This window comes from Phalacrocorax carbo, chromosome 11, assembly GCF_963921805.1.
Source record: "Phalacrocorax carbo chromosome 11, bPhaCar2.1, whole genome shotgun sequence".
Classification (NCBI taxonomy): domain Eukaryota; kingdom Metazoa; phylum Chordata; class Aves; order Suliformes; family Phalacrocoracidae; genus Phalacrocorax; species Phalacrocorax carbo.
The window spans coordinates 10480621-10624799 of record NC_087523.1 but is presented as its reverse complement, the minus strand read 5'-3'; the positions used below and the strand labels follow the sequence as shown (position 1 = coordinate 10624799).

Sequence of the window (144179 nt, the reverse complement as noted above, 5' to 3'; positions counted from 1 at the left end):
AACACTCAGCAAGCACCAGTGACACCAGCTTCCCTCCCCAGGGACGATAACTGTTCTCCACGAGTGTTAATAAAAATAAGGTAAAGAAAGATAACTCACTTTAGAAGGTGCATCATGGATTTTGCAAGAAAGCAGAGAGCTACTGTTCACCACCACCACCAAAACTGGATGCAGAGAAGAAAAAGGAAAAAAAAAGGCATGCAGGGCTCTTCCCTTTCTGTCACTATTTATGGAACATATATAAATTTATACATGTTCCTTTGCATCGTGGAGCACACTCAGTCGCTGAGCCAAGCCTTGGCCAAGAGCCACTGCCACCACGGCTGTCAGGCATGGGTTGCTCTCCAGCAAGGGGCAGGACACGTATGCAAATATGCAACCCCATTTTGTAACTCCCTGAAATGCTGTGACCTCCCATGTGGTTCTTCAATCCTCTGAGAATTCCCACAGCCATGAGAAAAACACCATGTCCTGGTGATGAGAAATGCAGTGATCCTCTTTGAAAGTGAGGGCTCAGCACAGAGGAGGCTCTGACCCTGCTAGGAGCACCCAGCCGGTGGGGACAACCGCTGGGAGGCGGTGAGTTCTCCTGCCCCAGCACTGAGGAGTCTCCGGCTGGCCGGAGCACTGCAGTTATGGTAGGAGCTGGGTGCAATTGCACTGATGGTGCATGGTGCAGCAGATCTACTTGCTTCAGTGCTCTGAAAAGGTAGATCCCCTCTCACAGCCTCAAAAAAAAAGTCTGCAAGGCAGCTTGTAACCACAAATATGTTAATAAAACACTACCAGCATGAAGACAGGTAGAATTTCCCCAGGTGTTAGATGGCCAGGATGATTAAATTCAAGTAAATGACCACCAGGAATTTTAGTCCTCAGTTTTACTTTCCTGAATATTGTTCAAGTACTTTGAAAGCAAAGGGGGAAACAAGTAAGCAGACACTAAGTAAGAGCCAAAAGGACCAAACTCCGGTCATATACACAGGGCAGACTGGGAAGGCAGACAGAAATGCGGGAAGGAGTAATATAGTGATGTATCTGGTGCAGCTGTTGATCAGAGAAAGAGGAATGCTTAGGGGAAAAGTCTAGAAATATATAGAGTATTGTGAATTAATATTGATTGTTTGACAAAGTCTAAAATAATGAAGAATCTGCCATATTCCACCTGTTCAGATATAGCAGCTGGAGCGTGTCCAGAGAAGGGCAATGAAGCTGGTGAAGAGAGCAAGCTGGTCTGGAGAGCAAGTGTTATGAGGAGCAGCTGAGGGAGCTAGGGGTGTTCAGACTGGAGAAGAGGAGGCTGAGGGGAGACCTTATCGCTCTCTGCAACTACCTGAAAGGAGGCTGTAGTGAGGTGGGTGTTGGTCTCTTCTCCCAAGTAACAAGCGATAGGATGAGCGGAAATGGCCTCAAGCTGCACCAGGGGAGGATCAGATTGGATATTAGGAAAAGTTTCTTAAGGGAAAGAGTGGTCAGGCATTGGAACACGCTGCGCAGAGAGGTGGTGGAGTTACCGTCCCTGGGGGTATTTAAAAGACGTGTAGAGGTGGCACTTCAGGGCAAGCATTTGTTTGGTGGTTGGACCTGATGATCCTAGAGGTCTTTTCCAACCTTAATGATTCTATGAAATTACAGATCAAATTAAGGTGCCAGGTAGAAAGGCTGTAGTGAGGGACACAGATTGCTGAGGCATCGGCCAGACTCTGGAATTGGTGACCTGGGAGAAGCTAGCAGGAGAGTGAGTTGCTGGAGGTATCCTGGAGGGTCCGAGGCTGGGCAGCCCTGAGTGCAGTGCTTCTTCTGGAATCTTGGTAATGATCATTTGGGATAGATGTTTCCATGAAAATCAGTTAGGGATTATTGTTTTGAAGTTTTTCTTCTAGGAAACTAGATAGCAATTAGATATAGAATTAATTTGAGTTTTTTTCAACAAGCCTGCCAAAAACATCCTAATGAGCATTACTGCATAGGTCAAAATGTATCTTGCAAGCTTTGGCCAGCTTGCTCCCCTTGGACAGGGACACAAGAGCCTGGATGTTACAGTGTGGAGCTCATGGGGCAGGCAGCATCCAGCATTGTTCCTGTCGCCTAGCTGCAAGGCTGCACAAAGCTTATGGCTGCGTGGTGCCTGTGGCTGGCTCCAGGTTTTGGCTGGGTGAGAGCTGACCGAGCTGCTTTGGGACACCTGAAATCATGCTGCTGGAACCCAAACCCTGGGGCTGATTGTAACCCTTTGCCTGAGCCTCCAGAGAGTCAGTTTGGTGCCATCAAACGAGATCTGTCTGCTTGTGCTGGGATGATGTTCTAGTCATTAAGATCTTGGGCAGTTGTACATTCAATTTTGGAGACTCGGACTTTGATTAAATCCAGGATTTATGAAATAAAATCGAAAGAAATGGGAGTCTAGGGGGAAATGGTTAACAAAAAATGTTTTTACAAATATATTAACAACAAAAAGAGAATCAAAGAGAATTTCCATCTTCTATTGGACATGGAGGGAACATTGCAACTGAGGATGAAGAAAAGGCTGAGATATTAAATACCTTCTTTGCCTCAGTCTTTAATAGTCAGACCAGTTATCCCCAGGGCACTCAGCCCCCTTGAGCTGGAAGACAGGGATGGATCACAGAATAAACCACCCATAATCCAAGAGGAAGCAGTTTATGACCTGCAGCTCCACCTGGACACTCACAAGTCTATGGGGCTGGATGGGATCCACCCGAGAGTAATGAGGGGGATGGTGGAGGAGCTCGCCAAACCACTCTCCATCATTTACCAGCAGTCCTGGTTAACAGGGGAGGTCCCAGATAACTGCAGGCTTGCCGATGGGTTGCCCATCTACAAGAAGGGCCGGAAGGAAGATCTGGGGAACTACAGGCCAGTCAGCCTGACCTCGGTCCCGGGGAAGATTATGGGGTGGTTCATCTAGAGTGAGCTCACCAGGCACGTGCAGGACAACCAGGAGATCAGGCCCAGCCAGCACGGCTTCACAAAAGGCAGGTTCTGCCTGAGCAACCTGATCTCCTTCTATGACAGGGTGACCCGCCTAGTGGGTGAAGGAAAGGCTATGGACGTTGTCTGCCTGGACTTCAGTAAAGCCTTTGACACTGTCTCCCACAGCATCCTCATGGCTCAGACAGGTGTACTCTTTGCTGTGTAAAAAACTGGCTGGATGGCCGAGCCCAGAGAGTTGTGGTGAAGGGAGCTGGATCCAGTTGGCGGCCGGTCACGAGCGGGGTTGCCCAAGGCTCATTGTTGGGGCCAGTCTTGTTTAATAACTTTATCAACGATCTGGATGAGGGGATCGAGTGCACCCTCAGTAAGTTTGCAGACGACACCAAGTTGGGCAGGAGTGTTGATCTGCTTGAGGGCAGGAAGGCTCTGCAGAGGGACCTGGACAGGCTGGATCGATGGGCCGAGGCCAATCATACAGGGTTTAACAAGGCCAAGTGCCAAGTTCTGCACTTGGGTCACAACAACCCAACACAATGCTCCAGGCCTCGGGCAGAGTGGCTGGAGAGCTGCCTGGCAGAGAAGGCCCTGGTGGTGCTGGCTGACAGCCGGCTGGGCATGAGCCAGCAGTGCCCAGGTGGCCAAGGAGGCCACCAGCCCCCGGGCTTGTGTCAGCACTGGTGTGGCCAGCAGGAGCAGGGCAGCGATCCTGCCCCTGTGCTCGGCACTGTGAGGCTGCGCCTTGAATATTATGTTCAGTTTTGGGCCCCTCAGGACAAGAAGGACATTGAGGTGCTGGAGCGTGTCCAGAGAAGGCCAACGAAGCTGGGGAAGGGTCTGGAGAGCAGGTGTGATGAGGAGCGGCTGAAGGAACTGGGAGCGTTTAGCCTGGAGTAGAGGAGGCTGAGGGGAGACCTTATTGCTTATTGCTCTCTACAACTACCTGAAAGGAGGCTGTAGTGAGGTGGGTGTTGGTGTCTTCTCCCAAGTAACAAGCAATAGGATGAGAGGAAATGGCCTCAAGCTGCATCAGAGGAGGTTTAGATTGGATATTAGGAAAAAATTCTTTAGGGAAAGAGTGGTCAGGCATTGGAACAGGCTGCACAGAGAGGTGGTGGAGTCCCCATCCCTGGGGGTATTTAAAAGACGTGTAGAGGTGGCACTTCAGGGCATGGTTTAGGAAGCATGGTAGTGTTGGGTAAACAGTTGGACTTGGTGATCCTAGAGGTCTTTTCCAACCTTAATGATTCTATCATTCTGTGTTTCTAAGGAGAAATGTCAGTAAACTGTCAACCAGCAGAATTGGACTTCCCAGCTCATCTCTTGGAGTTTCAGCAGGGATAACTTCATTAAAAGAACTAAACTACACAGGCCTTGGTAGAGAAGCATATCCATCTGCTCTGAGAGCCATGCTTGTCTGGAACTCTGCAAACACTATCAGGTACATACTGTGATCTGCACTTTCATCAGCCAGAGTGCTTTCTGAGGACCTTGGCTGGTTAGTGGCACTGTCTTACAGAGCTTTAATAGATGATCCTTCTGCACCCCAAACCCATATAGAACAGGCTAGTGCTATAGTTCATTTACTAGATGAAATTTTCCAGCTTCAAAGTTTATACTTTTATGAAATAAGAATTCCTGTTGAATTTCTCCTTCATTTCACCTTCCTGAGGGCTACTGATGGTGCCTGAAATGTGCTCCACTCTGTGTTATGTGTGTCTCCTAGATTTTTACCAATGTAGGTGAAAGAGGCCTTGTTCCCTGTGGTTTTCTGTGACAGGCTGGGCTGCCAGTTTCCCAATCCCAAATCACTGCCCAGGGCACTAGGGTGCAAATCACTGTGGGAGCAGGGGTTTCTCTGCTCTCGCTGAACCCCAGTGCTGCCTCTCATTACTCCCACTCACCTGCCATTGGGGATTATCTTTCTCTTGGGTCGGTTTTAGTTTTATAAAGAATGTATAAGCCATTTTCCTCTTTTGGGCCAAGACACTATCCCCAGTACAGAGAATCGAGATATTTCTACATTTAAACTTCATTGCAGCAACATGGTCATATTGACTCCAGTTACCAACAGCAGCATTGCGTAATGGCTCCAGTGCAGTGGAGGTCTGGGCACAGACTTTGGAGTTGGTTGCAGCAATAGAGTCACCTTTTCCTTCTGGAACTGATGAGTGGTTTAGAGATGGTAGGCAGGAAAATAAAACCTGTCACTGGAAGACAGATGAGGGCAGCATTTCCCCGTAATGTCAGGACATGCATGTTCCGCTCTGAATAGGTTTTCATCTTACGTTGGCTGTTAGTGTCTAAGCTTCTTCCAGAGGAGCCTTGCCAAATGTTCTGTTTCTTCGTATGAAATTTGGGGGCCACATTGATTGTGAAGTATGCAGAAAGTATAGAAAAAACAGAGGTTGTCTTTGCAACTCAGAACTCATTTATGTTGAAGAGTTTTTATCCCCTTTTCTAATGGTTCCTTTAGCATTGCTTGGGGTTTTTTTGATTGTGGGTTGTTTTTTTTTTTAATTGTGTACAGTCAATGGTGTATTTGCTGTTTCTCTGGTTTTTTTAAAGGGAGGAATGGCCACAGTAGCCAATGGAGAACTGTGTTGATGAAACAGAATTGCCACAGAAGTGGGCAAAGATCCTGCTAATGTGTTTTTTCCATGTTGATGCCGTTGTCTGTTTCTCTGTTGATGTCTTCCTTGTGTCATGACCAGGCTGAGGATAATATTTCACTGTCAGGACAGTCTGGGAAGTCTCCATCTGATACTGTTGGTCCTGGAAGGCTTTCCCTAAAGAGCCAACTCTGGCCCTTACACCTATCACCAGTGTATGCAGACCACATGGCAGATCCCCTGTTTTTGGGATGTTTGGAGTTCAGTTCACTCCTCTGGGCCAGATTGAAGCCACAGTGTTCCCACAGCCAGGGTTACTTTGTAAGATCAAACCAGCAGTGGGTAAAACTCCTCTCTCATCTCACTGCAGTGCTGCAATGGATGAGTTTATATTTTACCTTTTGGACTTTTAGCTGAAAGTTGGATTCTCTGGTCCTGCTTTGCATGTGGCAGCACTGAGCCAGCGCTCCTTCTGCTCATCCGGAGTGCTAAGATTCATTAGCCTGCATTTATCAGCTCTTGTCAGGGAAATGGTGAATAATGAGGCCTGGTTCAGGTAACGAAATGATCTCCCTCTCACATCTGATTACATTGCTGCTTATTATTTCCTCGGTGTGTAACTTCGCTTCCCTGGAAACTTGCTTTGTAAACACTAATGACTGTGCAGTTATGGCCCAAAGTTAAACCTCCCAGCAGTGCTGCAGGAGCCTGGTGAGCCATGTGGCCTGGTTGTTTGTGTTACCACTTCTGCTTCATTAGCTAATGTGAGGATGGAGACAGCCTCTGCCTCTTGGCTGGAAGGTACAAGGAGCAACACCAGGAAAGGTGCAGCCCTTGGCATTCATCATGAGCAACTTATACCTTTTGTTCAGGTATCAGTGCTGTGATTTAGCTTATCTGAGTACCCTTCTTCTATGGCATTGAGTTTCTCAGAGAGATATCTACCATGATCCCTCACCATTTGTAATTTGTTGGCCAAGGAAAAGACATATTCCTCTCATTTCTTCTTTTATTCCTTTTCTTCTTGAGTAACTTTCCTGAGTAACCAGAGCAGCGCAGGCTATTCCAGACATCTTATATGAGAATACTAAAGCTGCCCTCTCTCTACTGGAATGACTTTGCCTGTACATCTTAGAATTTCATCTGCATTTTCCATGGCAGCATCTGCTTGGCAGCCTGGACTCACCCTATGTTAAACAAATGCAGGTAGAAATACTCATCCTTAGCCTCAAAGAGATGACCTTACACGTGTGCTTTTTGTCCCATTTCTACAACACAAGCCCTTGAGGTCATCCAGATCTTCTCACCAACCTTTGTGTGAACTTGATGACACCGTCCCCACTTTAGCTGCTTCCTTCTCCGGCTTACCCTTTTTTGAAGAATCTCCAGTTTTCTTAGCCTAGTGTTTGTACCTGTGGGACATATTTTACAGAAGTCTAAGAAAATGAGAGCTGCCCACCTAATGCAGGTAGCAGACTGGAGACATAACAATCTATTATAATCTATCATAAACTCTATTCTTGACTGAATTCCTCTTTCAGTAAGACAGCTCATCGCAGTGGCTTTGTGCATGCATTTCCATTACATGCATAGTCCAGAAAATGCAGGACAGCTTTGTGTTACTGTCGAAGAATTAAAGTCCTGTTTATGTAGGACGTAATTTCTTTTTCTGCAGCTCCTGCTCTCCTATAATAATTTAATATCTTCTCATGATGACTCTCTCAATTCCCTGCTCATTATTTCTTTACCATACTACATAGGAGTGCCAGTAACTGCCTGGGAGTCCCTTGTTTGAGGCACTGTACAACCAAGGATCGGAGGCATCACCAGCTCAAGTCTAACCCCTACAGCAACATGCATGAGCCAGTCTAAGAGTGCAGGCACGTGTAGCCAGTGGTTTGAACAAAGCACCAAGACAACACTGTTTCACCAAAGCCCCTGGACCACCATGCAAAGCCCTGTGTGACAGGAGATTTTCACTCTCCTGCCCTCTCCATGCTGCACTTGGGGGACTGTGCATCTTTTAGATGTGTTTCCCTGATGGTCCCTTTTGTCACATATAAGCTGCTGGGAGTAAATCTCATCCTATAGGTAGGCTGTGTCTCACCTGGGAGCGTTTGGAAGAATTTTATGGTCTCTTTAGAGGGATTGTTAAGACACAGTTCATAAATTTGAGGAGGCACCTGGCCCCCTTATGGCCTACTGTGGTGTGCATTGCCGGGACAAACTGTCCCCAGAGTAGTACCTCCCCCTGTGTTACCCGGGACGCATTCGCTCTTGTATTGATTGCATATGTGCTCAGCCAGTCACTGAAAGGGGAAGTTTGACCCCACAGTGCAGGGGCTCGTAACAACCTCAGCAGGTTTATTGGCCTGATCGATGGTACATGACTTCGCTGCAGGAGCTGAAAAAAATGTAAGTAATCCTTATATTAAAACAAGTGTGGGGAAAAGACATTTCCACAAAGAATGGTTCGATCTTTTTAAATTAGGTTTCTTTTTTCCCTAAACTATTGACTAACAGACTGAAAAATTTCTAAAGGCATCTGTTTTTGAAGACAATGCCATTTTTCTCAGGAAAGAAAATCATTATATGACAAGTGAACAAGTCTGTCCTTGTCAGTCTGTTTCTCAGGCTCAGCTGGGGAAACAGGTGTAGAAAAGGTTTAAATTAAATGGTTCTCCAAACTCTTGAGTCAAATGTAAATTGTTAGGGTTCTGATGGTTTTGTTTTCCTTTCAGGATTTTGCACATTTTTGTTCTACGGTCCAGTTGTGCGTTATTCCAGAAGTCAGAGGCTTGGTGCAAAGCTCATTGACACATTAATTTCCTTGGCTGTAAAAGCCAATTTCATCACAACATCCTGAACACCTTGGAGGTTTTCCTGTGGGTCCTGGGACCTTTGCTGCTGGCATCTGGCTGCTCTTCCATGATGCAGCTGGACTTAAGCAGCCACCCCATGTTTCAGCCCATCAGTAGGCGGCTGCTATGTGTGCTGAGTCACCCTGTGCTGGAGGTGACGTGCCATTTCATTGCCTCTGTATGATCATCCCAAACCCTGGGAAAGGTTATACCGGGGCTTTGCCAGAGCAATGAGTAACTCTTGATTTGCTGCCATGAGCTTTGTCTTTCTGACACCAGCTGTTATAAACCCTGCACTTTGTACCCAGGGCACGTCAGAACCATCCCAAGTCCCTTTTTAGTATTTGTTTGCAGAGGTTAGCAACAATAAGTCCAGCTCACAAGCTGCACTGAATTTAGCTCCTATTAATAAAATTCATAACTGCATTCCTGTTTCCAACAAATATTTTATTGCATCTTAGCTAAAGACCTGGAGCCGGTGGAAGGGAAAGAATAAAGTGTGGTTTATGGGCCAGCTTGGGTATAGCAGTGCCCCTTGTCTGTAGGCATTTCCATCACCCTCAGGAGAGGTAGGAGTGGATTCTCACGCTGTTCCAGAGTTGAAAACACCTTAAGCAGCAAAACACCTAGGCTGTTAATTGGGGTTGAAGTCCCTTAAGAATAAATGTGTTTAATGGCAGAGAAGATGGGTCTTCCTAGATAAGAATTGTTTAGAGATCCTTATCCTTGCAATGTTGAGCACTTCTGCTGAAACCTGACGCACTCAGGGCCAAATCCTGCTTGCTTTTGTGTTAGTGGCAGACACAGACTAGAGCTCAGATCTTTTTCACATCCCCCTTCTGGGAGAAATGACTGCTGCTGCTGTAGAAAATACCAAGTGTGTTAGGTTAATTACCTTTCCTTATTAAAAGACTAATGCCAGATGGCTCATATGGTATAAATTAGGCAAGATTTACCAGTCAGTGGAGTTTGTGGGTTTGGTTTTTTTTGTTTTGTGGGTTTGGGTGTTTTGTTTTTTTTTTTTAAGTAGTGTAACTTTGTGTCTTGTTTATGGTTGCTATGCAAGATTTTTCAAATGGCAGTGATACTATCAAATTTGGAGGAATAGGCACAATATTGCTAGAAAATACAAGTAACTGGATACTTGCATTTCAGTATCCAGTATACTGAAAAGTATGACTTTTCAGTAACTGGATAGGGGAATCCTGATTCTACTTTTTTTTAATGCAAAGCTGAAGTTTAATAGAAGGAGGGGAGAGACTCCTTCATTGTCACTGTTCTCTTTTAGCAGATGCCTTGTTTTACTGATAACACTCAAGATTATAAAAAATGAATCCAAGTGTCCTGAAGTAATTGAAGCCTCATGCTGGTGCTTGTTTTCAGAGCTCTTTACAAACCCTCTGAATCAGGTTTTGCTATAAGGTGCTGTGACTGTTCCCTTGATTTGACTTGGCCATGGTGAGAAATAGTTAAGGAGCTTTTAGTTTCTTGGGATTTGCATTTGAGTTTCCTTAGGGTGGATGTGACTCACCTGGGGACAACTAAAGCCCTGGCAGTGCTGCTCCCTGGGGACCCTGAAGAGGCAGGACGGGCTCTCAGGCTGGGAGTCTGTGGGTGAGTGAGACATTTCAAAGCAATTCATTGCTCTTGCTGTGTTAAATTGCAGCTGCTGGAGAATACACAGTTTTGTGGAGGAATATTTCCTGACTCACTTAGAATTTCATAAGCAAAGAGTCCATCCAGGATTGCTTGTTTATCTCATCTAGGAAACAAGACAGAGCTCTACTGCATATTTAATTAGATGGGAGGAAGGCAAAGAATTTTAAGATAAGCTTATCTTCTGCTCCTCATTGCAGCCCTCATGTAAAAATTTTGCATGGCATGCAAAACAGAGCCTGATGGTAAGTCATTTGGTTTTAAGGACATTGCACATGAAAACAGCTTTACAGAGGAATACTTTTCTTGGTTGAATACTTCTATGAATTCTTTTGTGTATATGACTAAAAAAATTGTTGTGCAATCTTATGAAAATTAACCAGGAGATGTAAAGAGATGTGCATGAACCAGGGGCTTCTGGAGGAGTAAACTCCTTCATTCCTGTGGCTGCTGAAAGCAGAAAAAGAACAGGTGAAGAGAACCTGAGTCCAAGTTTCTCGTTGCTGTATTAGGCTGACAGTAATCAGAACGAAGGCACTGAGAACGACAGTCTGAAGTCAGTCAGAAAGCAAAGAGCAATGGATTTTATATTGTGGCCTTCCAGTTCCAGTTCCACAACGATTTTTGTGTACATTTATGGAGGGGAGGATGACTAGTCCTTGCTGTGGAGGTGGCTTCAAGAGCAGATTCTGAGGTGGCAGAAAGGGTGTTGAAGATCGTGCCCCTGTACTCAGCACTGGTGAGGCCGCACCTCGAATGGCAGGAGACATGGTAGTGTTGGGTTGACGGTTGCACTTGATCTTTAGAGGTCTTTTCCAGTCTTAATGATTCTATGATGCAGAACTGGGATGGTGTCCTGTGAGGTTCTGCGTTTAGTTTTCCATCTTCAGCGTTAGTATCAGTGTGCAGTGTTACAACTACATATCGCTCTCACACAGAAAACCACAATGTCAAGAGTCTGCACCACCACCACAGCTGCAAACCATCCTCTGCTCTCTCTGAGCCTGCCTGCTGGTTTGTAACTCAAAAACCTTCAGATCTGTGCTCTCCCCTTGCAGCGAGGGCCAGGGGAAGCCTGGGGTCATCTGTACAGCTAGCCAGTGTTTGAGTTTTTATCTGTACTGTCCAGGGCTTGCTGAGGAGCTAGGGTCCTGCTCTCCACCTAGCAAAAGGATGTGGGAGGAGGATAAGATGGTGCTTTCAGCCTAGTTTTGCTAATTCTGCATCTCTGAACAAGTTATTATTGCTATACAACAAAATCCCTGTCTGTGAGATTAATGGTCATGAAATAATGGTTGTACTCTGCTAATGAGTCACTGATGGGTGTCAAACGATGGGTTGGTGAGGGGAGTGAATGGATGAGCCTCATGGGGATGTTCTGTAACCTGGGCGGGCGCGGGATGTGCATGTACTGGGCTAGGCACAAAACATCCCTAAGGAGGACTGAGGCCATCAGGCTGCACACAACGCTACCTTGGTCCCAGAGCATTCTGCATCTCTCTGCTGTTCAGGAGGGGATTCAAGATGCTCTGGGCCTAAGAGAGATCCACAGTGCACGAGGGAAAGCTTCATTTCCTGAGGCAGCAGTGTATATAGCTTTTTATTTGCTTTCATGCACTACAGTAAAACTCACCCCGGCATTAAGTATTCATGGTGCCAGAGAAACAAGTAAAATTCAGGAACGAGTAACTGCCTTTGTGGTTTCATGAGGACCTCTGTGTCTTTGCACTTCTAAATGCTGGCATAATAAATCCTGAAGTGCTTTTTTGCTCACAGCAGATGTGAATAATACAGCTGTTAGCTGGGGTGTCTCCTAGAGGAAACAATTGGCAACTCCTAGGTTGCACTGGAGGCCTGAAAAACCCATGATTTTTCCTCCACATTTGAGAAACTAAGAGATAAAATAATTTTTTTTTTCTTTTTAAATCGTTAGGCACATACAACGTAAAGACAGTCACTTTTGCAGTAAGTGTTTCGTAGAGTGCCTTTAAAGTGAAAATGCTCTGCGCAGCCAGAGCACCTGTGGGGCTGGGCTGCTCCAAGTGTGATGTGAGCATCGTGGCAGCATGCCCCATCCCCTGCGCCCAGCGTAGGGAGTGAGGGATGCCCAGGTGTACAGTACCTCTTTTCCACTCAGCAGCATTTCTGCAAGGTGAGAAAGGGGACCTGTGGGAATGCTCAGGGGTGCTGAGCCCTGTAAACTTCATGCTATAAATGCACCTTTCTTTTTCCTCATGCCCGTCTCCCCCCACGGAGATCCTGAGCAGGATGCAAATATCCTCAGTGACTTTACCAGGTTTCCCTTCTGCTTCTTCCAGCATAATCACATTCACTGCTTTCTGCTTGTTTGCAGGTCTCATTTGCAGCTGGAAGCTCAAACCACCATTTATTTTCTGTATGGGTTCCTAATCTGGAAATTGATCTGATTTTCTATACTAAATTATAAGCAAATTAAGCTAAACACATTGCATTATGTCCAGATGCATTGTGGAGCTTTCATGAAAGAGGAAAAAACACATTTGTCATTGATGAGAGTTTCTTCTTTCCTCAGTATCAATAACTTCATGTTTTCAAAAAATATAAAGTGTGTCTATAAATGGTAGAATTTTTTCCTTGGGACCAGGAGCCGAGTAGCTGGAGCTGCATCTGTCTCACATCTTTCATCCTCTCAGCCCTTATCCTTGCTATCATCCCAAGCTCTATTCTTTTGCAGTTCCTCCCCTTGCTTTTAGACACTCTTTGATTATCTGCAATATTGCATTTGGTAGTATTACTAAATAGTTCTGAAATTTTTCCTTTCGGCAACCACTTCTTTCCTTTCAAATGGAATTTTTTTCCCTAGTTGTAAATCAGCTTTAGAGCCTCATATGTCTAAGGAGAGTAAATACCCCACTACTCCAAATGAGACAAGTATTTTGCATTTCCATTTCCTGACCCATCAGGAAGGATTTTGTGCAAAACGCAGGAGAAATGTCGAAGTGATAAAATAACATTGGTTTTGTTTCATTCTCTGGTTAGACCAGCTGATGCTATGAAAAACATCCAGCACTATCCAGACTTTATAGAGATTGAACGCAAAGAGGGCAAATACTTTATAGGTTCTGCTACATTTCAATAACATTTTTACTGACTGACAAATACTACATCACCTGAGGTTTTTGACATAATTTCTTAGTTTACTGATTTAAATCTGAAATATGCCTGAAATACATTACTTTGCCAGGAAAATTTGCAGTCTGGGTGTGAGATGGACTCCCCATCTGCATTTATAGCCACAAACATCAGCTTTAGTTTCCTACCACCAAACAACATTTATTATGAGATAGGGGAAACGCTGTTCCTCTTCAAAAAAGTCTGTTTAACACAACTGATTTGCAAGATTCTTTTTTAGCTGAGACCAATTAAGAACTCTAACAGCTTAACTGGGTGCGATAATTAGCAGCCACTAAGTCCATCTTTGGGGAAATACAGCATGCTGTCCTATTTTAGTCCTACCATAGTAAGGACTGAGAAAATAGTGTAAATACCCATTGCTCTCCTGAGCAGCTCCTTGGGACGGAGAGCCTGGGGCAGAGCCCGGGCTGGGTGTGAGCTGCAGCAGCGATCTCTGCCCGCCTAGCTCAGAAGGTGTGTCATTTTGGTAAACACAGGCGATAAATTTAACTAGTCATCGTGACGCAAGCAAAAACTGTTAGCAGCCAGGGTGGAAATGCATGCTACTTCCTTCTTACAGGAAGGAGTAGGTTTATATTGATAACTCCTAGAAGCAGCCTCCTGGGCTCCTGCCGGTCGTGCTGTGTGGTCCCAGGCCGGTGGGAAGGCAGTGGCCCGGTGCCAGCTGGTGCAGGATGCTGGGGAGGCTGCTGGGGCGCGGACCCTGGCTGTGGCGGCGGGTGGCTCGGCCGGTCCTGCACCCCACCAGAGCTGCCAGCGACAAAGTAAAGGGCACTCAGGACGCAGCTTTGCAGACGGCTAATCCAGGTGGGTAGAAAGGCTTTGGTCGCTGTTTCATGCTGCTGCATGGAGGGAAAGGGTATTTGCAGGAAAGGGCGAGAAAATGACTCTTGTTCTCGTCTGTGGCTGTGTTACTGCACTGCTGCACCTCCTGGGGTTACAAATGCTCCCGAGACATGGAGCAAATTGAGAGCACTGACTAGCACAGTGCACAGGGATAAAGTTTTTTGTGTTAAATAGTCCTTCCTATGGCAGCAAATACAAACTGATACCTTATATCAGGGAATATGTTAATTAAAAGAAAAAAAATGTTCCTCCTTGTACCCAGCTGCCAGGTTTCCTGAGGAGGATCTGTGCACTTCCCCAGATATTCAGGGCTGGTGCAAGCGGCAGACTTGCACCCCTCTGCTCCCCGCAATGCTCCCTGCCAGATTACATCCACAGCTGCGTGTCCTTGTGGCAGGCAGTGCCCTGGCTTACCTGGTAGGCAGCAGGCATGGGCTGCTCCCACATGGGCAAGCTCCCTGGCATGGAGATAGCTTCTCTTTTTAATCTGTACCACCATCTCCTTGGCTGTGCCTTTGCAAACCCCTCAGCCTAGCGGGGCTGGGCTGCACGGGGCTGCCTGTGCTTCCATGGGATGGCTGTGGGTCTCCCGCATGGGGCTTTGCCCTTGTCTTTCCTGGGATGGAGCTTGTCCTTTTAGTGATTCATCCTACTGCTTGCTGCAGATCTGATTCAGACACTTGCTGATATTTCAGATGTAGCTCTCCAGGTCTCACTGGCATTCTGTAAGAGAAATAGGAGAAACAGAAGATTAAATTTACCTGGCGGTCTGGGTGCCAAGACTTACACCTGGGATTTTTCAGCCATTCACAAGTCCTGGCATGCATGAGCAGGCCTGGGGCCGAGGTCCTTCATGTAATTTCATGATCTCCATACAGGCAGGAATTGATGCTCCCCGTGGCCTGTTCTGTAGCAGCAGTGATTTCCTTTTGGCCAAGCACCAGCAGTCCAGCAACAGTCAGGGAGTTCAGGACATAGAGACTGGGGGTGTCTTCATGTCTACCCCTTCCTGCATGTCCTGGTCTCCCACAGGGCATTTCTAAACACAAGTCCCACATTTGCAAGCACAGGACACCGTAACCTAGCATCTTGGGTGCGCTTACCTGGGTGTGTGAGTAGTCCCAGCTACCTCGTGATGACCACCTGTACAGGTGTGCAATGTAAAAGCCAGGATTTGAGCTAGCCATTGCTTACCCTATTTTTGCAGGGTTTCCCTGCCACTGCCCTCATCATGGCCTGTCATTGGACTTGCTTCCATCAAGAAGAGCCAGAGTCCCTTTCTCATTGTGGTCACAGTGACAGCATGCTAATGTCATCGCCGTGGTAGTCTGGTGGGTGTGATGCATCATCATTAGAGTACAGTAACGCGGTACCCAGCTTGCATGAGAATGACTGCCAGCCTCTCACTGGGCTATATCTTAACAGACCTTGTGTCTACATCAGCGCTTTTAGAAGGAGATGCTGTTGAGGAGTTATTAGTGCTGCTGGCAGTTTGCTTAACTCCCTAGTTGGGCCATTTAAAAGCAAGATGCTAGCAGGGTGAGAGCATATTGTGGGCTTGGGTGACCTCAGGCCCATACACTCTCCCCCCTTAATCACAAAAGTTAGAAGAGATTTTTAGTTTAAAACCTACCTAAAATTAAGGAGAAAAAAAAATTAAGCAAAACTAAATAAGCTGCAAATGTAACATAGCATCTCACAGCAGCTGCTGAGTCCTTTTGACATTAGAAAGCACATTTGGCTTTCAGAATAGAAAGTGCCATTCTCAACTTCCAATCCATTTCCCCCTGTAACAACAGCTTCTTTCCTCTTTCCTTCTGTAAGCTTAGCTCATCGTTTCCTTTTGAAAAATTTCTTACAGATTACAAAGCTTTCAAAATCGACAGAAGGCCTACAAATTTTGATAAAAAGGTGTTAATATGGTCAGGACGCTTTAAAAAGGAGGAGGACATTCCCAAGCACATATCGTAAGTAGACCTGTCTGAATGATGCTTTGGCTGTGAATCTACAGATCGACACCCCAGTCTGCATTACCCAGAACTGTGCTCACACGGTGAGGGTCAGTGCTCCTCCATGCTGACGGGGCCCGCTGCTGGTGTCCAACGTAACCTGAATGTTTGTGAACATGAACTTCTTGCTGCCCTGTGAAGTGAACTGGATTCACTATAAATTATATCCTAAGTTATAAGTTTCAGGCTAAGCTGAAGTGTCTTTTGACAAACTCGGAAGTCATCATGCTAAAATATCATCCACTCTGGATTTTTGCATGCTTTACTAGTTTTTACTGAGTAGCAATTAATAATACTGCATACATTTTAAAAAGAAGTTTTTAAACCACACACAGCTTTGGTGACAGACATCTGCACCAAGTTGCTCACATCTGGGCTGTGGTTTCACTTCCTTGTCGGGGTATTTTGTTAAAGGATTGTCACTCAGAGTTGGAGACCTAATGCTTCCTGACTTGTGACATCCTGGGGGCTCCTCCAGCTGGCCTTCCCCTTGCAGGTGTAAGTAAATCCGTGGCTGGATATGATTGCTTGAATGACTCACTGCCACAATGCAGTCTCTTGCAAGTGTGAATTGTCAGATAAATGCCATGGGTCGCTCATGGAAGGTGGTGGAGATTTCCCAGCAATGGCTGTGGCAGTTCAGCTGCTTGGGAAGAGAACTCCGATGGACAGCATAGCTGTCCGCACCGGCTCAGGCTCAGCCTCCCGCTGCAGGCAGATGCTTGTGGGGCTGGTGCCAGCTGCCTGGCAGGGGGCTACAATCCAGAGGGACAGGGCTGCAAAACTCCATGCACGGCTGGGATGGGGATGTGGACACAGACTGAGTCACCACTTGCTGTGACTCTTGGCTGTGTGAAAACTCTCCATTGCTTTTAACCAAAATGTCATGCATGTGCTTTTATTCCACTGAGGGTGGCGTTGCCTGGCCCTGGTGGCGTGGTCCCAGTGTCTCCTGGTCTGTGCAGCACCCCATGCCCTGCCCTGCCACACCCAAAGCTGGGGCCCTCGTAATTCCATTATCATGATTAAAATACTTTCCTGCCCTTGTCATTTTTCATGTGTTCACTCTCATGCAATAAAAGAAGGCAGGAGAGCAGGATTTGTTATTCCTGTTGTTAATGATGACTCTTGGGAGTAGCAATACCCCACCTGTGTGGTTTGAGTCCTCCTCTAAGCACTTGCAGAAAGAGATGGCTGGAACGCATTGTACATTAACAGGCAGTTGCTGGAAGACTTGAGGATTCATTACCCAGCTCCCCATGATCTCATTTCACACATGCTGCTGCAGGATGGAAACTCTGCTCTGTCCTCCACAGGTCTGAGGTCCTCGACGTAGCAAGGAACAACGTCAGGATAAAGATTTGCTACATCATGATTGCACTGACCTTGCTGGGCTGTTTGGCCATGGTAATCACAGGCAAAGAAGTGAGTATTGTTTCTGGGTGAAGTGAACTGATCCACTTAATGTATGGTCTGTGTACACTTTCTTTGTAAATAAGCACCTGGGTGACATATGGGTTTGAGAATAAGTCCATATAAACAATATTTGCACAGGATCCATATCACTCCATTCTCCGGAGGACAGTCTGTCATGCGGAAGCACAACTTGCTGGTTAATGTGTTCCTTCTGACCCACTTTGCCATAAACCCATGCAGTGCAATGCCCTGTATCATGGTATCTCAGCAAGAGGCCGGTCCAAAGGTTGTGGAGTAGCTCAGACAACGTCATTGGCTCCTGGTCCTGCCCTGCACCTGGGGGCCATGAGGCTCCCGCGGTCATGCTCTCTAGCCTGCGTGCCACCATTGCCACCAAGAGCTGTGACACTTGCTTCTTCACATCCCACTGATGGGGAAGGAGGGTCTTCAGCCTGACTTGCACATCCCAGTGCAACCGTAAACAATTTACAGTGTAATTTTTCTGCTAATCAGAGCTCAAATGTTGAAAATTTGTTAAAACAAGGAGATACATTAACTCCTGTCACTGCGAAGTATCAAAAAGGACAGTGGGGTGTCAAAGCAAGTAGTGCAAATGTGGGGAAATTTAGTGGTGGGAGTGTGTGCATGCAATGATTTTCACCATTTCTTTTCAAGGCTGCTAAAAAGGATCACACGCTGCTGAGGATGAACATAGAAAAGAAGGCCAAATGGAGGGCTGAAGTGGAGAAAGATGAGGAAGCAGCTATTGAGAAGCCACAATGATTTGGAACAGATTTACTTTAACAGCTGGAGATAAATGATTTGCACACGTGGCATATGTACCTGTCTTAATTTAATTCTTCGGAGCTTTTTTACTGAAACTCTGTGGGTAAAGAATTCACTGCTTGAAAACTACTCCATGCAACTCCTATGGAAACTCTAACAGCTGCTTTCTGTTGCCTCTGGCTTCTGCTGAAATACAGAAAGTGTTGGCAAGGATGGATGCAGGACTCCCCAGCTCAGGACCAGCTTTTCGTGGTGCTGCTGATGCTCAGCATGGCCATGGGGCTGTCTCCTCACAGCCAGGAAGGATGTGGCCCTACACCAGAGAGTATCCCATTCTGTGCAATGCCTCTAGTGCAAACAGCCTTGGCCAAAGTGACCCAGAGCAGGGGGAATAGGAGTCTGAAATATGTTTTGCAGGCAAAAAGAGGTCAATTATGTCTGCCTCTGAGCCTGCCGCCATCACTGTCCCCTCTCCCTTCCCCAGCACCTCATGGGGTCCCATGGCCAGGGGAGAGGGGGAACATGGGCATGAAGAGGGACTGGGAAGATGGAGAAGTGTGAGCAGACCATGACGACTGATTTGGGCCAAAACGGGCTTTGTGCCAGAGGAGACAGCAGTGATGTGGAGTGGTAGTGTGGGCATGTGGAGTGCTTTATTCCTGTGGGGCAGCCCACGGAACCCACGCCCAGCACAGGGAGCCTGGCCTGGAGGCACTTCTCATCCTGTTGCACCTCACTGTCTTTTCATCTGCTTCCAGTCATTGTCATGAAAGTTCTCTAGCACTGCTTAGCTGTGATTTCAGTCAGGAGTGATTTTTAATACATGGTTTGCTAGAACTGGATTCTTTTTAATCATCATAGTTCATTAATTCATAATAAAACAGCTGTCCAATTACATCTAAACCAAACGTATCTCTTCACAGCTTCATTTAAAGTGTCACCGAACTCTTTGGGATGATGTTTAACAGATGGGAGACATCCTAATGAAGCACTGAAAGTTCCATTTTCATGACGTGATTACACTTCAGGACAGGCCCCAGTCCATGCCTGTGGGAGCTGATGGTCTAAGCCCCTGTGTAGAGCTGGGTGTGCTGAATAGGGTGCCAAGGGACATGGAGTGACAAAACCCAGCTGTCATGGAGATGGCAAGTGCTGTAACCACACTCGGCCTTTGTGCAGTGTCCTGAGCATCACACCAAGGCTTGGGCTTTGCAAGGTTTATTACTCAGACCAGCTGCACTTGTGCTCCAGGGGAGTCTGGAAGCTCCTGCTCAGGAGCTCTGGGGTTTATTGTGTCAAAAATCATGTCCATGTATTGCTGGTATGTCACTACACGAACAAGCTGCTGGCAAGGACGAGCTGGGCCATTGGCAGGCAGTCAGTAGTTGTTGGGCTCTGGGACTCCGTCTCCTGTGCCTGCGGTCACTGGGGAACTTTCGCCCTCCAATGCTTCCTAGGAGCCCTTTTCTCCATGTTGCACACCTGTTTAGGGTGAGCGTGTGTGAGGGGGATGTTACATCTGCCACAGCTCGGTGTTTGAAGTCCTTGTTTCCAACTCACAGCAGCGTGCAGTACAATTCACCAAAAGTGATGCCTGCTCCCTGTAGTATTCCTCACAAAGCACATCTCAGGGAAGTGAAAATAACGGTCTAGGACAAGCACAGAGCGAACAAGTCTCTGCTGAGAAGGCATTTTTGCCGGCACAGGTAATACAGGCTTTTTCATTTTACATGACCTGGTTTTCTTGGTTAGTGCAATAAACCTCAAGAATTGCCTCAAAGTTAGTGTTTATTTGGAGATAAACTAAAACACCTCTGGTCAGGCTCTCAGATTATTTTTTTTAGTTCTTAAATGTCTTGCACGTGCCCTTTTTGAGAAGGCACATGTAAAACATAAAGGAACCTGTTTTGATACTTGTAAACAAATCCACATCCATGTTCTGAGCTTCCCTGACTTAAGCAGGAAAGGAGATGACCATAACCACAAGAGCAAGCAAATTAATTGTGTCTTATTCCACTCCCTACTCTGCACTTCCCTTTGCCTAGGGAAAAAAAATTCTTCAGGTGTGAGCTATTATCAAATCCTCTTAAACAGCCTGGGTCTCTGTTGACTACTGCATAAAGCTGCTGCATCGCACATCATCATTAAGAAAAAGGAAGAATCAGTTCCTCATTCCTGAGCCACTGATGATGAGCCACTTCTGGCGATCAGATGACCCAGATGCTTTTGGGTTCTCACAGAGAGCTACAGCTATTATGTAGAGAGTAGTTCTTTGCTAGTCCTGGCTACATGATTATTCGTTTTAATATCATAATATTCCTCCCAAAATCAATCACACTGATTGCTGGCTTGCACTTGGTCAGCAGCGGGGGCCTGCTGGCACTGGTGTGGCACAGCCTCAGCTGGAGCCGTCCCCTGTAGTAGCTGGAGATGCCAGCAGAGGACGTTGCACTCCTGATGCCTCTCCAGCACTGGGACTTACCACTGGTTGTTAAAATCCGTTTCCATCTGTGTTTGCAAAGTCCTTTGACTCTTCTCTTGAAAAGCTTCTAATTAACACAGCTTCCTGAATTTCTAATTGACTAATCCTCACCTTAGGGTTGGGGCTTTTTTTAATTTCCCCTCCCATCTCTATTGCTTCAGTGTCACACCTGATTGCCCAGTCATTTATAAAAAGGGTGGGAGTAGTTACTAGGTAGGAGCTATTCTTCCCTTTTTAATAATGTGCCCTGTATTTCCCCAGCCTGGCCCCAAGGGCAATGCGAGGGGCTGGCTTTTCTCTGAAGCAAGGGATGGAGCTAAGAGTGTGCTGGTTTGCTCGGCTGCTCGGGGAGACTGAGGGTGAGTCCTTTCAACTCTCACCTCCTTGTTTACTGTTCTGAACTAGGAGGAAAGAATACTTGCTCCCTTTTAGGATTTTTGCCGTTTTAATGAACTCTATGCAAATAGTTAACAACGTGCTGGTGGCTGGTGCTGTAGAGATTTGCATTATAATAACAATTATTGGGGAAGATTTCCCCGAGTAGCTGGAGCTGATCTAATTCTGCTTCCATTAGTCAGTGCTGCCGTTCCTCCTGGCTGTGAGTTAAGGTTATTGTCTACCATTTTTTGAAGTCTCAGTCACTTCCAGAGATCAGCTTCCCCGGGAAGCCAGGCTGCTGCGGGGCAGAGCTGGGTGCGCCGAGCTTTCTTCTGCCACTGCGGTGAGAACAAGCTTATACGGGAGGGTCTGCTTTGTGAGCGTCCCAGTGCCCCAGAGAAAAGGTGTGAGATGGGGAAGTCTGAGCTCAGGAGATTTCAGTCCCTTCCGTACTCATTTTACCTTCCTTTTCGACCTGTTCAGGGGGTTTCTAGTGACACTTGTTTTCTTTCCAGCCATCTGCTGTGGGCAGCTATTCTGCTGGGATGCAGTAAGGCTGACATCATCCTGCAATTGCAAAGGACTTTTTCCCTGGATGCAGATGAAATCTTTCCATTCAGAAATATCTCATTTTAAAGACTTCCTTGTTCTTTCAGTGTTTAATCTCCCACTAAGCTGGGAAACTGCTGCATGTTTTAAGGCTGAATGCTCCCAGCTTCAGCTTCCAGGTATTGGACATTGTCTTCAATACGGAATATAAAACATCCCATCTCAAGTCTTTCCTGTGTGTAACCAGTCACCCCTCAGCTATCGTTTGGAGATGGATTCCAAATGATGTGTTCAAAACACCTGTAGTTTCTAACCATTGCTTGGTGGGTATCACTGGCTTAGTGGCCAATTAAGTGATTGATACTACAGTGAATTTATTCCTGTATTAAGTGATTTACTACATTAGAGCCTCTTCATAAACAATCCAAATACAATTTTTGTTTGGTTTAGCATAGAATCAATAACCTAGTACTTTTGCAGGAAGAAAAGATGTAAAACCTTTCCAGACTTTACTGACTACCATGGAAAATTAAAAAGCACAGTGGTGATGGATCAGAAGCTTGTTCTCCTCTGCCTATGCCCAAGGTGCCAGCACTGTGGGACTGGCATGGCCAGCCAGTGGCTGCAAATCTGCTTTTGTTCCTGGGACTGACAAGGGTCAGTTCAAAGGAGCTTCAAGGTTGAAGGTCTCCTCTGGGTGAGGAGCAATGATGGTTTGGATCTGTAAAGGGACCCGCTCCCTCTTACCACAAAGATCTTTCCAGCTTGCAGCAGCCTCATGCTTTCTCCTTTGCTCAGCATCCTTGCAGCACGTAAGCGCTGGCTGCTGCTGGCCTGCAGGTATCTGGGGGTCCTCATGCCCATCATGATTTCGGAGATGGCTTAAACACCACTCTCCTATTTGGGTTTGGCACAAAGCTGTTCTAGCCTAGCAGGAAAGCAAGAACAATGTTCAATGATTTGAATTAATTAATGGATCATTCATTAATGCATTGGGGTAGCATTAAAGCAATTTTCCATGGTTAAGTAATTTGATGATCTTTAGTGCTGTATGATTGACTGCAAAACCTCTGTGGCAGTCATATGATAAGTAGGTAGCTCCTGAAGGGCTGTTGAAGGACCCGATCATTTAATTTCCTTGTTTTGCACAGGATCTGGACACAAACCTCATTGGTCTAGCTGGCTCCACACCTCGTCTGTGCACGAGACAGCTTCCCACAAGGAAATCTAAAGCTGGGATCTGACCCTTTTGCAGCACTGCCTTTCCTCATGAAGGGACCTTGAGCTGTTTGTGGGAAGGGACTGCTGTTTGCTGGGTGTGTGAGGGCTTGCCAGAGAGGTCAGTCTGGAACAGGATTTCATAGGAAATAGTTGGGATCACTCAGGATTTACGTATGCTCTGCAGCATGAGCGGAGTTATCAGAAACTGCTGGTAAAACTAGATGAGAAATCTGAAGGATTTGCATGCCAGTTTGTAATGCGCTTCTCCCAGATGACTTATGGTCCTGAGACTTTTTCTAAATGAAATGGAAACTAAAATAGCCCAATAAATTAGTCATATGCTAATTACAATCATTCCTAATGGTTCATGTTTCTGTTTCTGCAGAATGCATGAATGGAAACACAAGTCATGTGGTGCACTGTGAATTGCACCACCATTACACTGAACTCGTAGCTCCCCAGTAGATATTTTATCATTGTCTAAGCATTGTCCTGAAAAAATTTCTAACAGCAGGGCTATATTCTTTACCAAGGACATCCATTAGGGCTGTAAAGTTGTCATTAAAGCAATGCTGCTTTAATCTCCAGAATGCAGTTTCAGACTGTACTAAGGGGACAGAGTAAACCTTCGAAGGCAGGTAGTTAAATATCCCAGCATTTCAGTGCTCTAAGCCCCATGAAAGAGAAATTTTACCTAACAAACAAACACCAATCCAAAGCAAAAATACAACTATTGCGTGTTGTTCTCTCCCACTCATTTCCTTTTTTCTTCTCCCAAGAGCTGCTGTGCAGGTGGCACAGGGGATGCTGTGAGCTGGGGACCGCTGGGCACCTGCTGCTGCGGCGTGAGCCCACGTACAGGCAGTTGGGTGCTGTGGGGCTGCCAAGCGCTGCACAGAGAAACTGCAGAAATGGGCAAGAAGCTGCCTGTGCGGCTGTGGTATCTAATGTGCCAATTCCCACAGCCTTTCTGTAGCTGCTGATGTTTAGTGTTTGAGGACTTTTTAATCTACTTGCCTCTTGTCTTTGCTGAACGCACCAGGGAGGGATTCTGAGCTCGTTTCAGGTGAAGTCCAGGTGTCTGTGGACTTCCGTGGGTGACAGCTGGATGTGCAAGTGTCCCCTGCTGCTATGAGGACACAGGTGTCCTGCCAAGGTGGGCTCTGGGAGTCGCGAAGGAAACTGCACAGAGCGAGGAGCAGAGACAACCACTGCTCAGATGGCGCCTTGCATACGGCTCCCCAGAGGCGGCTGATTCTCTCACGGTGTCCTTTGCTCTGGGCCAGACTCTGACCTGGCACCTGGGTATTCTGTGGCAGATGGTGCCATCCTCCCAAAAGCTAGGCTGTGAGAGTCCAGCTGCTCTGGGTGTCCCCGGGCAGCATCAGCTCAGATGGCACAGGTGAAAGCTACAGTCCCATGACCTGGGACTTTCACCAGCCCATGGAGTGATGGGGCTGGCAATGGAGTGGGTGCCCAGCTGTGGGGGAGCGGAGCGGTGCATCCACCCTGCTGTCACATCCTGCCTCAGCTCAACCCACAAGGACAGGCAGTTGCTGTGGTTCATCACCCTCCAGACTTCCTGCAACTCATGAACTCTGCAATATTAATCAGGTGGGGCACTAGCCTTCTTTTAAAGAAATTCTTAATGTACAGTGACTACCTTAGGGCTGGTCTTACTGGGGAAGAACTAGGACAGAGTGTTCAGCAGAGCAGCTTGAGCCCAGATATTTTATTTTGCTTCAATTAGCCAGAGAGAAATAATAGCAATAATTAAAAAAAAAATCCTGGCAAAAGTGTGCCTGCATGTGAGCCTGAGTCACCCATCTCCAGATCTGCTTTCCGTGCACAAAGTTATGCACCAGCCTGAGAAATTATTTGCAATATCCCTTAGGCTTTTTCCTTTACACATATATTTACATAAAGGAAAGTAAAATCTCTGCAGCCTACCTTTTTCTCAAAAGTAGGTTTCCCTTGAGACAGAGTGAAATAGTGTGGCTGTCTCATCTGAAGGGCCAATGGTGTGAATTTTGCGTTCAGCCCCATGGAAAGAAGCTGACAATTTTGCACAGGGAAGAGGCAGCCAAAAATCTACTTCCCTGCTACTGGGGGATCTAATCCCTGCCTTCCTGAGCAGCTCCCAAAGCACATCAAAAAGGCAGTCAGTACCATGCCATCCCTTTTAGAGGTGGGGCAGTCTGCACCCTTGGGGGCTGCCCTGAGAGGGTGCAAGTGCAAGTGTGGGCTAGTACAGGCATCACCATTTTATGGGCTTGTTTTGCTTTTGGAGCTGAGGACTTATGATGAGTGAAGTTTAAGGGCTGGGATTTGGGGTGCTGGGAAGGGATCCCTATCACGCAGGGGCCTGGAGATGCTGCTGAGCTCTGTGTAAGACCCTGCTGCGGTGGCCAGCCCCTGTGGGGCTCCCCTGGGAGTGTACCAGAAAGGGTAATAATAATGAGTGGTGATATTTAATATGTAAAATGGCAGAGTGCAGAAATAGTCACAAACATGGAAGGGATACAGGGAAACAGCCCAAGGGTCACACGAGAGGAAGGAGACCTTCATCCTGCTCTTCTGACTCCCTCCTCCCTATTAACAACATTTTCATCAACAAGGAAAAGTGATTTGAGTTGCTTTTACACATCTGCCAGGGATCATGACCTGGAAATTAAGGCAGCCTCCCATGTGCGCTTGTCAGCCCTCCCCTGGAGGCTTGGCCGGGGTCTGGATGCTCTCATGCAGCAGTTGGTGCAAGCTCAGTGCTTCCAGGCTAATGTGCTCCCTTGCTGCTCTGTATGCAGGCATACTTCTATAAACAGCAATAAAACCATGTACTTAACCAATAAAACAGGCATAGGAGCTCTGACATCCGAGCATCAGAGCTGAGATAACAGCTCTCTTGGAAACTAACCCTCTGTGTAGGCTGAACTGTTATGATTTCTAACTGTACAGCTATTATCCTCCATTATCCCACCCGCTGTCTCGTTACCCTTGCCGCAGCGTGTGCTTTGTCATACACCAGCTTTCAGCCCACAATTAGTGTCCCTGAGTCCCCAGCACTGACTCCCCTGGCTGCTGTGTGGCTGGGGCAACTTGGGCGCTCGCCAGCTTGCGGTGTTTGGCTGGGTGTCGCTGTTATACGCTCAGGTATTGCTGAGCATGAGATGAGCTGTGTTTGCACCCTGAGTTTTCCTGGCAAACCTGGTTCCCATAGGGAAGGTCTCGGGACTGTGTGCACTGCTCATGACACACATCGTACATCCTGACTAACAACGTACTTACGCATTTTACCAATCAGCTCACGTATTGGCCGAGAAAGCATGTTGCTGAAGGGGAAACCTGTCTGCTTGCTGTAAAATGATGTGTTTAGATCAACTGCATGCTGTTTATCTGGCTCTACAAACCCAGGCGCAGTCTTGCAGCACTGGTCTTCCAGAAACGCAGTCTTTGCTCTGGAGAGGTGGAGGTGCAGGTAATGACTCATGGTATGAGAAGAGGGAGTCAGAAACATGAGTTCATGTAAACTGCCCTGCTAAGAAGTGCAAACTTGTATGGCTTTGAACTACGAGCCTTTTGGTGCTTAATTTTGGAAGTGTAGACCAAGTGCCTTAGAAAAAGGAGGATTTCGTGGTATGCATTTTGGTGCAGTGGATTCTTTTTGTAATACAAGCAGGGAGCAAAGCACTGGGGGACTGTAGGTCTGGGCAGCTTGGTGCCCAGATGGAGAACTCGGTGCCCGTGGCTCTGCCTGCTGCCAGAGGGCAGGACACAGCAGCGCTGGGTGCGCTCATGTGCGTGTTAGTGCTACCACACGCCCTCCAGATTTGCTGCTGTAAAAGACAGTGACTCCTTCCCCCCGCTCCCGCTGGGGGTGGCACGGCTGGTGCTCGTGGGGACGAGAAGCAGCATCGCTGTGCAAGGGCTGAGCCGGGCACAATGCGGCCTGACACACGGCTGGCAGCACCTCCTGAACCCCTCCTGAGGCTGAGATCATGAAAAAGCCTTGTGAGCCTCTGGACAGGGGGTTAGTGAATTTTTTGTGGCTGAGGCCCTCCTGCTTCACCCTAGCTGCCAGCTGTGCCTGGGACATGGTTTTGGGCACTGCTCTGAGCTAGTGACCTGCCACAAAACCAGGAGTTGTGTCCCAGGGCTGCATCTAATCTGTAGCTCTGCCCCACCTCAGTCCACCCGTATCAACCTTCCAAATGCTCTGCTCTTATCCAGGTGGCATCCCTGCAGACCATCAGCCTTCGGTCTGGGGTAGGACTTTTCTGGTGGACCTTGCTGGGCTGGCTGTGGTGGCCAGCTCAGGGCAAGGCCACTGCTCTGGTGCACATGCACCAACACCCTTCTAGTTACCCCCTGCCCCTTCCCCCCTTCCCCTTTCGCCCCCACCCCCCATCTCTTGTGAGAGTAATGGGCCTCCTAGCTACATTTTAAAATGCAAAACCACAGCCTGACATTTATGCTGAGTTGAGCTTGGTGCAAGAACCACTTTAGAGACTCTGATTTTAATTGACTGGAGAATAGCTTTTAACCTAGGTTGAAACTAGAGGTAGATTTGCATAACAATTGATCTAAAAGTTCCACTACCTCCCACAGCCAGAACAAGGAAACCTGTTTCTGCTCGGTTTTATACTTTAAGTGCTTCTAACAATGGAGCAATTCAGTGTTTAAGTACAATTTTCAGGCTGTACAACAATAGCCTGCTGCAGAGAAAACTCCCTCCTGGCATTTCCTCATTTCTCAAGTTCTGCTTGGGGGCCTGAGCACAATTTTAGTAAAAACTTCCTCCTCCTTTTGGCTTACCATTCTGTTACTTGTTTAAGACTTAAGTAGTTCCAGATTATACTGTTTTAATTCTTTTTTCTTCTTGTGGCAGAAAAAGCCATTAAACTCAGATTCAACTTCAGGCACATGAGCAAAATAGCTTTTATTAATGCCTTTAGCTGTGATGAGTGAGAACTCCAAGCTGTCAGCTCTATCTGCAGGAACAGTCCCGATGCCATGCTCAGGTTTTATATTAAAAAAGGATGAGAAACTGCACGTCAACATGTCAGTGAAAAGCCGTGAAAGTGAGAATGCACAGAGCATTGTTTATTAATGTTACATGGTTCAGTCAAAATGTGAAAGCTGTCAAGTGGGGAGGATAAAGTGGGGCCTGAGTTTCTATCCAAGTCAGGCTTTCCAGTCCCCATTTGACCAGGTTTTTTTCCTTTTTCACCTCTCCAAGTAGGAAGCTCAGGGTCCAGCTGAACAGCTGTTTATGTACCTCCTTACATCAGCAGATATCAGTGCCTCTCCTCACTCAGATTACCTCTACCGCTGAGCAACTCTCTCCAGGCTCTTCCGTGATTTACTGGCAACCTCCTCCATCAGGTAACAAAATCCAGTTTCTGGGTGTGGAAGGGACTTGCTGAGCAGGGCTGCCTGTCCAAAGAAATACAGGGCTCCTTTTTTTCTACCCAGAGGCTTCATCTCAGCAGAGCGCGCTGTGTGGCTGTCTGTGTGGGGATTTTGTTGTTGGGTAGTAGTGCTGAGCAGCTGGGCTGGGGCCGTGCAGCCTGGGCCATCCCCTCCCTGGTATTGCAGCCCCTGCCTGGGGTGCCAGCCACCAGCCACGGCACCCAGGTTCTGCTGCAGTGGCAGGAGCTAAACCTGCCCTGCAGAGTAGGGCTGAAAGAGGGAAACTGCTGTCGCTGGGTTATCCATCATTAGTGGGGGCAAACGTGAGATGGGGGAGGGTTGGGAAGTGCTTCCTTCTTCCAGCAATTCACCTTAACAGTAGCTGCTGTTGAACAGCTGGGACCCATGCTCGAATATGCAAAGTTGTTTCCCCTCCTGCTTAATCCTGCAGCCTTGTTAATAATGAGTTCCCATTATGCAGTTGGACAGCGGCTGTATCTGGCCCAGATTTGATCAGGGATACAGGCAGACAGCACGCTCACACCTTGCAGAAGCTGCTATCTCCTCTGCCAGAAATGCAGCATTTCTTTATTTTTGAAGTACATCTCTGGTTGCCATGGTTTCAGAGGAGCACAGGTCTCGTGTTGCTGAGAGCCTCGAGCAACTGCACAAGAGGTGTGAAGGTCCCTGGCCCTGCCATGGGACTGATCTGGCTGCTGATTTCTGTGCCAGCATTGCTGCCTGGGCCACCTCCAGCTGCAGCGGTGCAGGGAGCAGGGTCCTCTGGCCCAGACCTCAAGGGACTTCCTTGCCTGTAAAGATTTTTCCAAGATCACGCCTACCCCATGTGGTTGCAATGCATGGGTACAGGCCGGGTAGCTTACACCTTCAGAGAAATATATCAGCTTGGTTTAAGAAAGCCGTCCTGTGCCAAGACTGCCTACAGGTTTCAGCAGGACATCCTGAGAGCCAGAAGATTTTCCCACCACTGAGGTTTAGTGTTAAAATCTTTTTTTTTTTTCCAACTTGTTTAGCATCCAGGTTGTCGATCAATACATCTTGTCTCAAATAAAGGATTTTGACTTTGGTTTATTTTACACCTGTGGGTGAAATCTTGTAGCCATTAGAGGCAGTTCATTTGTTACACACTCAGGGGACAGGCAGGTATTCTTAGAAATACTAACTTTGGGGCATCTGTGAGGATTGCAAATAGAAGCAGCGCATCCAGGTGGCTTTCAGAGGGAGGCTGGCAGCTCAGGAGATGCCCTTGGAACCCCTCCTGCCCTTGCTGTCGGCTACCACTGTGCTGATTTATCACTTTTAAAGTTCAGTGAATCCATAATCTTGCTGGGAAATGTTGAGAAAGCAAATTTACTCTGAACAGAAGGCAGTGAGTGGGCTCTGAGGGTAGCACTTGCTCCCATTTTAAATAGGCCTCTGTTGGTGCAAAACTGAGATCATGTAGGATCCATAAGTGTGTCTATTTTTCCTTCCCTTGGCCTTTTTCCCTTTGAGGGAGGCAATTTCTTCAGTTTTTCACTGCTCTTACCTTTCAGTGAGAGTTTTGGAAATGAGGGGTGGTTTGCTTCTCCTCTTTCCAGCAGGGACATGCAGGGGGTAAAGGCAGAAGATCTTAGGAGGACAGGAGGGCTCTGCTCCCCCTCATCTGCCTGTCTACCTAATCCATACTGGCCACTGGGATCAACTTTACAAGGGAATACCCGTCCTTTGAATGGCACAGTTTTTTGAGTGCAGGAGTGACACAAACCACAGCTGTAGTTATGATGAACAACAGATATAAAAGGGAAGAATTTGCCCCTTGCATTTTCTTCTATGAATAATGGCAACACTTCAAACCCAGCCTTGTTAAACTGTTCATAAAAAAAAAAAAAGGAGCTCATAGAAAGAGAGGTCAATTCCTGCCTCTGCGTGGACCAGAGCCACCAAAATGACTCTTTCTACAGCATCAGTTCTTCCATCACCAGCAGAGTGAGTCCAAGAGGAAAAAATAATCAGGGAGGCAGGAAAAAAACATCCACCTCTATTTTTTTTCTCTACCAAATTAAATGACCCACACTGGGGAGTTTCTAACACTTCTAAATGGTTGACTGAAGGTCCAATTTATTTCCTGTCAGACTCTCCCACATTTCAGTGTGATGAAGACTGCCCTGTGAGCACTGAGCCGCCTCTCCTCGCTCAGAGCCGGCATCCCTGGTGCACCACGTGTGTTCTGCCCATGTGAGCTGCTCTGGACCATGAGTTCCTCACCCGCATCCAAAAGCCCTGCTCACCAAATGTGCTACTTGCCCTCACCCCCTTGGATGTTTATCAGGCTTTTGAGCTTGCAACTGCTCCAGCAGTGGGTACAGTTTTTGTTTTGTTTCATTGTGGTTAAATAACTGCTGTGTTTGAAGCTTATTTGGGGCTCCCCATATGGTTTCCAGCAAAGGCAAAGCAATATTAGCTGTTGGTATGGGCAACTCGTGCTTCTCTCAGATGTTCAGCGTAGCTCTGTTGCTGGTGTAAGGACAGTCTTGCTTCTGTTGCAGGTATATGGACACATGAGGCCACGATGAAAGTTTGGAAGTGGATACAGGTGGCTCTTTGCAGTCTGCACTGTAGCTCTGTCTAGAGGGAAGGCAGCCAGAATGCAGCTGTATTTCTGACAAAAGCCATTTCTGAAGCATGTGATGATTTTAATAGCTTTCAGATAATGTGAGAAGATGAGGCTAAGCCAGGAAGGGCAGCCCAAAATGTGAGGCTTGCTGCTTTCCTAGGGAAAGCAGCCCAGTGCCAGGCTCCAGTGAGCAACTGAGGTGCTGCAAACCAGCCAAGCTCTACAAAATGTGATACCACAGGGCCATGCTGGCTAGTGGAGGCAAGTGTTGGGGACAACAACAGCTTATCTAGGTGAAGAGAAAACCAACTCACCATGTGTCCCAGTCACTCAGACCTGCTGCTGTTCCTTGGCTGGCTCAGATGGGCCTGGAGGTGGTCATCCCAGTGGCCACCAGGTTGCCTTTGCCCACCTACCCTCCCATGCCCCACAGAGGTTTGTGGGTGTTTAAAACACTCCATGGTGTGACTGAATAACCCCAGTGGTCCCGAACCTGCCATCCCCAATCTGGATAGAGCTTGTAGATAGGATAGGTCTGGATATGCCCTGCTCCTGCAGCTTCCAGCCTTCACCCGAGACTCCTGTACTGCATGGTAGGGGCAAGACAATGCACCTGAACACCTCCATCAGCTTTTCAAAAGTGTCTGAGCCCTGAAATCTGAAACTTGTCCAACACAATACTCTCCAAAGAGCTGTGTAGAAGCTGAAGAGTGGGTTTTGGTACTGCAACGCACAGGGCCGCAACGCTGAGAGCTGAACAGCACATTATGGCTTGCATAAAATTAGTGACATTGTGTTTTCGTTTCCTCCTTTGATTAGGAAAGCTTGTTGCAAGTGGTGTGTTTAAACAGATATTATGCAGGATGGCGATAACCAGTTTTAAGTCATTATACAAGCAGTTTAATTTGATGTTGCTCCATAAATAATGTAACTCTATTTGCATGCATATTTTGTTGACAGGAAGATAAAAACCATAATTCCTACAAACAACATAATGATGTTATATCAGTGGCAAAAAAGAGGAAAAATCTGCCTTTCAAAATTTAGTGGTTCAATCATTAAAAAATAGAACTTCATCGCATCCAGTAATATCGAAAAAACCCAACAACCCAACAGTACACCTCCATCCATAACCTTGTGGAAGCAGAGAAAAGGCTCAGCCAAGAAAGTTGGAGAGATTATGTTTTGTTTCATAGCTGAAAATACTGGCTGATGTCAGTGTTCTCTGGATCAGATCATTACATTGTTGTAGAGGGTGGTACGCCCTGGTTCATCACTTAGATAGGCAAAGTAAACTTAATGGTGTTTGAGTATTCTTTGTCAGGATACCATATGCTTACAAAAGAAGAAAAGAAACAGTTTCATAGTGTGGTCGAGAGCATGTTTTAAAACAGATTTCTTTTCGTTGTGAATCCAAATACAAATCTCACAGCCCGCTGCTGTGACTTGCATAGCTCAGGGGTCATGTTGCCCCAGCACAGCTGCAAGTGTTGGTGAAGATCTGCTGCCAGAGCATGTCCTGCTACTGCAGGAGGCAGGAAAAGCGCACAGGGAGTGGAAATAAGAGGCTGGCTTTTACAGACGGCAAAGAAAAATCTTTTATTTGGAAGTTTCTTAACACCTGGCTTGAAATGTCTACATCATACAGCCTCTAAAAATTTCATCCCTCTTGCTGCTGTTCTGCAAGCAAAGCTCAGCAGACATAAACTTGTACCAAATAGGGTAAAATTAAGCTCTGCCGGGAGCCCTTTAAGTGTTAAGAGCTGACAAAGTAAAGATCTTTGCTATTGCTGTCTTGTGCAAGAGACATCTCATGCAGGAGGCACCCAAAGAGCCAAGCTTCCTGGACAGCAGAGCGCAGGTGAGTGCATCCATTTCTTTCTAGGCGAAAAAAGCAAAAAAAAAAAAGACTTTTCTTGAAATTTTTCACTACATTTTACAAAACTGGCTGCTCTGGATATTCATCCTTCTAGCACATGCAGGGGGACCTGGGCACCTCCTCAGAGCTCTCCCTGTGCATAAAGATGAATTTTTTGAGCTAACACAGTCTTTGCTGCCTTGCAGTGCCGTTTTCTGATTAAGTTTCCCTGTTGAAGTCTCCTGCTCAGGAGTGAGTGCAGGCTCTCCAGGACAGGCCATCCTGGCCTTGAGGGCTGGCTTGGTGCGCTCATTAACTGTGTTTTGTGTGGAAGGAAACCTGGGGTGAGGCTTAGCTGTGCCCAGCCACGCTCAGCTCAGGGCCTCCTGACCTGGCCTACACCGACTGCAGTGGTGAATTCTGTAGAAAACAGCAAATTTGTCCTGCAGATCTGTCTGCCAGGTCCCAAAAGCTTCACTCAAAGAAATGACAGCAAACAAGGCCTTTCTCATCAGCTGTGAGACAGAAACACTGTCAGCAATCCTTAACTAGCTTCTAACTTTTTCTTATTAAGAGGTAAGTTTTTGGAAAAAAGAGAAGAGTGTAACCTTTTTTCATGTTTTTGCTCACTCAGTTTCTTCTGAATGAAACATTAAAGCTTGCAGCTGATGATGACAGTCTGGAAGAGGACTCAGTCTTTAGTGTTGGTCCATTAGGTCTGTTGTTTGTTCACTGTTTATTACTCCTTAAGACTTTGCTTTAATTTAACAAGCAATTTCATCTGTCTGCAATAAATAAATAAATAAAAGACAAGATGTCTTTTCCAAAGCCACATTTGCCAAGTCAGGGGTGTATTACCATTTTGTTGAGGCACAGCACTGGTAAAGAACGTCATTGTATCTCTGGAGAACACACTTTGTTCATTTCACAGTGGGTGGGCCTTGATTATCTAAGTTGAATTTCTTAATAAAAGATGCCTGTTGTTGGAAATAAGCCGTAATTTAGCAAATGTTTTTAGTGCAGAAGTTAATAAGCCAACCATTTTAGGGGCAGCTTTTTTCAGATTTTACATCTCAGTTTTGAGGCTATGAGAAAGTACAGGGTCTCTCATCAGTTCCTAAAAGACAAACCTAAAAGACACTTTCTTGACTCAGACAGAACCTCCATTTGTTGTCATCTTGAACAGCTGAAAGTTTTTTCCACTCTTATATAACTTCTCTCTGCTTTTTGTCATTGTTTTTAAAACAAGGAATTTCAATGCAGAATAGGTTCCTAATAAGGAACAAAAGGAATTGAGAATGAATAACATGTAAGTTCAGGCCAGCTCCAGACAGAGTTGCCCAAACAAGGCAGTCAGCAGGAACATCAGGAGGTTAATTTGTAGCCTGCTTGTAGCTTTTGCAAGCTTTTGATCTTAGAAATGTGAAATTACTAAGAATTAATCTAACTGAGGGTTTGTGTCCCAGTCAGTTTATCGCTAGTCTTCCACAGAAGAAAATCCCGATTCCCATCTTATTGGTACCTGGCGCCCGTTTGTGTAACATTCAGTGCGAGGCAGCAGGTGAGACTGGAAAGCGTCACCACGGCTCATGTGGGAGACTCTGCCTTACATTCATTAAACTAGATTTTTCCAAAGAGCAGCACACACAGAGTTGGCAGCAGGTCTGGACTGTCTTTATGTCTTCTTGAATCAAGGACATTCTCCCAGATTGGTAAACGACAACACTTTCTCTGTGCTCCACTGAACACATCTGGGTATAGAGTTATTAAGAAAATGCCCTTTGATTCACGATGAGGAATGGAAAGTAGCTCTCTAGGGGTTTATCAAACAGCATGCTGTGTAAGAGGACTAATAATTTATCAACATACAGTATGTATTTATTGCACATCAGGACTTAAACTGAAGTGGTCCCAGATCTGAAATAAAATATGAAAAGCAAACAGATGAGAATAGTAACAGTTCTAGTACAAGGCTTCTGATCCCATGGGCACGAAATGGGAGATGTGAAGAACTATCCACTGCTGCTCCCATCCGCCCGGAAATGTTTCACTGACCCAGGGAGCCCAGCAGGTATCCAGCTGACTCTGGTTTTTTAGCAAATGGATAACTGATGGGCTGTTTGTAAATGACATTCTCATGCTTGGTTGGACACCCAGTGAAATCTGTCTGAAGTCATGGTTGGAGGCACTGGCGAGCTCTGGTCCATTTGCAGAGCAGCCGTGGTAGATAGAGCAGAAGTGCATGTGGCCTCCTTGGGGGTGCCCAGGCAGACACATGGGGAGGGGTGGCTTCTTGGGCCTGTTTCACTGTTCTGGCAAGAACAGGATTTTCACAGCGAGAACACAGACCTGCTGAGCACAGGCCAGCCAGTTCACGTGTGCTGACCTCCCTGCCCTGCAGCATCCCCTGGCTGTCAAGTGTTTGCTCTGTTGCACTCTCTCACTTCCATCACCAGTATTTTCCACTCCTTTTCCTGCTCTTCCAGCTGCTTATCATTTGTCCTTTTCCAGGGCGTTGCTCTGTTAGGCCCTTTGTGTTTGTCTTTCTACCTGCAGCATTATGGTGCTTGAAAGGACTCTTGTGAAATCCTGTGGTTTTCATGAATGAAATGAAGCAGCAGGAAAGCAAACAGATCCAGGCATCTCAGAGGAATTGCCTGGCTTACAGCATTGCTTGGGCTTTGCAGTTCGCTATCTGCCAACATGGAGAGAGTCAGGCTCCCGAGGCAGATGGTGTTGGGTTTGGGAGTTTGCTGTCCTTGCAGGAGAGTCCTTCAGTGTCTCCCAACAGGCATGTTGAGCCTCTTTACCTTCTAATTTCTTGCTTGGCTGCTGAACTGACAGTCCCTTCCTGGTCCTTTCTGCTCAGCCAAGGTGCTCAGGGACATGTCAAATGGAAATCAATTTGTCTGGGGAATAGGTGTCAAGGAGACATTTGAAAGGAAGCACATATGCATGTGCAGACCCATGTTTTCCAGTCTGGGCACCCAGCAAGCAGGGCTGTGTGTCATGCAGAGAGCATGGAGGGTTGTCTTCACCAGCAGCTCTGGAAGACCTCCTTTATCCAGAATGTACAGATGTTTGTGCCATGTTGCACTTAGTGACATTGCTATCTGATTTCTATAACTTGTCTAACTCATTTATATGAATCACTTGATTTTACTATGAAAACAAGTTTGTTTTCCTTCTTCCAGGTATTTTTCTATACAGCAGGAGGAAGGGCTCTTCAGTATTCCAAGAACCACAAAACTAAATTATGAAATGTCCTTAAAGAGGTATGGCATTTAATTGACACGAGAAAAAAATAGTTCCTTCAATTCAAATAGCCCCTGGCCCTTTCCTCTGGGCAACGTTCATACTCTCCATGCCTAGCACATGCAGTCAGAATTGCAGGTCCATGCAGGAACAGCTCGCATTGCAGAGGTACATCTGCAGATGTGGAAAGCAATTTGCATGGAGCCTTGTGCAAGGACAGGTGCAAAGAGGACTCCCGGTCCACCAGGTGCTGCTGCTTGGTCCTGCCTTCCTCCATTTCCATAGCTTAGGACCTTTCTGGCTACTCCCCAGACCCTTTGCATGTCTCCAGTGGGCTCAGCTCCAGCCCTGGCACAGTAGAGAATTAAAGACAGTAAAACCCATCCTTCTTTTGGGGGGGACTTGTGTAGGATAAAGGACGTGCGTAAGGCTTCTGGGGATGGATGTCAAAACTCAGGAAACAGCCAAAACATATAAAGGCAAAGCAAGAAACAATGTTTAGGGAAGTGAAGCAATGTACAGTATCTCTGCATAAGCATAGCGTGGGAAGGATTTATCCCAGCCTTGACAATGGCAGAGTGAAATGCAAGGACATTGCCTCCGTACAGCACCTTTCACCTGAGTACCTGAAACCACAGTCCAAAGTGTGACCACATGGCTTTTATATGCTTTACCTGAGCCCAGGATTTTCTGATGTCTCTAATAGCTGGCCCACATGGTTACTGTCTCGAAACTGCAGATTGTCAGGGCAAATCAAGTTGACTTGAGTTCTTCACGTCAGATGTAATTTTTTTTTATCAGAAAGTAGAATTTCACATCACAGAAAACTGTAGCTTCAAATCTGGCATGTAGACAGCCAAGTGACTTCTTTGCAAAAGGATAAATCCTGTGAAATAATATTCATCTGCTTTAATTGTAATGCAGCTGGAGTAAGCCCTGCCTCTTTGCGGTACCATTAGGCGCATTAATATTTTTTGACAAAACTACATTAAAACTGTAGCTTGATATTTGGGCACTGTGGAGACCATGCTGGCTTTCTAGAGTGCCTGGAAATGTTTTGTGTTTGGATGTGAAAGAAGATTAAATGAATAAGAGTCTATTAGACAGAAGTCCTGCGTGGTACTGTGCCATTTGGTATATCACGTTTTCAGAGAGGCATTTGACATGGAGCATGGTAGGATGGAAGGAGTCCCTAGCCAGAATAAGTCAGGATACGGTAATAATAAGACAAAAGATAGATAAAATTAAAAGCTGCAAGTTCAAGTGACTTCAAATTTTTAATGGAAGGTCTTTGATTTGTAAAAAATCCAAAGTCTAGAAGGGAAGGATGGTGAGTATGCTTAATTTCAGCAGTTGTCTGTTCTCCTGCATCCATATCTAAAATTAAGACTGAAAATCTGTCTCTCTGCTATAACTATGCATACCAGAAATGTCCCCATGTTGTAATTTTTTTTGTATTGGGATGTCCTTACTGGCTGGATTTTAGCAAATAGGTCAGTCAGCTTTTCCTGGGACAGGGTAGCCTGGGAGCAGGGTAGGCCTGGAAATCAGGGGAAGCTTAGCCTTGCTGAAAGCTTAGCTCTGCCTCGTAGTTATGGAGATAAGTCAAAAGCTCTAGTCACGTGGAGGAAAAAAATATTACTTTAAAAAATGTTGATTTGAAGAGGGAGGGCAGATTATTTGTACATTTTAAAAATATAACTTTCAGTTAGAGAAGGATGAGCTTGAGCTCAGCCTGATTGCCACCACGGGGCATTTGGGATAGCTTCTTGTTTTCTTGACTCCAAGATGTTTTGTTCCTGGCTCTGCTGTACACTGCTGTACCAACGGCAGTGACTGAACTTTAAGAGTACTTGCGAGTGGGTTTTAGCTCTCTTGACTTAGCCAAGGGAAGCCAGTGAGGACTCAGCCTGCATTTTAATTACCACAGCATGAAAAGCGTGCAGCAGTGATTGGGAGGTTTCAGAGGGGATGAGACTGGTATTTGACAGGAGTCCATGACTTGTTCCTTGCTGTCGTGCACAGAGCAGCTCTCCCTTCTCATGCTGAGGACACCCATTGTACCCTCACATCATCTCTGGCTTCACTAATCATCTAGAAGCACTTTGCTAGCTGTTGTTTAGGGATGTAACTGAATATAGATCCACCCTCTCATCTTCATGCAGCAACTCTGACAATGTCCTTTAAAGTGCGATTTGTCATTGCAAAAGCTCCTTGACTGGGTGGAGTTTTCCCTTGTGCTCTGTACCAGCTCAGAGCATCACTTGAGTCTCCTCCTCTTACGGCTGTGATTCCTAGTTCAGGTGTCTTCAGCGTATTATTTACAACATCACTGAGCACTCTGTTCAGGCCTTGGGGGAAAAAATAATCTCTTCCCTTCATAACATAATCTTTGCTCCATTTAATCTTTTAAAAATTTACCTGACCAGCTGGGATCAAGCCTAGAATATTTCTAACATCCCTTTCTCCTATCAAGCAAAATCAAAGCTGCTGAGCTCCGCAGGGCTGGCTGCTGATTGAAGCACAATCACTCCTAATCATTCCAGCCTGTGGGTGACTGACTTTTGGCACTTCTGGAAGCCGATGGCTAAAGCCAATCACAGGGCAGGGTGGGAGAGCCTCGTGGAGATGAGCACCAAGTGGCTTTGGCCCTCTGGCTCAGGAAGATTAGTGGGAAAATACAAGCAGTAGCTAATGGACTAAGGGAAGAGCTGCAAGGAAGCAATTAATATAAGCCTCAGGCACAGAGAGAAATGATGGTTGGTGCTGGCGGGTAAGAGCTGGAACAGTAGGAGGAGACTGGGGGTGGAAAGGCGAGTGAGCAACAAGGCTGAAAAGAGAGGGATGTAACAGGGATCCCTTTCCTGAGGAGGTGAAGGGACCGAGCTCTTTCCAAGGTTATTTGCTGTGTATTAATCAGCAGCTACCTGAGGTACTGCTGGGTTTGCTTCATACCTTTAGTTTCAGGGTGTGCTTGAAGCACCCTTGTTTTAGGGAGTATGACCTTTCCTTGAGGCAATAGTTGAAGCAAAACTCCCCAGCCCCAAAAGCATAGCCTTTCCCTTTGCTACCTTCTGGTGTCAACTCATGAGGAGGGACAAGCCTCTACTTCTGGGTCCCCTTTTCTTCCGCTGTGCGCTATGCCCGGGATTGCTGTACTTGAACCCCAGAGCCCTGGGGTTTCAGAGGTGAGCAAGGACCTGAAACCCCTCTAGGAAAGACAGTGTCTAGTCTCGTGGCAATAAAGATCTTGCATGGTGAAATGGGTGAATACAGTGCAGCGGTGGAGGCTGGCAGGGTGCAAGGGGACGCTGCCCAGCTGGCGCTGGAGGGCAGCCTCCTTCGGAGGAGAATTAGCTCCTATTAGAATTAAGCTTCAACTTAATTATTTTAGCTACATTGGGATAATTTCAATTAGCTCTTCACATCTGATGCTATCTCTTCTGTTTTGCTTAGGCAGCATTCACCCTGATTTTTTTGCTCTTATGCTAGAATTTGCCATGATTAAAAGTCTCATCTGTTTTCTAGGTGCTTTGTATTTATGCTCTGTGTCTCATTGCTTATCAGACTGTTCAGTATATTGAAACAACGTACTGGAAGAATTTTCTTTTTGATTAAACTTCATGTGTGGTGTGGAGGTTGGGCTCATTTCTCTGCCACTCGTATTGCACCAGAATCAACTCTCAGCCGGGCGCATCCTCTCAGATGATTACACACATTCTTATAAAGTCCTGTCTCCCCCCACCATGGTAGTCGCTTAGCAACTGCATCCCTGTCATGCCACATGTGTGATGGAGCTAATGTGCAGGCAATATCTCTTTATTTTGGAGGAAAAGTGTGCTTTGAAAATGAAGAATGTTAACTAGAGTGTTCTGTGAGCTTTTGTGGAAGTGACTTTTTCCCCTGAGGTAAGACATATTAAAAAACTTCACCTAAAAATCTATGCTGGGACTCAGGGTTGTCTTATGCAGTTGATGGGTGAAGTAACCTCTTATTGAGCTGGTCACAGCCCCAGAAGGGCCCTGTGTATCTGTTCTCTGTTCAGGAATGGGGATGCTGACTCCCCATCCCCTGGCTTGTACTGAGGTTAAAATGAAAAAAAAAAAAAAAAAAAAAAAAAAAAAAGTATTTTGTTTCCCTTCCCCACACCATCTACTGCTCTGGTATGGCTCTACCCCTCTCTCTTTGTCTTTTTGCTTTCCTTCTTTCATTTATTTATTGATTTGAATTTCCAGGCAGATGTGTGATGCTCTCATTTAAAAATTATTTTAAAAATATATATTAGCTGTATAATTACATGATTTAAGCCACTCTGCCATTCCTGTCCTGCTCTGAGGGCCAGTTGTTACACAGATGGCTATGACTTCTTTACCCCACAGAAGGGTGCTGTGCAGCAGCATCTGCTTTGATCTATCATCAAGGACAGGAGCTCTGCCTGTGTCAGGCTGGAGACCTCTGCTCACGTGTAGTTATTCTCCATTGGTTTTAGCCTAACCAATCTCCAAAGTGGTTGGAAACGTCAAAGAGATGTGATAGTGTGGTCTGAAGTGTGTCTCTGTTCAAAATCAAAGTAAGCGTGTGGTTGCTTTGTAATAATTAAAACCAGCTCAGCTAATCGATATGTCTCAGTTTAGCTAACTCTTGCTGAAGTTCAGATTTTCTCTTTAATTAAACTTGCTTCTGTGACCTTTTATTTCTTTGCTTGCATCAATAATGCCATCTGTTTGCATATATTAATGCAATAGGAAGGATGCACTCAAGCCAGCTGCATGGGAAATCTTGATTAAACAATTTTATGGGAAAAAGGCTGATTTGCCAGGAAGGTTCATGATGCATTCTCAGGAGAAAGACAGACTCACCTGGGAGAAACCAGTTCAACTCCTTCACAGGAACTGGAAGGGTGTTGGCAGTGAGTGTCCTGACTTCTGGTGCTGTAGAATATCATGTTTCCTCTGGTCATCTTCCATGGGGTCGTGCTTTGTTTGCTCCACAGCTAGATGCCCATTTGTTCTGGATTCAGCAGGGACCCCCATTTACTATAAATCTTGTTCTAGCTGTGCAGAATCTAAGACCCCATATGGTTAAAGCTAAGCAGGTCCATATCCAAAACCACAGAGTAGTTTCAATACCATGTGGAAGGTGATCTACTGGCTCACCAATCTGCTCTGATGTGTCCCTCCTCTTCTGCTGCTTCTAGGAACTGCCCAGATTTGGAGACGGGGAATTTACCATTTGTTAGTTCTTTGCCCTGTGTGAAACTGGATCAATCAGGAAACCCTCTGCTATGACTGTAGCAAATTTACATGTTAAATTCTTCCATGGTAAGAAGCTGAATAATACAGATGACGTTTTGTCTAGCTCTGGATTTGAAGCCTCTGTTGGTGCATGCCATCCTGAGATCTCTTGGCATTACACAGAGGTGTCTATTCAGCTGTTTTACTTCCACCCCCAGTAAACACGAGCTAATCTTTCTTGAATGCACAGCTACAGGATTTCTAATGGAAATAAATCTGCTTCATGCAAGCCAGGCTATGTTGTGACCCGCTAAGGTGGACATGAGAGTTCAGAGGGTCTTAATAAACCCAGCGGGTCTTTGGGCAGAGTTCAGCACCAGCCAGCCCAGTGCTGGACTGGTGTTCTTAGCTGGTAGGCAAGTTTATCACAATGTGATCCATCCTGAAATGTAGAAAACAGCTGAACTTTTAAATGACAAGAGGGTGGGCAGCTTTGAATTGTTTAAAATCACCGTTGCATGGACAGTGTGTGAAGCAAAATGAACGTGCTCACTTTATACATCCCCTGCCAATCTGTTCCCCTACCCTTTAGTACCAAAGGTCACTTGGTACTCTGCAAAACTTATCAAAATCTTACTACATGATGTCTTTCTTTCAATCTACTCCTCTGTCATTGCAAAGCCCAACTGAGGGAGGCTGTCTAGGAGTTGGTTATAATTTCTCTGCACCATCTGTCTCCTCACAGCGCAGGGAAGTAGGAGCAGAACCGTGCATGGAGCTCTGTGCCGGCATAGTGAGGGATGGCAGGTGGCAAGGCTCTGCTTTGTGGGCACAGCCAGGGTTTCAAAAGCCACTTCTGTCCCATGCTGGAACAAAACAAGAAATACACTGATATTTTTTTTTGGGGGGGGGGGTGGGGGGTGGGGGAGAGGCTGACCAACCCCAGAATGGCCAAAAGGCTTGTGGGTGGGGTTTGTACCCAAAGGGATGTGGTGCTTCTCTCTTCTTCCCTTTCCTCTGCTGCTGCCGCCCATCCTGATTAACAGTGACCAGCCAAAGTTGATTGAAAAGACCCTGTTCTAGAGGCTTAATATCAACGACGATTTTGCAAAATGTTGACTTTAATGCATTTTTGTTTTATGAGGTGGGGGAGGGACTCAGGATGTGTTGCCTACAGAAGGCTGCCTTGTTCTGCCTGCCCTTGACCTGCCATCCAAGATTTCCTAGTCCCTCTATCTTTAGATGCTCCTGAATGCTCTGTTACACAGTCTCCTGACTGACTGTCAGAACTGGAGTGGTTGCACGTACCCACTGTCAGAGGACAGCGTTCATGCTGTGTCATGAAATGACTGGCTTTGACACCTACAAAGTAATGAGAACTGTTTATTAGGTTGCTGGTATGGCACATTTCATTTTGTATTTTTTCTGAGTGTGCTTGCTGTGCCTAGCCCAACATCTAGGTCAGAAGCAAGGGGCTGCTGTGCTGCCCTGCCCAGCTCTTCCCTCAGCTGCAGCCAGAGGCATGCTGAAATCTGGGAATGGAGATGAGAGCCCCTGTCCCCTCACAGCAACCTGCAGGTCTCTCCTGATGCTGGCATACAGCTTTCTAAGCCTCTCTAATGCACCTTCTGATATTATCACTCCCTGTTCAATGGGATCCAGCCAGATCGTGTGTTTTCCCCAAAGAAGGGCAGTGAGTGTGGCTGTGTTAGGTCTGTGAGAAACCTCTCTGTTCTTACAAAGCACTCGGTCTGCCCCTCTATGCTTTTTTTTTGTTGCCTGTCAGGGCTTTCTTCTGCTTTCACCTTCAGTTTCTTGGTCTCGAGAGCTTCGGTTCTGGGTTTTTTTGTGGTGTGTATTTTTCTTTTTGTGTGTGTGTGTGGTGGGATTTTGTTTGTTTTGGGGTTTTTGGTTGGTTGGTTTTGGGTTTTTGTGTGTGTGTGTGTGTGTGTGTGTTTGTTTTTAAACTGGATGTTTCTCCTGTTCTTACAGTTTGGCCTCGGTTTGTAAGGCCTCGGACAAGGTGAGTGCTGTGAAGTCAGGGGAGGTACCACTTCTTGCAGATTTGGGTGTAAAGTTGAATATTTGAGAAGAAAGTTCCTGATTTTTTTTTTAACCTTCTACCTGTATTTCTAAGCACTACAAGTCTTAGACAAAACAGCCGGTTTTGGAGTGGTCACACTGTGTTACATTATCTGAGCTACAAAGTGACTTGGGTTTGGCCAGGAGCAAGGTGAGAAAGGAAGAAACATGTAAACTCCATAGTCCAAATGCATCTTCCTATTCCCCTGATTTTTGCTTTAAAATATGTGCATCGTGTTGTGCTTTGTCCACTTGGCTTAAGGCCCTCCAGACACCAACACCATTTAGGAAACCCATGCGATATTAAAAAATCAGTACACTAATGCTGTATAACACTTACCTTCTCCATCTAAAGGTGCAACCACCCGTGTGCTGTGTTCCCCTTTCTAGAGGCTTTTGCTATGAGCTACGCTAAAGATTTCCAGGGGCTTAAAGCTGAGGATAAAACTCAAGGTTTCAGGGAAGCTTCTGAATAAATTATTTATGTATTTATTATTAGAAATCCATAAGGCATTTAGTTAATTAGTAAGCAATTAGTTAACTATCCCTTATAAGCAGCAGAGTTTTCAGGATCGAGTGGTGACCCACTATCTGCCCTGTATTTCCCAGAAAGCATCTCCACCTCCCAAAAGGGAGCGCATTTTTCTTTTTGTAGAGTTTGGCAAAATGCTCATCTGCAAGAGTTTAACAATGTTGCTGATATATTTGGCAGAACACAAAGCCTTGATGCTCTCACCTATGGAAAACCATTTCTAGGCAGTGCTGGCAGCTGTAATAGAATTCAGCTGGGGGCAGAGCTCCCAGGGGAACTCATGCCTCAACTAAATGCTTTTGAGCCCTGAGAGCATCTGCAATCAGCTAAAACCAGCACAATGTGCTCTCATGGTAGCATCTGTGTCCCCTGAGACAGCACGAACTGCGATAATCCCCATTACTCGTCGGAGCAGGCTTCCTTCACCCTACTGTGCCAAGGGCTCGCCTCGCACCCAGGCTCTGTGGCAGCAAATACACACGTGGCTGTGAGGCCGCTCGCTCCCTGCCAGGCTGCAGACACCGCCTGAGCAGGCACGGGGGTGACCACACACGCCGAGGCAGTGCAGCAGAGCTGAGACCCAGCGAAGGCTCTGGCCACCTGGGGCTGCATTTTGACAGCAACAAGGTCATCCTCTGTTTTTGCAGCTCTGCATCAAGCAATCTCTTGTGCTGTTGAGGTGACAAAAGATGAAATTCAGGGCTGCTCAGTTCTGCTTTCAGCTTGTTGAAAAGAAGCCTGAAGGGTAGGAGTCAAATGAAGCAAAGGCAAACAAAAACCACATTGCACGAATATTTTCATAAGCTCTTAGGGGGTTGAGGGCAGCATCTCCCGTACCCCTAGATAAAGGGGTCCTGAGTTGCACTGCCAATTACAGTGTGGGCACAAGCTGAAAACTGCACTGAGTTAGCTCGGTTGAAATATAAAGCAAGGAGAGATGAGTGTGTCTACTCTGTAAGCAAAAAGGAGGCTCAGTTTCGCATCAGTCTGAGCCGAGCTCCCCACTGCTGTTGTGTTTCCCTCATAAGTATCAACATACAGAAGCTGGTGTTTTGAGGAAAAACTGTGAGCCTTTTCTTGAGACACCTCTGTGGTGACATTAGGGTAAGGAAAAATGTAATCTCTCAGAGTGATTCTGCTTGACCTCCCATGTCTGCTGAATTTCTGTCTTTTTAGATCTGTAACTGTAGATACAGTGTGCAAAGGACGCCTGCACAGCTTGGAGCAAAAGCCCTTCCGCTGCCCAAGGGAGCGACTGGGGATCGCAGCCGGTCGGCTGTGTGTAGGAGGAGATGAAATGCGACGTTCACGTGGTGGCGTGTGGAAGGGCACGTAACGGCCCCGTGGAATGAACCGGCTATTGACTATTGAAAGGAAATAATTACTGGGCTTCCCATTTTGCATGAAGCACCCTCTTTTCTATGTGTGTCAGCCAGCAGTTGATAAAGCCACTGATTATATTTAGCAAAATTGTACATTTCTAACCTGGTTCTCTTTTCATTCTCTCCCTCCCCTTTTTGACACTAAAATTAAAGCAGAGTAGGATCATTTTTGTTATTGCGTAGGAAAGCTGTAATTAACTAGTCCATCATGCTTGCTTTTTATACCTGAGATCATTATAGGTAAGGCAAAGTCACATCTGTTCCTATGATATGCTGCCGTGTTATTGAACGTATAAATACATTTTGAACTTTTTCCTATGAGAGTGCTAATTTAACTGAAAGTTCCTACAGCCTTAGGCCATTTTCTAAGCGGGGAGCTTCTATGCATGCATATATTTTTATATGTATGTATGTACTTACTACCTTAATTATGCAACTCTTTGTTGGCAGTTTGGTACTTAATTATAGAGGTAGGGTTTTTTTGTTTTGTTTTGGGTCATAACCTCTTTTCACTCTGGGTCACCACCAGAAGTTTATTTGGTGCAATACCATTTCTCAGTCTTAAAAATCTTCATTTTTGTTACTACAGAGGTAAATGCCCTCTAATTGGAAAAGACAAGAGATTATTGGCATTTCTGTCCAGTGAATGCTGTTTGGATTGATCAAGCCATGCAGAACAAACAAACAAACAAAAAATTAAATAGACTAAATGAAAAAATCCAGTCCATAAAGCCCCTCTACTTCCACAAGAAGTGGGAGGGCTCGGTGAGTTTATGGTTAACTGTAGATGATGGCAGTATACAATCTTTATAATGAACTCTGGAGCTCTTGAGTATGCATCTTTCAGCTGCTCCCAAAAAAAAATACCCACCTCCCAAGAGCATCAGAGCTTCTCTCTTGGGCTCAGGCCTGTGTTTCACCAGCTGCAGTGTAGCCAGGCACTGTACCCCAGATGTAACCCATCCCACCCCACTTTCCTCCTCCCCTCCTTGTCTGTAGGGATCAAGCAAAAAGTTTTAAAGAAATATCCACAGATGATGAGAGCTGTTCAGAAAATTTTCAGTAGAATTCTGTTAGAAAATGCCTGTATGTCAAAACCATTTATTTTTTAATAAGGAAGAGCGTGTTTTGATGAAGTAACTTCTGCAAAGTTTTCCTCCCACTAGTGCTGAAGGCCCTTGGGGCACTGAGGGTGTGGAACAACTTCAGAGCCTTGAGCTCTGCTCCCTCTACAACAAGGAGCCCCCAAAACCTTCCAGTTGAGGGAAGGCAGTTTAATCCCAGGTGTCCTGATGTATGACGTAAAACATGGGAGCTGGAAAATCCAGGTCATTGCAACCTTAGAACTTCAGCCAGGTCTGTGCCGCCTCCTGAGCATAGCTGTCAATTGTTAGTACCTAGATCTGTCACCTAATTTGTGAAGCCTTTGAAAGATGATTCTTGATAGCAGCCGTTACGGATCTTCTTTTCCCAGAAAGCTTATCTCCTGGGGGGTGAATAGCGGCTGATTCACCGCTGCAGTCGGGGATGCCCTGACAGACTTGGCCAAGGTCAAGATGCAAAGCATTCATCTCTTCTCTTTGGGTGGGTTATGTCTCCCCTGGAGAGCTGACTTGTGTTTGGGTTCGCCAAAACACCAAGCCATGTAAAAACAGCCCCAATCTGGCCTCTGCTCTCTCTGGGCTGGGTGGTCACTGGTGCAATGACCTCAGTCAGTCAGCAGCGATGCTTGAGAGGCTTTGGCTAACTGTGTTTGCTGTACTCACTGACACCAGGGTTTGGGGTGCCTGCCCCGGCTTTGATAGTACTCTGACAAGCTGTGGTGTGATGTTTTTTGAGGGTTGCGTTACCCCTTCCTAATGCCTTGTGTGGGACCCATTCCCATTCCTGCTCAGAAAAGCCCTGGACACACAAGGTGTGCCCACAGTACTGTAGTGCAGGAGAACTGTGCCTCTGGGACCTCGCAGCTGTGTGTCCGGCTGCCTGGTTGTCTCCCAGAGGTGCTTTTCATTACAACTCCCAAGCACCATGTGCGCCTTTTGCAAAATTTGTAAGACTTACAGGGCTTGGAAGTCTGTGAGCTGCCTCCTCTAAATAAGAAGGAGCTCTGGAGGCGTCAAGCTGCTCCAGGGGAATGCCTGTCGCCTGTCAGGAGCAGTGCAGTATCTCCACTGGGAGTAGGATATTTTTGGGGGATGTTCTGTGCCATGAATGGTGATGTTTGTCAGACCCGCAGTGCTTGGGCCACCTCTGAGCCTGGGGGACTGATATTCAACAGCAAACCGATGGAGGCTGCTTTCCTTTGAAGCTCTGTATGTGTGAGAGGAGGAGAGGCAGGACAGGACCATGCAAATATTGGAAACGAGATCAGAAAGTTTGTTTGCATGAATCAAGAATGATGAGTCCCTCTTACAGCTCTCTAGGGCTGATGGCCCAGCGTGGCTGCTCCAGGTCCCATGCTCCTGCCCATCAGCTCCTCCCGTGAGCAACAGTAGGAGCTGTTTTTTTATTATATGCAGCAGATACCAGGCAGAAGCACTACTTTGTCTCACACCAAAGAACTGTTTGTAGCCTGGATGCAATTTTTGCTCTTCTCTCTACTAAATGTTTCTATTACACTGATGCAGGGAAATGTGAAGAGTTTTCTGCAGGGAAGAAAAGAGGAGCCATTGCAGGTGAATGCCCTCCTGTGCATTTGGTGAACTTGAGGATGGAGTAGGCTGTATGTCTGAGTGGGTTTGCAGGTCAGGAGGGACAGGACAGGCAGCTTTCTGCCTCCCTGACTGGCACAGCACATGGGAGCCTGCGATGTTCCTGCTGTCTCTGCCGCTTCTGTGGAGGCGCTTATTTGTGCGCTGGGGACCTGAGCTCAGAAGTGGCTGCAGACCAGAGCTCCTGAGCTCTGGCACTGAGCAACCCATGTGAAGCTGGGTTGGGATCCTGAAGTCCCAAACCCAACAGCCTCTTACTCCCAAGCTTACTGGGGTAAGGACACTGCTTGCTGAGCCTCCTGCTTGGCAGGAGTTGCTGCTCACACCCCAGCAGCCTCACGCTTGCTGTGGTGCAGAACAGGAGGGCTAAATGACCTTGACACTGATTGACAGATACTTCACAGATGCTGGCTGACAAAGAGCTGTGGTGCCACCAGCTGAGTGTGCCAGATGAGGGGCAGAGCTGGGCTGTGTGTCTGGGTGCTGCTCGGCTCTGGAGCACCCTTTCCAAAGACCTTCTGGTACCACTAGCTTACCAAACTGAGAGTTTTCTGGTGAATCAGGAGATAGAAAGGAGCAAGTCCTGCCCTTGCCTTTCCTTTTGCCACAGCCACAGGGCTTCTGTCTATGTTTTTAAAACCAGGCAGCCAAACAGCCTGGTTGCAAGGCAAGAGCCCTGCTGACGGGTCCAGCAAGCGCTTGGCAGTGTGCAAGGACAGGCATCACTGAGGTGCTCTGACACGGTCACTGCGTTTGCTAATGTTGGCCATCAAATGTTAACTAGGTCATAAAAATATCTGTGGGTTGGCTGTAATGAGTCTCCTAACGAGCTGCTATTTCAGTCCCTTCTCCAGTGACCATGCTTGTGAGAAGGATGGCTTCACAAAGGCTGCATTTATGAAAATGCTTTAGGGTTAGCAATCATTTTGTTCTGAGTGATGGTAACGGCTGCGGGCTGTGAAATGGTTCTTCAGTTTTTTAGGGACTGTTTTGGTATAACATTTTCCTGTCATTTGGCATGAAGAGACAGCATGCAGGATGGCTTAGGTTACATGCAGACAATTGCACTGCTCTTCTTAGGGCTAGACAGCAGTAGGATAATAGCCACATATATTTTCACAGCTCTTTTTTAACCCCATCCCTCTGGCCTTATAGATCATAAAATTTTCTTATGAGCACTTGCAGTTTAAAAGAAAAAAAAATCAACACAACAGCTCTCCCATGCTGTACTGAGATTTTTGCAACCTGGCTTAAAACTCTAAGCAACCAAAAAGTTTGAGTGAAAAAGGTAGAGTCAGCATTTCTGAGGCAGCAAACGGTGTGGGAATGTCTAAGGGAGCTCCTTGTTCAAGGAGTCATTGCACATAAATAAATGTTTTCTAAACTGGCCCTTCCCTCGCGATTATCCCTCCTGCCTTCCCACAGGAAGTATTGCGTGGTAGTGGTGGAGGGGACCATGGGGGACGTTGTGTGTCTGTTTGCACTGCTCACTGGTTCATCTGAGTTTTCCCCACCCTCCCTGGGGAGCTGGGGTCCTGTAGCTCATCTGAAATGTGGGTTTTGCTGTAGCGGTGCAGAACAACTGCCTGCAGCATGGGCCCACCTTTCTGCTCTCACCTGAGCAAACAGATTTCACATTGCCAGAAGGCAAGGAGAATTCAGATGCATGTATGCTGAAACCTCTTGTGAGATTAGCTGGAGAGCTGACTTTCCCTAGACAGAGTGGCTAAACCCTGAAGTGGGGCAGCCTGAATTTAAGCACCTGAGCCCAAGTCTGCAATCTGGGAAGGAGCCCAAGAGGTGGAACTGAAACTCCCAAATTACCTGTTATGAGAGAAACTGTGCAACTTTCATAAAGGGCAACTGAGGACAAAGACGTTTCCCTGTTGTCATTGTTTTGCAAAATATTTTTCTGTTGTTTTTGCAACAGTTTGTATGCATATCAAGTTTGTTTCCATATCAAGGTCCAGAAGTGAGGTATGGTTTGACAGTTCGTCCCTCCACTGCTGTTCCTGCTCCCTGACTTGGGGCAGCATCACTCTTGAGTAATATAAGCCATTGTAAAGGCTGCCCCAAAAATGAGCCTTCTGCAGACACCATGCTCCTGAGTTCCTGTGTGCAGCTCGGCCACATTTCTCTCCTGTTGGCAACCGAATTGTCCTACAAGTGGTGACTGTCCAAGGAAAGGCAAGCCTCCTCCTTCCTTCCCTTCCACCTTGCGCTACAGAGGGTGCCTCCTGCTATCCAAAATAATTGAAGCCCTAAATCAAGCCCACTGAAACCAGTTGGCATCTTTCTGCTGACTGCCTGACATCTGCCTGCTTTAGATTGTTCTAGGCACTGCAGGGAACTCTTGGTTTCAACCTCATTACACCTTTCCTGGCCTTGGGTAACGCCTGGCTGTGCAGGGCTGCAATTACTAGACTTTCATGAAGCATGAGCTTGACCTAGGCAGGGCTCATGGTCCTTTGCACTGGAGCAAGGAGGAGGAAGCCTTGCTGTGACTGCCTGTGCAGAGCAGCTGAAATGAGCTCCAGGTGGAGCATGAAGTACCACCTATCCTGCAGGGGAGGTAGAAGAAAAAAAAAACCAAACACATTTTTGGCTCATTGAATTCAGTAGCTTTTGTTCTCATGATTGTCCAGAATCAGAGCTTGTGTAGATTCCTGAGGGATGGCAAATTAAACTCTGAAAAAATCCGTTCTTCAGAATGGCTCATAAAAAATACCTTTTGTCAGGAGTGCAATTTCTGCTATTATTTAATTCTGCCTTTCTGTCCTTTGGAGCTAAATGATCAGCCAGATTATGTGCTGTGCTTTGTTACTTAAGAACATTGCAGCAATGAGCTGGAATAATGAGTGCGAAGCTGCATTCAGATGATAGCTGAGATTCTCAGAGCTTCAAAAGCTCGAATTTATCAATGAGAGATACTGAAACATCCTTATTTAAGAAGTGTATATTTTCTAGGATGGTTCTGAAAATTACAGCAAAATTGGCTGAGATGATGGGCATAAAAAGAGGTACAAAGCCTGAAGATGGACCTTGTAATTCCAACTAATACAACCTGAACTGTGTCTGTCTTGGCGGCCCTTTCTGGCATTCAGCATTTAGCAGTTCTCCTTTCCAACTCTTTATATAAACAGACAGATTTGGCTTTATGTCTGAGAGAGAGATATGTCCACTAGCAGTGGACATACTGACGTACTAGCAGCAGAACGTAAAGAATGTGATCAACTTTGCAAGCTTTAAAATCCTTTCTGGACAGGAGAAATGCTAGTACACATCAAAATATTCTCATCTCTCTTAGCTTCTTAACATTCAGTTTCAGACTCATGGCTCAGACAGGTGTACTCTTTGCTGGGTAAAAAACTGGCTGGATGGCCGAGCCCAGAGAGTTGTGGTGAAGGGAGCTGGATCCAGTTGGCGGCCAGTCACGAGCGGGGTTGCCCAAGGCTCAGTGTTGGGGCCAGTCTTGTTTAATATCTTGATTAATATTAATTTCTTGATTAATTAATATCTTGATTAATATCAATGACCTGGATGAGGGAATCGAGTGCACCCTCAGTAAGTTTGCAGATGACACCAAGTTGGGCAGGAGTGTTGATCTGCTTGAGGGCAGGAAGGCTCTGCAGAGGGACCTGGACAGGCTGGATCGATGGGCCAAGGCCAATCATACAGGGTTTAACAAGGCCAAGTGCCAAGTCCTGCACTTGGGTCACAACAACCCAACACAACGCTCCAGGCCTCGGGCAGAGTGGCTGGAGAGCTGCCTGGCAGAGAAGGCCCTGGGGGTGCTGGCTGACAGCCGGCTGGGCATGAGCCAGCAGTGCCCAGGTGGCCAAGGAGGCCACCAGCCCCTGGGCTTGTGTCAGCACTGGTGTGGCCAGCAGGAGCAGGGCAGCGATCCTGCCCCTGTGCTCGGCACTGTGAGGCTGCGCCTCAAATATTGTGTTCAGTTTTGGGCCCCTTAGGACAAGAAGGACGTTGAGGTGCTGGAGCGTGTCCAAAGAAGGCCAACGAAGCTGGGGAAGGGTCTGGAGAGCAGGTGTGATGAGGAGCGGCTGAAGGAACTGGGAGTGTTTAGCCTGGAGAAGATGAGGCTGAGGGGAGACCTTATTGCTTATCGCTCTGTACAACTACCTGAGAGGAGGCTGTAGTGTGGTGGGTGTTGGTCTCTTCTCCCAAGTTACTAGACGAACAAGACAAAACAGGTTCAAGCTGCATCAGAGGAGGTTTAGATTGGATATTAGGAAAAATTTCTTAAGGGAAAGAGTGGTCAGGCGTTGGAACAGGCTGCACAGAGAGGTGGTGGAGTCCCCATCCCTGGGGGTATTTAAAAGACGTGTAGAGGTGGCACTTCAGGGCATGGTTTAGGAGACATGGTAGCATTGGGTAAACAGTTGGACTTGGTGATCCTAGAGGTCTTTTCCAACCTTAATGATTCTATGATTCTGTGTAATCCACAAGAATAAGACCAGTATCCATTTCAAGTGTGCAAAGCTGCCAGGCTGCTTTTGTTCACGAGCCCTTGTGTAAGGGAAGATTCAGTTTACCCTTATCTCCTGCATCTTCTCTGAGCTAAAATGTTGGCATCGCTTTTCCAAAAAAAAAACCCAAAAACATACACACAAAATTTTATCTGTTCAGAAATTAAGTGTATCTTTAGGTGAATTTTTGGAAGTTGTCTTGCATGATAGATTTTGAAGAGTATCATGAGCTAACAGGCTTTGTTCTCCTCCTTCAGACAAAGTGACACTAAGAAATTTTCAGCTTCATCCTGAGGTATCTTGTGACAGTTGTGTTCTCTCACTGGGCATTCTGGACATTATTTTGTCCCTTCTTGGATTAGTTCTACTTTACCAAATCACTCAAAGATTATCACTTGTACCTTGTGTCCGGTATGACTTCTAATTCCTTGGTCTATAACTCTACAAAGTACTTGCTTAACTTCTGAGGTATTCTGGATAATGTTGTCCTAAGTCTGGTTAAGTATCCTCAAAGCAATTTAGCAAGCCTTGCTGCCTTCACAGTATTAATGTTCTCTTAATGTAGCACTCTGATGATAAACCTTATTTTAAATCAATAAGCCCACAACACTGAGTATGCATTTTGATCAGACTAATGCTGATCTCCCATGCATTAATATGAATGAGCCGGATTAGCATGGGAAAATTTGCAATTTCTGTAAGTGCTGGGAGTCTGAGCCAAACTAACAGTGTTAAAATTTTGCCTTGGCTTGTTCATCCTCAAAGGCTTTTTTTTTCTAAGCTATAACCAAGCATATAAACTCAGTCAAAGGCCAAGACTATAGAATATATTTAAAATGCTGAAACTTTAATGATATAAGTTGGAGATGTGATAATTAGCAGGCATTTTTATTCTGAATTTCCTACATGGTTGGTTTGTGGGTTGTTTTTTTCTTGTTGGGGTTTTGGATGGTTGTGGGGTTTTGGTTTTTTTTTTGTTTTTTTTTTTTTTTCTGTTTTTTTTGGGGGGGGTGTTTTGTGTTTTTTTTTGTTTTGGTTTGTTTGGTTTTTTTTTTAAATTAAAATGCATATCTTGAGCTGGGTGAGGCTGGAGCATGGGATGCATGGGGAGGGTTGAGGGAGCTGTTCATCCTGGAGACGAGCAGATGAAGCAGGAACTAATTGACATCTAACTATCCAAAGTGGGAGGAATAAAGAGAGAGGAGCTAGGCTCTTCTGGAAGGTACACAGTGAAGGGCCACGAGGCACCTTCCCACCTAATTGATTCTGCAGCTATATGAATTAAGTGGATACTTGCATGCAGAGCAGTGTGTCCAGATGTGGGTTTTTAACATGATTTACAAAACATCAGGAATGACAAATGGTCCCTGCCCCAAAAGGCAGTGGGAAAGAGGATGTGCCAGCTGTGATGTACTAGGTGTGCTGTTCACAGCCAAACTGTGATGCTTGTGGTTTGTGAGCTTGTCCACCCCAGCCTGCCGAGGGGCTCCTGCAAGGGCATGAGCTTTCATGGGTATTTTGCTTTCCTGGCCCCTGTGCATTCATTTGAACCCTCCTCCCAGGTGGAGATATTGGGCAAGCTTCTGGAAACTGCAATGACGAATGGCTTTTTTTTTTGCCTCTCTTCTTTGGGATTTCCTCCTCCAAAGCTCCAAGCAGCTGCAGTCTCCTTGCCCAAGCAACTTTATTGTAAGCTCTCTGGTGATCCAAGCTCTCCTCTTTAACTCACTGCAATGAAGAAACAGCTTTGTCAGAGCATTATCCATCCAGGATGACTGCAATGTCAGTGGCAGCTCAGAAATGGAACGGCCTTCACTAGTGCAGCCGTACGAGCATCACTGCTCTCTCCACTGCCCTGACACTGATTTATCAGGGGTTTCTCTGGCACTTGGGCTGTAACACACATGGAACGGGAAATTAGAAGAAGACACTGCGGATCATATTTGCTACCCAGAACTCTCCTGATTACTGCCTTCTCCCTCTCAGCATATGTTAACTTTTATTATCAAATGTATGTCAAAACATTGTATGGTGTTACCACCCACAAATATTCCCTATCATAATTAAACAAATGACTTGCAACTGCCTGATGAAGTTAGTGCCTAGCTGGAGAGAAGGAAGGGAGAAAAAAAAAAAAGAATAGGAAAAATATATCCTTTTTTTGGGTCTTGTTTACTGTGCTAGGGACACTGGATAATTAGGACATGGATTTTCTTGACATACTGTCTTAGACTGCTGTCAGAAAGCACATGTCTCCCTCAGGGTCTGGAGCAGGACTGGATACACGGAGACAGATGCCAGGTCTGCCAGGAGGAGGGCTGCCTCTGCGGCAGGCTGGCTCTCTGCAGCTCCCTGCCCAGGTGACTTTGACCTTTTATTTGTTGTTCTTAAGTTGTGATACTTCTTTTCTGCAGGGTTGGGGCTGATCCAGGAGCTGAGGATATGCTGGGGAGCAGGGCTGTGCCACCTTTCCCAATAGGGAGAAGAGTGCAGGGGATTTAAAATAATTTCCAGGGATACTGAGTATGTATCCCCTATGGAAGCTAGCCTCAGCAAGGGGCTGGAGTTGCCTTAAATCAGTATGTTATGATTGCACCACAAATGTGTCATTCTGACTTTCCACATGTTTCTGCAGAACTATTTAGATGCATATATATATATATATGAATAGATTCAACTCCCTAGGCTGTTGCTGGGAGTTTAAGCCACCAGAAAATCCTATTTTCAGACAGAAACAACATGTGAACAAGAAAATTCAGACACTGTGGGATCTGTTTCAGGGTGCCTTAGGACCGAGAGAGTCAGTTCCTCCAGAAAGAGTCCCAACTCCATTTTGGGAGGCTCCATGGTGGCCCTGCTTGTGCAAAGCCAGCAAAGTGTCTCCCTCACTGACTTTTCTCCAGTATAGAAGGTGCTGCAGACTTGTTTTCCTCCTCTTGGGAAGTGTTAGCTGCTGGGGATGACTGCTTCTTCCGAACCCTGTTGCTTGCTCAGCTGGGAGAAGGGTAGAAGAGGGCTCAGTGGAGGAGGAGGGTACCTGAGGGGATACCTTGGCTCTTTTTTCCTTTTTGCCTGTGTTGGTGCATTTGGGTTTGCAGCAGCTCTTGCAGGTTCCAGGAATGTAGGGGAGTGGGCAAATGCTGCAATCTCTTGGCAAAGCCACTCTGAATGCCGTGTAACTCCACGGAGAAGTGAAATGTTACGGGCACCATTAAAGTGCTGGAGGCACCAGGTGTTTGTGACGCTGACCTCCTATGAATTTTTTTATTTTATGATATTGCAGCATAGAGTGAAATATCAGGCTCCCCATGGCACAGCAGCCCTGCACCCAGGGTGGCAGCTAGGCTGCTGCCTGCTGAAATGAGCCTTTGTGTTTGAAGGTTCCCTGGCAACCAAGGTGACGTATATGGTCCCCTTTTCTTTTAAATGTTAATATAGTTTTGTAATTAAAGGGAAAATGCTGGGAAGCACAAATTGTGAGGCATTAATGGGTTATTTTGTGGGATTTATTTGCTTGCTAGAGTGATGCAGGCCTCAGCCTGGAGGCCCAGTGAGGTTTCTGCAATTGCTTTCATGCTGGGCCAGGGTTAAGCCCTGGGTTTCTCTGGCATTTGGGGACTGGAAACCTCCAGCGCTGGGTGAGTTAGCAGGTAGTTTTGCACTAAAGCCCCTGGTGATGAGAACTCAGACACCTGTAAAGATCATGTGGGATTGAAAGGGTAGAAGTACAGCAAAGATCCCGCGTTGCCTCTGTGCTGAACTTTGCAAATCAGTGATACTGGCAGAAATCCTGTGGGACAAAATGTCTTCCTTTTTGGTGGAGAATGGCTCTGCTGCAGAGGAGCCTGCTGACGCTGTGCCTCATCCCCCCTTCACTTTCTGCAGACTTAGTCACTCCAGGGATGCCCACAGATTTCCAAGCCAAGAGCATGAAAGGCAAACTTGCAGCCACTGTGGAGATGAGCCAAGCATGCAGTGATGCAGATTTACCAGTCAGGGTGGCAGGACAGTTCCCAGCCCTGGGGTCTGCTACAAGAGTCTCTTCCCATCCCCAGGAGGATCCAAAAGCAAAGAAAACTGCAATGGACTGACATTTCTGTGGGCAATGGGTCTGCATCTTGCTCCTCCTCTTCCCCTCTCAGGACAGCTACAGTCTTGGTGGCTTGTTATGAGGAGTGTGTGTGTACACAGCCAGAAGAAAAGCAACCCGGACACATTATTCAGACAGTGCAGTGTGAATTCAGGGAACTGGACCATGGGGTGAGAAAGCAAAGCCCTTGATGAATGCATAGCAATGGGGAATACAGCCGGAGGAAGGATGGAAAGCAGGTAATGAGTCTGTTTATTTCCTGGTGCTGAATTCCTGCTGAAGAAGCAGAGACGAAAGCATGCGAAGTGAGTATAACCAGGTGGAGGAAACCCTCCAGTTCTTCTTGGCTTTTCTGGAAACAGCCTCATTCACTGATGACACAAGGGTAGGGAAAGTGCTCCGTCTGCCTTTCCAAAGCTGAGATAAGTGATACTTGATCGTAATTTTCAATTGCTCTAAGCGTTAGTAGTATTTGGAGGTAAAATGATAAAATTTTTAAATACAGGTCTTGTACACAGCAAACTATAACAAATACCAAATGATAAACATGTTACATACAAATTGACAGATAACTGTGCTAAAACTCGTCAACTCTGAAATTTGTGAGCACTTCTAAAAGATCTGCAAGGCAGAGTCACCTTTGAGAAAAGGCAATTATGCTGCCACCCTCCCTTCCTTGGAAGAGCAGTGCAGCAAGGCAAGGAGCTCTGAGTACCTGTGTGTAGAAACCAGCTGAGTAGAGGCAGAAATTGCCAGTCTGAAGCTGCACTGACATCAAAGGAGGAAGTGAAACAGAGGGTGCAGAGGGTCCCCAGGGCAGGCAGAGCAGGAGGAATGCAGCGTGTGCTGGGCTGCAGGCTCTGGCGTCCGTAGGTGTTTTGCTGTGTTTGGTCTCCCTAGTCAAGGCTGCTGTTTGTTTGCTTCAGGCTGGGATTGAGGGTTTGTCTTGTAAGAAGAGAAGAGTGAATTCCCCTGGATTATAGCATATAATGTGAGCAAAGACTGTGCAAGGTCACATAGGGGCATTGGGGCAGAAAGAGGAATGAAACTGGGATCTCCTCAATCCCAGTACTACACCCCTAGTGTAACAGTGTGAAGCCCAGTGGAGCAGCAGCCTGGGCCATCTCCCATTCCTACTGTGCTCAAAGAGCAGAAAAAACCTCACAGCAAGAAGAGGGCTTTGCATGATGTAACCTTAAACACATCCAGTCCTTTACGACAAAGTGCCGCACGGGGTTGTAGCGTGCTCCAGGTTAAAATGTCCAATTTATACTCAGGTTTAATTTGAATAAGCATGCTTTTTAGGTTTCCACAGAGAATTCTCTGATACCTGAAGTGGATCACAAAAGATTGGAAAGGGGACTCATTTTGAGCATCTTTATATTTGGCAGTCACGCTGACAAATTCTCTCAAGTTTTTGATGAATGGGCTTTTATACTACTTTTATAAGTAGCTGCCTACACAAATGTGGGATCTAAATCTCATCTGCTTGAGAGTCTGGCAAATATATTAATGATCTGAATGGGAGCAGCATTGGGCAGGTAGCTGGACAGTCGCTCTGGAGAGCACTCTGCTCAATGCCTGTAATCTATAACTTGCATGTAACGATTTTACTGCCAGGGTTTTGCGGATTAGGCATATGAAACCAATCAAAGTATGTGATGTTGGCAAGAATTCTAGTCTAAATACGGTCACCCAAAAGTGTTTCTGTTTGTAAGTGGCTTGTTTCATTCTGGAGGTTTTTAGAGGTACATTTTAGTTTGTCTGTACAAACTGCATCTCTGTTGGGGAGGGTTTGCTGGTAAAGCAGTGCTAGAAAACCACCTCTGAGAGCGGCAGCTAAAGGTGGTAAGTGGATGAGGTAAGGCAAAAGCACAGGAAGCAGTAAAGACATACTCATTTTCCTCCACTACTAATAAATTAATACAGCTGATGTCCTGCGAGGACTTCACATGATTTCAGCATATGAGCTCATACGGCATTAATCACTGAGCCTTTCTCCATGTCACCAATGTGGGTTGCAGGAAGAATAACAGCACCGTTAATCAGCCGTCGTTCTGCAGGAACTCAGAGCCTGGCTATTCAAGAGGGTGATTTTTCTTTTATCTTTTTCCTGTCTTCAAAACTGCAGTTAAACTATTGGAAGATCTGCAGGAGACAGTTGTTCTACTGCGGAGCAGATATTTATGCTCTGGGAAGCTGCCCCAAAATACTCTTAAGTAACTAGCAAAAACAACCTACCCAGTTACTCTCTCATGACAGCATTGCGGGAGGATTTCAATAATCTCTCATGACAGGCCCTAAACATAACATGATTATCAAGACAGGAATAATGTCCTTTTTCAAATAATGTCCATTTCACTCCTGAATATAAAACTGTAAATACTGCTGAGAGATAAGGAACACGTGGTGATTATGTAGTGAATCGCTTTGGTACTGGAAAGACTTTCTTGTTAGGTTTGCAGACAGGAAATATTTGTTTAGCTCCTTTGATCTGCAGATGCTAGGTTGTCTTGGAGTGGGAATAGCCATTTCTAGTTGCTTTATAATTTCAAAAAGCATTTGATCTGGAAAGGTATTAGAGATAAATTCTCTGAGTTTCAAAGAGTATAGATAATACATCACATACAGAAGGAGACATCAGTGTTGTTCCCTGAAAATTTAGACAGGGCTATCTTATCATCAGGGAATTTTAAAACAGGCATTGAAATGTATTTGTTCTGTCACTCATGAGGAATATTTGATGAAGCTTGTTTGATTTGATTGTTTCACTACTGTGTGAGCTCGTTTACTTAATTATGGTATTGACCACTTTCTTATTGTATTGAATTTTAATAGTCCCAAGATTAATTAGATGTGCATAAAGAGCAGCTGCAAGAGATGTGAACCTTTTGTTCTAGATCTTTTTTTTTGTACTGTTTTGAGAAGAAAGAGATGAAAGATAACTGAATACAATCAAAATGCAGTCATGGTCTTGATTAACAACATAATTAGTTAAAATCTGAAAGTTTTGCAGGAAAAACTTGCACTTGATATACGGGGCTCTGATCTGACTAGAGAGAAAGAAAATGTTTGGGGTTTGCTTTATTTTTTATAAATATCCTTGAACATTTTGATAACAAAACCTGACTTTTTAGAATAGTAAAATAAGTAAATAATAAAATAACAGCCAAACCAGGAAGGTGTGTTGGTTTCATTGATATGCTAACCCTGAAAGGGAGGGTTTGGTCTCTACCTGCAGCTATTTTACAGCTACCTTTGCTCTAGCTCTTTTAATGCATGCCCAGTCCAATATTTCACAGAGAAATGCAGAGGAAAAAGGGTTTTTTTTTCCTGGGATCAGGACATTCTCTTTAAAATGCTTCAGCTTAGGTGGACGCTTTTGATAGGCACAGATGGAGGAGGGATGGTACAGGGGGAGAGTGCTGACCTGGGCTGGCAGCAGCTGGCAGCAAGTGGGGTTGCGCAGGAGGAGGTGGAGGAGGCCGTTCTCTTCCTAGCTAAGGGCGAAAATGTGTACCTGGCCTTTTTTTAACAACAACAACAAAATGTTTGGTTGGATTTGGTTTTTTGCTTTTCTTGGGGTTGGTTGTTTTTTTTTTGTGGGGTGTGTGTGTGTGGGGGTGTGTGTGTGTTGGTGTGTGTGTGTGTGTGTGTGTGTGGTTTTTGTTCGGTCTTATTTAAGAGTTAGAATTAGGAAAAAATCTCCCAGGCTATAGCTGGTAGGAAAAATTGTGAGGCTTTTAATGAAGATTTTTCCAAAATGTCATCCTATTTTAATGAAAACTTCATTGACAATCAACATTTGAAAATATCTACTTTCACACTAATCGAAAATCATGTCTAACATTAAAAAAATAATTGTAATGCCATTATTTGTAAATATTCTGTTTATTTGCCAGCAATAAGGCACAGGATAGAGAACTGCAAGTGATATCCTATTTACAGTTTACGTAATTATATGCTTTTACTTTCAGCTTTAAACAGAATGAGCTTTAAAAAATCCTTTGAAATTGTGGGATGGCACAAACTTGATAACAATGAATCTGTTTCATCTCACAAAATAAAATATATGATTTGAGATATAAATATGTCCACTCCAAAATCCATCCTGTATAAAGCCCTGAATCCTGCTGGTGCGTTTGCATGTTTGCAGAGCATTCCTTACAAGCTTTTCACCTGTCAGTTTTCTCTTACCAAATTCCACTTAGCAGCACTGCTGAGAATCATAAAAAATGGTTGACTAGAAAGCTAACCAATTTATTTTGTTGTGCAAGTGGAACTATTAATTTCAAAGTCTGGGGGAAATCTGACTTAGCTATAATTATTTCCCCAAAAGTTTTGATCTTTTTTTTTAATGAAATGTAGATTGATTTTTCTTCAGTGCATTTTCAGTGCCTGTAAATCCCTATTGTACGTGAAGTACGACTAATAGTATAGATTCCTCCCTTCACCATTCTTACAGCTTATAAATATGCAATAGTAAATTCCAGTAAGGAAGTAATGACGCCTGTATTAATAAATGTCTTTTCTGTGAGTAATTGTGGATCAAACACCATCTTAATTGATTCATCTTGTAGACTTGCAAATCAGAAGTATCACCGTACCTCACGCAAGGGATTCCCTGGAGAACAGATCCACCCTTTTCCAGCAGGGACCTGGGGAGGTCAGTAGTGAGGATTTGGGCTCAGGAAAAACCACGCCAGTTTGGTTCTGTTCTGGTGTTGCTGATACTTTGGTTCGAAGCCTCTTCTCTATCCCAGTGCGCTGAACTACAACACAGAGGGCTTGTTCTATTTATGCTGAATGTCTGATGGTTAGAAATTAACTGTGCTTGCAGCTACTTCTTGGTGGGCTCATAAAAATTCCTTTTAACTCTGCACAGCCCTTCAGTATGCAGAAATTCTCCAGTGCACCATCTGCTCAGGGCTTGTGGACATCTGCGAGTTACCTCCCTGTGACAGGGATACCTGAGAGCTGTGCGTCTCTAGCATCCGCAACTAGCTGAAACATTTCAAAGCTGACCACTGGTAAGAACGCAAAAGGGATTCTAGCAATGAATGTGTGCTATAAAATAAAATACAGGCACATACTTGCAACTGTTTACCTTCTGCTAAGCTTGTTGCTACTGAATTAATTCTGGAAATATGATAATTTCATTCTGCTAAAACTGTAATTCATGCATGGGGTGTGTTTTTAGAGCTTCAGATCATCCAAAAACACTTACTTTTCTTAATTTATCACCTGCTTTCCAAAAATCTTAATTTGTAATTTTTCTACTGTGCAATCAAAAACCTATTACTGAAGAGGCTGTCACTCAAAATTTCCTCCTTTCCTCTTGGGATCTGCATATTGGAAAATGAGTTCTCTGTCAAACATGCTTGTGGAATTCACTGGGGCCAATTCTGTTCCAGACCTGATTCTACTTTCACAGCTGTAAAGCATGAGGAACTTCTCTGAATATTCACTGCAAATTATCTGATCAGCTGTTATCCAGTCTCCTGTTAGCAAGACCAGAATGTAACAACCATTGGGTGGATTTACAGGCTGCTAAGTAGCCTCTTCCTTAAATCGTTGTGCTCCTAAAAAGGACAGTCATGTAATGCAGGGCTGAGATGAGGATGCCTTGACTACAAGGCACTGAAAGGCCACTGTTATACTTTCCTTTCATCAAGCAGAGAGGACAGATCATTTGAGTTCTGTAATCTGTTGCTGTTGATAGCTGACCTAATTTCTGAGCACAGAAATGACTTGGTAGCAATCCTAGCTCTTTGATAAAGGCAGTGAGTAGAAGTGGTGTATTGTTGAATGGCCTCTGCCAAGAAGGTCAGCAAGTTCTTAGGGGAAAATGTTTGATAGATGCTATTAAATGTACAAGGCTTCTGCCTATTGCTTAGCGACGGATTCTAAAATGAAATGATTTTCTCTCAAGCTTGAAGGTCATTTCTGATACGTGTCTTGGCACTAAACTCAGGATCACTTCAAATGAGGTGCCAAGAGCAGAAATGAAAAATTAAAAATGTTTATATGCTGCAATTACAAAAAACTCAAACAAATCGATAAAGGAAGCACATTTAATGAGACAAATGTCAGAATGCAACTTCAGGACACATCTACATCCATGAATGAGTAAAACTTTACTCCATGTATGCCCATATTGCACAACTGATAGAGAGGAAAATTGAACCTCACTGACACCCTTTATCTATTTAAAATAACTGCTTCCAATACATAGCAGGGGAAAGCAAAGTGGATGTCTAATTAGACATCTCTTTTGGTGGAAAGTCAGTCTATAGCCTTGGAAGCCTTTTTATTTTTAACATCCCCAATGCCATCTGGAGGTTACTGTAACCCCCAAAAGTAAGACTCCTATTGGTAAGACAGCTCTTGAGCAGCTTCAGTGGGGCTGGGCCCTGAGGTTCAATTATCATGCCTGGTGTAATGTCATAACTCATTAATTCAGAAATACAAATTTATAATGTAATACAGCAGGCATAAATATTTTTGGCATTTTATGTGATGGGGATTAGAACTCAATTGGAACGGAGCTGTGTTTGGAGTGGCCTTTTTGGAAACATCGATGCAATGCCTGTTCATTAAGCCAACTGCCGGGATGTGGTTGATTACATTGCTTTGTGTCTCTGGGAGGTATTTTTCTCTGATTCTACAAGCTGTAAAAATAGCCCCCATGAGTCTGGGTTCAGACTTCATGCCACATTTGCACATTCCATTAGTGAAATAGGAAATTTGCTATTATTATATGGAATGTAAAATAGGGTACCACTTTTTGCTTTAATGTATTTGTATACACTTATATGGCATGCCCTGCAAAGCTTTAATTGGTCTTCTCTCTGTATGTATCCTACTCACACCTAAACATCCAGCTGTGCTGCTACCCATTACAAGGAAACTATGTAATATGCTAAATTTAATGTTACTCTCACCATGCTAGATTTGGGAAATCCTAAGAGACTGTTGGAGACCCCTTGGATCTTGACTCCTTCCCTGGTACTCCCACAAAGACATAGCCTCCATCTCCCCTGCATCTGCAGCTCCGTGTAGATGCTCATTGCATGCAGCAGCGATGGGCATGGGACAGACAGCTTGAGGGACAGGGTCAGGCATAATCCAGTGCAAATCACCCAGCTACAGAGCCTTTAGGGACTGTACACAGCTTTCCTGCCCCTTGTGACCCTCCAGTGGCTTTTCTAGAAAGGAGCTGCAGTGTGTGGTATTCATGGGTCAGCTCACCTTCCTTTCAAATGAGACTGGTGACTTGGAAAGCCCTTATCAAGAGTAATAATGCATTCTGGAAGATGGATGGAGAAATTCTAGCTATGCATAATGCATGTTTCCCCCCCAACAAGGACAAAGCTGAAAGTAGTTCTTGTAGGTCATTAATGATGGAGAAGACATGGAAGTTCCTACCTGAATTCAGATCCACGGTGCTGTTTAGCAGCTGGTAAGCCCTGGAAGATGGAAGGCTGGAGTTTCCTGGTGGATGCTATTCTGAGTGCTGCCAGGATAGGGTTTTGGGGTAGAACAGCTATAATGCAGTGTTTCAGCTAGCTGTCTGTCTGGATTCAACCCTCTCAGGACCTGGGACCTTCCCAGAGCTGCTGCAGCATTCTGGCAGTGCTGTCAGCATCCAAGGCCAGCAATCACTTGTGCAGGGAAGAGACAGTAATTGTTCCTCGTCTGTGCCACTGGATCAAAACCACTGAGTACATGATCTACAGTTCTTGGGGCCAGATCCTAGCTTCACATGACAGGGGTTGGCTGCTGGACTGAGAATATTGCGTTAGAAAGGATACGTATCAGTGCAGGAGCAAAGGAGATCGTGGGAAAGGGTCATTAAAAAAATGAATAAAGAGTAAGACCTCTTTTCTTTGGTGGCACTAGGAGAGCTGGTAGATGCATGGGCTCACTGTGGAGCTGGCACCAGCATCTGAGGCTTGCGACGTACCCCATGGTCTCTCATTTGAGGCAGGGATGGTAAGCAGCCTTCAAATGAATGCAGCTCTAACTGCACGAAAAATACTCAGGGAAGGAGCACTTATTCTGAGGCTTTTTGACAAATGTGCTCCTTCTGGTCAGTCGTGTGACTCAGCAACACACGCTGGTGTTCAGCAGCTGTACGTGGCGGTGTCCCAGCTCTTCTCTGATTTACCGAAACCTACCTGCCTCTTATGGGCAGAACCTGCAAAAGGGTCCTTTCAGGTAAAGAATCTTAGTATAGATGTTTGTGTGTCCAAATACATTCAGGGCTACTTTAGTCCATATATAACAGGTTTGAATTTGTTCCCAATATGTGATATATAGAAAACAAAGAACCCCAGGTGCATTTGCTTTTTCAGTAAGACAATTGTCCAGTGTAGCTCTAAGCCACCCTGAAAAGCTGAGGCCATCTTCTGAATAACATTTACTGAGCTGCCACTAGAGACAGAAGATATTTTTTGCTGTTAGGTGTAAAATGTCCTTAATCTCCCTGTGCGCATGGATGTTTGAACAGGAGCAGATGCGTCTATACTGCCGAAGTGCTGAAAAAACCTTTGGCGGCAACACTTCAGTATATGTGAGATTCACACAAAACAGATTAACTGTGGGACCGTGGAACAGGTTAGCAGATGGCCAGCTGAGTCTCTGGTATTATTCTGGGCTGGCAGTCCTGCCTGGTATGGATGCTCATGTGGGTGATGAAATGGAGGAATGATGCACTAGCATTTGATGCATGAGTGTACAGCCATGGTATTGCACGGCTCCTGTCAGCAGTGCTGGTAAAACAGTGTTTTTTAGATTGTATTAGCATAAATGACTACATTAACAGACCTTAGCTGGGTCCATGTTAAATAAGTACAAAAGCGCAAAGCAATTACTTCTCAGTTTCCCTGCCCTGAGATCAGAAATAACCCTAGCTGCGGCCCTTTGTGTGCCTTGCTCTTGGGCATTGCTTCTCCAGGGGCAGAGTCCTTCTCCTGTCCCTGGCTGGGCTGCCACACTGCAATCATGGGCTTGGCAGTGGGGTGCTGGTGACGTGGGCTCTGTTTCTGTTCCCTGGGTATATACAACCCCTGACACCCTTCCCCGGAGCATATATGTGGGACAGAAGGCTTTTGGCACCAGCAGGTCAGCTATGAAATGCTGGATTTGCACCACAGCAGGAAAGATCATCAGATATCTGGAAAAGTTTCCTAGTGGGCAGTTTGGTGAAGTACTTGAATAGTCTGAGGAGGTGGCTAAGGACAGATGAGACATATCTTGCAGGCAGAGGTTCAGCTGATCCTGCCTAAGGCAAGAAAATGTATGAGCAGGGCCTGCGAGGTGCCTTCCAGCTCTGTTTTCTGTGATGCTGCAAATCTGTCATTTAGGCTCACATAGCATTGCCCAGTGCGCTCTGATGGCCCAATGGCTCTCAGCCCTTACGGCCTCTGCACCATGTTCAACAACAGAGCATCTGAGAGCTGAGCACTACGTGTCACGCTCAGCCCGAGGGCGCTGCTAGGGTCAGAGATGCCTTTGAAGCGTAAAACCAGGAGGAATTTTCCATACAAATAACATGTCCAAGACTGAGCAGCGTTGTGGCACCATGTCCATCAGCACAAAGGTAAATACCTGGCCTTGCAGTGATTGTGCAGCGGTGCGAGGTGAGGGGATTATAACTGTACTGAGATGCACAGGGGTTGTCAGTCTCCAGCTCACCTAAAGGGCAACATTTGAGCACAGCAGGTGGGACAGCATCTTTCTGATCCTACACCCGGAGAGCACCTGTAAGGGGCAAGAAGAGCACAATGTGCCCAGTGAGATGCAGCAGCTTGGTTTTGGAAAAACTGCAGGAGCCATAGAGTGCTGCCACTCTTTATGCTTGGTCACCAGGATGATCAACTCTGGAGTTAGCTCTTGTCCTCAGAGTGGCTTACCACACTGTGAGTGAAACAGTTGATTTACTCCTACATAAGCATGAATTCGTATGCCACAAAGCATCAATAAGCAATAATTAGCCCCGTTCATGTGCAGCAGCTTCAGTGCGACTCCAAGGCCCATTTCCTTTGTCCCTTAGAAATCCTGCTCACGTCACTGGGACTCCTAGTCAAGGCGCTTGGCATGCTGCGGCAGCCCCATCAAAACAGAGATTTACTCTGAACTCTACTGTTGTTGCCTGCAATGTGGAGTTAGCAATTCTCCTTGTATCACCCCAGGTTAGATGGCCTTTTTCCTTGTCTTCATAACTTCTATTGCAATAGAAATACGAATGTTCGCTTTCTTTGCTATGGTGGAAAGAGTTGTACTGGGTTATTGAGAAATACTGTGTATGTGGTTGGGCTGTAACAAAATAAAACTGCTCTTTCCAGGCTGCTTGGGTCCAGGACTTTGATCCATGTGCTGGTTTTGACTGGGGTAAAGCTAAATTTCTTCACAGTAGCTAGTATGGGGCTCTGTTTTGGATTTGCGCTGAAAACAGTGTTGATAATGCAGGGGTGTTTCGGTTACTGCAGAGCAGGGCTTACACAGAGCCAAGGCCTTCTCTGCTCCTCACCCCACCCCACCAGCGAGGGGCTGGGGGGGCACAAGGAGCTGGGAGGGGGCACATCCAGAACAGCTGACCCCAACCGACCCAAGGGATGTCCCACACCGTATGGCAACATGGTCAGTGTATAAAGCTGGGGGAAGAAGGAGGAAGGGGGGACGTTCAGAGTGATGGCGTTTCCCTTCCCAAGTCACCGTTACGTGTGATGGAGCCCTGCTTCCCTGGGGATGGCTGAGCACCTCCCTGTCCATGGGAAGTGGTGAATGAATTCCTTGGTTTGCTTTGCTTCCGTGTGTGGCTTTTGCTTTACTTATTAAGCTATCTGTATCTCAACTTACGAATTTTCTCACTCTTACTCTTCAGATTCCCTCCCCCATCCCACTGGGGGGGAGTGAGCGAGCAGCTCTGTGTTGCTTAGTTGCCAGCTGAGGCTAAACCACGATGATCCATCATTGTCACCCCGGAGAAAGTACCTGTGTGGAAACTGAAATCTGGCTCCATATGGTTTCCAAAAGTCAGATTTGTGGCTTAGGTCAGGGCTGAATGCTGGTCAGTTCTTCACTCTTTTCCTGGTGTCTGTTTTTGTGGTCCTTAAGGTGCACATGTAATTTTTTTTCTTGGTCATCAGCATTGTCAGAAGTACTTTACTTCTGTGAGCTTTTGATGAAATCACTGATTTGAGGCAACCGTGCTAAGATCAATGATAGGTTGTTGCTGGCACCTAGATTCAGTTTTACCTCCTATGAAATACAGATTTCATAAAATGCTCCGTGACTTCTCTGAGCTGTTTCAATTTTCTTAAATCAGTTTTGAAAAAATATTTTACCTTCTTCAGCCAGTCAATTTTCGTGACTTTTTAACCTTTAAATTTAATCTGTTATATCCAAATTAGTTGGCACAGAACAAAAATACAATACTGGAAATTTAGCTGCCTTACAGAAACAATGGGCAAAATCCTGCTTGCAAATCTGGAGCAAATTTAGTGGCTTTATGCCAGATCTGAACTGAAAGCAAAAGGAGGCTATTTATTTTGATGCCAAATTATACATAAATGCTGTACAAATTGTGACCTTGCAGAACATCACTCTTTCTACATACAAATATTTACATGATGAATAGACTATGTAGCAGAGATAGTGTGGCACTAAACTTTCAGGCATTTGTACTGGAACTACTATGTAGCATGCTGGTATTTTAAAAGATGCTGCACTTTTAAGTCTTTGCATCTCAATTTTTTTGTATGGCAAATTTGCCATTTTTGTATATAGTTATAAATGTGCCCATAATGCATCTATAAGGCCATAGTAATTAAATATATAATTAATAAAGCATTATGTAATTTAAAGATGTGCTCAAACTCTAAGTGATGAGATATTGTATTTCAATGCTACTTTCATTAAAGATATTACAAGGAAAAAAGCAGGTATCTACCAGTGAAAAGCCCTTGGGTACCTATTGGGAGAGGGGGTTTTGAATTTTATTGTCCATCTAATTACTTGGCTGAAGATTCTGAGATTTAAAATCCCATTTCCCACCCCAGTAGGGATGTTAGATGCTGTTTCCTGGCCCAAAACCAAGCCAAAGAGCAAGTTTCTGCATACCAGCATGCCCCTGCTGTTACAGCTGAGTATTCTTGGTGGTTTGCCCTGAAAATATTATGTAGTATTGCTTTCGTTCTCTGCTCCACAGGCAGGTGATGTGAGAGAGCACCTAAGCAACGTAGCAAGTGACATTTTGCTAGTCCTTCAGAGCCTTTGCCAGGAGACCCTCTTTGGTGCAGACTGGTGGACCAAGGGTCTTCTAACTTCACCAGACCATTACCCCACTGTTATGGTCAGCAGGAGCCTAGTGTGTAAAGGTGGGATGCAGCTATGGGCTGGCTGTGAGCCTCCATATCGTTCTACAAAACATCAAGATCCTTTGGAAAAGCTCTGTAAGACTTGACAGATAACGCACGTTGCAGGGGAAGCCCCTTAAGTGTTATTGAGAGAAAACCCTTGTCCTATTTTAATCACATTTATTAATTGTCTGTGCAAGTTTGAGCTTGAAGACAAAATGGTAATGCGGGAAATGGCAGCATCGTGCATGTCAGTCAGCAGGTCAGAACTCCTCCAGCTCCATCCATGGGCCAGGTACTGCACCCATGTGGGGAAACCTGCCGAGAATGATGCTTTACCTGCCTTGGTGCTCCTGGAGTTCAGGGAAGGGCTCACGTCTCATCTCTCATTGCCAAGGCAAATCTACGGGATTTGCTATGTAGAGCAGTGCAAACTTCCAAGAAACGCAAAGCTAATTTATTTTGCCTTTTTGCCTGCACACAATGTGGGCACTGCGGCGAGGATCTGGACATTTAAACTGTGGGGAGCTGGAAGCCCCCACCATGAGGCCTGCAGCCACCCTGCTGATTTATAAAGAAGGAAAAAAAAATAGTGAACTAGGCAAAACAAGGGATGAGACAATAAATATTTCAGATATTCCCTCCAAAGAGTAGTGATTTATTGAACATTTAAAGCTCCTAATTAAGTATATAAAGCAATCACTCCTTTTCCCTCTCTCTTTTAATAAGGTTTCTAGAGCAAAGCAAAGGTGTGAAGTCGGCCAGGCCCTCCTCAGAGGATTAAGGGAAATTGTGTAAGTTATATTTAATTCAATTAATCTTTCCTGATCGGTCCTAAATCATGTCATCAATCTATTTGATTCCACAGGCATACTCCTTAACAGGCAGCTGCCTCACACAATAAGCTAGGGAGATGCTCGGTTGCATTCAAGGGAAATAAATTTAATTATAAACACATCATAGAGTTGAACATTTCCTGAATTTGGAATTCAATGTCTTGTCAGCCTTCCAGCCGAAAACACCATAAAACTTTCATAGGGAAGCAGACTCTGTCCTGAATTTATATGTACTGGCAAGCACCTTAACCAGAGAAAAGCAAGAAAACTATGTATTCTTTTTTTAATGTTTTAAACTTAAAGCTACTTTTGTCTTCAGCAGAACTATCCACAGTGTTAAATAAAGTCAGGAGTGCAGTTATTAGAACTTGTCAGAAAAAGGAGAAATACAAAAATCTACCCAGTCCAGATGGCCACAGCAGCACACTCAAAATGCTGAGGGCTGCAGAGGGACTGGAGGTGTGGCAGGGTGCAACAAGCCATTCCCAGCCCACATGCATGGCCAGAAATTCAATCTCCTGCTTTATTTAAAACCTGGGGGGTCCTTTGGTGCTGGTTGTTACTCAGCAATTCTACCAAGGACCTTAAATGTAGGGTTGATCTCACTGTGATTGCTGTGACTTGGTAAGTTGAGGTATACAGGGAGTCACCCCGTGAGCCATAGGATCACAGAATGTCCTGAGTGGGAAGGGACCCAGAAGGATCATCGAGTCCAACTCCTGTTCCTGCACAGGACAGCCCCAAATTCACACCATGTCTCTGAGGGCCTTGTCCAAGTGCTGCTTGAATATTTTCAGGCTTAGTGCTGTGATACCTCCCTGGGGAGCCTGTTCCAGGGCTCCACCACCCTCTGGGTGAAGAACCTTTTCCTAATATCCAACCTAACCCTCCCCTGGCACATCTCCCTGCCATTCCCTCGGGTCCTGTCATTGGTCACCAGAGAGAAGAGATCAGCGCCTGCCCCTCCGCCTCCCTTTGTGAGGAAGCTGCAGACCATGATGAGGGCTGCCCTCAGCCCCCTCCGCTCCAGGCTGAACAAACCAAGTGACTTTAGCCACTTCTCAATCAGTTTCCCCTCTAAACCCTTCCCCAACTTTGGACCCCTCCCCTGGACACTCTCCAGTAGCTTTATATCCTTAATGTCCTGTGGTGCCCAAACCTGCCCCCAGCACTCGAGGTGAGGCTGTCCCAGCACGGAGCAGAGCGGGACAATCCCCTCCCTCGCCCAGCTGCGATGCAGGGTGTGATGCCCCCCAGGGCACGGTTGGCCATGACCTGGTGTGCAAAGACAACCACCCTGCTAAGAGGGGCATCAGGCTCTCCCAGGGGTGAAGAAGCCAAGCCCTGGGTTGCACAGGAGGATTGGAGCTCCCCAGCTCCGACACAGCCCTTGTTGGCCAGCAGAGTCTTGTTAACACTAATTGAGCGCATCACAGGGCACCTGGATTTATTAGAACATGAACAATTCTGTTTTCCTCTTTTATTTACTTTTTACTATAACTCAGTATTGTCTCCTCAGCCATACAGATGCCCAGTCCTTTATGGATTCATTTAAAAGGAGTAACTGACAGGTTTTTACTGCTTTTTTTTTTTTTTTTTGCCATAACCCCCCGGTTGTGCTAAATATTCCATAATTTATGATGGAATATTATATAACAGATGCTTTCAAGGAATTTTGTGCTTTGGAAGTTCTATTTAAAAAGGGCCAAAAAAAATTAAATCCCTGAAACCTCCCCTTCTAACATTTTCTCACAATGTTGCAGTTAGGGAGTCAAAGTTGTTTTCATTTTTAAATGTGAGGTTGGTATACTTTAAAGACTTAAAATGAAGTGTTTTCACGGCTCCTCCAGCGTTAAAGTGAGAGTCCAGGCAGCAAGCAGCAAAGGTGTGAGACAGCACAGCTCTGAGGTGCTCATGGAGGCTGAGCAATGAGTTTTAGTGTTCACAAAAGGTATCTGTTTTAGTGTATTATATATCATAAATGTATAATGGGGGAAAACTGTTCTGCTAATAGCTTCATTTAGTTCAAAATAAATTTTTAATCTTCACTTTTTGCAGGCTTAATTATTAAAGCCAGTTTCACACTAGTTGGGGTGGTTTATGCTGGCTTTGGCCCCTCTTGGGGAGATAGCACGTGTTTATTTACATGGCAGTTTTCCAGCTTCCACCTACCAATTTAGCTTCTCCCATCTTTCATGGTTTGCATTTAGTTTGTTGTTTCTAATGTTGCAACGATAAATAGGTTTCATTTATAACCAAATCAAAGCGGTGCTGGTCTCAAGGGCTTGCGGTTGCTTCCACATTGCCCTTTTCTCCGTGCCTGTGTGGGATGTTTCATGCAGTTTTGTATTTTCTTTTCTTCAGCTGTTCTGTAGGCTGTCTTGTGGTATTTTAACATCCACTAAGATTGAGAAATTCTGAGCTGAGGTAGAAAAGATCAGACATTTTCCTCCTGCCAGGGAGATGCTCTGAAGCAGATGCTGGAGGAAAGGCACAGGCTGCTCGGTGGGGCTGGGGGGCTCAGCCCCGAGCCCGGGGCACGGGGGAGGCACTGGATCACCAGTGGTGGGCTGTGTCCTCCTGCACATGGCTGGGAAGATGGCAGCTCTCCTGCCTCATGTGCAATAACCCCACTGTGCCTACCGCACCACTCCTGACTCAGCAACAGAGATAAGCTATGAAACTATAAGAACAAGCAAGCGCAGAAGACCAGGGGCAAACCTCAGCAGAGGAAAAGGCCATGTTTTGTTTGGTGTGTAATACCTGCCACAACACCTTCCCATACAGACTACCAAACATTTTCTTTTCATATTACATTTTAATTTAGGCTGTGACTGCTTTTTCTAAGTGCCCTTTAAATATGCTTATAATGCAGAGGAAGAGAAGGAAATAGAGAAAGGTAATTATCTGTTCAACCTTCCACTGCAACCTCATGCATGAACTAGAAAATCTCAGGTTTAGTCAGAGGAAAGAAGACCCCAAGCACTGCTTATTGCCTTTCCTTAATACGCAGCATTAGTCAGGTACGGTTATTTCACCTAATATTTTATTAATGCTTTCTCCACGCTCGCCTGGTGTGGTGGCAGGGCAGGTGTAGGGGAGCAGAAACCCACCTACGTGCGCTGCCCACGCTGTGGAGGAGCGGCACCCGTGGTTGCTGAGCTGCGTCAGGAGCCGTTATTTTTAAATGACATCTTTACCTGTGCAGGATTTGCATCAGGTAACCCTGAGACACCTCGCCAGCAAATTCAGCTGCTTCCAATTTCTACCTTTTTTTTTACACACTCAGTAGCTTCCCAGGAAGAGTTAAGCTTTCACTGACAAAACATTCAGCAATATTCATGATATTTTTTACTAAAGGTTCCAGAAAATTTTTATTACTTAATTTCTAGGATATTTTTTATTTACAGGAAACTAGATACTATTGATAAAAAATAGGTGCCAAGTATTTCGGTGATGGTTTGAAAGTGTTTTCATAAGCATCTCAGTACAACGATAATTAAATCTGTAGAAATATTTTCCATGGATAGTTTTTCTATTGCAATTAATACAGACTGTTTTTCTGAACTCTACTTGATGCCTTCACTGTTATAAATGTATAAAGCTAAAGATAGCATATATCAAGGTAAAGAAGTCACTGTTGCCTGTGATTAACCTCTTGGACTATAATCTGTTTCTCTTGAAAACAGCAAGTATGAGCAGGCAGGTCTTGCCAGGGATGGCAAGATATCATCTGACAGTGCAGAAGCAAATGACCGTGGCTGCTTGGGGTCATTGGTGCCGGGAGATGGCCCAGAAACCGGACACTGACCACTGCTGCAGGCCACCGCGTCCCACAGGAGAGCAGGTTGATGGGCTCCTCATCCACCATCCTGTAATCTGTGGGGAGGAAAGCTGAGCTGTCATGAGGAACTTCAATCTGACTGACACATGGAGGTCTCAGGCTGTCAGTGCTAAAACATCCTTGAAATATTTCATAATTATAGATGACAATCTCCTAACTCAAAAAGTGTTACATTTGGCACAGGAGAAATTTGTATTTGACCTTCTCCTGACAGGGAAAGAGTAAAGGTATGTTTCTAGGAACTGAAAATGAGTAATTTGCCTTGGTACAATTAATCCTGGCTGGACTACACTGCCAAGGCCACCTTTACTTGCCTTTGTGATGGAGGGCAATTTGGTAACAGCAGGTGCTGCAGAGTAGTAGACCAAGTATAATAAGATTGAGTGGAAACTGAAGCTAGTTCAAACTGGAAAAAAAAAAACCAAAAAGAGAAAGCAGTGCTTTTTCTGGAGTGAGGAAAATTAACTCTGGGAACAATTTGCAGAAGAGTTGTGGTCAGGTTGTTATTACAGGAAATTTTCCCAAATACGACCAGATTTTTCTCTCTGAAATCTATGCTCTGGTTCCCACAGCAATTGGACTCGCAGCAGGAATTAATGCGGGGCAGCGCTGCGGCCAGCCGAGGCACTGTGTCAGGAGGGATAATCACAGCGGTCCCCTTCAGCTTGGCAATTTCTGAATCTCTGAAAATATCCATCCAAGTGAGTATTTCACTCTCTTCTGCTTTTCCCTGTTTGCATTTAAAACAGTGTATTTAGGCACAGTGATATGGCACGGCAAAAGCTTCTTTAGACAGAAATTACGTTAAGGAATAAAAAGAGCTGTAACAGAAGGGAGAATGGTTTCCTGATGCTCCTTTGCCCCCATGTGGTCCCTGAGAGGGTCAGTTCCCCTCTTGGTGCTGGGCTTATTTGGGGTGACAGATTTTGATTATGGTATTGTCTTTGTGGGTGGTGGGTGCCTCACACCCCCACGTTGTGCTGCGTAGGTATAATCTGGCAGGGCCTTTGCATCCCCCCCTATTTTTGGCCCACCCAGAGCCAAGGAAAACCCATTCAGACCCCGAGTTCGGCAGCCAGGGCTGTGGCATGTGCCTGGAGCTTGTCCAGTGCCCAGCATGGACAAGCCTGGGTCTAAGGCTTCATTTTCAAGGTAACTTCTCCAAGTTTTCTTAGAAAGCTCAGGCGACAAGACCCTGAGCAGCTTTCCAGACCCTGGCTCTTGCCTGGGGACAATCTTTGGGGTGAGATTTCATCTTCATGTCTTTGGGGAGGTTGGGGGTCAGAGCAGCTGGTCATGGTTAAGTTAGATCCAGGTGACAAATGTTCCATCTTCAGTGGCTTTGCGTTTAGTTGCAGGAGCAGAATTTTGACCCCTGATTTGGAGGAAAATGGGAGAGTTTTGTCTTCAAGATTAACTTTGCTTTACTTGGCTAATAGACCAAAGCCAGACCATTAGATATAACGTTACATATTTCCTTGTGCTTTAATTGTTGTTAACAACCCTGCCCTTTACGTCATGTAAAATTACAGCTCTCCTTGAGTTTATTTGTGCTCTCTTGGAGAGAGCAGCATGCCAGTTAGTGTCTTTACTGGTAATTGCTTCTTCAAAAAGGGTGAGAAGTCTGTCTTTTGGAGGACTTCAAAGTACCCAGGCAGACCTGATCTCTTCAGTGTGTGTTTAACAGGAAACTGCTCCACAGTGAAAACCCAAGGAGAGAAAGCCACTAAGCTGGGGAAAGGGCTTTGGTGGAGTCAGAAAAAACGATGGAAAAAAAAGGCGTTTCAAATGGTATCAGACACGGACATGCATCTGGTGGAAGAAGTTGTGACTCAGCTCATTCAAGAGGGGTAATACTTCTAAAATATTGATATAGCTCTGTGCAAAGGGTGGTTTCTAATGGCTTTAGTGCTGGCCATCACCTGCTTTGTATCCTTAGAGGAGTTAGTTAGCAGGGGTGATGGTGCATACATTATGCTGCTTCTAGGGGGATATGAAGACAACATTATTTTACTCTACAACCCGGTAAGCAGGTTAGCCTGTGCAGCTGGGCTCCTGATATGGCAGGAAGGAGAGGTAACTCCTCCGCCAGGGAGTAAGAGCAGGACTCTGACTTGCTCCATTTGGGGTTAGATAAGCCACCCCGTGAAAGGTGCCAGGCTGTGCCTCACCAGGCCCAAGAAAAGCACAAATAGCTCTTCTGCAGACAGAGACAGTGAAACCCTTGGTGTCATCATACACTTGGTTACAGGCACACTCCTGGAGACAGTCACACAACTGCACACTGAGTCAGCAGCAAGAAAATTGCCCGGATGGTCTGGATGGGGAGGAGGAGGGGTATAAATGTGCCTAAAAGGCTTTCCTCCATGCAGACAGGCACCAGTAACACTTGTTTATTTAGCAAGGGTGAAATGCAATCTATTTACATCGCACACAATGAATCATTGCGGGGGAAGATGTCCGGAACAGCTCTCTGGGAGCAAAGTTCTCTGAAAGTCCTGCAAAAGGCTGTCCTTTGACCAGTAAAAGGCCATCCTTTGACCAGTTTTGAATGGGGTCCTCTTTGTCCATGACATTTTATCCTAAAGACATCACACGTAGTTAAATCCTCCTCCACCATACTCCATCCTGGTAGTTTTATGGCAACAGAAGAGATGTAAATCAACTCCTACTCCCTCCCAATGTATAATACGATTATCCCTCTGCTTGATAAGCCCCTGAGTAGTCTGGAAAGAGATATGTGTAAAGGAAATGGTGCTTCTGAGATGTAACGAAGCAGTACTGGTTTCGGGGCGGGACTTTGCGATGAGATGATTACCAGTGGCACAGCAAGGTTGGAGAGTTAGCTGCGAGGCAGTACCGTTGCCAGCTGATGGAAGCTATAATTAGGCATAGCATCTGCATGTAGAGGCTGCCAGAAGAAGCTTCTGAAAATATCTTCCAAAAAAGGCTTCCCTACCCATGAGATAGGAACTCTCTCCTGTGCTCCCCTTCAGAATGAGCCAAGCTCTGAGCAGGGAGGGACTGGGGGAGCCCAGGCTCCATTGCTGGTAACTCAGCACCACCCTGGCACGGGGTGGTGTTGGTGTCCATCCTCCTGGTCTCCTTTCCTGCTCCACCTTAGCAGTCATAGCAAGGGAGCAGCTCTGCTTTCATCTCATCAGAAAACAAGAGTGGAGAGTACTGCTGTGATTATGGTCCTTCCCACTCCTCCACACCTCTGGAAATGGATCTTTATTAGCATTATTGTCAGTCATAATTAATTCATTTCCATTCCCATCACTGAAACAATGTTGGTGCCTGATAAATCACATTATTTTCACTTATATTCAGAGCTAATTGATTCCCTGTGTTTATTTTCTCAGGAGCAGAAAAAACATTGCTCACTGCCGAGCAGAAGCTTTCTCTACCCTCAGCCCTGCTCTTCACCCACTGCGGTGTGGTCTTTCCTCTCTTTTTCCAATTAATTAGAGGCAGATGAAGATATTGTGCCTCTATCTCTAGTGCAAGCTCCTTTTCTGCACCGCCCTGAGGGGCTGGTTGTAGGAGACATGGGGAGGTAACATTTTTTTTGTACTGACACCCAGGTCCTCCTAGCACTGCCAGTCCCAGCTCAAAGGATACAGAAGGAGCAAAATCCGCATGAATGTCTAGGTGAGCATTAGTTAGCCCATAGCAGATGAACAGATACTTGCTATTCTTTGTCTAGAAAGTAATCACGTGCAAGTCTGGGAGGAGGAAACTGGAGACAGGTCAGAGACGTTGCCCCCAGGCAGCCAACCTTGCAAATAGTGATTCCTCTTGGCAGGAGAAAGGAGAAAGAACAGATTTTGCTCCTGGATGTCGGTGTTGAGGAAAATGGTCTGATTTCCTTATAACTCTTCCTTATGCTTCTAAGTCCTTAAAGCCCATATAAATTTATAGATATAGATACATATGGGAAAAAAGTGTCTTTTTATTTGTATTCTATATAAGCACGATAAGGCCTGGGTTTCATCTTTCAGCTGAAAGGGTCAGAAAAGCCAGTGTCTTGCTACAACCTCTGCAGGGAAAAAACTGGAATTATATCCAAGTTTTTAATATTTGTCAGACAATGGTTTCTTATTCTTGTGTTAAAGAATAGGACAGAAATAAAAGGAGGGGCACATTTCTTTTAAAATCTAAGGGACAATATGTTGAATTTTACATTTCTATAGCAACATGCAAATTGGTAATATGCGCACAAGGAGCTGAAAAACAATTATAGCAATCTAATAATAAAGATCAAAAGTAAGGCAAAGCAGGGGAATCAAGCATGTAATTTGTTCATTGTTCATTTATCAGACTCAACATGAATATTTTTGTATCTGAGACTTGGACTCAGGGGAGTTACATCACGCAATCATGGAGCCTTTCTTTGAGAAGAGCTTTTTATATTAAAAAAACAAACAATAACAACAACAGCATTCTTCTAAGAGGCCACAGCTGAAGCAAAGCAGTTTTGTTTCCAGTAATGGAAATTGGTTAAGAGAATTAGTGGCTGTCTGAGGCATCAAGCTGTGTGTGATAATGAGATGGGTTATAAATAATGTCATTAATTCACATGTCCTTCTAACACATGCCACTCCAGTCAACGTACAAATCCCAAATCCCTCAATGCAAAATACACTGACCTCCTCATTAAAGTATCTAATGGTATGAAGCCTGGTTTGCACTTATCTGCTGTCTAGTGCTCCAGATCAGGAATAACTAGAGGACAGCAATTCTGCTCTTGAGCTAAGAGACAGAAGTATTTCTGCCACCAGAATATAAGTCTTTCCTCATGTCTCATGTTGCCTTGTCCGAGTGTTGGGGTGTCATGCAGGGCAGCGTGCCTCCCTGTGCCCTGCAAGGAGAGGCTGCCCCAGCACCAGCGCCCTGAAATTTCTGTGTCGCAACATCCCTTGACATCTTGCTGCCAGGCCCCTAAAGCTACATATACCTTCTTCATCCCTCTGCTTACTCCAGTAGCAGCAACTTCTGCCAGGGAAGGGCCACTGCTGATGGCAGCTGGCATTTGCCTCTGTCAAAGGCTCAGCCAACTTCCCGGGGCGGCTGAACAGAGGGATTTCCTGCAGGCTGGCCCCATCCCTCACAAGCAGCCCTAGGTTTGTCACTTGTTGGAAAAGAAGCACTCTTTATGGGAAACAAAGATTGGGTGCTCGCTCTTCCTGGCATTATACAGAAAGGGCTCAGCACCTCAGTACGCATCATTGCTAGTGAACAGCCTTATACCAGAAGGAAAGGCAGAAGCAACCATTTTGTCCTTTTTTTCCCCCCCTGTTTTCTAATACACCTCTGGAGAAGTAAATGTACTTCTGGAAAGTGCCTGGAGAGAGCAGTTATTTTCAACATGGTCTGGAGTCCCCAGCGAGTGCATCCTGCCTCGCCTCTCTCAGGGCGCTCCAGGATGTCGGTGCCGCGGACACGTGTACAGCTGGTGCAGCAGCCGAAGGAAATCGCTGTTGCAACCCACAAACTGGTCTTTTGTTCTCTGGCAGCATCACATGCAGCCTGAGTAATTCTTGTCCTGTTTCCATATTAAGAAAGAGAATGTGCTGGGTGTTTTCAACAGGCGGGCAAACTACCTCTCTGCGGTATTATGGTTTTTGTCAGTGACAGTTTCCATGGTGTTCATGTTCTCGGTCTCAGAGTTAGCACAATTTCAGTTTTGCCAAAGATAGCATTTAAATTGCCCATCTTGTTAATAAATTAAACCCTGATAATTATGGGCTTTTCTAAATAATCTAATGAGGATGCTTCTGCTTTGATGGGTAGAGTTTAACTGTAAAAGCAGTATTTATAATGTACTTACAGAAACTGTGATCAACAGGAATTACTTCTTTGGAGAGTAATGGTCCTCTCTGCCCTCCATGGCCAGAGTCCAACCTCTTCTTGATGGGGAACAAGCTATTGGTTTAAACACAGGAACCATTGAGCCAGTGGTGATGTCATCAAGGGATTCAGGGAATCTTTAGTTAAAGCTCTGCTTTCCCACAACTACAGTCTGGTTTTGGTTGGTTGCTTTTTTACCAGTGACATTGCTGACTTCGATGTTGCTGGAGTGGATCTGCACTTCCGTAGAGCATGGGGCTGTGTCAGAGAGGTCGTGCTGCTCAGTCCTCTCTAACGTAAAATATTCACAAGAGCTAGAGCTAAGATGGAGCAGGAGACTTGTGCTGTGTGTCCTTCTCTTGTGCTGGGTGTATTGCCTTGATTCAGCTGTGGCTTGGAAACCCCCATTCAGAATGAACTCTAATTAGCCTGACTATTGTTTGAAAGAGCTGTTTAAAATGCATGCATGCATATGGTTTGGAGCAATCAGATGATAAACAGTAAGTGGGATGAGCACTGCCTCCAGTTCATCTACATTTTGGGGGATTTCTTTCCTCAAAGCATCTTCCTAGAGGTCAAGCCATGGAACCAGAACAACCTGAAGGATACACAGGGATTGAGGTTGCTGCTTGCTTTCCAGTTAGTTTCCTGGCACTGAATTCCACACCCCCCACGACAGAGACCACAGGCTATTCCTGCAGTGATGGCACAGCCAGTCTTAAACCCTCCTGCACTAAAGAAACCTTGCTTTAGAGGGCAGCTGCTGCAAAGCCTAATCCTGCAGTCGCCCGGTCACTGAAACACATCAGCATTTGCTTGTGCAGAGACAGAAGGGTCAAGCCCATGTTGGAAAATCTCCCTGTCCGGGGTCTGGGGAGAGAGGATTCTGCTCTGAGACTGCTTGCCAAGCCCAAATGCCCTGAAATCATGATATTGACTTAAAAATCATGAGATTTAGAAAGTAACATAGCTTTTTTTTTTTTTTCTTTCTAGGATTTAAGTCTTCAGAATGCACATATTCAATCTTTATTCTGAGCCTTTCAGGGAATTAAAAAGACTCTGAGATCTCCCTGTACTCTCCTGCCTCTGGTAGCTGCAGCTCCAAAGACGGTACCAGGAATCAGAAGAGTTGGAAAAATCACAAGGGGTCAGGGCTGGCTTATCTGTCTGTGGTGGGTAAGTGTTCGTTGTAGTGACAGAGATGTGCTACTTGTGTGTGCAAGAATATTCTGTATAATTCCTAGTGCACACATTCAAAAAAGTAGCCAGGAATCCATAGAAGGAATGTGAAGAACAGGGGTCCAGGTCGCCTGTTTGGGCACTTCCAGGACTAGGGGGTACTCAGAGCAAATGGAGTGGAGAGGGAGCTGGGCTGTGATTTGGGGCTGAGGAGCCAAAAGTCAGTGCAAGTGGCTCCTCCGAAACCAGCCCAAAGTTGCAAAGGGCCAATGTCCATGAAACATCTACTTATGCCTCATTATGTAAAATTATTACCTTTTGAATCTATGCTAAGGTAATCTGGTTTTCTAATCTGATGCTGCTGGCTAGCCAACGCTGGCTTGCAAGGTCTGCAGGGCGTCTTGTTCAGTTTCTGCAATGTTGGGATCAAGATGATTTAATTCCTGGTCTGGCCTCAGCAGTTCCTCCATGGATTAGGTAGGATGTTTTGCTTTTTGGTGTTTATAACCTGGTCCTGAGGATAGTGGACTTTACCTTCGTGACAGCCGTGGGCCCGCCTTCATCCTCCACTATTGCTGCAAGAGCTGACAGTCCTGGAAGGGAAATAAAACATACATAGCTTTTTTTCTGAAAGAAATTAAAAGTGGCTCTTTTATATTGGTAGATGTCACACACCAACTGGCTTATAAATATAACTTTAATGCCTAAAAAAGGTGATAATCACCTTTATACTTGCTTAATAGCATCATTTTAAAGTGAATTACTGACATCATATATTACCATCTTCCCCTACAGTAAATGGTCTCTCCCTGCTGTATTTTATTACTTATTGTAAATTCATTCAAGCAGTATATTTTGCTTTCAGCAAGGTACCCTCAGTTACTTTTTCCATCCAGGATAAATTGAGATAAATTTTGCCTGTGCCTGGGTTTTGCTCATGGCATCCATCTTTGCCCAAGAAAAGTTACAGCTGGAGTTGAACAGGACTTGAGAAATGATAATATCATACTGCAGAAAGTTACAGATCACCAGTCCGCAGTCAAGCTGTGTACAGAGGGTTCACTGAAGCAGCGAGGAATTTAATAGAAAGTGAAAAACATAAAGAAATGTGATGTATTCTCTAATGTTTATCCTGATAAAGTATTAAGTACATTACACAAAAATGACACTAGTTATTTACCATGCCATCATAAGATTATACAGTAGCATATCACCCCAGGCATCACTCTTTGTCACTAGTTACCATTTTTGCCCTTTGAGGTCTATGGATTTATTGCTAGAGCTGTAGAAATGTGAGTTATTTTGGTGGGGGGAGAAGGGGAGACTTCAAATAGAAGTGGTCTCCATCCCTTTGCTGAAAATTCCATGCTCCCAAGGCTTAGCAAATCTCGTAGCTACGGCCACTGTGTTGTCAAATCAAATAAAAGCCATGCGGCTGGCACCGATCACCTTCCTGCAGAAGCTGTGGAGCCCCCATAAAAACCGCTTGACTGAAGGCTCTGGTTTCACAGCCGTGGGAGTAAGATGTGACCCCCAAGATCATCAAGCTTTGCAGTGGCATGCCTGTGGCCATGAAATCTCCATCTTTGCATGCCTTTTAGGAAGCCCTACTAGGTGTCCCTAGATGCAACACTTTTATGGGTTCATCTAGCCCTTGTTCATGGTGGGGTCCGGTGGCTGTGTTAGGATGGATGTTGGCAGATACCACAGCACACCCCCCCTGCTCTGCAAAGCAATGCGTGCTGTGGCTAGTTGGAGCAGTATGTCAAACACAGAGTTCATATGGTTGGAAAACTAATAATTATTCAGGTCTCCCAGGTTATGGGTCTGCCTGCGGCTCTGGGGTGGGCCATCGGCACTCAACATCCCGACAACTTTCCCTGCAGCAGTGGAGAGTGCAAACAGCAAAACTGTTCTTCCCTGCTCCCCTGCTGAACTGTTATCATATGCCCCTCACCAATATCAAGTGTTTTACTTAAATATGCAAAGCTCATTTTGGATTTGTATTATCAGAATTTTTAAGTGGACAAGGGCACGATTTTCTCATTACAAGGGAGAAATGTCACATTTTAGCTCAAAGTGAGTTTTCAGTGCCAGGTTACACAATGCAAGAAATGAAATATGCAGACTTTTAACAACAGCAGTGAAAGCCTGGCAGGGCTGCATGTTCTCAGGGAGGCAAACATCTTTTGTCAGCTCAAATCCACACGGCAAGGGAAGGGGAACCTTCTGAGAGCTTCTGCTCATCTTGTGGCAAAGTCGTTCAAACCTTATTTTTGGGGATACTTCTGGGTATTGCTGGAAATCCCAGTCAAACCTGCCTCTTTCTGAAGCCAAGCAGTGTGTTAAAGCCTGCTGTGCTTCCAGCTCCATCTGTGAGGGCTCACAATACATTTTACTCTGCAAATGTCCCTTCTTTTTTTTTTTCTTATGGTACTGATGAGAGGGCAGGGCAGCATGCTAGAGGGGACCAGAGCACATGTAGAAGGAGATGTTGGGCTCTACTGGGCTGTCTTTGTTCACTAACCACTGTTAAACCTCTGCAGTTCATTCTGTCTATGCACGCTGCTGAGAAGAGAGGAGCATTTCCTCCAGAGGTTTTAGCATTCTGTAAGTAAAATCAATTGATTTTTAGATCATGGTGCTGAGAGTTGAAAACCAGTTGGGATGCATTTTGTTTGACTTACTTATTTAAATAGCTCATGCTGTTTGAATACTTATACTTGCCTTTTTATTAGCTCACCCATGTAGCAATTTGTATGTCTATATCTTGTGTCTTTGAAAAAAAAAAAGCAGCTGGCATGTAGGGCTACAAGTAGGTATTAGCCAACATCTGATGTAGAGAGAGTCGATGTTATGGCCTCCTAACCCAAGCAGGGCACAAAACCCTAAGCTCCTCAGGTACCACTGGGACATTTTGCCATTCTTGCCAGCCATTCTCATGGCTGAGTTCTCCTGTGGTTGGTGTCTTTTGGGCTGTCAAGGGCACCAGTACCACCACTGCACTGTGGTTATGTTGCAATAACCCCGCACACTGCTATAATAGCTAAACTGTGAAGGGCAAGGTCACCTCTGGTACTTGCAAAGCCAATTAGGACTTACAGAGCACTAAACTCCGATTTCTTCAAGCCATTTCATTTTATTGATCAGACACATTTTTATTTCCAGATTACTCACTCTTGGGAATCATCCAGGTTTCATAGTGCGAAGGACTGTGTAAAATGTAATGATTCAGCACTCCCAGTGTGGCTGTCTGTGGGTTTTGTTAACCTTGCAAGCTACATTTAAGATGCAAGACAGGGCTTGAAGAGCACCATTATATATCTGATGCTCTTCTGAAAGAGCTCTCCAATTTGCATTTCCTTCCTGTCCTCTTTAAAATCAAAACGCATCCTTCACCTCTTTCTTGGTTAAATCCTAGGATTTTCCTGGAGGGGAGATCCCCAGCACGTAAGAGAGTTCAGCAATTCAGACAGTGCATGGACTGATGCTTAACTCTTCTTCCAAAAATACCTCTACAGGTTGGGAAGTTTTTCCCTATGGCTAATGGGTCTCAGATCAGACAGGTGGCACTTCCGCCGAGGGGCTGGAGCTGAGCCTTGCCCACAGAAAGTGCAGCATGTACGCTGTCACTGCTTCTTTACCAGCCTCGTGAGTTCTGGCTCTAGGCACACACAGGCATTTTTTGGAGACTCTGACATGAGCAAAACATCTTTACTGGCAATTTAATGCCTTTTTGCACAGGGAAGTTATGTTCTTTTTGCCTCAACTGAGTAAGAGTCTTAAAATCTAAAGAAAGGAAATACAGTAATTCTATATCTATAGAGAGAAATATACAGTAAATGCGTTAGTATGTTGTGCAATAAAAAGAGCCCTCATGTCTTATAAATACAGGCACTTGGTTTACCATGTGCATGCAGTCAGTCCTCCAGTATCCACAAGCTGCTCAAAGGGCACACAGCTGCGCAGGTCTGAAGCCACTGAAGCCGCCTTTGTATGTGATTCCCCCACTTGCTGAGACATCTTGGACTGAGAATGACTCTGAGAAGAGCCACTGTCATTGCCCTGGCCCTGGGTGTATTGGGGGATGCAGGGCAGTGAGACCTGTGCTGCCTCTGCATGGAGCTGGTTTATGTTCAAAACAGTAGCAGCCATTCTCATTACTCTAGGTAACACAGAAATCCCTCTTACACCGCTGATGATACACAGATTGCCTGGATATTGGGAGCAGCAACAGAGACAGGTGGTTGTAGAGTGACAGCTGAATCATCTTTGTGTGAGGCATCTGCATAAATATCTGCAGAGCTGAGAGGGTTGGACTATCTGCAGAGTTATTCTCCTAACCAAGCTGGCTGTGCTTTCGAGGCTTACAGGTTTCCCTTGCTGTGTAGCCAAGTAGTCCTACAGTCCCCTGAAATTTGGCTGATGGAAATCCATGCTATCACACTTCATTACAGGATGACCAGGGACAGGCATGGGGAGAAAAAGCTAGGCTGGTTGCAAATGCCTCATTTCCTTCAGAAATCAGACACATGCACACACATAGGCTGGCTGCGAGCAGCTCTGAGTATATGCGAGATGAGAATGGTGGCCTGTAAAGTCAAACAAGAGCAGGGTGCTGAGAGCTGCTTAGATATAGAGCCTTTCCTCAGCAGCGGCCAGCCTGAATTTTGTGGATTTCCATGGTTTTTCTTTTCAGTCTTCAGTCATGATCTCCTCTGATGTTATTATGGCTGTGGCTGCTCGTCTCCCCTTCCCCAGCCCATGCAAGTTCATCCCAGGGAAGCACCAAGCCAAGAGCTTGCACAAAGCCAGCCGGGCTCTTGCGGGACTGCTGGCACTGGGCTCTCTGCAAGACCACAGGCCACCTCTCCTCTGGAAAAAAGTACCACCAGTGCCTTGAATTTGATGTGAGATGTTGTATTTCTGTACATCACAGAAACCTAGGAATTGGACATTTAGTTGAGTGGCAAGTTCAAATTGCAAATTACCACACTTTACAAGTATTATTCCCCTGGCTTTGCTTACAAGGCAAGGAAGAACCGATGCAAACAGATTTCTCCCTTTGCTTGCCTGAGGAACTCATTCCTCCTTCAAAACTCTGTTTCAAATTTTTTTTGAGAAACAACACCTCCAAATAGTAGAGGATATATCAGGAAATATGAGAAGATTTCTGTGGAATCATCATGTTGTCACATTCCCAGTTCACCTCCTTGCCTCAGATTCCCTTTGTTCCCCCTCCATCCTCCCACCAGCCTCCCTGTTTGTTCTTTTTCCTTTTGACTGCCCACTTTCACATTTGTTTCGGCTTTCCTTCAGTCTTTTAATACTGTATCTATTCCTTGAATTTACTGTGGTTTGACATTCTGTTTCATGAGTCACTGTTGGGGATAGAGTTTGAAGCAGATCAAATCACACAAACTAGTTCTTACAGCTCCCTACAACTAGTTCGAAGTCATACTCTTTTTTTTCTCCCCAATAAACCATTGTGGATTCTTTTCTCCACACACACACCCCCAAATGATGATGAAGTAAATACACATATTTATTGCATGTGGTGATGACTATATGCCAGTGGAGGGGACCCACAACTTTCTTCCTTTTCCCTTTGCATGGGAGCTGAGCTAACACACCACAGAAAGTCTGAATCATGTCTTCTTCCTCAGGTTTCTCTAAAGCTTTTTTCCCCCAATTAATTTAACTTTATGACCTGCAGCGAGGAAATTCAGTGGTACCAAACTGAGTATGCATCCCCATTTACATCTTTCCTAGTGAAATGCTGCATGGCAGCAACACTGAGTCCCCAGCACTTCTCTGGCTGAAAGTTACTTTTCCCCACCTTTTCTTCCTTCATGATTTAATTCTACTCGTTTTCTTCAACACAGTAGGAATAATGCTGGTGCTTAGAGGAATGAATGCTCACCAGACAGCAACTAAATTCTCCATACAACTCCACTTTGCTTTGGTGTTTAATCACCTTCAGAAATTGTTCCTAAGCTTGTATATGCTACTAAGAACATTAGTCTTTAAATAACTTTGTGCTATGGTGGTGTGAGATGATTAGGTTGGCAAAGATTTCTGTTGTGGTGTCATCATAATTTTCATTAGTACAGTGAATTATGACAGCTTGTTCTCTGCTCAAATTGATGTGATTACTACTCTGAAACCCTGGCACATTTCACTAACACCTGACATCTGGAAGAGAAAGGTGGGAGGCAAAGCAAGCTCTCAAAGTTGCTGCATGATACCCATTGATGGTCTCCTCGTTTGTTCCAGCAGCTGCTGCAGCCAAGGGTAATAGCCTTTGTTGGTCAGTAGAGCTAATGCAATTTTTGCAATGATAAAACAAATAGCTCTTGTGATTAGCAATGGAAAATACCATCAAACGATGTGTAGCACTGAATAGGCAGTGACTGGAATTAGCAGTACAGCCCTATTTAAACTAAGGTAATGTGTCAGAAGTGGTGGGTGGATGAGTTGGAGAGCTATTTTAAAAAGAACAGAAAGCATGCATCAAGTGTACATCAGATTGAAGACCCATATCAGAACAGAAATTATTGTTATAGCTTGTTAAATGGAAAATTGTTCTACCAGCAAATCTGTGAAGGGGTGACATTCTACCTTATCTAACAAAGGATAAATGCCAGCCCTTGCATGATCGCGGTCCCTGGCAGCCTGGCACTGCACAAGTGACATTGCTTCTGCAGGAGCCTGGTGCAGCACAGCTCTGCTTTGCGCCCAGCTGCAAAGGGGGAGACAGATGTACCTGCTCTTCTCTGGTATGGACACAGCTCAGCAGGACGCCGTGACCTGAATGGGAACAGCCAGCATCTCATCCTTGTTCTCCCTTTAAGGGAGGCCAGTGACACTGTCAGATCGGTTTTCACACTGTAGCTGCTTGCAGGAGCCCCTTGGAATGGGATGGCAGCAAGGGCTGCCCAGTGAGGCCAGGGGTGCCACAGCCCTGTCCATGACCCTCAACAGCCTGCAGTTCCCCAGTGTGCATCCAGTGCTGCTGATGAAAAATGATGCTGTGTTGTTGTTTAACCCCAGCCAGCAACTAAGCACCACAGAGGTGCTTGCTCACACTCCAGGTCCCCGGGTGGGATGGGGGAGACCATTAGAAGAGTAAAAGTGAGAAAACTCATGGGCTGAGACAGTGTAGACAAGACTGTCAGATCACTGCCTTGGCAGAATAATCTGCTCTGACACTGAGGAAACCACTGTATGGGTAAAACTGGGCCCTGACCCAGCCAAAGACATGCATGAGCGTGAAACACCAGCACTGCTGCCGCAAGACCTGGGGACCCTGGATGTACCACACAAGACACCGCTGCCTGGGGACTTGGCTGGCACTGTGCATCTCCGAAGTCCAAGTGCCTTCATGCAACTTTTGTGCATGAGCTGTCACTGTATGAAGAAAACCCCAAAAAACCCAGGTGGTGTGGTCTTCTTTGAAGACAGTGTCTTAGGCTGCTGGTAACAACCATGCCTGTGTTGGGCTGTGCTGCAGACACCGGGGAGGCTTGCAAAGGGCCTTGGCAGTGCATCCAGCTCTTGGCAAAACACTTTCACTTTCACAATGCAACTTTCAATGCAACTTTCACAACTGTACATCCAATTTTTATTACAACAGAGTGAGGTCTTGTGGCTGCCATTATCAGAGGTATTTTCTGTACAGCTACATATTAAACTTTTGTGAAAGTAACCAAAACCCATTAGTCACTAGCATATTTCTTACTACTGTACTGGCCAAGGATTACTTCAATACTTATTTTAATGGATTGCTCAGCTATGAACGATTTTAAGGTTAGAGGTCTTGCAAGAGCCCTTTTATAAGCTTTCTGAAATCTAATCTATCACTAATTTCCATATGTCTCACACAGTACTAGGCTAATGTAATGCATCACCACATAAATCCATCCCTGAGAAAATTATCCTGTGTATTACAAAAATTCAAAGCATTGTTCTTAACTACGTGTGCTTTTTTCAGATGTCTCACTAGTTGAGACATAAGCTTAGTGTGTTAAAGATTTTTTTTCCTTAATGATAGCTGGAATAGGAAGACGACACCTGGCAGTTTAGATTTTGCATGTCAGCAAATGTCACAGACAGAAGTGGCTTTTTTAATGACACCTCTTAATAGAGAACAACTACCTTCCTCCTCTTGTATCCCCAGACTGAATTTTTGGCCCCAGTTCTAGTGTTTTTCATCCCACAAGCCAACCTGCTTCCTCTAGCACCATGTAAAACACTGATGTGACTCCTTTGCTCTTTCATCATTGATTTCCCCAAATAATTTTGCCATTCTCTACTACCCAGGATGTACAACCACCAGTCTAAGCATCAACAGTGCTCTCCTGATGTGCTGCAGATAGGTTGGTACAGAGCTGATGGAGCACAGCAGCAGTATCGTCACCTTGTTGGCTCTCCAGCCATGATCTCCAGCAAAGGAGACGGGTAACAGAGTCATCCAACTAATTTTGTTACGTACCACAGCTGCGTGCTGAGCTAAGGCCAGAAAGCTTTTTGCCTTCTCTATCCTTGGGTCACTAAGAAATTTCCTATAAATGGTGGGAGAAGGGCAACACGAGAAGCCAGGCCAGGTCTACCATGGTATATGTTATGTTAGGGGAAAGTTTGTGTCTGAATGCAGAGTCTAAGAGAAGCAGGCAAAAAGTTGATTTTATCAAGTGTAAGGAAAGCTTGAAAATACAAGCCTGTTAGCACCTCACAAAGTCAGTACAACACCTGCAAGAGTATAGAAGAGGAGATAAACAAACTGGAAAGGAAGCCTTGTTAGCACATTGGTAAAAAATATGGTAATGGAAAAAAAAATCTCATGTGGAGTTGTATGCAATGATTGTGGCAAGAGAAATCATTATATCAAAGCCTGCAGACAAGAAAAGACAAGAAAAAAATATACACTCTGTTAAGTGAACAGTGATTCAGACACAGAGACTGTGCAAGTATCTGACATTACCCCAGCAAAACTGCAAAAAATTGTTTACCTTAAGCTATCTTCAGATGCAAGAACTGGCCCCACGCAGCCCCCTGGGAAGCAGCACACTGCGGAGGAGCCTCGGCACGTTACCTGCAGGGAATTTGAGTAACTTCCCCAGGAGTAAGTAAGTTTAATAGTCTGTAATGCAGCTGTATCACATCTGTACTACGCCAAAGCAGATTGTAAAGCAAAGCTGAGCCAGCAGTTCAGAATTAAAGGTGGCTGTGGAAAGCAAAGGCAGACATGAATTTACAGAGAAACCAAAGGCCTCAGAAAACACCTTTTAACTGATTCTTTGTTTTAACCTAATATGCCTGTCACCTTGAAGTCCTTGAATACCATCACCAGTACAGCTGCACTGTACGTGAGAGGAGTACAAAATTTACCTGTGGCTGGCTAAGTATCACCAGTATTCAAGGCTGCTTGGTGCTTCTGGGTGCTGAGGTATTTCAGGTATTTCTGAAATTATGAGTTGCCCAGGCAGCTGGGCTCTTCTCCTCACCAGCAGTGAAGGTGGTTACTGTCTGAAAACAAACTTTGTTGAGGCTTGCAATTGGGAGGACTCTCCCCACAAGGTTATTTAATGCAAGTGCCATGACAATTCTTAAAATTGCAAGCTGTTGGCCAGGTTTCCCAAGCCAATATGTTTCCAATAAGAAGTGCTTGTTTTATTTACAGGTTACCATTAATGACAAGATTTGCATCACATTATTAAACTAATATTGCTGAGAATGATGTGACCAGAATAACTATTCATGCCTCATGGCCATAAGTTATTTATGCTGACCCCACCTCTATCCCTCCCCCTGTACTGCCTCATCTGTGCTGACATTTCTTCATGAATATTTAAGGTAATGTCTGCTCTCATCTCTTGTTCAAAATCAAACACAAGCACCCTGTATAGCATGATGGGCATTTGCTATCCAACACACACCAACATGCAATGAATGTTGGCAATTAATGGATACAGCGCTAGTTTATTTGCTGAAAGGTAATCCTTGCAAGTCTGCTGTGGGGTGTGGGCTGTATAACTCACCAACAAGCCTTTAGAACTTTACCTGGAGAGTGAATGCAAAATTGGGACCCTGTTACAGCTTTTCCTTATTTAAGTACAGAAATATTTGATGGGGCAGGGGGTTAAGCAGTTGTGGTGTCATCAAATGTGAAGGGTACCTGGTTGGCTCAGCATCTGGTGGTAGATTCACCATTCAGAACATGAGTGTGAGCAAGGGCTGAGCCTTTCGGAGAGCTTCCCTCCATCCCAGGGTTGTCTCAGGAGTTTGTCTTTTCTATAAGGGCAGCTTTGCTGCTGGTGTGCAGGCGCAGCTCTCTGCCTGTTAGCCAAAGAAATTACAGCAGAGCTCATTCCTCCACGAATGCGCTGACCTTGCGTGACAGAGTTGGTAGCGAAAGACATTTCAAGACGCTCCTGAATGGGGACAGCAGGTCATTTGTTTCTTTTTTTTTTTTTTTTGAATCGACACCTCACTGCCTGCAGGGCCATGTATTATGCCACTGTTAAACCTTCTCACGCAATAGATATACGCAAAGCAAATTCTGTGCAGCTATGTTTGTGTGTTCTTCTCATTGCGATCTCTTGGACATATTCCTGGCCTATGATCAGGCTGTCAAAAACACAGTAATCTGGCCCCAGTACCTGTGAGGTTTGTGCTGCAGAGCTACCAGGAGATGCACATGATGTAGGAGGGACGGGGGCACCAGGGTTGCTGAGAGCACCTGCCTTTGCCACACAGCTGTTTAGCAGAGCACCACACATGAAAGCAATCTTTATTCTGCTTCTGTACAGGCTGGGTGAGGTATTTGAAATAATTCAGCCTGCAAAATAAGGACAGGCTTGAGGCAATGGGGCTGTCACACTCACAGGACACTCTGTCCTGCCACATCCTCCCTGGCTTTGCCTGCTCTGCCTGAAACCTCCATGGACTTTGATGTACCCCAGGCTGAGTCATGGCTCTGCTCCCTCCTTGTCCATGGGGATTCTGTCAGAGCTGCGTGGAAATGGGATTGCCCCAGGGTGTTCCTGAGAGCAGTAATAAAGATGCTGAACACCCTGCAACTCCCCCCTGCATGCCACGTCTGCTTTGTCCTCATCATCCAGCATCACCCTGGCACTGGGCTGAGTTTACTGCTCATCTTTGTCAGGATGCATGCCAGCGAAAGGGAGCGGGTTCTGCCAGCTTTCCAAAGCCTTTGCATGTTTTAGGCACTACAATGAAATGTCAACATTTAGGCAAAACACTCTAAGTGTGTGTGTGTCCCACATCTCCATTTTCCTACCATAGCTCAGTCAGGTAGGAGCCCTGTTCCTTCGTTCTGGCTTGCTTTTCACTCTCTGTAAGTGGAAAGTGGGGTGTCACAGGACCATTTGTGGTGGAGGGAACAGCTCTCCTCCATCTCCTCATGCTTTCTTGGTTCATTTGTTGCAGTGACTCTTGCCTGGAGAGCGCTCCCTGCATTTGAAAAGCTCTCCTTGCATATAACCCCCCGGAAACACCACTGTGAGTAGCTTTACCTGTTACACAAATTACACCAGCTTGTTGCAAGACTTGGAGAGTTTTCATCACCACTGGCAGTATCAGAGAAACGCCACCGTAATTTTAGCTGCAGGCAAAGTCACCCGGCTACTGCCCTTGGGCTATGTTGGGACACAGGCAGGAGCCATGCAGGTGACAGCCACACTGAGAGTGGGGACATCCTTGTGTGCCATTGTGACCATGGGCTCTGGCTGTAATGTTACTGTCTGTTCAGAACATCCTCTAAATAAAATCCTGTGTATTGTTCACAATTTTTACATCTGGGGACTCTCCCAGGGAACCTCCCATTATGCCTTTGGTAGAAAATAAATACTGTAAGTGCTCCTAAGAGTATTAATGATATAACACCTCTGTTGTGCAAACCCATTAATATTCTCTCACATTAAGTTTGGCTTTTGCTATATTCAGATGCTGGACAAAGCAGACATTCTCCAGGGTGCTTCATATGTGTATTCAGGAGCTAAACAATAACCTGCATCATTTCTGTCGTTGCAAATATTAATTTCAATGTATTTGAGAAATCATGATCTTCAAAACATACAAACAAAAGTTAGGGGGGTTTTGTGGTTATATAGTTGAAATATGCATGTAGAAATAACTGGAAAGTGTTCTGGTGGATGGTCTCAGCTTGTCTCCCTTTTAAAGGGAAATAGCGAAGGAACTAAAGGCCAGTTTGAACCTGCAGAGGATCTAACGAGATGTTGGCACTCAACACTAGAGTTTGCAAAACAGTATGTTCTGTTTAACTTAAAAAAATATTCATTGCAGACAGTGATACAGTGAACTTGCCAGATGAGAAGGAGATTCCTTTACCCAAACAGTGATCAGACATCAGAACAGGCAACCTCCTCGCCTTCAGCGTGTTTTATTCACAGCACAGTCTGCAAATCCTCTGTGCTGCTTTGCTGGCATAAAGAGCCATCAAGTGATGAAGAGCTTCAGGAGAGGCCAAGTGAGGCATGCTGTGGCATTTCAGAGCCTCTCCCCGTTGCTCACCAGTCCCCGGGCAGCAGCAAAGCTGGGCACTGCAGACGCCTGGCTCTGCTCCAGCTCAGCCTTTGCTGGCACCCTGCACCATACAGCAAGTGAGAGCTGGTGCCAAATGCACTATAGCACAACCTGCTGTTCTCTTGTTCTCTCCATTACAACTGAGATGTTTGAAACGTATCCCTGCTTTTGTTCACCGGCATGTTGGCAACAAGGTACGGAATCTAGGAGAGCATCACATGGGGCGTAACGACAGGGTAAATGTTATTTTCGTGACCAGCTGGGTAGATGAAGGGAGAGCAGTGGGTATTTTTTACCTTGACTTCAGCAAGACTTTTGACACTGTCTCCCATAACACCCTCATAGGAACCTTAGGAAGTGTGGCTTAGGTGAGAGGACAGTGAGGTGGATTGTGAACTGACTGAACAGCAGAGCTCAGAGGGTCATGATCAACGGCACAGAGTTTAGTTAGAGGCCCATAACTAGTGGTGCTCCCAGGGGTCTGTGCTGGGTCCAGTCCTGTTCAACATAGTCATCAACGGCCTGGATGATGGCACAGAGTGTAACCTCAGCAAGGTCACTGACGATACCAAGCGGGGAGGAGCGGCTGATACACCAGAAGGCTGTGCTGCCGTCCAACGAGACCTGGACAGGCTGGAGAGCTGGGCCGAGGGGAACCTCATGAAATTCAACAAAAGCAAGTGCAAGGTCCCGCACCTGGGGAGGAACAACCCCCCACACCAGGACAGGCTGGGGGCTGACCTGCTGGAAAGCAGCTCTGCTGAGAAGGACCTGGGAGTGCTGGTGGGCAGAAAGGTGACCCTGAGCCAGCACCGTGCCCTTGTGCCCAAGAAGGCCAACGGTGTCCTGGGGTGCATAAAAAGGAGTGTGGCCGGCAGATCGAGAGAGGTTATCCTCCCCCTCCACTCTGCCCTAGTGACACCACAGCTGGAGTGCTGTGTCTAGTTCTGGGCTTAAGCAAGTCCAGCGGAGAGCTACCAAGATGATCAGGGGACTGTAGCATCTCCCTTATGAGGAAAGGCTGAGAGACCTGGGTTTGTTCAGCCTGGGGAAGAGAAGGCTGAGGGGGGATCTTATCAATGCTTATAAATATCTACAGGGTGGGTGTCAAGGGGATGGGGCCAGACTCTTTCCAGTGGTGCCCAACGACAGGCCAAGGGGCAACGGGCACAAGTTGGAACACAGGAAGTTCCACCTGAATATGAGAAGAAACCCCTTCCCTGTGCGGGTGCCAGAGCAGGGGCACAGGCTGCCCAGGGAGGCTGTGGGGTCCCTTCCCTGGAGACATTCACACCCCGCCTGGACGCGTTCCTGTGCCCCTGCTCTGGGTGTGCCTGCTCAAGCAGGGGGTTGGACGAGGTGATCTCCAGAGGCCCCTTCCAACCCCTGCCATTCTGGGATTCGTTAAAACGTATTAGCATATTAGAGAAGACGGTCAGAGTATAAGAGGATTTTTCTGTCCTCCGTCAGTTCTTCATTACTGGAGACATTAATCAAAAAACAAACCGACCCCTCCTTCCCAAAATGTTACTCACATCTTTCATTCTCCTTCCTGCTGCAGTCTGTGAGCCTTCAGCTTGCTGGTATGCTTCAGGTGATTTTTAAAACATCAGATGGTAGCCATGGATAGTTAACACTACAGGTTTCCTAGCACAGGGACCACCTTCCTCACTACACACCACCTAAATGCAGAAATCTTCACCTGTGAGATGGTCCCGTGGAATTGTCACGAGAGAGCAGCTTGTGAGCACTGTTCTGTGCAGTCATGCATAATACTTCACATCCCTAAAGCATCTGGAAAAAAGGCAGAGAGTCTCCCCTTTCAGAAATGGGAGAAAGAAATCTTCTAAGCCTGAAGGACAGAAAGACAAGCAGTGGGCAAGGGCAAATGATGCACAGGGAAATAATCACCCAAACTTAGGAATCAAGAACCTTGAAGGAAACCGAAAATTGAGCTTGGATAATTTTCCAATTCATTAACTGTTGAAATGGAGCAAATTCCACATCTGGACCTGGCTTCATTAAATTGTAGATTTGAGTCACATTGACCATCCTACTGCCTAAGCCCATCCCTCTCTAACCAGACTAGGAAGCCCATCAGAGAGGCAGTCGTTCAGCACTGCTGTCCCATTGCAGACATTCCCGTCAGGCAGCTCCAAGTTGCAAATCCAAGATTTACTACCAGCCTTTTGAACGCAGCTCTGCTTTTCAAAACCACAGCAGACCACATTACCTCATGTGCTGAAATCCTGGAGGTAAAAAAAGCATCCTCTGCCTCCACAGCGCAAACATAACTTGGAAATGCTGCAGCTTCTGCTCTTTGATCCCACTGAGATAGTCTGGAAATGCTGCACTGTGGCAGTGCTGGGCAATGAGGAACAGACCCAGAGAACCAGGTTGCAACAGGGCAATTGGCTGTTAGGCTGTGCAGCATGTAACTGTCTCCATGATTTCTGACAGCTCAAAAAGTTTGTGGCCAGGAGGGCAAAAAAAAAAAAAATAAAAAAAAAAATATATATACATACATTTAGTCACCCTCGGTCCGTATTTAGGTGCCTACATACATACATTGCCCACTTTCCAGCTGGGACAGACAGGATTTCAGTTGCAAGGAATCAAGCTTAGCAGGATGCCCACACGTTTCAGCATCCCACACACTTAATACCCATGATTGTTACAACATAGCAACTAGTCTGTAATTAGAACAGACGTTGCCAGAGCTGCCTTTGTATTACTTATGAGCCATGCTACTGAAATATTCTTTATTCATTATCCAAGTCCTTTTCATTTCAGTGCCAGCCATCACCATGTTGCAGGCTATGTAGGACTCTGTCAGTCTTGTCAAAGCCAAGTGTTTTCTGATAGGGATCTTCATATTTAATCTGGCGAAGAGTTACTTTACAAAAGAGTGAGATCAAACAGGTTCGTCTCTGCACAAAAGAAGAAAGAAGAACTTAAATGTGTTTCAAAGTAAGGGATTTTCTCCTTGTTGCTTTTCCAGGCACACATCTACAGTTAGAAGAACCACTTTCAAACTTGGCTTAAATTGTTCTGTCAGTTAATTAAATATTTGTATTTTAACGCCTTCCTAGTTAACTAGTGAGGGAAAAAGCTCATGAAAAACTCAAACTGAATACAAAACTTTTTTTTCATCTTTAATATAATGTATGGAACAGAAAGGGGGAAATGTAGCTGAAATATTTTATGACAAGAAAATAAAAAGTAATACCAGAAAATTCCTTTGGGCAGATTCTGTTCTAGGCCACTAGTATTTACTAAGATGGGGTTTTTTTATTCACCATGTTATTAAATCACTGGATTGGAAAGTCCTTGGGTCATTTCAAACCACTGTCTCATTGATTTCTTATTCCTAAAGCATCCTTAATATAGGTCTGTCATTAGATTGTCATCCCTCGATTTCCTGCAGCAGTGGGCTAATTATCTAAATGTTCTTGCTGTTGAAGAGGAACACTGACAGATTAATACAGGCCCCAAGATCAGGTTTGTAAATAAATGAGTAGGTTAAAAAAAAAAATGACATCATCAGAAAAGTTCCCGTAAAAAACACAGAAGAAAATGAGAGCCTCGGCTCGCCGTTTCCCAGCTTGTGCCCAGCCAGCTGGATGCAGGGAGCACACAGGGACTGCAGCGTGGCAGGAGAGCATCCCGCTGCTCAGCAGCGCCCTAGGGTGCTGAACTACTGCTGGTTTAAAGACTGTAAATTTTGGTGCTTTAGATTGCATCTATTATTTCTTGCTGCTAGAATGCCAGCTGCAGACAGAAGTGTCTCCCCTGAGTCTAATATTTTATGAGAATTATGTTTTTCTATCCAGTTAATTTAATAATCTCATCATGTGTTGCATTTCTAAAAGCTTTTAAAGTTTTTCTTGAATGTCACTATTTTTTCCAGATTTAGTTGTATACGCTAAAGACTCAGTTTTACTCAAAATGGAATTCATTGGGTTGTGTTTTGGAAAACACAGTCTCAAATGCATCTGCTTCTGGAGTTGAAAGAGTAGTTTCAATTTATTTCTGAAGTTTCTTGAATCCCTTTTCACTGAGCGTACAACCTTTGCCCTGCAAACAGAAATCTCTACGCTTTCCTGTTTCGTACATATAACTGGTTAATGTCTTCTAACTTTATTCTTCTGCTTCTGTTTTCTACTCCTTTTTACTCCGTGTTAATTTACTTAGCATTTCTCTTTAGCCTTTGGAAACCTGCTGTATCTATGCTTCAAAGAGCAACCACTCTCCCTCCCAGATCTGCACCACAGCTGGAGCACGTTTTCTGAGCCATGCAAGCACTGGAGAAAGGAAAAGGCCAACCCTGGTACCTCTTGGTGCAACACTGGACCAATGTAACAAGATTACTGACGTTAGGGATGCCTGAGACAGGCCTGTAACGTATTATCTGTGTCAGAGGAAATCAAACTGCAGCCAGGAATAATCTTTGAACTATTCAGTTTAGCAATCTAATTATTTCCCAATTAAAAAAGGCATGGCGGAAAGGCAGTACAGAATGCTATCAAGAAGACAGAAAGAAAACTTCTAAAACATTAACCTAGAAATAAAACTAAATTTCTATTTTTAAGCTGAATCAATTTTTTTTTTCCCCATGTCATCTGTCTTCTTCCTTTCAATAAAAATCTCTGGGTGCATCCATTTCTGAAAGCACAAAAACCTGGTGCTAGAATGTACTTACTGCCTTTCAGGAGAAACTGAACGCAGTGGCATCATTTCCTTCAAGCATTACAGACCTGGAAAAACACATCCACGTCTGTATGGGGAATGCACCGGCTCCTTATCCCAGGTCAAAACCCAGTGGCCGTGCCTTGCCAAGGAGCTGAAAAGTCTGGGCTCTACGCTGCCCAGAAGATGAAGGTGGATGACTTGCCCCACATTGGAAGACCCAAATTCATGTCACACAGGCTACCAAACCCTGACACGTTGCAGCATGGACTGAGCACGTTGAGGGTCACGCTTCTCACCTCGCTCCCGTGCTGCAACCAGCCTGCACACAGAGAGGGCCTCCTCGCCACTGGGAATGTACTGCGGCATCGGTACAACAGGGAGGGATGGGGCCAAAGCAACTCGGATGGACCACCAGGGGGGCAGCCGAAAAAGTGCTGCTCTTACTCAGGTTTTTTTCTTCTTTTTCTTTTCTTTCTTCTGCAGATGCTTTTGACCAGCACTAAAGCACATGTGCCTGGCTAAAGACCTGGTGGTCAGCTTAGGGCATCATTAGGCTTAGGCAAGGAAAGGTAGGCAACTAAACGGTTCAGCTGCAGGAACGATTGCAGCTGCTCTTCCCAGATCATGGCTGAAGGAGTTTAAAATAATGGAAAATTACTACTTTTGAGAGCTAGAATAAGCTTCTCTATAGCAGTAACAGACACTAAATTGTAAATTTGTTCATTAACTCATCTTGCTACAGAAGAAATGGGGTTTCAGAGGGAATTCAGAAACGATTTCTTCCACATGAAAAATTTGTGCACTTAATTTGTTGCAGTAAACCACCATTCTGAATGCTGAGGAGCTCTGTGTTAGCCAGATGATGAAAAAGCATCTGCCTTAAGTGCTTTTTTCTCCATTTAACTAGTAAAATATTTCCATTTCAGCGATGACATGAAAAGCACAGTGGAGAAAATCACAGAAGAAGACAAATGCCCAGTTTTCTAACCAGGGCTTTAGAGAGAAATAGCTGATACTGCCAGATTCAGCACAAGAGAAAATGGAGAATCCTTTTACAAAACTTGTTACAATGAACAAATACAGTAAAAGCATTTTGGAGGAGCATATAGCACACAAGTGGGATTTCAAAACAACATAAGGGACTTACAGTTACAGAGATACATCTCTTTCATTACCCAAACTGTTAGACTTGTCTTGGATGTAAAAACAAACATTGACAATGGAAGGATTTAGAGTCTGAAATCTGAGTCTGGTTTCCATAGATTTCCAGATATTCAGAATAAGAAGGTAATTGGAAACTACAGCCTCATAATTGTGCCTAACATTGTCTGTGAACTTTGATAGTGTCTTCGTCACTGAAACTCCCTCCAATAACACACATGCAAGATGCAGCTACCGTCAAAGAGGAGACAGCAAGGCGAGTTTGGGCTCACTTGGTACAATTCTGGTGCAGCACAAGAGGTATTAAGGACCCTGGCTTTTTTTCTTTAAACCGTGTCTGAGATGCTGGGCTTTGACCCTGTTTATTTCATGTAGAATATGCCTTTTTAAAATGAATTCTGACTAAAATATTATTAAAGACTTTTCCCAACTGGTCTTTCCTTTTCCCCTCCCTCCAAATACTCAGTTCTCATATAACACCCGACACCTTCCTGCATATAAAAATACCTTATTGAATTTGAAGTGAAATCTTAAAAGTTTTAATTGCTCAGAGCCTTGGGAGGCCCCAGCCCCATCTGCAGCAGGAATGCATTCAAGGATCCAGCTGCTGGATTAATCCCACGGCTAAATGGAAGGATCCAAGGTTCAAATTGAAGAGGCTTGGAATAACCACGTCACTGAGCCCAGAAGTCCTTATGATCAGTGGTGTCTGGCAGTGGGCTCTCCCCATGGATTGGTTACTGCAGTCCTCTTCCCTCCATTAAGGTCCGTGTTCAGTGCGTAATTGCCCCTGCTGTTGCACTGTGTGGAACAGACCTGTAGACCAAAATTATCGGGACTAACCTAATTATTGTGCCAAGGCTTTAAGAGCTGAGAAAATGGATGACTGCAGAGCATATTTCTTTTTCCTGAAATATTTTGGCAGAGTTCTGAGCACAGAAAAGGCACCATTCCCAACAATGATCAGAAGGGGCAACTGCTATCCTCTATTTATCCTTCATAGTTAACACAATATTTTGGGCTTAATCACAGAGTGGCAAGCTCTCTTGGCTTTGCAGATGTTGTTTAGCTCTTCTCCCTAGTGCACATAACACATGGAATTGGAGAACCAGCACTTACAAATGTTCACATATTAAAGATGTAATATAGAGAAGAAATGAACATTAATATGAGGGAACCCTGACTGAATCCTCTGCTCCTTTAGGGGAGTTTCCAAAGCCTTTATCTGCATTTCAATATATTATCTTGCTGTGAGACAGTGTCTTAGCGAGGGGCTTTGTACTGTTCTCTGGAGGAATGAACTTTGTCCCCATAGGAAACTATCCATAGATATCAAAGCCAGCATGCAGATCTGTAGCTTCATTATCTGCTTTAGCAGCTACAAGTATCACAAGGAGAAACCACGGAGGGATATGTGTGTATGTATATAAATGGCCAAAAAAGCAGAAAGCCACATTTGTCAGAACTTTTTGCTGTAATGGGCAAAATGTTGTTCAAAATTGGTTACCGAGCATACCCATCTGATCACTACTTATAATTTCAAAACACTGTCCTGGTTATACCCTGCACACTCTGCTTAGCAGCCATCTCGAAGCAGTCAGGATTTTCTTAGTAAGGAGAAATCAGAACATGCCAATTCATTTACCTGTGTGCTACAAGCTTTGCCATGATCTAATTGCATCTAGCCATCAGAGTTGCTTGAGTTACAGAAAGCACGAGATAGTGTCAGGGAAGAAAATGTGTCTTGGAAAAAGTTACAGAAGTGATCTTGTTGGAAATAGCTGAGCAGCATGGATAATGGGAGTCCTCCTGAAATGTCAGCGGTTTGAGCAGGGACTCTCAGACCAATGCTGGGACAGTTCAGCCACCCTTTGCCATTTAAATATTACCACAACAATTCTGCAAGTCTCTAAATTAAAAAAATAATGAGCAGCACATAGAAGTTAATCATTGGCTTGTACTGGGAAAGCAGCTAGCCAAAATATAAAGGACCTTTAGAGTGTCACAGAGATATTTTTGACATAGTAATGACTAGTGGGAAGGGTTTATGTTTGCCTCTGTTCTGCTGCCAGCCTAATCAGATCAGCGCTGCTAATAAAGCATATTTCCCTCTAGCTGGGTTCAAGGTTGCAAAAGTGTGTGCAGCTCAAGTTGGGGCAGAGAGAAGCAAACAGTTGCCCCCATACCGCTCTTCACAGGTTTCAGGAGAGGGATGACACTGATTTTTAGGAAATTTAGGTTCAAATCCTGACCAAGATCCACAGAGGCACAGATGAATGGGATGAGCCACTGCTGAGCCCTCTTTCACCCTCCTTTGTTAAGCTTTGCCTATGCAGAGGGCAGCTGCTGTAGGGCCCTGCCCAGCCGTGTTCGTGCAGAGGAGCTCTAACCTCAGCACGGCCCCGGACGAGAGGGGTGTCTGTGTGACTGATCCCACCGTCCTTTCTGTCTGTGGCCTGGACCAGTCCTGCCTGGGCACCCTCCAGGCATGCATACTGGCTTAAACTGCCTGTGCACGACATTCCCAGCAAAGCTGATGTTTTTGTTTTATTTCATTTCCCTAAATCACTACTAAGACTGGTTTTATCAAGTACCTTTTGCTAGTCTAATAAAATACTGTTATCATTTATGAAGGAAAGCCAGATGCACAGCCGATGAAGCTGTCCAGGAGAGTGCTGGTGACAACACTGCAGATACACTTAGATGCAATCAATTTATGATAACGACGCTGAGCAAAGGAGCAGATGTGCCAATCTCCCAGCACGCGTTTGGATACTGCGTCTCCTGACACCTTTAATCTCCTCCTTTCCACCACCTTTAGCTGTGAATTTAGCCTGTCACCAGGCTGCGGGTTATCCAGCACAGACAGTAGTCACACCTTCCTCACCATGCACTGACGGTGAATAGCAGGCGATGCTTCGCTGCATGCGAAGGCAGGCTCCTGCCGTGCTTCGCTCAGTGAACAGATTAATTTTTTCTTGTTGACGGCCCTGAGACAGTTTACTCTTGCTTCTGTGTTGGGATGGATGTCAGTTTGTATGACTACAAGGACTGGCTTACTGCAGAAAAGCAGGTATCATGCTGATTTTCTTTAAGTGTTCCTAAGTGGCCTCTCATACAAAATATAAATTACCTAGTCCGCTGCTTTCCTGACAAATACCTTTTCTAGCTTTTATATTGCACAGTTGTAAATACATCATTTGGTGTGGTACATGTAGAGTCTGATTATAGATCTTTCCACCAGCAGTATTTCATCTTACAAAAAGTGGAGTATTGACAAAATATGTAGTCTTTGAGGTCAGGTGTGGTGACCAGCTGGTCTGAACTGATCACTTAAAGGAGGAAGAGTCCCATAGAAATTCAGGTGCTTTAGAACCATCACACTACCTTGGCTCAGTTTTCAAGAATACCTGGCCACCCATAGTTTTTATTATGCCTGAATTTAGTAGTATGATGGACACCAAGGCTATGTGATATATTGTCTTATGGTCGTGGTAAAATTAAAAATGACACCATAAATATTGTGCCTGTGAGTTATGGCATTTAGACTCGCTGTGAGCCAGCTTTGAAAAAGCAACTCAACAAGTTACATCATGCCTTTGGGTTTTTACCTAGTGAGGGTTTCTAACCCCAAGAGCTGCCCCGTGCACCCTCCCTGGCAGGGCCACGCTCAGCACGGCTCCTCAGCAGCTGGGCAGTAGCTGTCCGGGCTTCACATCTTGTTCCCCCAAACACCTGGAAATGGATTTGCTCTCAGGAAAACTTAAACACAGCACCTCCAAATTGCACTGGGGCTCCTTTGATGGGACCAAAGTGCCAGCAGAACATTCTGGCTCCATCTCCCTGAAGATTTTGCTACAGCTCTGTCACCCAGGATTTCCCAGGTACAAGGCTGTGATGTGGTCCCTTTGCACACTTCCCCTTTCCACACTTGCTAGCCTGAAAGAGCCCTCTAATATATATTGATTGACCAAAAAACCACCAGGCTCCAACATATTGGTAAAAACAGCAGATGATGCCTGGGAACAGGGAATCACCGATGCCATTAAGGGGATTTCATGTGCTTCATCGTCATTTCTGAAGATGAAGCTGAGTTGTCTATTTAGATGGGTAACATGATGGGGTCACACATAGTGTATAATCCTACTGTAGCTGCCCCAACTATGTCACATTCATTAAGTCAAAGGTTATTTTGCCTTTTGTGATATCTTACACTAGTCCTAAGGATAGGACGAGGGAAAAAAAAATGCCCGTTTTGCACATCACTCGCTATTAAGCTATGTCTGGTTACATCACATCAGTTGACACAATGTAAACCAATGTAAGCAGATAAAATGTGACACAAATGTCACGTTGCATCAGATTTTAAAGAAGTTGGCAGCTTTTACACCATGGATGGAAAATACCGAGTTCAACCATCACACCTGTAGGCCTTCAGGATAAAGCAATGCTAGCCACAAACCGCAATCTATGTTTGCATATTCTAATAGCATATTTCTAGCTTATGAAGCAACCATTTTTACTCTCTGTTATGCACCTATTCCTTCTCAAAACACATACAAACACAATGAGGGCTAACCTTGACAAAGCATGCATCAGCAGGGAATTCATCTACTGAAAAATGGACAAAACATAAAGCCTGTCTCAAAAAACCACCAAAATCAATAGCAAACTTTCTATTGATTCAAACAGGAAATAGATCAAGGTCTCTGTGCCTCAGTAAATATTTTTACTGTACAACTAATCCCCCATTAGAAGGAAATGCATAGTTTTTTGTAGGCTGGGGTGGGGAAAGCAGAGCAAATTTTATGTAACAGAGCACAGTTTACAAAGGCGAGGCAGCACTTAGGTGATGTATCAAGTGCTGATACCGTGTTTGGTCTTTTGCTGTTTCCTTCATTTTCCACTCACACAGAAATCTTGCACTGAGGAAAGAGCAAGCCTGTTGTTTCCACCAGCAGCAGGACCATGACTCATGTACATGTCCCTCCTAGCTACAGCTGGCAGAGAAAACGTGGTACCTGGGCATCACAGAGCCCACTGGGCACTGGCCACCTCCTCACCCAGCTTCTGGAGCAGAAAACAGCCCTGGGACCTTTGGAACTCCCCTACCCATGGTTTCTAAACTAGTCACTTCAGAGCCGCATCATGTAGGAGCTACAGAGGGGCCTGACAGTCCTCTGCAGAAATTCCCCTTAGCCAAGGCTGCAGCTTATATCAATCACTTTCAGCAGCCTGAGGGTATTTATCATGCAGTGGGTAGGATTTGGTAGGATCCAGCCTTTACAGTAGATTATTGTCATGTGGCTGGGAACTCTTGTGCCACACTGATCACGCCCTGGTAACACAGTTGGTCGATAACTTGTCATAAACAGAAGCCAAGTCAAAATGACAGGATTGCAGGCTGACAAAGGAAAGAAAACAGAAAAGAGCCAGCATCAGTACTGCCTGCATTCCTCACGTATCATCTGCTCATCAGCACACTGCCTGCACACTGCAGCAGGGAGCTGCAGCAGCGCAGGGACGGCATGAGCTGGCTGAGGCATTCTGCCCCCCAGAATACATCACCTGCATGATTTTCTTACATGCTGACCTTCTTCTGTTCACAATATTATGTATACACCAGAAAAATTTCCCTTCCTTGGTTTGCATGTCTTAGCGTGAAAGAAAAAGGACCGGCATCCCTGCAGGGGTAGGAATGCTGAGCAGTGAGCTGAAAGTGCTTGTCAGAGGTGGCAGGGATTAGAAGGACATTGCCAAGTGGTTCTCTATACCATGTGGTTCTCTATAAACTTTCAGTAACCTCCTCCTTGGCTTTGTGTCCATCACATAATAATGCTTCAGGAGAGGAGTTCTGTTTAACACTCCTTTGCATATCAGATCTTGCTCTGCCATGCCACTCATTTTGCTATGAACCTTCCCTTGGCGAGAGCAAAGGCTCATCTCTTGATGGCTTTTTTATCCTAAAGGTTCTAACAGCTCCACTCCCCAGCCCAGTTCTGGGGGAAAGGAGCACTCACAGGGACACGCAGAGGCACAGTTTTACAATTGTTGAAGTAATGTTCAACTAAGATTTTTGGTATATTAGAAAAGGTATCTGTGCTCTTTTCCAGGCTCCCCACAGTAGCTGCTGTCAAGGGCCGGCTGCACAGAAGAGAGACCACATCGCTGAGGCCATTACTGCCCAGTGAGAATTTGTCTTTGGCATGGAAACGCCAATAAAGGGCAGTCAAACAAATCAGACATTTTCTCTGAAGTGAAAACATTTCCAGCTTATCCTCTTGATCCCTCAGATTGTTATTCATCATGTGTGCAAGAGCAGTGCCTGTGGATGGGCCCAAGCAAAGGTATTAATTCGACAATGAATCCAGCACTTTACCAGTAGACTAAGGCTCAAACTGCAAAATTATTAATCTCAGAACCTGTTTATAAGTAAAGAACAGGTATCTTGAAGTTGGTAAACTTTTAGAAACACCATGGTGACAGGTTCTGTCTGAAAGGTTTGATATGAATTTTAGCCACTGTATAAATATTGACGGGTTTAATGCTTAGCACTGCAGACTTAATCTCCTTAGCAGGTGTATTTCCAGATCTAGAGCTGCGCTGAGTGTAAGGTCCCCGCACCCCGACATGGTGACAATGCGGAGCGGCGCTTAAGGTGTTATTTAGAGGCATTAGTCCTTGACAGGAAAAAGTTAATTGACAGGTGTTCACAAATGTTGTGTACTTGAGCATGTCGGGGGAATTACCCAATTAATATAGTCTCAACCAAGCAGATTCGGGATCATTAAGAACCTCTGACACATTAAAGAAGGCATTGGGAAGGCACACAGTGAATGAGGATTCGTGTGATCACTTTGCCCTTGTCGTGATGGGGGAAATGAGCTACCCTGCCACTGCCACTACACATCCATATCCCCTACAGACCCCCTGGAGACCTCTGCGATCAGGGTGAAAAGGAAGCAAAGAAGAGCAGAATATCAACGTGAGTGCTTATCTTTAGGCCCTGATCTTCTGACCAGCTCTTCTGAGAAGGGCTGTGCCCAGAGAGGCTCAGAGCCCATCTCCACCAGCCAGACACGGAATTTCTAACTCCTTTTCTTCAATGTCAAAGCTAACTGCACAAAGGACATACAATGTAGAGAAAGACCCGATTTTACTGACACTATGAAGGATTAAGGAATCAAGACAGCAAAAGAATATAAAAAAACCCAGTACATCAGTTTGCTTTGTTTTCTGGCTTCTGGATGGCTCCTGTTTATTCCACCCATACATCTCAGTTCACCTTTAGATAACTTCACTGATGAAAGTTTATTCTCACTTTTAAAATAAAGAATTTTTTAACCTAATTGCTGAAGTTAATGAGCTACCCTGCAAATTTTCTATTTTGAATCAGACTTCCAGTCTGTCCTGCCAAACCAAATTCTTTGACCTAATTTCTAACAATAAATTCCCTCCTGAAAGCTGAAGACAGCCACACCAATCCATACTGTCCAGCCTGCTGAAACTGGGTTTTTATAATGAAAATATGCAGAGCCTTCAGTGACGGTGACACAAATTACGCTACTGTATCTTTTTTTTTTTTTTGCCGAGGCTATTCTGAAATTCTGAGGTCAGTGCTTCTATGGCTTGGTGACAAGGGAATTAACTGCACAAAGATCAGGTGATATTAAAATGAAAAAAAAAAAGCTCACTGGGGAAAAATAGAAGCATTCAATAATGTATGAAGCATCGAGATGCCATTGTTTAAAGTAAAAGAGCTGCAATGCTATTTTTTCATTTTTACACTGACAAATGGAAGCAAGAAAAAAAAAAGGACTTTGTGATGCCTATTAGCAAACATTCTTTGAAAAAAAATACAATCAGATCTCTATGATTAGCTTTTAAAGATGTATTACATAGGATGAGATAACTGGCTATCATATTTTTAACTGCCAGTTACCTGCAACCACGCAGATCATTTCCCCTTGCCTCTGCTTTCTGTCTAGGCTGCAAACCCACGTGTCATGGACTGTATCTCACGGTGACCTCTTGCCCGCACCATAAATCAATGGTAGTTTTGCTGCTGAGCCGCTGTGCTTAGATCAAGCCCTATGTGTATTAATAAATACAAAATCACATAGCAGCTTGGTGCTGTAATCCTGATGGGGCTCTGAGGAGGCTGTCGTCACAAGTGTTGCAGCCTGGTAGCAATTACATCCCGGCACCCACCATTTGCACTTCTGCTCAGCACTGGCTAGTGTAAGACTCTGGTTTGCTTCAACTAATGTAGACTGGGCCTCTTTAATCTCTCCTGGTGATATTTTTACAAGCTGTTTTTTCAGGGGAAGTCATGATACAGGGAGAATACATGATCGGTCTTTCCACAAGGGCTTGATCTTGCAAACTCCTCGCTCAGCAAGACCCTGGGGTACCCAGTGCAGAGTGAGGTCTGGCTGCACTAAACCAGGGATAAAAGGAGCATCTCAGGGAAGACCTGTTTGCTGCCACGTCCCTAAATCTCTCTGAGCAGAGGGGGAGGCTGCAGCAGCACAAGCCCAGGCTGTCAAAGGGCAGAAATCACCACTCTCCCAGCACAACGCTTGCTTCAGACGCAATAACAAATATGATGCCCAAGTCTTAATACATGCTGCAGAAACCAGGTTTCCTGGCTGAGCCATTTACCCATTTCTGAAGATGCAAAGACACAAAACAAATATTATCAGTATGAACATCTCATGAAAGATGGATGAAACCCTCTGTAGGTGTGTTCCCATCCATGCAGGGTGACACGTGGCAGGATGAGGCTCAGGCTGTGCTGCAGCTACGCCAAGTTCACCCACTGCCAAGAAGCCCAGCACAATCACCCAAAAATACCACCCAGAACAGTTTACGATTTGCTTGTGCTCTGCTTTGGCTCTCAGAAGTACTTTGTTTCTGCTGAAAGTATACAAATATATTTAGTAAAACTGACATATCTTATGACTAAAAACTTTGTAACTCTATTTTTGCTATTTGCTTCAGAGAGAGGGCGTGTCTCTGAATCAGTGCAAAGAAGGGACTTTTTATCTATTTGATTCAGAAAATTGTATTTATACATTTCAAAGAGAAATATTTAGCAATATTTAAATGGGCTAAAAATATCACTGGAAGTTCTTGTCTAGGTTTATAATTTTAAACAAAAATAGCTAAAAAGACTCCCTTAATAAAACCAACAAAATAAGAAAATAAGACAGCTTTGAAGGAAAACTAGACAGAACTGTGGTTCTATACAGCAGCAAAGATACCATCACAAGTTGAAAGAAAGAAAATACCCAGCTTATTTGCAGTCTTTTTTTTGTTTTGTTTTGTTTTTTAATGGAGAAAGAACCTGTCTCCAGCTGTAGACTAGAGACCTATTTCCAGTCCATCAAAGAGAGAAACTCGGCACAGACCTGGTCAGCCATGCAGTGCATTTCCATTATAATTTTTTTTCTGAAAGCAACAAGATTCTGTGAAGCTGCATTTGTTCTGTTTTTTCTTGGGTGAGTGATTTTGCATCAATAACAACATTCTCAGTAAAATTTATGCACATACTGATTTCTCAGAGTGTTCTATGTGCTCCCTTCAAAGACAAGAGGTCAACAGTGAAATAGTGGTGCCCATGTGATGGCCACCTGTTCTGGTCAGTAGCAGGTAGAGCTCAGATGAGAGAGAAAAGACATATTAGAGGAACCTGCACAGCTGTATGAGCCAGTAGACAATCTTAAGGATCTTGCCTAACTTGGATCGAGACAGCTGCCATTATTGCTTTAAATGGCAAGATTTGGTTAGGATGCTTCCATATGCTGTCCATGATCTTGTCTGAATTTAGCTGCTAGCAGCATCAGTGCTTGATGGAAGATAGCAGCGGTCCTGAGGACTTACATTTCCTCCAGCCAGAGTTACTCATCCAGTACAGCTGGAGAAGTGCTCTCCTGGCATATGGGACTGGCATGATGCTACAGCTGAAGTACTGCAGGTGCAGCAGAAGGTCCTGTCAAATCAATATTTTACTTTCATCCAGAGTCTAAGGACATATTCTGACCACTGCTATCTCCATGGCTTCTCCTTATTCTTTTGGGAACAGCAGCACTAGTTTACCACCCTGCGTCATCTCCACTTGGGAAACAGCAAGGTGTTGCTGCAGAAAGCGGCCCATTAGCTACACCTCCACAGCCGGGCACAGCTCTGTCGATCCACTGAATTTTCTGTGCACTGGGAAGCCTCAGGAAACTTAAATAACATGAGGGCACCAAACACCGAACCTACTCCCTTTATTTTTTGAGTTAAACTACTTTGCTTTTAGTCTCATCACCCAGTGGGTTACAGGAGAGGGAAGCAGTGTTGGCAAGGTTTGCCTTGCAGCAGGGTGACAGCATGCGAAAGGCTCAGGGAAGCGCTCCAATGCGTGGGCACGCTCCTCAGCAACATCCATTTTCTTCTTCTCACATCTTAGGGGCCTGGAGCCCTCCTGGGTCTGGACAAGTAGTGAGACTGCATAAGAATAATTTGTTTGTACACGGACTTGCAAGGAGCGAGAGCACCGGCAGGGTAAACTGCAAGAGAGATCCAGGAGAGAAGAGTATTTCGTGCATTGAGATGTTTTGGGCTGTGGTTTTGCTTCTCTGCCCTTGCAGGATTGAAGATACTGTAACTGTTTGTATCAGCAGAGAAGAAACCATGGCAACAGAAACTTAGTTCGTACTTTAATTTATTGCCATCGAGATATTTGCCAAGTGCCAACTCCCTGGGAAAAATGCATTTTTCATCAGTACACAGAGAAATTAGCATCAGAAGAATTAATGCACTTAATAACTGTCAAGGAACACCGAGAAATGTGCCTGAGACATGAAGACAACTGTGTTTATGAGTCCCTTCCACCTATAGCAAATATCAGCTAACAGGATAAATGCCACTGCAAGTTTGCATCATGATTTGGTGTCATTTTAAATTTAAGTGAAGCAAGGATTTTCTTTATTTAGCTAATGCTGGAAGTGACATAATGAATAAAGGGCACAAGCTCCTGTGTTGCAGATCTTTCAGCCTTAAACCTAGGAGGTGAGGACATTTCCCAAATGGGTCAAGTCACAAGCAAAGGTAGCTATTTTGTACCCAGAGAAGAAGGGTTGTGTAACACAGATGGAACTGGTCGGACCCTTTATGCAAACATCCTTGGGACTCACCCCATCTCCTCCTCCTCCTCAATTTTCCTCCTTCTTCTAAGCAAGGAGCCACTGAAGCCCACTAGCATTGCTGTGCCAGCACCTCCCAGCCAGGAGAGCTCTCATGAAGCACAGGAGGCTGCTATTTCACAGGTGGCAAAGCAGCAACACAGAAAATTTATGCATGGCTATAAGAGATCCAGGGGTTATTCTGCTGGGCTGAGTGCTCCCGAGCCCACTCTGATGCTCCATTCCCTGGCTTAACTCCAGGGTTATCCTCCTGCTCCCCCACAATCCCAAGAGCACAACTTCTCTGTATTGCTTTGGTATTTCCCCTCCTGCCATATCACAGCCTGCTAATTTGAAGTGACAGAAAACAAGCAGCCAGCTGCCCAGAGCATCACCAGGTTTTACATCCTTATCTCGAGAGAGGGACAAAAAGAAGTAACTTTTCTCCCCACCACTAATGTTGAATCACAGCTAATGCACTAAATATACAACACATGGACTTCAAATACAATTAAGAGAAATACAGGCAGCATCCTATGTCTATGAATATTTTTGAAGGAATGCCTAATTCTGCTTTTTTTTTTTTTAATATACAGCATCACCGACAGATAAAAACACCTACTATCAGACTCATATTGCAGAACTGAGTCCTGGGTTTGCTTTCAGGACCTACAGAGACTTTAGGAAATTTGGTTTGTGATGGGCCTGTTCTTCCATCTGAAGCAACAGCTTGTTCATACATGTCTAAAGGACGGTGTTTTCAGACGTATTCTGACCTGGAGCCAGGCTTCCTCCTCCAAATTATTAGACACCATTTGCTCACAGTGAAGGCTGTATTGCCGAAATTCATACTGTGTGTTAGTCTGCAAGCTGGTAACAAACTGACCACTTTATTCAGCCTCATGGTTTTAGCAGGGAACATTATTTAGTACCACATACAAAATGGCATCTTTACCATGAGAAAAATAGCAACTGATTCATTGTTCAGCTGACAGGGGAAATTACCTCCATCACTGGGTGATTCATCTTGATTCATCCCACGGCTGGAATCATGAAGGAATAATTTAAAGTCAGTTCAACATATCAGTAAGCTTTAAACAAACTACAGCCACTGGGCATCGCTATGGGCAGCTTGGGAAGGCCTGTGCTTTGTACAGATTGCTGATGGACAGAAGCAAAATGTGAGGCTAGCTCAGCTGCAGAGCAGCAGTACTGCAGAAGCAGAAGTATAGTTATAGAAATGGATGATGTTCCCTCACCCAAGGTTCACTAAGGAAAGCCAGCTCTCAAGGGAGAAGGTAGAAAAAGAAGCAAGCTGGAGAAAAGGAATCAAAATTTTATTGTAGGCAAAGCAAGATCTGTGCAGGGAAAGAGTGACAAAAATTGAGCTGCTACATGTGCTGATGAGACAAATAGGACAGGACATGGTAGATATCCTAAAATAGTGCAAGGCCTGGTGCATGCCTTCTTGCACATTAGCCAAGCAGAGGACAGGTAACAAAAGGAAAATCATGCAAGCCAGAAGCAAATACAAGGGAAAGGAAGTTAGAAAAGCAGCCATAAAAAGCAGATAATCCAGGACCCAGTAACACTGAAAAATATAAGATAGGGATAACCAAAATGACAGCCAGGAAAATAACTCAATGATCAGAAAGATTCAGGTCCTCTGATGGGATGGGGTAGCAGGGGTGACCTTACAGACAAAGAGCAGAGTATTTATCTGCCACAGAGCACCATTTGTTTCAGGATCCTGCTATGGTCTGGACAAAGGGCTGCACGAGACAATAAGGCAGTGTATATTGTTCCCATGGCACAGCTTTAGCGTGACCAGAAACATGGGGCTTTATAACACTATTCTAGGACAAGCTAGAAACCGTGCTGTGGTGCCAAGGGGAACACACAGAGGGCAGCCCTATGGAATGGACCAGATTATTGATTCTCTAAGTGAATGCTCTGAAACACTGTAATTGCTGTCTGGGATGCATTATTGCAATATGAGGGTTTTAATGGAGAGTTAAGAGCAATGCTGACCTTTAAATACCCTACGCATTCTAAGGCCGCACTAGATGATTTTACACCAATTATTTATTAGCATTATAAGCAAAAGAGTTATTATCATTCATGAATTCTGTAACAGTCAATTTGTTTCTCTGCCCAGAGCCTTGAAGTGCCTAGTTCACAATTTCTTAGAGATGTAACCATAGGAACTAAGTGGTTGCCAGCACAAACCTTCATAATTAATGATGATAAGCTTTCACCCTATTGAGTGATACTGAAATGTATACAGAGTCGATGAAATACACCTCAAGGGCCATGGGACCCTGAAGGCAGCAGTACATCGACTTACTGTATGTAACACTTACATACTGCCTGAGTGAGTATATTGGCTCAGCCATGCATTCTTGAAACTCTCCCACAAAGAAGCGTGCTATGAAATGGAAGACCAAGAAGGCAGATTTTCTGCCCTAGAAAACAGAGATCCCTCTGAGCTGTAACAGAGAGCAAAAACAGTGCCCCTGCTCCCTGAGCATCACGGAGGAAAGGGAATTAGCAGTGGAGAGGGGCCACAACCCTGCCAGGGGCAGTGGGAGCAGCAGGGCAGCACCAGGTCCCTTGCCCTGGATTGCTAGGGTAGCTGCAGCACTGAAGGGTCATGCTCTGCCATGCAGTTTGGAGCAGCCCCCAGAGCTGGACCCAACTCCCTTCCCATAGTAGAGTACTCACCTCACAGGAGGTATTTAGCTGTAGATACCTCCTGCAGGACCAAGCACAAGGCAGTCAAATAGCTTCTGTGGGTATCCTTCCCATCCCCCTCACTCTGTTCCCCTCCAAAGAGTTTTTTTTCCTAAGCATCTGGTGCTGAGGATAGACAGCTCCACTGCAGATGATCTTCCTCAAGTGGGTGTGTGGTTTCCAAGCAATAACTTGACTTTTTCTAGGAACATATACAGGGACAAAAACACTCCATCCCTGGAGGTGATAATTTTATATACTTATATACCATGCCATGAAAGAATGCTTTTGCTCTTGCTTGCCTGTAACCAGCAAGGCACAAGACCTTCTTATGGGGAAAATTTTTCAGTAACTCCGCAAATTAGGCTCTCAAACTGCTTTCTTGCAAAGGCCAGTGTAGTCACCAGGAGCAAGGCAGGGGGAAGTCAAAGGGCTCTTGCAGATTGAGCCTGGCACTGTGGGTCCAGAAAGCTCAGCTGTGGATCACCAGATGGCCTGATCAGCCCTGACGACTGCCTGTTTTAACGTGCATTTAAAAATGCAGCCCAACCAAGGTGCACTGTCCACTTGCAAACTGCTTTACAGTTACAGGTAGCAGATCACAATACTCTTTGGGAAAAAGGGGGAGAAACCAACAGGGTTGAGACGCCTGCAGAATTCCCAGTACACTTTGCTTGTGAAGAACTGCAGCAGCTCCTACCAAGCACAGCCCAGCACAGTTCAGTGCGAACTGCACAGAGCAGCCAAGATGACAAGTGACAGCAGGAGCTGAGAAGCAGTGTGTGCGCACAGACCCGGGGTCCAGCTCTGCTCCCCGGCCGGCTGGGCTGGGAGTGCTGGAGTCTCGAGCTGCAGGCAAGAGGCACAGGAACTTATGGCAGCTGGGATGAAAGGCTCAGCACATCTCAAAGACATCTTCATTTACTGCTTCAAGAGAAACCTCTACAAGGATTAAATGTTCCTTAAAAATCAGAAACAAGATCGAGATGACTCTTCCCACCGCATGTTAGTGTGGAAATCGGAGGCATCCTTGCAAATGGTTTGGGGTTTCACAAGGTGGTTCTGTCACAGGAAGATGTAAGAGACTTTCCCATTTTTGAGATTCTTCCTAGAGGGATTCTGTAGAAGATCATCAGTGTGCTCCAGTTTCAGAGATGGAAACTGTTACTTGCCTACAAGGAAGCGGAGAACACGAGGATGGTCACATGGGGCCTGACCAAAAGTGACCAGAGCCTTTATGCTGCTGGGGAAACTGCTTAGGGAGAGAGTGCAGGGCAGTGCAGGCAGCAGGTGAGGGGCTGAGGTGTATCTCCTACTGTGCAGCATAGAGGGAGCAAAGGGGCTTCCCGAGCCGATGGGATCAGCCTTGCAAAGGAACATAAATGAGGACTTGCCATTTAAATGTTTTCTGAAGGAAAATATCTGAAGATGGACACAGAAATAGCTTCCTTTCATCTTTGGGGAGTGCTACTACAGAGAAATTAAGTGCTTCAGGAGATAGATAGTATAGTCTGGGTACACTTCTGCTCATAGATATATACATACTCATCAATTTCTATCTAAGCTGTCTATATAGAGCACCTTGCATTAAAAAGCCCCCATTTTGCTTCTGTAGTGCAGTAATGCTAACAATACAGAAGCACATCTGAGTATTTGACTTCATTAAGTAAGCCACACTGATCCTTTAAGCAGGTTGTTGGTTATCTTGATCATCAGAAACACTCAGAATCCTCTATGTTTAAATGTATCTGTCTTCAATTTGGTATAGATACACAGTCACTGGCAGATAACATTGTCACACAAGTTAATAAGCTCCTGCTGCTAGATAAACACTTAGAGGAAGATTCACATTTGAATTTTTATCCTGTTGGCTTTAATGAGATACCATCAGCTTAAGTTTGGCCCCATATTTAGATGTCATTAAGAGAAGCTCTATACAACCATAACAACAATAAATGTTCCCAATAATTTTTAGAATAATTTCTACTGGAAATAGGCTTTTCTTGCAGACACACATTTCTTTGCAGACTTCATGGAGCATTGCATTGGCAGGTAAGGAACCACATGCACTGAGGATGGGACTGAGGGATTTTGTGGAGTGACCCAGGACTTGGCCACCTCGTGGGGGCCAGGTGCACCCCGAAGCAGAGATGCAGCCTGTGCACACATGGTAGCGATGTCCTCTGTCCAAAGCACTGGTGTTAGTGCATGACATGATCCTGGTGCACAGTGTACAAATCTGGTCACCTAGCCACACGGGCAGGAGAGGTTTGGGCCTGCTGAGAGCCTCCATTTATAGCGGTTCGAGCTCCTTCATGCTCTGGCACACAGGACACTGTCCATTTTTCCCCAACAGTGGCTGCTCCCTGCAGCAACAAAAGGCTCAAACCAGCCAGCGTTACTGTTCTTCCTCTCTTTTTCTGCTTTATATGCTGCTGAATTCCAGTGTGTCCATCCCTTTCTTGGTGACCTCTGAGGGTTTTAACATCTCCAAAACTCATTTTCTCCTTCATATTCCAGCAGCGATAACTTGGAGGAGTAATAATTTGGCCATATACATATATTTATATCCTATCATATTATACTCTAAACAACTGCCTCTGGGTACAAGAAACCACATTAAAATATATGCAAAGTAAGTTAATAAATGTCAGATAGTGGTCCCAAATACAAACTGTGCTTCTCAGCCCCCAGGCTAGAAATCTGAATAAACTGATATTCATTGCACTGTGCCCTGAAGGTTAAACTTAACCTTTGTTAGACAAACAAAGAACACTGATATTTTTTCTAAATAAGAAGGGTTGATGGCATAAATAACCAAAGCTTAGACCATCTGATATATCTTATGTTAAGGGTTTAAGCAGAGGAAGAGAAGTTATAATATTTCTAGGAGAGGAGAAGCAGACAGGCTGTACAGAATAAATCAATATATCTAGAGGTCAGAGGCATCCACTGAGAGACACCATCACCCTGTTTCCATACTTACTTTCTTTGCAGTTCCGGGTCCATACCTGTTGAAGGGTTGATCTCAAAGTCCCCTTGGAGGAACGGCTCCCCTCCAACACCCTGCTTTTGGCGTGTTTCCAGGTCCACTCAGAGCAAGACCCAAGTTTTACTCTTCCACGTATCAGAGAATTAGGGCTTGAGATCTGGATGTGAGTAATTTCACCAGAGATAAACCTTGTCAGAAGTACTTTAATCCGTAAGAAGCATTTCAAATGCCAGACCCATGTCCATGTTGCAAAGACCCCAGCTCAACTTCTGGACTTAGCCCGGAATTAACATTCACCTCTAAAGTCTGGTAGTTTTAGACAATCTCTGCCTAAGTACCCAATCTATTTTATGCACACCTCTCCAAAGTCAAGGCATGTTAGCAGGATCCCGTCTAAATAACAATTTAGACACAAGGTAAGAATGATATAAAGCTTCCAAAGACTATTTTTCTTATTAGCTCAATATGATGTTTACCTAGAAATTTATGTCCAGCCAGGGCCTCCTTAGATGCAGCATCTGTATCTCTCCTGAGAAGCAAAGATTGGCGTGCACCAAGGTCACATCACTTCTGTGAGCTGCACGCTCAGTGAGATGAGGGCTCCAAAACCTCAATACCTTTGACAAAAGCAAAAACATCACAACCATAAACTCAGTTCCACCTAGCAAGCATAAATTTACATAAAAATATGGTCACGTGCAGCTGGTACTCACATTCATATAGCTTGCATAGAAGGCATGATATCTGAGCTCCTCTCTGTGCTTCTCCACACACAAGAGAACTGTTAAAGTAACATACAGAAAAAAGAAGAGAAGCTCTAAGGGCCTGATGGAGCTCTAGCTGATGGAGGAAAGGTTTACAGTCTAATACTCACAAAGAGACTTATAGAAAAATTCTGGAGTGACCTATAGAGAAAGCAGTGCCACACTTCCCCATGAATGTAAAAATTGAAGAGACAGTTGGGGAGAATCCTAGCCCCTGTGTGGTTTTCTCCCCTGGAAACAGAAGAACTAAGTATACTGAAAGACCGTTTGCTTCCTCACAGGTTGGTCAGCAGGGTTTCCACTTTTCCTTGGGCTCTTTTTAGTCTTTGCAATACGAAATCAAGGCACATGCTCCTCTTGCTTTTTTTGGCTGAGTATCTGCATTGCTTCATATTTCTCTGGGCTGTGCTGCCTTTTCCTGCCTGTGCTTTTGTTCTGCTCTCTAACCTGTCCTGCATGCCTTTATCTGTGGATTCTTTTTTATCATCTGAAAACTTCTAACCCGTGTACATATCCATCTTTCCAGCTCAACAATAAATAATGTGAATATGAGCAGTACATGCTCCAGCTGTAAAGTGCTGTGTGTGGTAGGGGCTGCCTCCCACACTTGATTGCTTTAATTTACCCATTTTATTTCTCTTCACATAACTAAGTGAATTCTTTCTCTACCTAGGTCATGCTTGCTAACCTTGGAGATCTTTTTATTTGTGTTTCTTTACAGGATGCTTCAAGTTCTTCTGAATTAGTTCCAAATTTTCTCAAGGTCTACCAAAAGACATTCTTTTACTCTGTATTTGGCAAAGTGAGATAGGCTGCTTTATTCTGCGTGCCTGAATGCTCTGAAAGTGAGATAAAAGAACCTCCTGGAAAACAGAAATGAGTGGTCCAGCCTGGCACAGCCCTGATGGAAGAGGGCTGTGCCCTCCTAATCTGTACCCCATCCTAATCTGAAGGAAGGTGTTAGGGACATTATCCTAGGAGCAAGAGAACAGTGTAGATTTGGAGACTATATGGGCTTAGTTTTAATAGAGAAACAGAATAAAATATATACTGCGGTGCTGCTCACCATAGGGGACCCAGTGGCCAGAGGCTGCCCAACCCTACGAGAGCAAGGATTGCAGAGCCAGGAGAGTCATTAGGACATCTACTTTCCTTGCTGCTTTACTAAGATGAGTTACACATCACTAACTAATCCAGAATGACTCTCATGGACCACTGTTGTTCGGCAGAGGCCAATCAACAGGATTTTTTAATGTTTTTCCATGTTGTTTCAAGAAAAATGAATTCAGGTGCAGAGACAATGCCTTGTAAACTGCCTGCAATAAGACACCTTGTATTAGGAAAGTACAGAAGTATGATTGTTGATCATCTAATTAAATTTCAGGCTAAGTTTGCTGTAATTTCAGTTACTGATGTGTTCTGAGTGAATCACAAACATTTTGAAATAAGAGGCTAGTATGACAACTGTGCACAATGATACAGAAAATAAAGGCCTTTTCCATGCCAATTGGAAATAAATCCACAGTTATTTAAATAAATACATGAATTATTTATAGAACTTCTGTAGCACCAAGATGCTGATGCAGACACTATCATAACAGAGAATATAAAAGCAGAAACTAAATATGTGACTTAACTGCCAATAATCCTGTAACATGTCTAAAGAAATAGTGCCTTGTTTACTACGGCAAACTATTGCCCCAGCAGACAGTGGCCATGAGTTTTTCTATATTATGTTCACGCAATCAGCTAGACTACATTAATATCCTCATACTATATATTTTAGTCCTAAAGTTGAAACTTTGTTAATGTTATTATACAGAGAAAATAGCTGTTGAATACATCCAGCCAGATGTGCTCATTTCCGTCATAAGCTTTACAAGAGTTTTAATGCCTCCCACTGAAAAGTCAGCATTTTGCAAGATTAAAAAAAAAAAAAAAGTTGAAAACAATTAAAAAATACAACTTCAATAAACTTCTTCCATGGGAACAGTCTTCTACAGTGAGGGCAATTATGCCTTTTAAAGCAAAGCTTCCACTGTTCTGTTGCGAGTTGCACTTAAATGGGGACCGAACTCATCATCTCGTCATTTAAACATCTGTAAATAGTCTAAAAGCAGGACACTAGATCTGGATAATAAATCTCTGCAAAAGTGTTCACTGATATTTTGTGCAAATTAGAGCTAACTCCATGACAGCATCATAACTCTCTGCTCCTCACAAATGGTCTGGAACGGTAGATATTTCTGCTAAACGGTGGCATTTTGGCTGCCTTGAGTGAAAGCTGAGGGAAAATGGCTGATGCAAGGTGTAACTAAAAACTGGTTCAAATCAGTAACTGGGCCTTGGTAGATTCAAAACAGAATCTGTGGAAAAGTGTGTGAACCACACTACCTTGCTTCAGCGACCCACTGCTAGGGTTGTATTATTTCAATTATATCCTGCCATGCAGCTATTAATAAAAGAAATGAAATGATAACCTAGAGATGTTACACTTGCTGCATGTGTGGCATTAATGATGGTTTCATCCCATCTCATCCCATCTGTAACAGGGCATAACTTAAATAATATCCTTTTAAAACACAACTGGACTCTCTACTTTTAAGAGAGGGAATCAGTCCACTGGTGCTTACATAAAGGCAGAGCTGCCGCACAGAAGCACAGCAGATAAACACAATTTCCAGAGGATCTCTTAATTGACTGCACTTGTGGAAGATGCATCAAAATGTCCCAAAATGAGCACATAGTTGCTTTTTTAATTTGCTGACGGTTTGCCCCCAGGTAAACCTCTAGCACACTAATAGTTTTTTCTTGGCCAACATAACCATTATAGATTTAGTATCTTTCTTTGCTAAATAAAAGGAACATTTACAATAGCTGCTGGCTAGAAAATTAACCAAGTGAACTCTTCAATTTGTCTGTCCCTGTCTGTCTCCCTCATTAATTTTTTATGGAAATCAAAGACTAATTCTGTCTCTCTGCTTGTAATCACATTCAAAACATGCTCATGACTCAGTAATCTGCTTATGAACATTGACGTTCTTTGCAGTAACTCTGCAGACACCCACATTTGGGGCGGTCTGAATGCTCACACAGCTTGCAGTTGCCAACACAATTTTTTTCCTTGCTGTTTTTGTCGTCTTAGACTTTCCCCTCCATTATAAAAGCTAACGGGATGAACAGGAAACCCATCAAGCCAAAGTTAGAAGTCATAAGAAGCTATTCACCACCCTGCAAAACCCTGGTAAGCAATTTCTGATGGCTTTATTCAAAAAGTGAAATTGCTGCTGGTGCCTTATCAAAACAAGCCCAGCCTGAAAGGCCAGATGTGAAATCCCACACTTATTATCTCAATGCAAGGGAAGTCGGATCCAAATTTGATATTTTGGCTTGAGCAAATGCAAATAGCACAGTTCCTCTGCATACAGAACATTCTGTGGATGAAGTTTTATTTTGAAATTAAACTAGTTGCCAAAATGTTAACTTTCTGAGCTGTGTTCAGCATCATAATTATCTGTTTCAGCCAGTAATCGCTTGCCTTCATACAGCGGGGAGATCTAGTTATTATTCCTCATTCTGCCCCAGTCAAAAGGCCTCTGGGGAGGAACTGTGAGCAGGTATCCATGTCACCTTCCCACCAGCTACTGGAAAAAAAAGTGGCCAAGGTGAATTCACATTTAATGGCAATACCATAATTTGTGTGCTCCTTGATGAGAAGAGACAAAAGGCAGTGAGGAACAAAGGACAAGGAACCGCTCCGTAGGAGCACAAGGTACACAGCTGGGCTCATCATTGTTATCCTTTTAGCTGCATTTTGATGGCTTAGCAACACAGCTAATTTTACCTAAGAGAGAAATGGTGAAGCAAATAGATAATACTTCTCTATTAAGCAAATGTACTTTTATTTATAGCCAGACTTTGGATCACAAAAATAAAAGAGAGGAGCACAGAGCTTTTTTTCTATTTTTGTGTATAATCAGTATAAATGCTTTTCCACATTCAAAACATGCACAAAAATCAACTATCTTGCAGCATGCGAATTTTTTTCTGACTTTGTGGACAGCACAAAGACACTGGTAGGAGAGTTTGTAGCAAAATAATTTGAACGTTTCTACTTAAAACCTTGCTCTGTACACAACAAACATACATGTATGTATTGCACAGAGTTCTGGTAATGTATTCTAATGTTCCCTCATGCTTCCTGCAATCATAGTCCCCAGAGCATAATATTTTGGAAGAAGCTAATTTGTCATATCATCTAAAGAAAACAAGCACAGTCTTCCCAGCTCCGCTCACAGAACAACACATAAAAACAGAAAGGATTTCTTTATTCCTAAAGAATGAGCCATGAGTTGCCTAAAAATAAGCTTTGAGAAGCACATAAAAATAAACACCGCAAATATGAATGAGAGAGAATTCTAAATGAGACATTTATTAGATCCAGGAAGGCAAAGGAATAACTCAGCAACATGTGCCTTCTTTTCAAAACTAATTCTGTTTGATTTGACATGTTCGTTTTTGTGTGTTGATGGCTCGCAGGGATTTGCTGAAGAGATGTGGTCATGGGGATGTGCAAGTGGGTCAGAATGACATGTTTCTGCAAGCTGAATCACATCATTTTTTTAACAATTACCTCCTGGAGAAAGTGTAAGGACAAAAACATGCCACTGCCAGCTAAGCAAAACCTCTCCTGAAAGTACTTGTGCAGAACGTACTGTACTTCTGCTTATTTGCCCCGGTTTTTTGTTTTATTTTGCCAACTACAGTATTTCCATATTAATGCAGTGCATGCTCATTTTAGGCTTTAAAACTGGGTCAACATACACAGAAAATTCACACCAAACTGCAGATCCTGAGCACAGATAAGCAGAGTTGTCAAAATATTCTCATCACCAAGTAAATTTGTGCTTCGAGCAAAACCAACAGCCTGGAAAACACAAGTGCCCTGCAAGCTATCAATTAGCCCTTACATCAGGATAAACTTGTGTCAAGAGGAAATTACTTCCATTTTACGTGAAGAAATTCAGCGCTGCTCTGACTTACAGAAAAGGACAGCTTAGGAAAAACTCCCCTTGCCCAAAGAAGGTGTATTCTTGCTGTGGTCTTTGATAAGATCCTATACGGGAGCTCCTATAACCTCAGTGGGGTACAATTTAATCTGAGCATCTTTAGAGATTTCAAAGATTTCCCATTCGTCATCAAGATGAAACAAAAATGCTTTCAGGAGATACTCTCACAAAACCCACAAAGTCTCCCCAAAGCAACCCAGAGCTTCATGACTGAGGCAGCAGTTTGGTTGCTGGACTTCCCACACAAACCCCAGGTCCAAGTCAGAGGTAGTGGGGCGATGAAACAGTTCTCCCAGCCCTTGTGCAATTACCTGTCCAAGGCTATCTGCAATTTAGGGGAAAATACTGTTTTTCAGGGAATGGGTATTTTACGAACAAAATCGATCTCCAAACATCATACTGCATAAGGTGCTTGTAGCATCTTTAGATGAACCAGCAATTGCACCTCATTCCAGTGTGCCTGACAGGCTGTGTGGCAGCTGGGTACAACGTCAGGGCTGCAGGCTCACGGGGATTTCTGAAAGTACAGAGGGGTTGCTGCTCATACTGCCCGCGCTGTTCTGGACCTTTCAGTTACAGCAGGAAAATTTCATTTGCTATCTATTGTTAATCTCGGTAACCCTGCCTGCGAATCCAGTACCGTAACCAGGGTCCCACTGTTCTTGGAAATGTGAATGACATGTAGGAAACCAAAGAGCAGCTGTATGGAAACCTCAGCATTGGGTGCAGTATGAACTCTGGTCTTTCTGGGGTCATCCAGATGAGAGCACCCAACACAAACTGTTCCAGTCCACCCTGAAGTCCATCGCTTTCAGCAAGGGTCACTGCTCCAGAGCGCGCTTTTCACCAGGAACATATGCCAAGTTAACAAAAGGTCTGCAATGCCAGTGAAACCTATAGATTAACTGTTTTTCAGTGAAACCAATTCTCCACAACAACCTGGATGTCACCACCTTCCTACAAACACTCTAGAGAGCTCCCTCCTTCCCCTGCTGGTCTCTATCTCGCTTTCAGCCTTCTAGGCCCATGAGCCCTTTGCTTCAGAATAACAAGATGAATCAAAAATACGGAGACATTACTAAAGCTGCAGGAAGAATGCAACATTTTTAAAGTTTCTTTCATTTGCAATGGCTCGAATTGGGCTTCCTATCTTTTTTAAGCTTCTCTTACTGCCTCTGATTAAAGAATTCATTTTATTTGAGTAACACATGCAGAGATGTATTCAGATATATTCAGACACAAAACTGTGTCTGAACTACATTTTTTTTCATTAATTTTAACAAAATTGGCATCTGTTGGTTTTCCTGATCTTTGGAATGGATCTAAGATAAGAAAATATTCAGAGCACTGTTATCCCAGGCTATGCTTATCAGCCATGATTCTCAGCTCCGTATCAGAGTCAGGTGGTAATAAGCAGGTGACCTTTTCCCTTCCTGTAGATATTCACACAGGCCTGTATGGGTGGTAATAAAGTCTACTTAAACCACGTGAATCTAATAGTGGATGGTTTGGATGCAAAGATGAAACCTTTGAACTGAAGGGTAGGTGGAAATGTATTAAAGGCTATTTCTTTACCTCCAGTTATGGGAGGTGTATTCCTAACTACTGCAAGTTATGCTTAGATGGAGAAAAGCATCTTGCTCGTGAGTCAAAACATGGCACCACAAGATAAAAGGCAGAAGTGTTGGCTCCATAGAATGCAATAGAAAAATTCCCATAGACATGGGTGAAGCCAGGGCTTCCTCCCAAAATATTGGCCATATCTCTGCCTTCCTGTGCTGACATTTTCCTGCTCTAGTGCCACTTTTTCCTCTTCTTTTACATGACACCCTCCTAACTTAATCCTTCCTCCATTTTTGATGTCCTTTATGACATCTCGTTTAAAGGTACCGCCTTGCCCCAGCACATCTTTGTCTGTTTCTCTTTCTTTTCCCTTTTCTGTTTGCATCATTTTTGAGGCCACTGAAAAAGAAAATGAACATTTGCCATCCCTGGAGGTATTTAAAAGACATGTAGATGCGGCCCTTCAGAGCAGGGTTTAAGAAGCATGGTAATGTTGGGTAAACCATTGGACTTGATGATCCTAGAGGTCTTTTCCAACCTTAATGATTCTATGATTCTATGATTTACAGTGCTGTGTCTTCCCAGCTGAATGAGGCAAAAGAAATCAAAACCCACCTCCCTTTTCCCAACCAAGAACCTTTCAAGGCTTTTGGTCCTATGAGGAGGCTGATCTCACAGACCTGAAATTTGCTCAGATGTATTTTCCCACACTAGTCGTAATTTAGTGTCATTGGCTGTACGTGGATCCCAGCCCCAGTCCCGCCTGTCTAGTCTCCGAATAATACTGCAATACACTGCTGGTTGAATGCCACAGGGGCACCTCTGTCTTAGACTCCAACAGGATTTAATGAACAGGGAAATATCCTTTTTGAAACACAGGAAATTCAGGCTACTGAATGGGGTAAATGTAAATTGAATGCTCAAGATCAGTTGATTTTTTTAAAAAAAAAGTGTTATGGATAAACTAATTTCTAACAAGATACTTTTTCTAACAAGACATATTCCCCCTCCAGTTTCAGTACTGCCAATATAGTGCTATAGTGCTACATCTATTAGTATGACACACAGGATGGATGGGTCAGAAGAGTTCAGTCTTAAATTTGTAGGAAAAATGATGTTGTATGTATTTTCCAGTTCTTGTCTGTGTTAAACTCTCCATCTTGAGACATGCAACATTTACCAGCTTACATATTTGACATTTCCTGCAGTCCTTGTTTTGACTGAATGCCCATTCTCCTTCTGCTTTGGACTATTTCAGAGCCTGTTAACAAGGGAAAATAGAAATGGCCAGGAAAATAAATTACCTTTTGAAAAAGATCACAGTAGTGCAGACATGTTTCTGAGTAACAGGACTTAGAAAGGAGATAGCAATTGCAAACATATGTTTAAAAGTACCTGGACAAAGTGACTTGGCATTACAAATTGGCTTTGTGTTTATTCAAAGGCATCGGTTTGTCTTGTGTTAATAGTTAACAATTGATTCAAGTAGTAGTTAATAATAATCAATAACAGTTAATAGTTAATTCCATTTTAAAATAGTATTATTTATATTATTTAAAATTATTATTTAATACAAATATTAAATAATGAAAATCAATAATAGTTACTAGTTAATTCAAGTCACCTATATAATGTTTAAGGGACCTGTGTAAAAGAGAACTTGTTTTCAAGACTACAACGTCAATGAGCTATTGCAACATCATGGTATTCCCAGAGAAGATTTTGCACCAGAACTAGAAAATTGCTTTACCAGAAATTCATTACAAAGATTCAAAAATCCTCCTAACTCACAGGCTGTACCAGGCTATCAATTGATACGCAACCCCTTCCATTAATATCAGTGAGGATTACAGCTTCAAATTGCTCCTGAATTGGTCACTGCTAGAAATAATGACCCTTCTGCTGGTGGCACTGCGAAGCTCTCCCAGACCAGTGGCATGACATAAAATCGAGTCCTGCGGTCTTTGTGCAGAAGTGTGTGCACTGGGGACGAGGGCTGACAAACACCTCCCATGAGCTGGCCCCTAACCATTGTTGATACCTAGGGCTTGCGATACACCAAGGTCTATATTTTAGAGGAATGTTGGCCAGGTGATGCAATCCTGACACCTGTATTATAGCATTGTGTTGTGTCTTTGTCAGAGCTTTGTCATGCATAGAGACAAGGCTTGCTTGCAAAACACCCCCTCCTGACAAGGGGCATGCTCTGTTCAAAGCAGCTGGGGCTGCACAGCTCTACTGCAGAAAGTTTCCACACTATCTGAGAGCAGGTGCTTTTGTAGCTGCCTGAAAGGGTGATTTTAAAACATTAAAAGTTAATTCCTGACTTTACAGTGTTACCGAACAAAACGAGGGTGCAGCCCTCTCTGGTGCAATGACCAACACAGCACTAACCTGATTTTTAAGGAAACATTCAGCATTTGTCTTCTCTTGTCATATGAGAAGGAAATCAGATGGGCCATTCATGGCCTTTACAGCTGTTAGCGATGAGCTTGGCAGGATAATCCTGACCGAGTCCTCTCTCCCTTAATCCCAGGGCAGACTGGTGTGTCTGTGCTCCAGCCAACCCTCCCCACCTGCCCTGGCACATGGGGCAGAGGCGTCTCAGGTGATGAGCTTCCTTCCTCACCTCCTCTGCAAATTCCTGCTGGGTGAAAACCGCCTCCGTAGACTGCCTCCTTGCCCCAAGTGCTCAGGGCGGACTCCTGCTCTTGCACACAGCTCTGCAACAAAAAAAAAACAACGGAGAGAGAGAAACTGCCTCTTGCCGAAGAAAAAATTTACAAGAAGGAAGAGATTAATGTGGAACAGCTGTGCTACAGATTTTATGAATAATTTGCTGAAAATAAACTTTAATGGCAAATTAAGAACAGAGATTAGCTCTGCAGTTCTGTGTTCTCAGTGGGTAACATGCTTGCACAAAAGTACACAACAAAACTTGGCACCACGAGCAGCTTGACTGTCAGCATCTCCCCGGCAGCCAGGCAGCGCTGGCCTGCCGGGGCTGCTGCCTGCTGGGCCGTGGGCAGGCGGCTGGCACGGAGCTGCTTTCCCACAGCCTGCTCGGCTCTGGGCAGGCTTTTGCTTTTGGGAGCTCTAAATGCAGTGAGGTCATTCAGGAATAAAAAGGAGACGATGGCCAAGTGGATCAGCTCGGCTGCTCCTCTCCCCGCTGCATCACTCCCTGGAGGTGATATGGTTTTGGGCAGCGGCTGGATGCTATCATTGCCCATGGCAGATTAGCCACTGACTCTGCCCGTTTCAGCCTTCGCTCTCCTGGATGGAACTATTTTCCCCTGTTACATTCAGGAGGGCATCACCAGTTCAGAGCCTCAGATGAACCTACACCAGGCCTTTCAGGTCTCCCCACCAATTTTGGTTCCCTCCCCAGGTGCCACAGGTTGCCGATGACTAGCGGGTGGTGAGCACTCCGCTGGCCTATTTGAATGCATTTTCTGAGCTCACCAAGAACTCAAATTCTTCAGTTTGTGCCCCTTAAATGCTCAGCAGCACAAACTGCCCCCATTCTCCCTCCTGCTTTCCACTCCTACCTCAGGTCTTTAGCCCCTTCCCCAGGAGCAGGGCACTGGGGAGGTGGGTTCAGTGGTGTGACAGCCTCTTCCCATAAGCAGCGGGATGCAATGTAAGGCACACCCTGCCTGGCCTATGGCATCTCTGCTACCTCCAGCAATGCCCGTTTCTAGGATCGCGCCTGGATCAATTTGTCCAGCAAACACCTTCCTGTTGGAGCCCACAATTTTGCATACAGCACTCTCGATGCAGAGCATGTCAGCTCCCCGTCCTGCTACCCCGTGCCCAGGGCCAGAGAACAGGGAGGTGCCTCCCCCGAGCAGCACTGGGGCTCTGGTCCCTGGCTGGAAGGCAGGTGGAGGCTCTCCTTGTGGAAGGGAGGTTTCTCTGCTGCATACTGTGATCTGTGAATTAAACTCCATCAGTTTCTTCCATAACAGCTGGCCTCTGACAGGGAGAGGGATGAAAACACCGAGCCATTCCTCCTCCTCTGAAAGGATAAAGGCCAATAAAAAATGGATATTGGCAGGCTGGCATGAATTATCAATGGGCTGATGTTCTGAAATGTCCCAGCTTTGCCAACATGCCTGACTGCTTCGTGGCCATTGAATAACATGACCCCAAACGCAACAGAAACCACTCGTGTCTGCAGAAATGAAGGCAATTCATTTTGTGGTTCATTCAGCCAGCTCTGATCACCACTTCTGCTTCAGTTCAGAAAAGGCATTAATCTGCCTAATTTTTCTCCCTGTAATTCAGATCTGACAATCTCCATTTACTAAACATGATTAATAAATTAATTAATTGCACAATATCCTTTCCTGACACTAGTTCAGAGCATGTAACCTGGAAATAAGTCACTAGGAATCTCTATATATGGAAGATGAATTATGGATCATTCAGGATATTTTCAAGCTCAGTACCGGGGAGGATTGAAAGGCTGTTTAACCTTGTCCAGTCCAATTCTTCCTCATCTTACACCCTCAGCAGCCATCAGCGATCACTGGAGTTGCACAGCCAGACATGAAGGCCTGTTTAGATGGATGTATTGCATCTGGCAGAGAAGTTTTCCCCTGTATTGCTTCATGCTTTTCTGAATTGTGTTCTTACTCCAACAAGCACAAGAAGCCTTCTCCTTTTTGAAACAATAATATCCAGCCAGGAAGTAAAACAAAAATGTTTCCTCTTCAGTACTAAATTTTTGTCACTTTTTATATTCGCTTGCTGTTTGAAAAAGAAAACTTGAAGAATTACATAGCATATAACAGAAGAGATCATCACTGGCAAGAGGCAGTGGTGGAAGGTTCCCAGCTCACAAGGAAATGATACTGGCTCCTTTACTAACCCACACAGGCACATGGGGCAGGTTGCGGTTGTGATAGACCCTGATTAATGGGATATTGTTCCTTAAGCCAACGAATCACTCATCAGGAAACATGAAGCACATCCAGTTCCTTCTGAACTGGAGGACGTTTACTAGCTGCTCAGTAAGCTTTATTACAGTATCTCCTACAAGTTTTATGCATGCAATCAAAGTGTCTACATCAAGTTCTGCACATTTTAAACACCTCCATAAAACAATGTAATAGCCTTCACAAAAAAAAAGAAGTTAATAAAGGCCAATACTAATCAAGTTTTACATCAGACACAAATATTAACCATATGCGAATTGCACTGATAAATCTGAAAGGCGCAGGCGGCATCCAGCCCTTTGCACAGTCACGGGAGATACCAAGACCAGAGACAGCATCAGGATACTCTGGCTGCCAGTCCTGCAAGACAAGACACGTGTCTCGCGTGGGGAAACTAATGCAAAAGTGTTCATAGACCCCTCTTTAGAAATGAAAGGAGCAAAGCAGTAATTCAAATGTCAATTTTTATGACTTCAACAGCCAAACAAATGCCCTTTCCCAGGATTGGTTAAAACTCTTCTAATAGTATACAATTAGGAAAGGCATTTAATAAATCAATGCCATCCCCCGCGTGCCTCAGGCTGGCTGGCACCTCTGTGCAGGTCCTTGCAAGCTGCCTTGCTGAGGGACGGAGCTGTGAGTGGTCAGGGAACACAGAAAGGACTGTCACGGCGAGGAGAGCGTAGCAGGCACAGCAGCTCTCTGCAGCACTGCCTCTGGCATATTGCATGCTGCTGCCGAACAGCCCCTCTCACCCCGAGCCCACGCGACCGATCGCTCGCTGGTGGGAAAGCCCAGCAGCTGGTCCCTTTTTTTAAAGCCAGAGTGACTGTATAAAGATGTACAGGTAATGCCACAGCTCCTCCACAGAAAAAGGTTTGATATATCACTGTATTTGCTGGCTGGCTGCCACTGCCCAGCGCAGGACCTGCACTCTCGTGTCTTCATGCCTTTGATACACTGTGCATCTAACAGCAACATTTGGCCGTTTCTCGTTGCGCTGCGCTACAAGCTCATCAACAGAGTAACAGGACCGTCTTCTTTTGTAAGTATTGTTAAAGTGAATGGAAGAAAAATCTTGTAATTGCATTATTATCCCCTTCGTCATCCCTGCTCCTCCTCCCATGCTCCGAGGATGCAGGCATCCCACAGAGGAGGTGTTTGAGACAGAGTTTACCTTCAGCACGTTGCCGTGACCAGGGCTGTGAGGCCCTTGCCTCTCAGACCAGTGCTGAAACCACAAGAGGGTTAAGTTTCAACAGCAGGAGCATCATCACATCAGACCACAGATCAGATTTAACCCGCTTTATCTATGTATTCACAGCCATGCCACTGGGGGCATGCTACCCATTTCACAGAGCCACCAAGGAACATCCCAGGGCCAAGCTGCTTTGTCCACATTAGAAGAGGACATTTCACATGCATTTCTGCTCCTTCTGCATGTTGCCATGTGCAAATGGGCAGGAGCCCATAGGACTTACATAGTTAGAGCAAAGCACACAAGGCATTGTCTCTCCTTCTCTGCACCCAGAGGGAACCACCCACCCCCCTCCCCTCCCATCCTACCCCGTGGTGAGGACACCAAAAGCAGTTTCTGTCTCTATGCCTTTGGCGGTATCAGCAGATCTATGCAGCTCAATGCTGGCAGCTTGAACTCAGGTCGGGACTGCAGAAGCAACCCAGTAGCATCAAGCCTCTGTTTTAGATAAACAATTTCCCAGCCTGCCTATAGTTCCAGCCTTTGCCCCACTTAAAGCTGAGCGAGAGGTGACGCTTTGGAGTCACAGACTGGAGAGCAGTGTTTCCAGAGGCTGCAGCGCCTGCGATCGCAGCACAGCCACAACTGATTTTCCTTAGGGGGCCTTCTGTGCTGCTAGTCTGGTCCTATAATTACATTTCAGAACAAAGTTGCCTGTCAAGATTAAGTCTTCTTTCCTGATGATTCTGATTTTTTCTTACTTTCATATTGCAAAATAATACAATAGGATGAGAGCACCCTTTTTTCCCTCCAGATCTTTCTTTTTTTCACCTAGGCTGCATAATTTTAACCTCCAAACTAGGTCAGCTCAGAGAGGGAGCATTTAATTTAATCTGTTACAGTGATTAACAAAGCTGTTTTGTTGTTAAAGATTAAATGTGAAGGGTTTACCAAAATATCAACCACTTGGTGTAAACTGTTCCTAGATGGTGCTAAGGAAAAGCAGCCAGGATGCAGAGGCTGAGATTAAGAAGACCCTAGAAAAGACCCTGACAGAAGCCCATCAGTCTGAAGCTCTGACATTTCAGGCATCTTATCACTCCCTGGGATTTGAAACGATGTTATCCCATCCGTTAACAAATGCAGTACATTCCACAGCACACGTAATCCTAATGCACAACATCGGTGATGGGTCAAGGGTGAGGGAAGCCTTGTAGACTCCAAGATTAAATGCAGTGGGCCTCATATCTTCTGTTGTTAACTTACTTCTTTTTAAAAATACTCAGGAAATGTAGCACCCAGCCCTTTAACATAAGTAAAATTGGAAACAAAACCCTCTTCTCCCTCCCCCTCTTCCTGGTACTTGTGTTATCTGAAGATACAACCTGCAGGGTGAGCAGTTTTGGGGATGCTAGTGAACAAGCCCTGGCATCTTTATTTTGGCTATAGAGCAATAAACCTCAAGCGTAAGACCACTGGCTGGAGACATTTAAGCCAGCTCGCTGTCCTGGCCAGGGCAGGAGGCTGTCCATCAGAGGGGCCCCGCTCACCGCTGTAATTTTATTTTGGCATTGCTTCTTTTTGGTTTGGCAGTCCTTGCCTTGTGGGCTTTTGTAGTTTTTTTCTTAAAAAGAATCATTGCCTGTCCCGTCTGTGGCCCTGAAGGGTCAGGTGCAGTCTCAGCTGGACGGCGCCTCTGCTTGCAGCCCTGCTCCCCACCGGGACCCTGCGGGCCTGGGGAGGCTGCCTGGACAAGGGCACGCACCTGCTGTCTGCATCCTTGATTGAGTTATGGTAGCGGAGAAGCATTTTATTACCCTTTAGTTATCTTCATTAAGGCTCTCAGCAAGGGAAATGAGCATTCTTATGAAAAGCTTCACTATTGTGCCCAAGTCAGGAAAACACTTGTTGCAGCAGACTCTTGTAGGTGTCTGTCCATGCTGCAGCCTCGGGTCAGGTGTGGTATTTGCTGCCTTGTCTCACTTGCTCTTCTGGCTCTCCTCATTGCCTCAGCATGTCTGAAATGCTGGAACAAGTATGCTGAGAAAAGCCTGCAGCTCAGTCTACCTTCCTGCGAAACACACGCCTCCATCAACTTCAATGGGAAAAGGAGCTGACCTTTAAGTCTTGTGTTGCATTAGGCTTGGAATAACTCAGAGCTCTTTCTGTACAATGATTTCCAAGTATATTAAACATATACAACAATTCACAGAGTTTTTCTGTTAGTTCACTGCCTTTTTATTTCCCCAAACTCCTGGCAAATAATCTCTTCCACATCTAGTGGTGTCTGGAGTATGGATGCTCTTCAGGTGCCATCCTCATTTCTCGCCAGTGAGCGGGGGAGGCTTTACACCTTGCAGTCAGGGATTTTGCTACCTTAGCAGATATGTTCTGCAAAATCCTCAGCTCCTTTTAGGACTAAAATTAAGCCTCCTTCATCTTGCATTTAATAAACTTTTATTTGCTTGACATTTCATTTTTATTATTTTTAAGCAGTCTGAGGTTCTTGGCATTAAAAGCACATGTAAACTAATCCAGCTGATAGACTATCTTCACAAAGGACTTTCCTCTATCATGCCACTAGGAATATTTTTCTGAGGAAAGAAAGCGGCTGCAAAAATTCACCTTGATTACCTTGGTACAACTGATACCATGCAAGGCAATAACAGGAGGGGAGAAAGTACCTGCTGAGAACACGTGGACACTAAATCAGACACATTATGCTTCTGGTTGAGCTCCTCCAGGTACCAGTAATGGAGTGGAGTGACTGCAGATTATTTATTTTATTGGGAAGAAAACGTTTACTTCCTGAGTGTTTTAAAACCTGATTTTAGCCTGGTTCCCTAAGGGATCAAAGAAGAAGAAAAAAAAAATCTCTAAGCTCCTCTGCCTGGTTACTTCCGTGCTCCTCCTCCCTCCCTTCCCATTTGGGGCACGGCTGGGAAAGGACCTGGCGTCTCTGAGATGTGAAGCCTCTTCTGCCTGGGTGGGCATCAGTGGCCATACGGGAGCAGGAGCAGTGTGCGCACTGCGGGAAGGGAGCGGGGGCAGCCGGGCTCCGCAGCATTCACCCATCTCACCAGGGCTCACTCAAGAGGAAACCTTTCGCTGCAACAACACGCTCTCCAGTGGCCCCATCAGCTTCTAGCCTGAGCACAAATGACCCAAATAAAACAAACACACAAAAATTAATCAACGCGAAGAGTAAGCCTGAGGGGAGCACAAAATCCACTGCTTTTGATAAAAATTTTATACATATGTGTATCTATAAACACAAATGCACACACATATCTGAGATGCAGAGTATGAGTCTAGGAGAAATGTTGCATATCACAAGAAAAATCTAATCAATTAATATATTGGGCATTATCAAGACACCAGCTTGCTGAAGTGCCTTCATGACAGTCAAGAAAAAAATGCTACTATTGCATTTACAGCTCATCTCAAACCACAGTGTTCCCCCTTTCCATTTCAAAGAACTCGTAATTCAGCAAAGAGAGGAAACCTGGCACTTTCTGCATATGAAATATTTTTGCAAAGGCACAGTTGGTATATTGATTACATTACTTCTTTTTAAATATTTTACCACAGTCTTTGGCTAATGGAGTATTTAATTACAGAGAAATAAACATTATTTTTCAATTTATGGGTAAGCAATGCCCTTACCACTATGGCCTACAGGATATGATCCTCACTGTCTTTGCAGATTTATCATTTGTACCAGACATGGAGGATATAAATAACATCAGCCTTAGACTGGTGGCACCCACTCAGTCTTCAACACTTCCTAATATTCTGCTGAAAAATCAGTGTTCTGTGAAATCCTAGTCCTGAATAGCATGCAACTTCTTCTCAGCAGAAATTAAAAATTGTTGGGAGATGAGCAATGGCAGTACAGTTGTCATTATTTAGCCATATAGACAACATAGTCTATTTCAATGATGATAAAGCCAACATGCTGTTTCCTCAGAATAGAAAATAATGTTTAATAAGCATTGGGGTTGCAAACACCCTTTTTTTCCTGTTTGTTTTTTTCATTATTTTTTACCTCCAATTCTATAATCTGATGGCTCCAAAGTGAAAAATGCAATTTACAAGTTCCACCCCCTTACCAAAAAATTATATTCCAATCTGCGTGGATGCAAAAAAGGAATATTCAAATGCATCGCTGCAGACAAATAGGTCCTTTGGAGCCTTTGTTGCCAACACCTCCACTAAAACAGAAGTAATAGGGGCCAACCAAACTTTTCTGCAGCCTGGCAATAACTTCAGACCTCCTCAAACCCAGAGGAGAGACCTCAGAGATAAGGGATGCCTCCTCCCCAGCACAGCGCTTAGGCTGGAAGATAGCACTGAGCTCTTAAGAGAAAAGAGGAGAGACTTCAAAAAGCAACTTTGGGCAAGAGAGCAACTTGGGGATGATCAGCCACAAAGGCGTTATCTTGGCCACTAGTGGTATTTGAATGCAAGCACATACTTATACATGGTTTTCACAATGTGACAAGGCTGACACGTGGAAGGCACATCCATGGTCTGAGGTGGCTCAGATATCCCCACGTGGACCGTAGGAAGGAGTCTGAGCCCTTCAGAGCTTTGGCCCTTCTCTGGTGGCTCACATCCAGGCACCCACAGCTCCCTGGCCCTCACCATCAGGGTGTCCCCACGAGTCAGTGTCCCTGCACCAGTGCTGAGGTGATCAGGTGGGGAAAGCTCGGAGCTGGAGAAAACTCGGGGAAGTGAGGAGTTATATAAGTCAAGCCAGAAATCTCCACCTAAAAGACATAGCTGTTTGCTCTGAGGTCATTCACCAAAAGTTGGGAGCAGAAACCTCTCCTGAGGCAGCCTTAAGCTTTGGGTATGCTATTTAACAGTGTCACCGTAACATTTTGAGGGCTGTCACCTGTCTCATGATTCACACTATGACATTTCTACTTCTGCACTTTGAGACGTGGATTTTCACCCAACTGCCGGCAGCACGACCCAGGTGTCTGCAAATAATCTGGAGCAATGTGCCTGCAATTCAAATTACTCTTCTTCTTGTGCAGCACCTTGCAGTTGTCAACATTAATTTTCTAAGCTTACAGCACAGCATTAACCAGGAGCTGCTCTGTCTAAGGGATTTCTGCTGGCTGTTTGTCTTCCCCTTCTCTTTATTTTTCTCCCCTCAAACAGACCTTTGGGAGAGAGCGCCTCAGCACAGAAATACTTTGTTTGGGTGCCAAATCCTCATTGCAGTGGGGCGTAGCCAGGAGGCTCCTATCCCTCTGCCAGAAAAACTGTGCTTTTCAGTAGCTCTCTACCACCAGCATCCCTCTGGCAGTCAAAGGCAGGAAAGAGCAACCTTATTCCCACCCAAAGCACTTATTTTTCCCCTTCCTCTGCAGGCTTCAACCCCACAAGGTGCACGCCAGCTCACAGGCATTGCTCTGGTCCAGGTCTCTCCCCACAGTGTCTTCACACAACTGCCCTCCAATTTGCCACTCTGACTCCAAACAGAGTTTTTAAAATCAGAAAGAAAGCCAAGGCACAGAGGGAGAATGAGCAACCGGCTCTTGATCTGAGCGAGCCATGTGGCACAGCCAGCCTGCCCAGTCCTCGGCACTGCACCTGGCGACACAGCTCCCCCATGCCTGCTGGCCCGCCGCCCTCCTTTGGAGCAGATTAGGTATCCAGAAACAGAAGAGACTTTTTATTTGCTACTTCTCTGGAGAGCTCTTGAGTCGCGCTCTGAGCAGCACTCATTTAAGAGTTGGCATGGCAGCCATTCGATTTCTTTTTAAGCAATCAGTGGTGGAGGCAATTTTAGAAAAGGAATATAATTCTTGTAAGAACAATTTCTGCCTGGGTAAATGCTGCTGTCAGCAGTGGTACAAAGAAAACCAGGAAAGGAAAATTCTGCCTCCTGGGAGGGGTGGGAACAGCAAAGGCTGCACCAGCGCGCTGTGCCCCATGGCTTGTGATTTCCCCAGGACTGCAGCCATGCTCGCAGGACAAGTGAGCTACCCTGAGACACGGAGGTGGCATCTCATCCAACAAACCCCACTGAATGTCCCACAATTCCTTCCTCCCTCAGACAGAAAGCAGATTATTTGCCTTTCTTTTCTGCCTTTCTTTCATGGCCATTTCTTTCCCGGTTTTCTTTCCCCAGCAAGGCAGCAAAACCTTTCACAGCAGTGCATCAGGTCAGAGGGTTTTACCCCTTGCACCATGGACTATTTTTAATCATGCTAATTGCTCAGATACCCTGGGGAGTGACTGGCTTGCAGAGCCCCCTGGGCTCCCTCTGAAGCACTGCTCTCAAGAATGAGAATCTCACAGGGTAATATGGCACCATTTCTGCTCTAGTAGCACTTTTGTTCATGCTTTGAGACAAACGTGCTGTTCCCTGTTTCACACCCCTCTCATTCATTTGCCATGTGCTGCTGGCTGAGGGTCCAGCAGAGCAGCTTGCTGGTGGAAAGGGTCTGGATGCAGCAAATAAACAGGATTTTAGATTATTAAATTATTGGGAGAATGAAGGGGAATATATATGCATAATTATCTGTTTTACTCATTCTTCCGCATTATTTTTAATGAATACCTATACATATGTTGAAAGAGAATGAAAAGTAGAGGAAAAAAGTGAAAACTGCAGGAAGAGCTGGGTGTGGTATTCCTGCCACAGGAATGGACCGTGCCATGCAGCACTGAGAAGAGAAGCAATACTAACCCAGCAAGCTCCTCCACGGTGGTCCTGCGACCCCGTGAACAAACAGCCACTACCTGCAGAGATGGAGCTGGCACTGCAGCTTTCTGAGGGACTTTAATCTAGCTGCTGCAGCTATTTTCTTATAGCAACATTGCAAAAAGATTTTTAATCAATACTTCCACCTGGGAAGGAACAGGGCAAGAAAGAATAATGTCTGTTCTGTGGGGGCAATTTATGTCCCAAGGGCATGGCCCCAGGGACTGGTCAGACCTTCTTGCACGTGCCAGAGACTCACGGACTAAGTAAACTAGTGCCGATTTTCTTTGCTTTCCTTATTTTCTGCTTTCATGACAGAAATACCTAAAGGACGGAAGGTGAGGCGAGAATGGGGCATTTGGCTCTGGTAGAACACTGATGTGCAGCAGCCCCAGCCTATTCCTTCCTCAGGTTCATTCCTATCCCCTCATCACTTGACAGCTTCTGGCTATTATTAATTTCAGCAGGTAAAAGAGGACAGATCCTCCCTCCCTCTGTCCAAAAGCCTGACTTCAAAAAATCTGTGTAATGGGCTGAGAAAATAAACCTCAATACGTCACATACAGCTCTGACCTGGGCTATGCTGGAAGAAAGCTCTGCCAATGGCAGTGTTTCTCCTAATAAAGTTTTCTAACGATGTATTTGAGGCAAAAATATATCAGGCCCCAGGAAAGCACTAAAACTGCTTAAATCACTGAGTCTCAAATATCCACATTTTCAAGGCTAATAGATCTGAGAAATGGAGCACGTTGCATCATAGAGCAGACAAAAACGCCCGATTCATGAAGCCCAACAATGAAAACCAGTTTGCAATATTTTCCATTCCAAAGCAATCTGGAGATCGCACTCAGCAGAAAAGCCAGGAAAAAAACCTCATTTTAAGACCCTTTCTTTCCCCTTGAAATGCATGGCTCTGGGGATCTGGTGGCACCTGGATCTGTCCAGCAACAACAGAGGTCACTTGATGGTTTGTGAAGCCAGTGGAGGCACAAGGCTTGCCCAGTCTGCAGAGACCACCAGGCCCTGACTCTGTTTCGGCTGTGGAGATCTGCCCCTCACGTTTAGCAGATACACTCCCAAAGCAACATTGGAGATTTGGAGTTTACATAGTGTTTCTTCTTCTCCCAGATGCCTCTGGGAACAAGGAGGACTTTGGCACAGGGTTTGAGAGGGGCTTTGCCTCTGCTTAGTGCCCTCATTAAGTCTATCAGTGCATCCGGGAAAGATCTAGCATTTGCTTCAGTCCTTCCCTTAGCACTCCACTCTGGGGGCCAAGAGAATAGCATCTCCTGCCAGGTTTGCACCAGGCTCTGCCAAGCTCTACTAGTGGTGGAATTTTAAAAAATACACTTGCTTCTAACAGCCACATTTTTTCTGCTGGCAAAATACGTAGCAGAGGTGCGTAGCGCCAGCACGAGTTACATTTGCCAATTGAGCTTATTTTGCTCACTAAACCAGCTTTGAAACTGTGTTTGTGTTTTGCTACAGTGGCCAAATTTCTCAGCACAGACAAAGCTGGATTCCCAGCTCCTAGCTCTGCCGGGGCGCAGGAGGGGTCTGTCTCTGCAGACCCTGGGGCAGCCTAGGAGGCTCTCCTGCTCCTGCCTCTTGCACGGCTCCTCCGGTCCCTGGCTTCCCTACTTGTGCCGATGGGAGAACTGACCTCAGACGGGCTGGTTTGAGAGATGATTTTTCACACTGCGTATTTCATCTCGTAGTTTGTATCAGCCAAAAGCTGCCCTTCTCGCAGTTTTGAGAACTAAAATACTACCCAGCAAAAGCCAAACATGACTCTCTCTTAATACCATCTAAAACACATTATCTTTTTAAAGGAAGGCTTCAAAATAAAGATGTATTCTTGTTATAGTACCAAGGACAGTTTTAATCAATGTTGAACAGTCCAGTTTCTCCCCTTGATTAACGAGCATGAAATACCATCTACCTTATAACTACTCCCAAACACCTAAGTATGTTAAACAGCCTTTTGATTCTCTCCAGCTTTCCGAGTGTGCGTGAAGCTTCAGCTGAACCCAGTTTGTACCATCAGCAACTGGAATTATTCTGCATTTGTCACTGTTGGCATTATGTTTCTCTCAACCATAACGAAGTGACACTGAACTACAGAACTCTTTATACTGTTTTAATACTGTGATCATTTGGGTGTTATGAATCTGCAGGAATGTTAAGGCAGTTACGATGTACATCTGCCCAGATGAAAAGGCAATGACGTTTCCAAGGAATTTTTTACCAGGTAGATTTAACCACACTTTAAGCCAGAAATGGATCTTCTGCACCTCCCCTGCAGGCAGTCAGGAGGGTGTCTTCTGAGGGACTTGCTAAAACTTCTCAGATAAATCTTAGCTGCCAGTGGGAGCAAGACAGGCATATGGAAAACAGCTTTTGTCCCAAGACACTCAGGTCTAGCAAAGACACGCACTCTGAGGGTGGCTAAAGACACCTCCCTGACAAATTTAGGATCCAGCGGCTTGCTGAAGGTGTAGGGTGAAGCCTTGCTAAACCCCACAGATGGATGCCCCTGACCCCAGTCCTCCCACCCACCTCCTCCCAGCTTCTTTCACCCTTTGGGCTTGTAGCAGCCTCAGGGTGATCATCCCTGCTCTGGTCTTCAACCTGTGACCCTCCTTTCCCTGACACACATGAAGCATCAGTGAAAACATCCTATCTACCAAAACTAATGCAAAATTTCTCCAGTGCAATTACAGTCTGGGCTAACCATGGTGTGCCCACAAAAGGGCTCTTGGCAAATCCCTGCCCTCTCCTGCAGAGGTGGTAACATGTAGTACACCAGGTCCACATGAGCCAAGAAAATCAAGAGTGCTGTATTTTGACAGTCGAGAGATGTAGAAGTGTTCTAGGGTAGAGACAGAATGAAAGAGTGGACAGGCACAAACATCTGCACGAACCTCTGGCCATGAGCACAGCACATGTTACCCATCAAACACGCACACAAGCGAACGGGGCCATTTTCAAACTTTGTGCCAAGAAGGAAATCCATGCTGTCTTCTTACCTAGAGGAGAATGAAAACATTCATGATAAAGCATGAATGAAAAAACTACTAAATATTTTAATCAACTCAGTCATCATATGAAACAGAAGTAATTTTCCCCTCTCAGGGCTGCATGGATGGGTGCACACTTGCTGCCTGATAGAGCAGCCATCATCTATTTAGGCTGCTTTAGCTTAATAGCTAAAATTCAGCTCTTTGACTTCCTGTGCTTAGGAAAGAAATTTATATACATTTTTTAAACCCTGAAATAAAAAGAAACTACTAACAGCCACAAAGACAGGGAAAAAGAAGAGCATTCAGTGCAAAACACAGCCTGGGGTAATCCAGGATAGGTTTAAGAGTGTTTCCCCTCATTGCCACTTCTTTCACACATTTAAAATCTCACTTGGAAGACCCCCACAGTCCTTCCTAAATCTCTGTGTTGTGTTATTCCCTATCCACATCATTAAAACAGGTGTTGAGCAGCAAGGTCCTAGCTGCCAACCTTTGCCATGAAAAAAAGAATCTGTTTCATCTCGACCTTTGCTTGCCATTTCTTTCTGAATTTTTGATGTGTGTCTTTCACCCCGTGAGCTCTTCGTTTCTCCAGCACTCCCTTGCCAGCAGGACTAAACACCAACCCCTGCCACAGTCCTTGTCCAACAGCAGCTCAGGGAACACTGGCTCCTACCACCCCACGTATTTTCCTCTATAAATAAAGACATTGGAGCTGCTTTCCTAGCTTTTTTGCTACTCTCATCTAGCTTTCTTTAATCTGTGCATGTATTTTCTAATATTTACCACGTGCACATGAGCAAACAGTGTCCGTTTTTCTTTAAAATCTTTAATCTTTCTGTTAATCTAACTTGAGGTGGGGTTTTTTGTGTTCTCGTCTGCCTTCTTACTCTCGTTCCACTGCCAAATAAAAAGCAAGAAGGAACCTGCCACCCATCAAATGATCTTGACAGCAGAGAGCCTGAAAACAGACAGTCAATCCAAAGGCAAACTACAGAATACTTCGTTTTCATCATCTTTCAGGCAAATCTCATTTAATTATTAATGGTTAATCTTAACTATTTAATCCATGAAGCTAGATAAGCAATTTATGAGAGAGGGAAAGCATAGCAGGGAAAAATGTATTTTCAGATGGGACACAAGATAGACATAAAATATCCCCTAACTTTGGGCTGTTTTCAGAGGTGCTGTGTACAGTGAAGCCACCTCAGCCTGATTACTGCCCTGCTGCCCCCCAGCACTGGTAACACCCCGGATCAGCCCAGAACACTGCAGAAATAGTTGGTATCCCTTTTCCCCAGTGCAAGGCACTGAGTTGCACGTTTAACTGGCTGTTCGCTAGTGGAAAGGCCAACATGGAAAACAAGCTGCTTATCTAAAGAGACAGTTTCCCTTTCATCTTAAAGGCACACATCAGACTTTATGTTTTACTTGCTAGAATGGTGAATTTTCCACTGCAGAATCACAGCTGCCAACAGCTTGAAATGAGCTTGGACAGCCATGGGCAATTAGCAATCTTACATTCATTACCAGGTTCATGATTTGTCATATGACCTCTTTTTTGTAATTCTCTCTTTATTAGAGAATTCAAGTACAGATAAAAAAAATGCAGTGAAAACTAAAAAAAAAAAACAAACAAAAAACCAAACAACTGCAGGCTGCATTTAGAATAAACAGAAACTGGACTTTTAGACCTCCATTTAGACAAGGGCTGTGCACAAATATTTGTCTACACAAAGGGCACAAAAACTTTCATAATTTTGCTTTGCTGATGATAGGAAGACTGAGGATGGCACGGGATATATTTCAATTACATCCACCCATGTAGGAATGTAATTACATTTAGCTCATGTATGTCTTACCATTATTACTAATTCCAATTTGTAGTATTATAATATAGATTGTAATAATAACTTAGACTGGAAAGTACCTCTGGAGTTCTCTATTCCATCCCCTGCTCAAAGCAAGGCCAAATTCAGAGTCGGACAAGGTTTCTTGGGGTTGCACGCTTCGACAGCCCATTGGAAACCCTGTTTTGGGCTGTATTCAGACAATCATTACAAGTTTCAGATCTGGGAGATTTTCCACCCTACTGCTATGTTCTTAGCAAATTCCATATAGTTTGAATAATAGAGCAGGAAAAAATACATGATTGTCATCAACCAAGACACCAAGACACTTTTTACAGAGATGAGAAAAAAACCCCACCTGAAATGGGTCTTGCCACAGAGCCTTTGGAAAGCAGCCCAAAAGACTTAGACACCAGCGGGGGGCCAGACTTAATGCGCATCTCCATAAAGATAAGTGAACCTGAAGGGATAGGTAATTAACTTCCATGCAAATGAGACATAACAGCAGCAAATTTTAGCTCAGTCTGCCTACTGAAATCAGTCAGCACTTTGCCATTGGCTTCACTGGCAGCAGGACCCAGCTCTCAGTCCATTGTGAAGCTCATTTTAACTCCCCAAAGCAGGCGGTGCTGCAGGCTGGGTGCCCCGTAACAGCCCCATGTACCCAGGCTCTAAAGCTGTGCCCAAGGCAAGCTGAGCCCTGGCAAGGGGACAGAGGACAGTGCCACACTTAAACATCACAGACCACTGGCCTTTTGCCCTGCTGCCCAGCGTTGCCTGAACCAGTTCAACCTCCTCTCGTGGGGTCTTTTAGTGGACTTACTGAGCCTCAGACAGAGGCCATGGAGTCTCTGCAATCCCCTGCTTGGCAATGCATCACTTTGGGCACCTGCATGGCAAACCTCAAAATACGTAAACACCCAAACCAAAGCACAGCCCTCCTTCAGATGGAAAAAAAACCAAACAAACTGCATCCCTTTTTCCTCATTCTTTTTTCCCATTTCCTCTGTACGTTTCTTCTTTGCCAATGACTCCAAAGTCAGTTTTCCCTCTCAGCTTTTGCAGCAATCCCAGTTCCAACCAACAGCAGCCAGACTGGCAGTCCACAAGGGAGGGGGGACTGAGCAAACCAAGCAAAAAGCACATTTAGGTCTGTGCCTAAAACTGGATGTTTCCCTGGCAACATGGAGAACTTGGTACATCTCACGACTTGCAGCATGCACAGATTTCCTCACTGTAGCACCAGCCCAGGGAGCTGCAGGGAACTGGCTGCAAACAGCAATTCCTCCAGCTGCTGCAAGCATCCAAGAACCTCCAGCCCAGCAAGGGTCGAGGCTCACTGCTATGCACTGGACAGCGTTTGGGGGGAAACAGTTCCCTGCAATGGCTTGTGTCCTACAGAAGGACAACACAAAAGCCATTATACTTGTCATGTTCTCTGTCCCAGCACACAGCAATGCCATAAAATGGAAAAAACATAGCAGCAAAACACAGCTTAAATTCATTTCCACTTGAAAAAAAAATGATACGTAGTTTTACTTCAAGGGCTTTGAAACCAACAAGCAACTTGGCTTTCAGTAGAGCAAAGCCTGTGAGAAACATAGACCCCAAATCCTAAAACTATACAAACGGAAAACTCAGGCATGTCCTCGCTAGGAAATCTGCCCCAATTCCCACAGCACAGCTGGGGGTGGAATAACATCTCCTGACCCAAGACAAATTACACAGAGGCCTCAACCTCTAAGGAGTCCCAGCTTCCCAAGCTATAGTGTCACAGGCAGTGGCAATAAATGTGTATTTGGAGTCAGTGTTTGTAGGGAAAAATGCATACAGTGCAACCAAAATAATTAGACAATATAAGAACTGACATGATGATGTACAAGAAATAAACAAAAAGGAATCCAAAATCATCACTTTTGCTGCTTCTTGCTAAAGATGTTTTAGCGTATTGTTCTTCAATACAATTCAGATTATCGGCTGGTAGAACAATTATCTAACTAAAAGATTTAACCATGATTAAGGTCTAAACAATGTGCTGAACAAACACCTCGCTTGAACTGCATTTCAACTCCCGGCACGTTCAGTGCTTTACCTACAGATTTTTCTGGTGATCAGGCTAGCAGCACACTAGGCAACATCTCTTACCCTCTCACACACAATTTACAATTCCTCAGATCATTACCAGGAGGACCAGTGCATTGGCTGCGTTTCTTTGGCCTGGCCCAGTCCATGCAATTAGCTCATACCCGGTTCCATGTTCCCATCTGTATGCGGTTTATTTCTCCCCCAGCATAAAATCCAGGGAAGCCTAAAACCACGCTGGTACGTACACATGGCAAACTGCAACAAAATAATGGGGGTCTCCAGCTATTTCTCTTAGAGATACTGCAAAATCCCCCACCAATGCGTATACTCAGCAGACTGAAATGGAGGTAAAGAGCACTAAAACTCCTTTTCCAGATAGACAACAAGAGCAGACAATAGAGGGAAAACAGACACAAATGTAAGTTTACTCTGCTGGGGAGAGGCAGCGCTCTCAGCTACACTTGAAGACCAGGGCAGCATCCCATAGCGAAGGGGATGCGTGCTCTCCCATGCCTGGGGCTGATGCCTGCCCTCACCTCATTATGCTGATGCAGAAGTATTGACTATTATTTCCATCCGCCCATAGCTCACAGCTGGGTTTTGGGGTTGGTTGTTTTTCTTTTTGATTTTTCTTTGTTTTCTGATAGCTTGGAAATTAATGAAACATTAACCAAAAAGTCTCAGGAGGGCACGGAGAGAGGAGGTAGGCTCACCTTTGCAACAGGTGGACCCCCTTCGTGATGCCAACGGCACCCCAAGCACAACAGGTCCCCTCCGCCAAGCCCCAGAGGGTGGAGGGGTCTCAGCAATGTCAGCAGGAAATTGTCCATAAGGCTTTCATTGACGTTCTGGAGTTTAAATTGCTGTTCTCACTAAAATAGAAATGGGCAGAGAAGTGCCCTGATTTCAGCCACACTCTGTTCAGGCTGGGATTTTAAAATGAGTTTCAAGGAGGATAGAAGGTCTCAGTATTT

General features: G+C 44.9%; 1 protein-coding gene and 4 long non-coding RNA genes across 6 annotated transcripts; 3 read left to right on the top strand and 2 right to left on the bottom strand.

The window, feature by feature from the left end:
* Positions 1 to 13740: 13740 nt before the first annotated feature.
* On the top strand, positions 13741 to 18356 carry LOC104040560 (protein FAM162B). Its single transcript, XM_009512513.2, has 4 exons — positions 13741 to 14059; positions 15960 to 16065; positions 17424 to 17532; positions 18199 to 18356. The coding sequence occupies exons 1-4, from the start codon at positions 13927 to 13929 to the stop codon at positions 18304 to 18306; spliced, it is 456 nt and encodes a 151-aa protein (XP_009510808.2). The 5' UTR covers positions 13741 to 13926; the 3' UTR covers positions 18307 to 18356.
* A 43133-nt stretch (positions 18357 to 61489) lies between these two features.
* LOC135315350 (uncharacterized) lies at positions 61490 to 88233 on the top strand. The gene is made up of 5 exons (XR_010374804.1): positions 61490 to 61626; positions 69688 to 69752; positions 74211 to 74339; positions 80485 to 80667; positions 83217 to 88233. It is a non-coding gene; the product is annotated as an uncharacterized LOC135315350 (long non-coding RNA).
* On the bottom strand, positions 70924 to 81257 carry LOC135315349 (uncharacterized). Its single transcript, XR_010374803.1, has 3 exons — positions 80986 to 81257; positions 79472 to 79566; positions 70924 to 73673 (listed from the first exon to the last, which is right to left on the bottom strand). It is a non-coding gene; the product is annotated as an uncharacterized LOC135315349 (long non-coding RNA).
* A 5-nt stretch (positions 88234 to 88238) lies between the features above and the next one.
* On the top strand, positions 88239 to 94315 carry LOC135315351 (uncharacterized). Its single transcript, XR_010374805.1, has 3 exons — positions 88239 to 89794; positions 90353 to 90525; positions 92122 to 94315. It is a non-coding gene; the product is annotated as an uncharacterized LOC135315351 (long non-coding RNA).
* A 13871-nt stretch (positions 94316 to 108186) lies between these two features.
* LOC135315348 (uncharacterized) lies at positions 108187 to 124820 on the bottom strand. 2 transcript variants are annotated; one of them, XR_010374801.1, is made up of 5 exons: positions 124687 to 124820; positions 116700 to 116767; positions 116463 to 116603; positions 115981 to 116143; positions 108187 to 111304 (listed from the first exon to the last, which is right to left on the bottom strand). It is a non-coding gene; the product is annotated as an uncharacterized LOC135315348 (long non-coding RNA). The 2 variants fall into 2 exon arrangements; XR_010374802.1 differs by lacking the exon at positions 116700 to 116767.
* Positions 124821 to 144179: the final 19359 nt, after the last annotated feature.

Excerpts from the sequence above, each read along its gene's own strand:
- LOC104040560 (XM_009512513.2), top strand. The coding sequence starts at position 13,927 with ATGCTGGGGAGGCTGCTGGGGCGCGGACCCTGGCTGTGGCGGCGGGTG. Across the intron at positions 14,060-15,959 it reads TTTGCAGACGGCTAATCCAG|ATTACAAAGCTTTCAAAATC; the intron begins GTGGGTAGAAAG and ends AATTTCTTACAG. Across the intron at positions 17,533-18,198 it reads TGGTAATCACAGGCAAAGAA|GCTGCTAAAAAGGATCACAC; the intron begins GTGAGTATTGTT and ends TTTCTTTTCAAG.